This window comes from Bradysia coprophila, unplaced genomic scaffold, assembly GCF_014529535.1.
Source record: "Bradysia coprophila strain Holo2 unplaced genomic scaffold, BU_Bcop_v1 contig_151, whole genome shotgun sequence".
Classification (NCBI taxonomy): domain Eukaryota; kingdom Metazoa; phylum Arthropoda; class Insecta; order Diptera; family Sciaridae; genus Bradysia; species Bradysia coprophila.
In genome coordinates, this window is record NW_023503423.1 from 2,009,227 (window position 1) to 2,112,547 (window position 103,321).

At 37.8% G+C, this 103,321-nt stretch overlaps 7 protein-coding genes across 10 annotated transcripts; 4 read left to right on the plus strand and 3 right to left on the minus strand.

Annotated features, from left to right (window-relative positions):
* Positions 1-12,338: 12,338 nt before the first annotated feature.
* On the plus strand, positions 12,339-14,086 carry LOC119074375. The gene is made up of 5 exons (XM_037180485.1): positions 12,339-12,492; positions 12,558-12,663; positions 12,779-12,874; positions 12,950-13,063; positions 13,131-14,086. Exons 1-5 carry the CDS (start codon positions 12,448-12,450, stop codon positions 13,994-13,996), a joined length of 1,227 nt encoding a protein of 408 aa, XP_037036380.1. The 5' UTR covers positions 12,339-12,447; the 3' UTR covers positions 13,997-14,086.
* Positions 14,087-15,563: 1,477 nt separating this feature from the next.
* On the minus strand, positions 15,564-16,214 carry LOC119074376. Its single transcript, XM_037180486.1, has 2 exons — positions 16,147-16,214; positions 15,564-15,949 (listed from the first exon to the last, which is right to left on the minus strand). Exons 1-2 carry the CDS (start codon positions 16,183-16,185, stop codon positions 15,569-15,571), a joined length of 420 nt encoding a protein of 139 aa, XP_037036381.1. The 5' UTR covers positions 16,186-16,214; the 3' UTR covers positions 15,564-15,568.
* Positions 16,215-22,423: 6,209 nt separating this feature from the next.
* LOC119074377 lies at positions 22,424-24,892 on the plus strand. Its single transcript, XM_037180487.1, has 2 exons — positions 22,424-22,567; positions 23,194-24,892. The coding sequence occupies exons 1-2, from the start codon at positions 22,523-22,525 to the stop codon at positions 24,787-24,789; spliced, it is 1,641 nt and encodes a 546-aa protein (XP_037036382.1). The 5' UTR covers positions 22,424-22,522; the 3' UTR covers positions 24,790-24,892.
* An 8,767-nt stretch (positions 24,893-33,659) lies between these two features.
* On the plus strand, positions 33,660-37,182 carry LOC119074378. The gene is made up of 3 exons (XM_037180488.1): positions 33,660-33,910; positions 35,174-35,903; positions 36,926-37,182. The coding sequence occupies exons 1-3, from the start codon at positions 33,822-33,824 to the stop codon at positions 37,091-37,093; spliced, it is 987 nt and encodes a 328-aa protein (XP_037036383.1). The 5' UTR covers positions 33,660-33,821; the 3' UTR covers positions 37,094-37,182.
* A 2,230-nt stretch (positions 37,183-39,412) lies between these two features.
* LOC119074379 (pyruvate carboxylase, mitochondrial) lies at positions 39,413-73,037 on the minus strand. Of its 4 annotated transcripts, none has more exons than XM_037180492.1 (15): positions 72,900-73,031; positions 54,934-55,042; positions 54,707-54,866; positions 54,474-54,635; positions 53,415-54,414; positions 53,329-53,351; positions 53,018-53,257; positions 52,859-52,943; positions 51,834-51,881; positions 41,558-41,955; positions 41,241-41,500; positions 40,909-41,175; positions 40,082-40,844; positions 39,944-40,019; positions 39,429-39,878 (listed from the first exon to the last, which is right to left on the minus strand). In XM_037180492.1, exons 3-15 carry the CDS (start codon positions 54,800-54,802, stop codon positions 39,706-39,708), a joined length of 3,591 nt encoding a protein of 1,196 aa, XP_037036387.1. In that variant the 5' UTR covers positions 54,803-54,866; positions 54,934-55,042; positions 72,900-73,031; the 3' UTR covers positions 39,429-39,705. The 4 variants fall into 4 exon arrangements, with proteins under 4 accessions (XP_037036388.1, XP_037036387.1, XP_037036385.1 ...); XM_037180490.1 differs by having other exon boundaries at positions 72,861-73,031; XM_037180491.1 differs by having other exon boundaries at positions 72,797-73,031.
* A 6,494-nt stretch (positions 73,038-79,531) lies between these two features.
* Positions 79,532-80,991, plus strand: LOC119074380 (farnesol dehydrogenase-like). The gene is made up of 4 exons (XM_037180495.1): positions 79,532-79,901; positions 80,116-80,407; positions 80,479-80,625; positions 80,825-80,991. The coding sequence occupies exons 1-4, from the start codon at positions 79,618-79,620 to the stop codon at positions 80,864-80,866; spliced, it is 765 nt and encodes a 254-aa protein (XP_037036390.1). The 5' UTR covers positions 79,532-79,617; the 3' UTR covers positions 80,867-80,991.
* A 3,449-nt stretch (positions 80,992-84,440) lies between these two features.
* Positions 84,441-85,840, minus strand: LOC119074381. The gene is made up of 2 exons (XM_037180496.1): positions 85,190-85,840; positions 84,441-84,703 (listed from the first exon to the last, which is right to left on the minus strand). Exons 1-2 carry the CDS (start codon positions 85,677-85,679, stop codon positions 84,474-84,476), a joined length of 720 nt encoding a protein of 239 aa, XP_037036391.1. The 5' UTR covers positions 85,680-85,840; the 3' UTR covers positions 84,441-84,473.
* Positions 85,841-103,321: the final 17,481 nt, after the last annotated feature.

Genomic DNA, 103,321 nt, shown 5'->3' on the forward strand with positions numbered 1-103,321 from the left:
TGGTCTGCTGCAGAAAGTACTCTATTTTACATGAAAATATTTATTCCGGTGTTTTTTAGTTGTGTGACATATTGTGAAGTTTCAGTTACGACTCATGCTTGAAGTGCGTTGATGTGTTGTGTTTTTTTATTTACACTCCAAATATTTCTTATTTTCATTCTAGTAGCAGAGTTGTGGTTGTAGTCGCACGTTAAAACTTTTTTTTTTCGAATAATTGTCCCTATGATGCAGTCACAGATGGTGCAAAGTTCGGAGCAATTCTGAAGATGTAGTATTCAGTTATATTTGGCATTACCTGAGTAGGGGGAAACCTTACGTGGTTGTCCAGAGATGCGAAATCAACGAAAAAAAATGGTTCCTTCTGTAATGTTTGTCATCGCTCTAACTTGAGTAAATCGATTCAGATTTTGATAAACTATTTTGCTCCCGTTTCGTAATCGTAAAATTAGAGCTATTGTAGGGGACTGGTTTTTCGCATATAAATCTTCGGAGCTATGCAACCAATGGCATCGTTAGGCACAGCTGACGAAATCTATACCTCCCCTAACAGGGAAAAAAATTGTCAATATCGGATGATGGGATCGGAAGTTAGAGTTACTTTTTTTGCTTCTATCTTGTGTAAATTTCATCTGATTTTCGTGAATTTTTTTATTTTAGTTTAAAAGGTATGTATGACTGTAAAGCAAAGGTATTGTTTTTAGAGCACTAATAAAATTTCTGCCGCCATATTGGGTTTTAGTGTTTTTGCCCACTTCTTTGAGTCATTTTCAAGCGATTTTCATTAATTATTTAGAGATGCAGTTTTACAGTGTAATATTGTAATATGATTGAAGCTTTGACACTGATAGGTGTTTCATACGGGTCGACGCAGCTTATGTTTTTGTAAAAGTAGTGCCTAGGTGACTTTGTTTTCTTTTGTAGAAGGAATCAGTGGCTGTGTCTCGGTCATTTTGTAAAAGGAGTCACTAGATGACTTAGCTTTATTATGTAAAACGGATCAGTAATTGTGTCTCAGTCATATTGGGAAAGGAGTTACTTTTGACTTCGGTTTATTTTGTAAAGGGAATCGCTAGGTGACTTCGTTATCTTTTGTAGGAGGAATCAGTGGCTGTGTCTCGGTCATTTTGTAAAAGGAGTCACTAGATGACTTCGTTTTATTTTGTAGAAATAATCAGTAGTTATACCTCTGTCATTTTGTAAAAAGAATCACTAGTTGACTTCGTTTTGTTTTGTGAGCGCGTGCGATTAGTCCATTATACACTAATCGCACGCGCGTGCGAATAGTCTATTATACACTAATCGCACGCGTGTGCCATTAGTCACTTCGTTAAATGAATGTAATTTAAGAGGAAATGAAACTTAAAAAACATTCGTCAAGTACTGTTAGCCACTAGACCTTTATTTCTATCTGTGTTTCATTTTTCCAAGTTTATATAGATGTTCAGCCGAACCAACAATACAGAAAAGAGTACGCATTTCTTGCTTGAATAAAATATAAAATCTTGCGAATTACGGCCCACACTTTCCATATTTGCATTTATATATGTATGCATTTTCTGCCGTAAGACCCACGAGAGCTGTAGCCAAGGGAACTATTAGGTCCTAAAATGATGAGGTCTGCATTTTCAGTTCAAATACTCACGAATAGACACAACCCTGCATGTGGATCGATGACCGATCTTCGCGAGTATTATATTTTTAACGCAAAATGTTCACGAATTTTTCTTTATTATTTTCAAATTATATTAAACAAAATGCGAAAGTCAATATTTTGCCAGCTGCAATGGAACTTCAACTTTTGAATAAAATTTATTTGCTTGTTTTTACACGCGCGTTATGAGTGCCATTTTTCGCTATCGATACAGATGTTAGGCGAGTATTAGGGATGGGTTGATTCGAATATTATGCTGCTCCAGAAAAATTTCAACACATGAAGTGTAGATACACCGATATATTTCCCTGTTATCAGCCCCACCTTAGAACAAATTATGAGTTTTAAGTTGCTTACCTCTGGGATTGGGTGTTCATCTAACTTTCTCGCTGTATGAACGTTATCGAACACACAAGCAGTAGTAGAGGTTCTTAGCATAAAAATAGTTCACTTTATAGTAGAATGGTGCGCTTTACACCAGTGATTAATATTGGTAGCCTGAGTCCAAAAAGATTAACACCCCTCAAAAAACCCCACCCCACCACTCACAACCCCTCACCAAAAATTTTAGTGTAAGATATGGAGCTTAAACGAAAGGTAAAGGTTCATACTTTTTTTATATAACCAAACGCTTTTCAATTTCTCCATTTTCCTCATCAATTTTCCGAGTTTTCCATGAAAATCTATGAAATCTCAAATATGAAGGGTAGTACCATTCTACTATAAAGTGAACTATTTTTATGACTTTTGTTCTACAAGAACCTCTACTACAGTGCTCCAAAACAGGGACAGAACTTTGGAGTCAAGTTCCAGGAATGGTGGTTTTGCTTTGCTTTGTTTTGATTTTTTTTCTAGTTACCAATGGTAAAAATTGTCACAAATTGAGTGTTTAAAAGTCTTTGAAAAGCGCACTTTTTCTGGTGTTCCTCTACTCCCTGCAAATCCTCTTATGCTTGATTTCCACTTACGCCTATTTTTCTTTGTTTAAAGAGTAAACGGAAAGCAAACGGAACGTAAACGCCGTAAATGGAACTCAAGCATTAGTGTCCTTACAAACAGCGACGTACGTATCGAATTTCCTTTATTATAAACGTCGAATTTGACACAAGAACAAAAGAAATTCAATACGTACGTCGCTGTGCGTAGGGCCAGTTACAAACCTTCAGAAATTATGAGTTGTCGCAACGCACTTCAAGCAAAAGTGCTATTAATGACAGCTGCCAAATAGAGTACTATTTTGTATGAAAAAATTGCCCGAACTTTTTTACAGTGTCAAAATTTGTTCGATACATTGTCCAGTTTCAGTACCCTATTTTGAGGACCACTCATGCTTGAAGTGCGTTGGTTATCGTCTTTTTTATTTCATTCGTTCCATAACAAGTCAATTTTCTCGTCGAACTTCTATTTCTTCCTAATCAGCGTCGATATAAATGCTGACTTTGTAAAAATGACGAGATAACAATGAAACTGCCGATCTCGACAACTCAGAATTGTTCGTGTGCTTTCTGCAACCTCACAACACCAGTTCAAATTATCAATGTTTTGATTTTACAATTTATTGGTAACGAGCTCGGGTCCTTGGATCAGTAATTATTGCGGATTTTTCGTAATAATCACAAATTGTTTGATGAAACTCATTCCAGTGCCGCATCTACCATACTTAGCCACCTGAATCACTCAAGTCTTTATAGTCTTTAATTACCAATTTTTCGAATCAGTTGTTAACATCATCCTCACAATCTGTCACATATCGAAGATGGGTCATGGGTATCGAAGCTGTCAGCGTCACCAATATCTCTTCTTTTGTAAGTTGTTGAAGGGATCTGCATCATCTTCCTCTGAAAGTGGTTTTTGGCCGATAAACAGCTCTTTTCTAAGTATTGGGGCATCTTTTCAATCAAATGTTCGTTAAAAGGTTAAAACCAAAGTTTTTTTTTTTAGATATGGCTCACATAGCTCACACCTAAAAACGCTCATAGATCCCAAATTAGAGACTTTCGGGGGAAAAAAACCCTGGAGCACGTGCCGATTAGAATCCAAAACTCCATACCTTTGTTTTTGAAACGAACTTTCTATCTGCCATATTTTCGAAGATATGCTTCTCATAATTTAAGACCGCTCATAGCTCCTAAATTATTGACTATTATGAAAAATACTTCAAAATAGTTTCTTAGAATAACGTCTTCGACCTCGACCTACCCTGAAAATTTCAGCCAAATTCATCGAGTGGTCCAAAACTTACAAATAACAGAGTGCATTGCACTGAACCAAGCAATAGAACAGCCTTTTCAAGAACAGCCTTTACCATAAAAGATCAGAGTTGCCGATGTACTATAGGTCATCTTCAAGATACGGTACTTTCACACATAACCTCATTTAAGTTTCGTTAAATGTTTCGTTCATTCATTTGTATGAGATTTTTAGCCCCGTACGAAGTACGAAGGGGCTTATAGGATTACGGTGCCGTGTGTAATTGATGGAATTCGAAGCAGGCGGTAAGGGCAAAGTGTTTGCCTATGTTCATAGATGACGAATCCACAATAAAAATTTTGTCTGTCCGTCTGTCCGTCTGTCCTTCTGTCCGTCTGTCCGTCTGTCCTTCTGTCCGTCTGTCCGTCTGTCCTTCTGTCCGTCTGTCCGTCTGTCCTTCTGTCCGTCTGTCCGTCTGTCACGTCGATATCTTGAGTAAATCAAATCCGATTTCAAAATTTTTTTTTCCCTGAAAGGTAGTTGAAATTGTGAGGCTAAGTTCGAAGATGGGCGATTTTGGGTCGACTCCTCCCGAGTTGGGGCCCCATAAGTGCTTTAACGTTTTCCAAAGATTTCTCTGGCCATTTAAAGGCTACACTGGTAAGTGATACATCAAATGAAAGGTATTTACAATACCTATCCACAAAAAAAAGTTTATGGAAATTGGATGACCGACTCGTGAGTTAGACCCCTTGGTGTGAAACAGGCACAGGGCGGCAAGCAGTTTTTGCTTGTAGGTCGGCCGCATTTGAACATATTTCGTCTGTTTTAGCTTTATTAGATAGGTATTGACCGTACCAATCAGGGAAAAAAAAGTTCATGAAATTCGGTTCACCGGAGCGTGAGCTAGGTCTCTTGGAGTGAGCTTATATGAGGCTACTCGGCCGTACAGTGAAGGTGGTGTTTTTTGTTAATATCTCGAGTAAAATATGACCGAATTTCATGAATTTTTTTTTGTTTGAAAGGTACTAACGAATGTAAAGCAGCCGTACTACTTTCCACCTCCTAACAAAATGGCCGTCGGCCGCCATTTTGGATTTTTATAAAAACAATATAAATCGGTGAAAATGATACTTACAAAGTTACTGATCAGTGGGAAGTGATTGGTTATTTGTGTGTGGTGTTTCAAGGATCCCAAATATGGATATCTCTATATAAATATATATAGCTATATTGAGCTATATTGAGCTATATAACGGTATAGATAGTTATTTTGAGCTATATACTAGCATATTTATCAGTAAATTGTTTATTTATAGGTAAATATAGGTTAATATAGGACTGAGGAAATTTTAGGTCAATTTTAAATTTGTGTTACGTTTGGAAGGAACATCGTACGGGGCTTCGTAATTGCGCTATGCGCAATTTTTAAGACGTACAAATTTCATAAGAATTTTACTTTACCGACGTTTACGGGCGCAGTAGACTTACGTGAATAGTAGGGCGACGGACGAACTAGGGTCACGTGCGCAATAGATGTACGGGTTCGTACGGGGCTCAGTCGCAGCAAACGCTCCGACTGTTCTGACGGCTCGTTTTAACTTGGATGGTATTTCAAACGGCCTTGAAGATGACCTTTATTTTGGGAACACATGCACTAGTTGTCCACAGTATTTTGATTTCGATAAACTAAATGTTTCATCTGATTGTTTATTGACAAGTTTTCATTAAAAAATAACATTTGACAATTAGTGCGAATTTCCATAAATCTGTTTGAAATGACCTACATTTGAAAGTGAACTAAAAATTTAAAATTTTTTCCAACTTATAGTGAACGACATCTCAAATGTCGCACTGTCAAATTTGACATTTGAGATGTCGTTCACTGTAGAGACTCTCATTAAATTTATACTTGTGGCGATTCAAAAAATGTTGTTTATTTTGTGGCAGGTCATATTAGAGAGGCCAAATATCACTAAAAACAATGTTCTAGTGGTTTGTTCAGCGCTATAGAGTGACAACGGTTGGAAAGTCTGTTTCTTCGTAAAAATGTCTAAACTTTGAAATTCAATATCTCGGCCATATCTGAACTGATTTTGACGTGGTGTAACTCGTACGGATCATTGTCTGACTTCGCACGAGATGTCAACATTGGTGTAAGCAAGTTTAATGCGATAGAGATAAGTTTAAATGGAAAGATTTGAAGGTGCAGAGTTGTAGTGTAGTTTCAAGAGTGAATTTTATTGTGTACACTACCCGTACGGGTCTCTTCTTATGTTTTTGAATAAAATTGATAAAGTAGCATTTTGACCTTTTCCATTTGCGATAACAGGACAAGTGCTGCGCAATGTATGCTGACTGTTAAGATCTCTATATAAACCGTGTGTTTGATGGAATGAATATCAGTTTCGATCAGTTTATAGTTGATGTGGCTTACTACTAAGTCATCATGGCATCAATACGGATTTTCTTATTATTAATTGTAACTTTTACCGTTCAAACACTCGCCTGTCCAAATTCAAGATTTATCGATAAACACGTGTACAAAGGATTTTATAATAGACAGACCTTGCAAGAATTGAAAGACTTTGCAGACAAGCATGCACACGATAGAATCCAGCCCGTAACCAGACAAACAGTGTTCGTAATCACTGATAATTCGGAAAAAGAAGCGAGAAATTGGTTAAATGATAATGGCATCTGCAAGTGGACAACACCAAAAACAAAGTACGTTTTTTCGCGAAAATGGACGTGCATGTTAAGAGGAACCGGTTTTGCCAGTCATCCCTCGAAACCAAAGCAACCGTGTCCTCAGCCTGATTTTAAGTTTATTTGCAAGAATTGCAAATCTAAAGATGACGTCGAGTTGTACGCGACTGAAATGGCAAAGAAAGGTACACCCGTTGCCTCGAATCTTGTTTACAATATAAATGATGGCGCTACGTGGGTAAGAAATCCAGCTATGGAAACGTGCAAGCTAACGAATCCAGCTCAAAATTATCAGTGCTACTTCGGTTGGCATCTGTTGGAGGGCCCAAACACAGGCAGAGGAGATCATCGAGTAACAGACGGGCATTTAATAGACAATTGAAATGTGGTCTACCTCTATGGAAATGTGTAATAAAATAGAGTGACTGATGAAGAGTTGCCCTGAATTAACAGATCTCATCTTGAATTTGATTTCCTTCCGTGATTTTGGCCTTAAGTCAAAAGATTCTTCTTTCATATCAAAGATTTGTGACACATCCGTCGTTTTCCAAAGCTGCGTAGAGGTATGTTGCCATCAATTCCAAATAATAGTCGGTTATTTAACAAGTTCAATCAATCGGGTATTTATTCAAAGATATCTGTTAACTGGTCAGTTGATTAACAAAGAATGAAACTAAAATCATACAAAGCGATGAGCACACAAAATGAAACATAGCAACAACGTAATAGAATCGTCGCTGAATAATATCCGCTAAGTAAGGGCGGTACGGTTCAAATTAATTCTTAACAAGGTAAGTAAATGATATGACATTTGACCACTGACTACTTCAATCTGAGAGAAAATTAAGTTAAGTCTGTCGCCGCTTTGCTAATGCAAAATTCAAAAATACCACTTCTCATCAGATCATGGCGACAGCGGTGGTACAATGCTCCAAGGTTCAAGTCTCAAGGATATTGCATGAAAAAGTTGAAAAAAATAATTTTCAACATTTCCCTACTGCAAAATGAAACTGTTAACGACCTCTGTCGCACATGAGCAGAGTATCACCAGATCGGGCATTTCATGCTGATTTTAATGGAAATTTATCATGTTACGAAAGGTAACGGAAAGGGGTTTTGTTCAATCCTAGGGAATCTATCCGTTTAAGGAAGGTAACGTAAAGCCGTCTTGTTCGATTACACAGACAAAACTTAAGGTTTTTAGCCCCGTACGAAGTACAAAGGGGCTTATAGGATTACGATGCCGTGTGTAATTCGAAGCAGACGGTAAGGGCAAAGTGTTTGCCTATGTTCATAGATGACGAATCTGCAATAAAAATTTTGTCTGTCCGTCTGTCCGTCTGTCACGTCGATATCTTGAGTAAATCAAATCCGATTTCAAGATTTTTTTTTCCCTGAAAGATAGTCGAAATAGTGAGGCTAAGTTCGAAGATGGGCATATTCGGGTCGGCCCTTCGTGAGTTAGGGCCACCTAAGTGATTTAAGGTCTTTTGGTGATATTTTTGGCAAAATAAACGATGGAATGTAAATGACACGACAAATGATAGGTATTGTCAATACCAATCCAGGAAAAAAAAGTTTTTTAAAATCGGGTGAGTGGACCGTGAGTTAGGGCCTTAGAAGTGAAATGCTACTAGGGCCCTATGTGTATTTTACACTGAACTCGAGTAAATTTCATTCGTTTTTCGTAATTTTTGTTTGATTTGGAAGGTAATCAAAGGCCGAATAGAATGTTGTTGAAAAAAAATTAAATTTGGGTCCTTGGACTAAGGCCACTACTAGGGCCCTATGTGTATTTTACATATAACTCGAGCAAATTTCATCCGTTTTTCGTAATTTTTGTTTCATTTGGGAGGTAATCAAAGGCCGAATAGAATGTAGTTGAAAAAAAAATAAATTTGGGTCCTCGGACTGAGGCCGATACTAGGGCCCTATGTGTATTTTACATATAACTCGAGCAAATTTCATTCGTTTTTCGTAATTTTTGTTTCATTTGGAAGGTAATCAAAGGCCGAATAGAATGTTGTTGAAAAAAAATTAAATTTGGGTCCTTGGACTAAGGCCACTACTAGGGCCCTATGTGTATTTTACATATAACTCGAGCAAATTTCATCCGTTTTTCGTAATTTTTGTTTCATTTGGAAGGTAATCAAAGGCCGAATAGAATGTTGTTGAAAAAAAAATTAAATTTGGGTCCTTGGACTAAGGCCACTACTAGGGCCCTATGTGTATTTTACATATAACTCGAGCAAATTTCATCCGTTTTTCGTAATTTTTGTTTCATTTGGGAGGTAATCAAAGGCCGAATAGAATGTAGTTGAAAAAAAAAATAAATTTGGGTCCTCGGACTGAGGCCGATACTAGGGCCCTATGTGTATTTTACATATAACTCGAGCAAATTTCATCCGTTTTTCGTAATTTTTGTTTCATTTGGAAGGTAATCAAAGGCCGAATAGAATGTAGTTGAAAAAAATTTTAAATTTGGGTCCTCGCACTGAGGCCGATACTAGGCCCTTCAAAAAAATAAAATTTTAGGGCGAAATTTTTGTTTCATTTGAAAGGAACGTCGTACGGGGCTTCGTAATTGCGCTATGCGCAATTTGTAAGATGTACACATTACATAATAATTTTACTTTAACTACATTAACCGGCGCAATAGGCTTACGGTCAAAGTAGGGTGACAGACGCACTAGGGTCACGTACGCAATAGATATACGGGTTTGTACAGGGCTCAGTCGCAGCAAACGCTCCGACTGTTCTGATGGCTCGTTTTTACCGATTTAGCTGTTAAAAACGTACTTTTTCACTATGGCGTTTCTTCACACTCTGGCGATACTTCGCAGCGTTTCTTCACACTTTGGCGATTCTCCGTACCGTTTCTTCACACTCTAGCTATTTTTCTTGACATTTTATCATTTATTGTTGATTTTCAACCAGAAAAATCGCCAAACAGTGAAAAAACGCCAAGAAATATCGCTAATGCTTAGTTTCCTCTTACCAAAAAAGTACTCCGTGTGAGAGACAAAATTGTTTTTTTTTCCAATTTTTTCTTTGTTTATTTGCTCTCTCACGGCTCTCTCACGGAGTACTTTTTATTGAGTGGAATGGACACTTAAAGCTTGAAGAAACTCCAATAAAAAGAATTGGAATTTTTTCTTTATGGCGATTTGGTGATTTTTCTTGGTGATTTAACCTAAAATGAATTGTCATGAAAAATCACCAAAACGCCAAAATGTGACGAATTTGACTTTAGCTGTAATTTACGTCAATCGTCATTTCTACCATACGTAGGGTACAAAAAGTATCACGATTGCTACAAATATTTTTCTTCGCACATTAACTTGCAAAACATATGCCGTATTTGCGTATGCGGCTGTCTATATTTACAAACGAAAAATTCTCAAACATCTCGTTAATTCAATGAAATATTCACCAATTTTGGCATTTACAATTACTCACATGTTATGACTTTCACAAAAAATCATTTTGAATTCAAGGTTGACTTTTGCAGTGAACAATGACTCAGCACTAATAACTCTGATGCTATTGAAGATATCATTCCTTTTACTGTGACGTCAAGCATTGTTGTTCCCGTGAAATTGAATTCCGAATTACAACCGCTACTAAACTGCATGCATAACATTGGAAGTAGCATAACGTAAGGCGATTTTCTTTTACACTGTCTGCAGTTCAGTTCAGAACGTGATTATTTGAACGGTTTTCTCTGTCGTGCCATGAATAGTATATTTCGACATACCCCAATACGCGCGGGCGAAGCCCAAGCGAAAACACCCATCTAGTGTGTTAGTGTGTATTGGGGTATTTTGAAAGATATTTTTCTGTAATAGGAAGAGTGTGTTGGTGCATTCCTTCCCAGCCGCTACTTTCCTTTTCGACCGTTTACTTTACCTACCGACGCTACCGACCGATTCATATCATAGCTCACCAATACACTCTCACGTATACAGAATAGTTATTTGTGTATCTGTTTTGGACAATTGCTTTTAGGCAAGTTCGCAAGTTGTCGACCAAAACAGATACTCAAAAAAAAAAAATTCATGTAAGGGAAAACCAGAGAAAAGTCTCAAAACTCCCTCATTTTCGGCCCCCACACATGAAAAAAATATTTCTTGAGCAACTTGATCGTCTTGTGGGCGTGGGGTAATCTGGCACACGGTGCTAAAACAGCACACTTTTTAACTACGAAAAAGCGGAACTCGCACACATTTTTCTCTTACAGAAATTTCGTAAAAGGGAGAATTACGTTGACGACATGGCTAACAACTACTCCTAGTATGAAATTTGCGTGTGCGAGATTGTGAAAAGTTCATTTTTAAAACGTCACTTTTTTGCTCCGTGTGCCAAATTACCCGATACCCGTAGTAGAAAAGAAGGGCATTTGCGAAAAATGTCGAAAGTTGGAAATGGGTGGGTCAATTGGGGTTTTGGAGATATTTCTTGAATGGTTGCAGATAGAGAATTACTTTATTCGTCAAATTTTCAATTTTCGTCAAATTTTCAAATTTCGGCAAATTTTCAAATTTCGCCAAATTTTCGATTTTCGTCAAATTTTCGATTTTCGTCAAATTTTCAAATTTTGCCAAATTTCCGAATTTCTGTTATAAACTGTTATAAAAAGCAGTGTTCTAAAACTTCTAAAACGACTGATATCCCAACAAAAATCTCTTCGAGAAAAGTGTGACGCAGTCTTTGAAGTACAATTTCTAAAATGAATGATATCGCTAGAGTTGACGCTTTCAGCTTCGTTACGCAAAAATTAAATTTTACCAATTTTGAAGAATCGGCCATATCTGGTATGTAAGTTTATTGATATTTATGACGTCAACGGGAATGTTATGATTATGACTATAAAAGGTGCTTAACTTGTTAAGTAGTCATTGACAAAATCAATAATTTTGAATTTATCTATTCCCATGTACTCAACGGCTCTGACCATAATTTGGAGATATGTCGCGTCAACATATCGTTGTCATGCTATCTGCGTAATTTATTTAGGAAACTACATTTCCAGATGTGGGTAAATAGTGTCCAATCAAATAAAAGACAAAACGCAAAACGAATGTTCGTCAAGATTGTTCCGCTCAATTTTCGCAGACAAAACTTTTTTGTATCGTTAAATGTTCAAATGAGTTTAATGTCAGGTGGATCGACAAAGACAATTTCCTCATTGCTGGCACATAATCCTCAACTTATCGCACTCTTTACGTCCTATAGTCTTTCGCATTGTTTATTGCCTGCAAACGGATGAAACGGGCCGACTTGTATGACGTAACTCAAATACGATGAATTTGTGTGTCTACACATTTAGGGGAGATATCAATTTGCACCTAACTTTCCTCAGAAAGTGTTCGCATATTTCGAGATATGCACTTGTTATGGTCCGTAAAGAGGCTGTTGGTGAGGTCCCTAATCGAGTCAAATCTCGATTGGAATTTCTGTTTAACGCTCATCATTTTGAAAGTATTCTTTTGCACCATTTGCACCATTTGCACCAAAGGCCATTACATCCAAGCCTGTTTTATACTGTTGGGGAGGTCAACCGTCATTTTATCGTGGGTCGGTATTTCATTGTTCATGAAGTGTTGACAGCCTCGGCATCGCGCGGCGACAGGTTGACAATTTTCCCACCTTTTGCGTAAAATGTCCATTGACGATCATGTTAGGAAAATAGCTAATAATTTATCAAAATTATTGGCTGTAACTCACGCACACAATAGTGTTTGTTCAGATGGCGATGACAAGAATTCCATGTCTGTTTTTTTTTTGCCAAGTGTGGATGTTTGGAATTCAAACAAAAAACGCAAATTGAGATATTTCATAAAATGGTCTAGCGCCAACTGAATAGCGATTACAGTTCCTTTTCGTTGCCAACGAGAATGAAGTTTTTCGTTTTTCTTTGTCTGGCGTTTTTCGCTTGTTATGTAAGTGCGATACGACGAAGATAGCAACTGCCGGAGAGTTAATTGAAATTTTATTTTATATTAAGTCTATTAGTGCCACACCATGTCTTGGTGGACTCGGCGGTCTTCTGGGAGGCGTTGGTAAACTAACAGGAGGTCTGAGTCAATTGACTGGTATTCTCAACTTAGGAGGTAAATCAGAAAACTAGCACCTGGGAAGTTACAGTGCGGCAGAAAGTGCTATAGCGATGTGATACTTCAAAAAGTTTATTTTTAATTTTGGACGAACCCCATCTCTCATTTCAAGGGATCATTGGAAATCAAGGATTTCAGGGGATCAGAGGAAATCAAGGATGTCAAGGAAACCAGCAAGTGGTTGAGGAGTATCAGGAAAGTCAAGGAAGTAAGTAAACACTTGAGTGGACAGTGGCATGCACTTTTGCTGCGAGAACTAATTTTCATTTTTTACGATCTTAAGACGATGAAGAAATTCAGGCAGTAGCCTCAGAAATCGAGGAGGTATTTGAACTGATCATAGAAACTGCAGAATCTGTCGAAAATACAACGGATGTTGTAGTTGCCGTTTTATTAGGTATGCCAGCAGCGTATGATCAAGTACCAAGTTCACCACTTTTCAACTTTCCCAAATAAACTTTTAGTTGCTGATGTCGCATATGCCACTCTCGGTGTCATTTCGAACGTTAACGATGGAATTCTCAGCGATTACAACGCATTCTGCGAACTTTCGGCATATCTTGAAGCGGCTATCGAAAAACTGCTTGAAAGTGTTAACGGTGTGGTAACAGCCGCCGCGGAAGTAGTCAAAATTATCATCGAAAATGACGATGTGATCACACTGAAATGGGTTATCGAGGCAATTGTTACTGTGGCCGGCAATATTACCAATTGTTCCAGTTCCATTTTGGAAAATGTGGTTGAAGCCGTAGCGGAAGAGAATGGAAATGTGGACAACAGTGAATCTTTGACTGGTCTCACGTCTTCACTATCAGCAGTGAGTGGAACAATCACATCCCATACTGAAGCCACTGAAAACAAGACGAGCGACAATTCAGGAAGTATCAGTGCTGTTGCTTTACAAAACACTTTGCTCGGTGTTGCCGGTACCGTTTCAACTCTGATACATGGCTTGGCGCTAAACAACGTCACTAATGTTATTCAAAACTTGGTTGGCTCCGTTTCTGGTTCGCTCAGCGGTCTGCTTAGTGGAGTGACCGGTACGCTGTCTGGAACATTAAATGCTGTTGGTGGCATTGCTGGTGGAGTTGTTAAAAGTTTGAACCAGATCACTGGAGGATCGAATGGAATTGTTGCTCTACTTACCAGCCAAGTGTCCGGAGTTACTAAAATTTTATCAGATGTGACACTAAGCCTTAATCAGGTTGTCACTGTTGTCACTACTGTGATCAGCAAAATTTCCACCGTGTCTGACAGCCTAGCCGGAATACTTGAATCGCTTGGAAATATTAGCGAAAGTGATTTCAACGATTCACCGTGTAAGGGTTAGAGAGACATTCTTACATAAGAGAGAAGATTGAGGTTCCCTCTTGGACTCGAAAAGTTAGGTAACGAAGCAAGTTTAAGAAAATAAATTCTTTTGCTATGGATCGAATTTGTTTAAATGCACAGTGTGTGCAAAACATCCTGCTTGACCGGAAGCATGAGTGGTACCAACGCCAACGCCGGGATTAAGAATACTCAACCGGGACCTCAAGCGTGACCAGTTGTAAGGTATGGACCGGAAGCTTCTGGAGCTTGAAAGGAGAATTTTTCGCCCAATATTAGGTCGAGTACACGTGGAAGGCAATTGGGGAAGTAGATTCAACCATGAGCCACATCAGCTGTACAATGAGATATAGTCGTGGCCACCTAAGTAAGTAAGTAAGTAAGTGCTCATGCTTGAAGTGTGTTGTTTCTTCGGATGATAATTCAAATTTTATATCGATTATGAGGGTTCATGTGAAACTAACGGTTAAAGATAACAAATACCAAGGAAGGTGCGGGAAAACAGGAAAATATGCAGTTTCGCTTGCTTTCTCGCAAACAGCCACTGTTGTAATATGTACAGACCCGAATTTCATAAAACATTAATATTCTGATTCTTCTCGTCGGTACCTTTCATTTGACATATCGCACAAGATTTTCTTCAGATGAAATAGTTGTTGAAAATATGTCACAATGTGAAAACTGTTGTTGTCACAATTTGTGTCTTTAAAAGTCTTTGAATGGGTTTTCCCTGTTTTCCTGTTACCTGTTTTCCCGAAATAATGGTTTGTGGGTGACAATTTAACCCACTTGGAGAAACCTGTGCAGATTACGAAAATGTACACAATCTACAAAGGTTTCTCCAAGTGGGATAATTTATCACCTACAAACCAATTTTTCTTTTAAGAGTAACACATTTTTGCGTGTTTTAATGGTTTTACTTAAAAAAAAAAGATTTTTGTTCAGAAAAATCATCAAAAAACAAATGTTTTTCCGCCTAAATGAAGGCTACAAATTTGCAAAAGGTCCATTGCTCTTAAGCATGTCTCTGAATGTTTACGTTCGAAAATGGTGTGCGATATGTCAAATGATATATTGACGAGACGAAACAGAATATTTTATTTTTAAGTACATCGGGTTTGTATATGCAGTGGCTATTCGCAAGAAAGCAAAAAAAAACTGTTTCCTGTTTTCCCGCACCTCCTTAACGGCCTTATTAAAAGACCACTTTTTTTCTGGCCCGTTCAGAATGTTTTGTTGTTGTCTTTCATTTTTCGAAAAGGATTTTTGTAAAATTTTAGCAAATTTTAGCTATGCTTTTGATGAAGCGGTTATGAAAGTTTACTTCCATTTCGATTACGATTCACCAGAGTAGTACACGTTATACGCTAACATAAGTAAACTTTCGAGTGATTGATTATCCTTTGTCATTAACTTGTTATAAGGCATTTTTGAATCTTTTCAAATGAATTCGTTTCTAATTAAAATCTGGGACAACTTTGTTCATTTTCATGATTTTTATATTCGCACAAAGCCATCTCATTCACCTCCTCTCCTACATACCAAAAATTATTCTTTTTCAAGTCACACCCAATCAATCTTCGTCTGCTTTTCCCATTGTATCTTTATGCTTGACAATACTTTTTCCCGGCTCAGCTTCGCTGGCAGCATCTGCATCATCGGCGACGGCTACGTGCATATTATGCTCAAACTTGTCTAGCGTACCTTCAATATTTGCGACGCTCTCAATAATGTCAGTTCCCAAGTCCATGGGCAGCTCTGCAATGGTGTACATAAAGTTTTGAAACTTTACACTGGCGTTGGTCCCTTTAAACGGATCAGTTTCGTCCATTTTGGCTGCTATGTTATCAATTATCATCATTTCGTTCATATTGGCCAAATCTTTGGCACCATAAAACAAGTCCTCCACCGGATCGACAATTTTGTCAACAACCAGCGGTGTTGAGGACATTTGCTGCAATGAGACAAACATTTGACGAAGATTTGTGATTCGTTGATCAATCGTTCGGGACAGAGAAATGATAACAGTTGGTGACATTCTGTAGGTTAAGCTCAACTGTTACCAATCCTCTGAGTTGGGTCGGAAATCTATTTTACGTCAGAGAAGCTACTAGTAATTTCGCTCTCGTTGAATGTATGTAATTTACAAACCTGCATTGTGACTATTAACGTAACCCAAATCGTTATCATAGTTGCGGGAGCTAACTGATTCTGCCACCTAATTGGAAACGTCTTTTTTTACATATGAAAAACGACGTGTTGAGCAGCAGCACGATCATAATTTTATTATTTATTTACAGTCACGATGCACGAGTAATGGTAGAGCTACATGTGACAGTTTTGTCACATGATGCGATGTGTAATAACTTTCGATGTCAAATGACAAGTGAAAACCATTAGGGTCTGAATTTTTGAAATAAAACCGAATTGGCGCGTTAATAGATTCAGTTTGACATAAGCCGACACCGCACTGTTTAGCATCCATTGTGTCAAAATAAGGGGACCATGAAACAAACCCCTGTCATTCTTACCTCTTTTATTACAAGGCAGTTGTGCCATACGAATCCAAATCGGCTCAAAGTCGTGATTTCATTAGTAGAAAGATCTTTGCTCTCTTCACTGAATCTTATGCTAGCCATCAAAGTCAATGATTTTGAATCCGTCGCTAGCGGCATGGTCTTTGTATAGAGGTAGAGGGTAGAAAATAAAACAATTTGGATGTAACTGTGCAAAGCCGATTTATTTCTGCAAATAATGAGAGAAAACCCTATCCCGGCATTACATCAGTATAAGATATCTGCGAATCTGATCAATGGATCTGTTAACATAAGGTCTTAACTTGATTGAACTGAGTGCGACTGACTCGAACGCTGTTACGCATATCGACAGAACATTATCAATGTCACTTGTTGCGGCTTCCATTACATTGTCGATTTTATTGTCGTCGATTCCATTGATATCTCTCGTACTTAGAGCAGACTCTAATGTTTCTTTAACAATTCGTTGCAAGCTGTTGATCAACATGTTCATGTTCCGAACTAAATCCGGCGATTCACCCATGGCACACGCACCTAAAACTAACATATTTTGCACTAGTTGTATTGACGTCCGAACCACATCCTCTAACGTTAGGAATATCGGTTCCAACAGGACCTGAAGCTCGGACAGTTGTTTCTCCAGCAGCAACTTGTCCGTCGTTGGTGACACACAAATTATATCAACCAGTGCTCGTTCTGCAGCTAAAGTCACTCCGTCGACCAATGTCTGGATGGTGGTAGCGATGAAACAGAGCATTGGTTGAAGATTTACGGCAATTTCGGTCGGGTCAATTGTGGGCACATTTTCAATTTTTGTGACGATTGCTAGGTAGTACGACAGGCACTTTATTGTGGCCATAAGATTTTGAAGTGAAACATCGGTTGAATAAGCCACTGCTTCGGTTATTCCTGTAATCGTACGGATGGCCAATGATAGTTGGCCTAACATCGGCTGTAAGCTCTCCAACAACGAAACGATGGTTGCAGAGATATGCATTTCGCGAACCGTTTCTTCAACGCTTGCTAGCGCCATGACCAGACTTTCAATATTTTTTATCGTCATCACCGGCAGATCAACATCAATGTCGGATTTCAAGGAATCTAAAATGTCGGTGATCGGGGTCATAATCATCGGTGAAATAGTCGGGCCGAGATTAAAACGCTGATTGGCAAGTCGTTGAATGATTAACGAAAATTGCTGCAAGCTGGGCTCCACGTCCTCTAAATCTAAAATCGTGATACGTCTTAAAGAATACAAAACCCGATCGACAATGCTAAGGATCGTCTGAACGATCATCTGAAGTCCAATTACAGCGTTTGCATCAACCGCTTCTGTGGCAGTTGCAATTTTATCAACCATTTGGGACATGGAAGACAGTAAAGTTTTTGTAGCCGATGCCAGGCAATAAACTGCTGAATCAATCGCTTCATCGTTCTTGAAACCTTCTGATGGACTTCTCACATCTGAAATAACTTCACAATTCGATATCAACGCTTCGACGAGAACCTGTAAAGCGATCTGCATATCCAAAACTGCCAGATCAACATCACAACCGACGATTCCGTTTAACGAATTTTCCAGCGTATTTGCGGTTGCACTGATGGCATCGAACACGTCACGAATGGTAGACAGCAACGCTAACAGATTTTCCGTCGACGATGTTGGATATTGTTTTACAAGCAGCGCAGTTATGGTCTCCATTCGTTGCTGGCAATAATGCAGGGTTTGACCCATTTGACCGAGGTCGATTGGAGGGAAATTGTTCATGTTCAACTTTTGGATCATAATTTCGACGAAGCCATAATCGGTCGCTGGAGCTGATGGTAGTGCTTTTCCATGCCAAATCTATTAAACGAAATCAACATTTCTTCACACGCAAATTTCGATTTTTATTCTTAAAACCGTTTACCTGAACGACAATCAACAAAACACCGAGCAATTGACAGAATTTCATTTTCCAACTCAATTCACTAAAAAACTACCAAATTGATAAAGTGATCTTTGCGATCAGTCGCACCACTTTATATAAAGTCAATTTGATTACATCATCAGCATTGATTAGCATCGAAGGCAAACGAAACTAATGGACGATAAGGTGGCCTATTTAATGCAGCTCTAAAGGTAACATATTATGTTGATGGTGATGAAATGATCTTATTTGAACAGTTGAAGCCGCATCCATAATCCATAAGAAATGTTGAAAAAAAAAATATTTAAATTATCTTAAGGCTGGGTGTTGTCTGTGTACTTGAATTTTGAATTCTGTTACATACGAGGTTACATATCATTTTTCTTAATGGTAAATTAAGTTAGTCGACATCTATGGCACTACGTACTAGAGTTAGAGTATCCTACTATATTCACTTATCAAAGTGAAAATTGAGCCTCTACAAGCAATCCTCACATCTAAAAGTATCATCATATTCTACAGTTATTGGTCAACAGAGGAGAGAAAATAGAAAATTCCAACAAGAGCGACGTTTGTGGTCAGAGCGAAGCGAGAGCCGCAATTTCGCTCGAACTGGAATTTCCTATTTTCTCCCAGAGGTGAACACAAAGTTTTTTCACGCGTGCATGTTGTGTTTCGCCGTTTTTCTTCACGAGAGAAACGAAGATAATCAAGTGAATTGTACGAGTTATGCGGGAGGATACGTAAATTATGTGGGAAGGTGAAGAATTTGAGAGACAATGGATGAATGGATAGAGTTGCCAAGAAAAACTCAATTTTCTCATGGCGAGGAGAGAAAATAAGGTTGATCACATCTTACTCATAAAGTAGGTATTTTCATCCGTGTCGCTTGAATAACCTTATTTTCCCCATTCAAATGCGATGAGAATATAGGGTATTGTTGACCATCTGATGACAATTTAGGTGAGAAAATTTTGAATTTTTTTAAAATGGGGTTGAAAAAAAGTTTTTTTTTTATACCAACATCGAAAGTTGATAAAAGTAAAAAAATGTGTGCAGAATTTTGAGGGGCAAAAGTATTATTTTTATTATTATTATTAAGGAGATAGCTGATTAACTACTGTGAGTTAAATCGCGCACGGAGGCCTCCGTTGGGCCTATTGTGCTACTATCGATGATTTGTTACGGTTCTATGCTGATTCCTGGAATCTACCTGAACTAACGATGAAGTTCAGGACGTCCTTGGGTAGCAAATGTTTGATGGACTGGTATTTAATGGTGTAGTTGCCCACAGATGCTTCATCCTGTTTAGGATGTAAGCAGGGCAGTCACACAGAAAATGCTCAGCTGTGTCAGTATGGTGACCGCATTGGTCACAGCTCGAATCAGAACGTTTGCCTATAGTGGTGAGGTGTTTGTTGAAGCCGTAGTGTCCAGTGATCACTCCAGTGTATAATTTTAACCTCGTACGACTGACATTAATTAAGTACTTGGTGTTGATCCTGCTGATGCGTATGCAATGTTTGGACTGTCGGCATGATCTGATATTAGCCCAGTGTTCTCTGAATTTCTTTTCTCTTAAGGAAAGTATCTGTCGTTCAGCTATCGACGGCGGTACGCTAGTTATGGGTTCCGTCCCGTATGTCTTGCTCAAAGCTGCCGCCTTGGCTAGCGTATCAGCTTTTTCGTTACCCTCGAAGCCCGAGTGTGCTGGAACCCATACTAGCTTCAAATTTACCTGCGCTATTTGGTTCACTAGGTGCCAGCATTCTAACGACAGGGCAGAACTTTGCGTGTACGACTTAAGTGCTTTTAGGGCTGCTTGGCTGTCTGAACAAATATATATTGATTGTCGAATGGAATTGTCATCTACCAAAGAATGGCCTAGCGGCCTCCTAGTGGAATTTGCATTTCGATATTTAGCGGGGTAGGGTAATCTCGCACACCACACAAATTCATGGTGTGCGAGATTCACCTCTAAGTGGTGAATCTCGCACAGTCATGACTTTTCGTTACATGTCGTAAAAGGACGCATACTATGATCGCGTGTGCGAGATTCCCCGACACCTATTTAGCTTAGAGCAATACACGCCTGCTCCAGCATTGTCCTTAATAACTGAACCGTCTGTATATAGAACAGTGCCTATCTTTGGTGGGAATGTGCCATTCAGCCATTCTTCTCGGCTAGGGACGACGACTTCGAAATCTCTATCTAAAGTGAAAACTTTGGTAATTTTATCTGAAGGCATGGACAGAACAGGTAGAGAATCCTTAGCCTTAAACCAAGTGTTGGTATGTTCAGTAGGTGTCAAGTTTTTGTCATCCAAGGATGCGATTCTACCTAAGGTCTTAATTGCTTCCAATTGTATAAGAATGTGAAGTGGGGGTAGACTTAATAAGGCTTCCAACGCATCTGTTGGTGTGGATTTCCATGCGCCCGTAATGGCTCTGCAAGCCAGTCTCTGGAATTTTTTGAGCCTGTCTTGTACATTTTTTCGGTCTCCAATGTGGTTCCATACGAAAGAGCCATACAGAAGGATAGGTCTGATAATTGTTGTATAAATCCAGTACATTACCTTGTGGGAAAGGCCCCATCTGGTTGCATATGCTTTACGACATTGCCATAGAGCGATGGTACATTTATTCAACCACTTGTTTACAAATTTTGTCGACACAATTTGCTGGAAGTATCAACTTTCGATGTTGGTATATAAAAAAATAGTATGAACGACACGGGCGAGAGTAACGAAATTCGCCTCTTGTACTGTTCTCTCGTTGTTTTTTTGTTTTAACTTTGTTTTAACTTTGTGTTTGTTTCGTGGATAGAAAGAGTTATTCGCGACACGTAGAAATTTGAAATTCGAACTCGAGCGAATTGCTGCGCTCGCTTCGCTCTGATCGCAAACTCTCGCTCTTATTGAAATTTCCTATTTTCTTTTACAAATAACAAAGTTTATCTTCTTGATCCCATAGAGTTATACTCGATAGGAGGTACACTATAACACTGAGTGTAACTGTATGCTTGATCCATAAAATTTCCCGAAATAATAATCAGTCGCTTTTCTGATATGGTTGAACCACAGTTCTTTAAAAAAAAGAAAAATGATGACCATTTTACGTACTTACCTATGTCTCGATATGAGCCTTCAATCAACTCACATTTACGATGAAGAAATGCTGTTTGTATACTAAAGCTCAAATCTATTACATTTACTGTACATTTCGTCGTAAAGATACTAATATTGGCGCTCTATATTTTTGTGAACAGACTTCACGGCAATGACATTTTATCGATATTTCACCAGAGTGAAGTGATTTCACCAGAAAATAGATCGTAAAGAATACAGTATTGTAAAAAAAATGCCAATGAAGGTTTCCTATTGTGATGATCTTGTACTTCATTTGTTATAATCTTTTGTTAAAAAAAACCGCCAGCTTTGAGGAACCTCACCCTAATCCGAATGTCATCACATGTTAGTGATAAAACGATATGAATCTTCAATTTCATTTTCGTTTACGATTCGCTAAAAGTGCGCATGCAAAATTTTATGACTAATTAGTTTACTTTCTTCTGTGTGATCTCTCTGTTGATGTGTACACGTATTTTTAAACTGTATTGTTAGGTGCAAAGCATAGACTCATCGAATCGTCTATCAGATTGTAACAGTTGGTGGTCAGTTAGTGGTAGGAGCCATTCCCTGTATAAAATTGAATCAACGTACTTTGTGCTGCGCTCAATAATTTTTGATGGTTGAACAAACGACTTCACAATGGCCGTTCTGTGTTCACTTAACTGCTCTATTAATTCGGTTGGGTATTTTCACTTTCGATGCAACCATAAATTTCGTTTGTTTCATTTGTTTGAACAAAAAATATTTCTCGGAAACAATAATTTGTATAGAGAAGTTATTTGAACAAATGCTTCCCGTAGTGGATCACATCATCATCACAGACTTTTCAAACATCGAATAAGAGAACATGAAGCGATGTACGAAGGTTCGAAATGGGAAAATTATTTTTGGTTCATCAGTCCAATTTTTCTCTTTGTTCCGGTCATATGAAACAACGACGTTCGTTAAAATGTTTCCGACGAAATATGTATTCGGAGTGTTTTTGATTGGTCAAGTGAGTTCAGTAGTTCCAGAATGTGTACATGTTGCTGTAACTGATGTCACTCAATTTTTGCTTTGTGCAGATCGAAAATCTTAGTTTCATTCAATAAAATGTTTGAAAAAGCCAACAAAATGTTAAGATTTTGTGGTGGGTGGTACTGTCTCATTGGTGCCAATCTCAAATTAGGCCAAACATATTTTTGCTTGTTCGAATGAGTAGCCCCAAGTCTTTTGACTGAAAGGGTAAATTATAACGAAGCCGTCAGAACAGTCGGAGCATTTTGCTGCGACTGAGCCTCGTTCGACGAGTAAACCTATTACGTACTTGATTCTAGTATGTACTTAATCCTAGTGCGAGCTTAACCCTATTAATTCAGGAACACTATTGCCCGCATAGCCCTAACGCGAAAGTCCAGATGTGAACCCAAAAAACCTCAGAAATACTTCAAAATTCTAAAGTTCAAGAACGGGGAACATGGTGGACCATGAGGAGTGGTACGGGACTAAAAACACTTTAGCTGAAACAAAGCATGTAACAATACCCCACTCTCGGCTTTAAATTTTCTTGCGGTTACAGCAGCATGTATACCTTTTGAACACTAATACAATGTGCTCGACTCATGCGAATCTGGAATTTAGATTACGTTTATCGGAGCGACTGTAACGGAACGACCACCGAGCCTATCCACCGTCATCCAGGCAACTTTAACAAATACCGTCATCGATTCAACGTCGTCTCCGATTGACATCGAAAACATCACCAGCATAATGACCACCGGGTTTAAGGACGTGAAACTATTAACCAGCAAGTTGTTAGATCTGGCTGCTCAGCCAACCTGGAATGCGGAAAATCTATTGAATTTGTTGTCGGTGGTGCACGACACTTTCGACGTGATCATAGCCACAGCTCGGGGTCTAGATCATAAATTGAAAGGAGTCGTGGGTGTCGTTGATTTGGCGATGGTCAACATTCAAGTGGCTCTGCAAACGTTCATTCAAACGGTTGTTGTTAATGTGATCATAACCGGCGATATTAGGGACAATACTCAAAATGACATCAATTATTCGCTGTTGGGTGTTGTGGACGGCATCCAGTTGCTTTTGGATACGTCGTATCGTCTGCTCAATGGAATTGTAACGAGATCGGGAAACGATTTGGCCAAAGCTATGATGTGTCTGGAGGGGATTGTACAGACAATTTTGAGTATAATCGAAAACGTTTTGCATTCGTTGAGGATGTTCTTGATGAATTTCAAAATTAGGTCCACCGACGCCGCTTACATTATGCCCAAGTTCGATGTGGCTCTAACTAATTCTTTGAATAAACTAGCCAGTAACTTAACGCATCCGGTGACAAGTGTCATAAAAGAGTCCCTAGAGCCAGCTTTGCAGGCCATTATCTTCAAACTGAAGGATAACTTGGATAGTGTCACCGGATCAACGCTAGATTCGATTAAAAACATTTCCCAACCAATCAGCGATCTGGTGGCCACAATAGTCGATAGCCAGAAAATCGCCATCAGGACGTTGACGACGATTCCCCACATCGTTCGAACGATGCCACCCAGTTTGCTATCCTTATCCAACGAAATAAAGTCGCTGCATGGAAACACCATCGGTGTTCAGTCAACATTTAATGTCGCGCTATCCAACACAGTCGCCTCATTTCACAGCCTAACATCGTACCTAACTCTCATCACTAGCCTCGGCTTCACATCCAAAGTCGGAATGGCAAACAAATCGAAATTGGTGACGAACACGGAGATAGTGTTGCTTCTACTGGCAACAAACATTCAAACCTTGATCGATACCAGCACCCAGGCAATAGGTCAGTCACTGATCCAATCTGTGAATTCGAAGGGGGTAGCTCAACGAGGAGACTTATTGAAGGAATCGACGACGAAGATTTCGCTGTTACTCGAAAATGTTGTGAAAATTCACTTGCGTGCGATGCAAACGTTGTTGAATGGAGTGAGCCAGGCATTGAGAACCGTGCTAAATGAGTACAGTGAGTCGCTGGTCTCCGTTGCCGTGACCATCAAGCACTCTCTTGGTGATCTGGGTAATGTGATGGAAGATGTGCTGACGGGTTCGATGGGAAACGTTTCCGGGAATTCGGCTGGACGACTGAGAGATGCAGTCAGGGCGTTCAAAATGGTTCTGGATAATTTGGACAGTCTACGAATCAATGTGCGCAATACATTGAGGGCGATTGAAAGTTTTCCGTCGAAGTGATGGAAGTGGTTCGAGTGAGTTTAGTGTAGACACTGTCGAGTCTATTTAGTTTTTAGCATTTTTCAGTGTAGCTAGGAACAGTTACAATAAAATCAAATAAAAAGTTTCTTTCCATCTGATTGGTAATTTGATTGATTTGACCAGCTCAGCGCAAAATAACTCAGTGGAAAATGTTGAGACATCGACCGGTGATCTTTTAAAGTTTTAGAACTCAAAAACCTTATGCAAAAGCGTTGCTTAGCACAGGAATTGGAAAGGTGTCGGTCAGAACGTCTTCGCAGATGCAAAGCCAACGGTCAAACATACATCCCACACGTTTCATTTCAAACCAAATGCGCCGAGCTCTGTACGAATACTGTAATCATTTCAATTCTAGGCAACAAGGGCTTTGTACGACACAAATGGTGCCTTGGTGCTCTGAGTAATGCTTAGTTTCCTCTTACCGAAAAAATTACTCCGTGTGAGAGACAAAATTGAATTTTTTCAATTTTTCTATTGTTTATTTGACAGCTCGCTCTCTCACGGCTCTCTCACGGAGTACTTTTTGTTGAGTGGAATGGACACTTAAAAATTCAGAAATAATGGGAACGTGACAGTTCTTGGTGCAGTAGGTATAATTCATTCGTTTTAGTAGTTCCCGCTTCGAACTTCGGCAAATCCATTTGTTAGTATCAGTCAAAAACACTCAAAAGAGTAAAAGTGACGCAAGTCCCTGCATACTTCCAAAACAACTGATATCGCTGGAGGTGACGCATTCTGCGCTTGTACGCAAAAACTGTAACAGCAAAAATTTGACCAAAGAAATTCTAGAAACAGAATTTTACCAAAAAAATTTTGCGTCACAAAGTGGCAGATGGTTCGGACGTATTAGAACATATTCTTGCCTATTTTAAAAAATTTCTTAAAAGTACTTTCCTCAACATCTGCCACTTGTGACGCAAAATTTTTTTGGTAAAATTCTGTTTCTAGAATTTCTTTGGTCAAATTGTTGCTGTTACAGTTTTTGCGTACAAGCGCAGAATGCGTCACCTCCAGCGATATCAGTTGTTTTGGAAGTATGCACAGGGACTTGCGTCACTTTTACTCTTTTGAGTGTTTTTGACTGATATCAGTTCTTTTGGAAGAATTAGTAGATTTGAAAAATTTAAAAAATTTGAAAAATTTAAAAAATTTGAAAAATTTAAAAAATTTGAAAAATTTAAAAAATTTGAAAAATTTAAAAAATTTGAAAAATTTAAAAATTTTTGAAAAATTTTGAAAAATTTTGAAAAATGTAAAAATTTTTGAAAAATGTAAAAATTTTTGAAAAATTTGAAAAATTTGAAAAATTTAAAACTTGTACGGACGCCTAGTTTTTAGCCCCGTACGAAGTACGAAGGGGCTTATAGGATTACGATGCCGTGTGTAATTGATGGAATTCGAAGCAGACGGTAAGGGCAAAGTGTTTGCCTATGTTCATAGATGACGAATCCGCAATAAAAATTTGGGCCGTCTGTCCGTCTGTCCGTCTGTCCGTCACGTCGATATCTTGAGTAAATCAAATCCGATTTCAAAAATATTTTTTTTCCCTGAAAGATAGTCAAAATAGTGAGGCTAAGTTCGAAGATGGGCATATTCGGGTCGGCCCTTCGTGAGTTAGGGCCACCTAAGTGATTTAAGGTCTTTTGGTGATATTTATGGCAAAATAAACGATGGAAATGTAAATGACACGGCAAATGATAGGTATTGTCAATACCAATCCAGGAAAAAAAAGATTTTTATAATCGGGTGAGTGGACCGTGAATTAGGGCCTTAGAAGTGAAAAGCTACTAGGGCCCTATGTGTATTTTACATAGAACTCGAGCAAATTTCATTCGTTTTTCGTAATTTTTGTGTCATTTGGAAGGTAATCAAAGGCCGAATAGAATGTTGCGGGAAAAAAAATTAAATTTGGGTCCTCGGACTAAGGCCGCTACTAGGGCCCTATGCGTATTTTACATACAACTCGAGTAAATTTCATCCGTTTTTCGTAATTTTTGTTTCATTTGAAAGATAATCGAACACCGAATAGAATGTTGTTGATAAAAAAAATAAATTTGGGTCCTCGGACTAAGGCCGCTACTAGGGCCCTATGCGTATTTTACATACAACTCGAGTAAATTTCATCCGTTTTTCGTAATTTTTGTTTCATTTGAAAGATAATCGAACACCGAATAGAATGTTGGTGAAAAAAAAATTAAATTTGGGTCCTCGGACTAAGGCCGCTACTAGGGCCCTATGCGTATTTTACATACAACTCGAGTAAATTTCATCCGTTTTTCGTAATTTTTGTTTCATTTGAAAGATAATCGAACACCGAATAGAATGTTGGTGAAAAAAAATTAAATTTGGGTCCTTGGACTAAGGCCGCTACTAGGGCCCTATGCGTATTTTACATACAACTCGAGTAAATTTCATCCGTTTTTCGTAATTTTTGTTTCATTTGAAAGATAATCGAACACCGAATAGAATGTTGTTGATAAAAAAAATAAATTTGGGTCCTCGGACTAAGGCCGCTACTAGGGCCCTATGCGTATTTTACATACAACTCGAGTAAATTTCATCCGTTTTTCGTAATTTTTGTTTCATTTGAAAGATAATCGAACACCGAATAGAATGTTGGTGAAAAAAAATTAAATTTGGGTCCTTGGACTAAGGCCGTTACTAGGGCCCTATGTGTATTTTACATATAACTCGAGCAAATTTCATCCGTTTTTCGTAATTTTTGTTTCATTTGGAAGGTAATCAAAGGACGAATAGAATGTTGTTGAAAAAAAAATTAAATTTGGTTCCTTGGACTAAGGCCGTTACTAGGGCCCTATGTGTATTTTACATATAACTCGAGCAAATTTCATCCGTTTTTCGTAATTTTTGTTTCATTTGAAAGATAATCGAACACCGAATAGAATGTTGTTGATAAAAAAAATAAATTTGGGTCCTCGGACTAAGGCCGCTACTAGGGCCCTATGCGTATTTTACATACAACTCGAGTAAATTTCATCCGTTTTTCGTAATTTTTGTTTCATTTGAAAGATAATCGAACACCGAATAGAATGTTGGTGAAAAAAAATTAAATTTGGGTCCTTGGACTAAGGCCGTTACTAGGGCCCTATGTGTATTTTACATATAACTCGAGCAAATTTCATCCGTTTTTCGTAATTTTTGTTTCATTTGGAAGGTAATCAAAGGACGAATAGAATGTTGTTGAAAAAAAAATTAAATTTGGGTCCTTGGACTAAGGCCGTTACTAGGGCCCTATGTGTATTTTACATATAACTCGAGCAAATTTCATCCGTTTTTCGTAATTTTTGTTTCATTTGGAAGGTAATCAAAGGCCGAATAGAATGTAGTTGAAAAAAAAATATATTTGGATCCTAGGACTGAGGCCGATACTAGGCCCTATGTATTTATACTCAATAAATTAAAATTTTAGGACTATTTGAAATTTTTGTTTTATTTGAAAGGAACGTCGTACGGGGCTTCGTAATTGCGCTATGCGCAATTTCTAAGATGTACACATTACATAACACCGCCAAAGACTGTCCCAAGCCAGTTTGAAAAAGAGTGGAGGGAATGAAGTTTAACTAGGACGTAGCAGTAGATAAGATAGGATTAGATAGATCAATCTTAAGGTTGAATGAATCGTGAGCTGGAAGCCGAAAGAATTGGGGTTAAGGGACCAACGTTGAGGTGAAACAACACGATCAGGAAGCCAAAGGATAGAACGATCCCAGAATTCTTATTAGCTACTAGGTTAAGCTTTTAAAGGACGAATAACCTTTTGCTCAGATAGGTTCAAAAGAATGGGCAAAGCTTTATGGAAAAGAATGTTCAAAAAGAGTAACACTACCCCGTCGGGCACTGTGCACTTTGATAGGCACGGTGGTCCCGGAACGTGCAGAAATGTGCGGGTCAGAGCTCGAGGATTACCGGGGGCGAGCAAAGTAAAGCTTTCATACTCACCAACCCGCAGTAGCAAGCGTGGTGTTTTAATGCTAAAAACCTTCAAACGAAGCCATAACGAATTATACATTGCCACATATAATGCCAGAACATTGTCGTCAAGACAAAAAATGCAAGAAATGGAAGAAGAGCTAGAAAAGATAAAATGGGATGTTGTGGGAGTGAGCGAAGTGAGAAAACCTGGAGAGGAATGCCTCAAATTACAATCAGGGCATACATTCTTCTACCGAGGAAGTGACAGTCAGATGCTGATGCACGGTGTCGGATTGTTCATAAACAAGCGGTGGTCGGATCGCATAATTCACACGAAAAGCATATCCGATCGAGTGATATACATAAGCCTGAAGATAAATAACAGATACAGTGTCAAATTAATTCAGGTTTACGCACCCACGTCCACCCATGATGACGAAGAAGTAGAAAGATTCTATGAAGATGTCGAGAAAGCTCTGGACGAAAACCCTTCACATTACCAATATCTAATCGGTGATTTCAATGCGAAGCTGGGAAAACGAGAAGAAGACTCCGAAGTTTCTGTTGGTAGTTTTAGCAACGACCAAAGAAATGAGCGTGGAAATACTTTACTCAACTTCTTACAGCAACACAATTTGTACGCAATGAATTCATTTTTTGCAGGAAAGCCTCAACGGAAATGGACTTGGGCTAGTGCAGATGGTGTAACGAAAAATGAGATCGATTACATCATAACTGGCTGTAAGTCAACCGTTAAGAACGTTACGGTCCTAAACAATTTTTCAACCGGTAGTGATCACCGAATGGTTCGTGCAAGAGTCACGTTAAATACCAGATTTCAAAGATCACAACTAGTTCAGAAAAGTGAAAGGATTGACGTACAACGGCTTTACACACAAAATGAAGAATTTGCTACGAAAATGACTGCCGAATTAGATAACGTCAACAATCAATGTGAAACATTGGACGAATTGAATACCAAAATCGTCGATACAATAATGGGTTTCATGAAATCCAAATGCAAATCCGTCCAAGGGAAAGAATCAAAACTCAGCAGAGAAACATTAGACCTGATCGCAAGCAGAGCAGAGTTGGTAAAAAACGGAGGACGAGATTCGGTGGAATACCGGAACCTGTCTAAAAGTATCAACAGAGCAAGGAGATCAGATGAAAGAAAATATAATGTCCAATTGGCTCAAAACATAATTGAAGCTAACTGCAATATGAAAGTCCTACGGAGAAAAATGACAAACGCCAAAAAAGAAATCTTCAAATTACGAGACAAAACAGGAACGATCCAAACGGATCGAAATGCGATATTAAACATTGCAACAGAATTTTATGAGAATTTGTTTTCTTCAGCAAGACAGAGCCCAACGGAAGAAACCGAAGATAGACCAATAATAAGAAACGTGGGATCGGAGGATATGCCCGACATAACTGTTGATGAAGTCAAAGCTGCAGTAGCCGAGATGAAAAACAAAAAGTCTCCCGGAGAAGATGGTGTTCCAGTGGAAGCCATTAAACTAGGTGGAGACTCATTATTAAAGGCAATCACGGCTTTGTTTAATCAATGTCTCCAATGGGAAGAAGTACCAGAAGCCTGGGAAAATGCGGTAATTACATTGCTGCATAAAAAAGGAGACATAACAAAGCTGGAAAATTACCGACCCATAAGCCTATTGTCAACACTCTACAAGTTGTTTATGAAAATCATTACGAAGAGGAACACTAACAAGTTCGACTTCTACCAACCCGTTGAACAAGCTGCTTTCAGATCTGGTTTCAGCACAAACGACCATTTGCAGGTGATGAGAACGCTTATTGAGAAGTGTCGTGAATACAACATCGACATAGTCTTGCTATTCATAGACTTCGAAAAAGCTTTCGATTCAGTGGAAACATGGTCGATATTGGACGCATTAGACGAATGTAGAGTAGACTCAAGGTACTCCAACACAATTCGATATGTGTACAAAAATGCTACTTCATGTATAAAACTTCATAAGAGCACGGAGAAATTCAGAATTGGCCGAGGTGTAAGGCAGGGTGACACCATTTCACCGAAATTATTCACGGCGATTCTGCAGAGTATTTTTAGGAAGTTAAACTGGAGTAAAATGGGAATAAAGATAAATGGAGAGTACCTGAGCAATCTCCGCTTCGCTGATGACATTGTACCGATAGCAGCGAATCTAGGTCAGGCTCAGCTTATGCTACAACAGTTAAGTGAAGAGGCGAGCAAAGTTGGCCTCAAGATGAACTTATCGAAAACAAAAGTCATGACGAACATCGGAGACGATAGAGAAATCAAAATTGGTGACACTGTCGTTGAACGAGTCGACAGCTATGTATATCTAGGACATAAACTGAAGTTAGGTCTGGACAACCAAACTGCAGAAATAAGACGTAGGATTGGTCTTGCATGGGCAGCGTTCGGAAAACTCAGACTAATTTTCAAAAGCAAAATGAATAATAGTCTGAAACGCAAAGTTTTCGACACTTGTGTCCTTCCAGTGCTCACTTATGGAGCGGAAACGTTAACTTTAACGAAAGCATCCGAAGATAAATTGAGAGTGACACAAAGAGCCATGGAACGGAGTATGCTTGGAATAACACTCAGAGACAGAATGACGAATCAATGGATTCGACAACAAACCAGGGTCGTTGATGTCATGGAAAGAATAGCATCTCTGAAATGGAGCTGGGCGGGACATATTGCAAGAAGGACAGACGAACGTTGGACCAAAAAGATCATGAACTGGCGACCATATAAAAGACGAGCTATAGGTAGACCACCAGAGAGATGGACAAACGGAATTAAGAATATTGCAGGTACAAACTGGCAGCAAATGGCAATGGATCGTACGAAATGGAAAGAAGTTGGAGAGGCCTACATCCAGCAGTGGATAGAAACAGGCTGAAAAAGAAGAAGAAAGAAGAGACACATTACATAATAATTTTACTTTAACTACTTTAACCGGCGCATAGGCTTACGGTCAAAGTAGGGTGACAGACGCACTAGGGTCACGTACGCAATAGATATACGGGTTTGTACGGGGCTCAGTCGCAGCAAACGCTCCGACTGTTCTGATGGCTCGTTTTTAATGGTAATTTGGAGTCATTTGTCTTTGAATTGTAGAACTTCAATATTTGCTGTATATATGGTTCTGCAGTCTACGACAAAAATTTTTTTTTGAAATTTTTTCTAGTAATAGGACTTGCGTCACGGGCGCTATGCTAACGCGCGCCCATGATTGTATTGCGCCGGTAGTTAATGGTTATAAGTTTAATGTTTACGTTGCAGCAAAACGGTCAGTTCATGCACTATTCTTTTGTCATTTGGTGTCAGTTGCGGTCATTCTAGCTTTCCATCCTTTTAACAAAAATTTCCATGAAGGTTTGCAGGTCTGTCCAGACCTGGAGATTCATTTCATCTCTGTATTTAAATCGAAAAATAGAGGCACCAAACACACAGAAGAAAATGACCACAAAGAGCGCAACATGGGTGCACTAAGGTTGTTTGTTTGTTTCTTCAAACTTTGTTACATAAAGTGCATCACGTAGTACATGATTCACGTACAGACTCTGTTCGGAGGCGGGACATTTCGTCACGGCCAATATCGTCAGGATAATGTCGTCTTTAGACATTTAGAGGATAATATCGTTTTTTAACGATATTAACCGTACTAATCGGTTCTCGAGGGAAACTTACAGAGTTTTACGAGCCTAGAAATTATCTCCTTTTTGGAAGTGTTTCTGCATATTTCATACGAGCTTTTGTAGTTGAGTTGTGAGAAATATCAACGACGCGTACTTTTATGAAAACATTTCGCTTAAGAATATTAAGAACGCCCGGGCTAACTATGATCTGCTACTTTTTCAACTGGATTTTTACGAATCTGATATCAGTGGGCGAATTCGCAATTTGTGAACAATTCCCACTACGATTTCGTGAGGAGTTAAAATCGGATAATTCTTGTCTCTATTTGAGGAAAACGTGACTGACTCACACGACTTTCGTCGTCAGTTGCGTAAGTGATCGGAACAATTTCATGAAAGCTTCAGCTTATTATATTGCATCGGAGATGCTACCAAACTTCCGTAAGCTCTATTTCTCCTGAAAGTACATGCAATTACCTTTCATATGACACCCCACAAGACCATGTACGTTTCGTGTACTTCGACAAATTTCTGGAAGAAAAGTGTAAGTTTTCAGTCTTTTTTCGGTTGAAAACTTCAACTGTACATACCTCAGTGTGGGTGAATTTTAAACCCAATAAGACCCTATTTGCCCCGAAAGTACATGCAATTACCTTTCTAATGACACCCCACACGACCCTGTACGGCTCGTGCACTTGGAGAAATTTCTGTAAGAAAAGTCCATGTTTTTAGTTTTCGATCGACTCCCACCAGCCACACAAGCTTCGAAGAATTTTTTTGAAAGTGGTTTTAGGTTCTACGGACCAGTACCAATCTAGGCACATATAAAAAAGTCCAATGGAAAATGCGTCCGATTTCAAGATTCTGTTTTTCAAAAGAATCCCTCTCAGTTGTTTCCGCTAGCCTCTTACACAAGAAAGCAGTAAATCTTTCAATTGAACTGTAGCGTCAAAGCTGCTTTGAAACATTTTAAAGAAATTATTAAGAAAGCACAACATTTTTAACCACTGCAAGACTGTTAGGCTTACATGCTGCATATAGAGTGCGGTGAGTTCAAGCAACCATTTCAAAGTTCGTCACTACACATCGTTAGGCCGAGAACTTTCCAACGCACCACGCAACCATCTGTATAACATTCCAAAAGTTTCAAATTGTTGCCGATATTTCCCTCTATGCATGTTCTAGATACTGTGTTGTAATACGGCGACAGGAACACTCTGCATATTTTATCAAAGCAACAAGGAAATGATTTCGTTGTTTTGTTTTTATCTAATTGGAATCGATAAATTGAACATTCGATAAGAATGTAATAATGTCCCTTGCCATCTGGAGTGGCTGCTCAGTCTAACCGATTTCATTTAGCAGAAATTTGTCGAATTGATTTTTCCTATTCAAAGCGAGCACAGTGCAAGAATATGTCGTTCCTAATCAGTAAAAGTTCATTGATTTTCATTGTAATTTTGATGTGCTCTGAAGGTGAAAGTGAAATCGACACCTTCATTAGGTAAGTTGATGTGGTGATTCGGCTAGAAGATTGGGACCGAGTATCAATCATTTTGACACTTTTCAATGTTCCATCAATGTTGAAGATTTTTCCTGAAACTGTTAGGTTGGATTTGGGATGGGTAACGTACTAGTTCGGACGGTGATTCTTGCGTCGATTTTTAGCCCCGTACGAAGTACGAAGGGGCTTATAGGATTACGATGCCGTGTGTAATTGATGGAATTCGAAGCAGACGGTAAGGGCAAAGTGTTTGCCTATGTTCATAGATGACGAATCCGCAATACAAATTTGGGCCGTCTGTCCGTCTGTCCGTCTGTCTGTCACGTCGATATCTTGAGTAAATCAAATCCGATTTCCAAATTTTTTTTCCCTGAAAGATAGTCAAAATAGGAAAAAAAGTTTTTTAAAATCGGGTGAGTGGACCGTGAGTTAGGGCCTTAGAAGTGAAAAGCTACTAGGGCCCTATGTGTAATTTACATAGAACTCAAGTAAATTTAATCCGTTTTTCGTAATTTTTGTTTTATTTGGAAGGTAATCGAACGCCGAATAGAAAGTTGTTGAAAAAAAAATTAAATTTGGGTCCTCGGACTAAGGCCGCTACTAGGGCCCTATGCGTATTTTACATACAACTCGCGTAAATTTCATCCGTTTTTCGTAATTTTTGTTTCATTTGGAAGGTAATCAAAGGCCGAATAGAATGTTGTTGAAAAAAAATTAAATTTGGGTCCTCGGACTAAGGCCGCTACTAGGGCCCTATGCGTATTTTACATACAACTCGCGTAAATTTCATCCGTTTTTCGTATTTTTTGTTTCATTTGGAAGGTAATCAAAGGCCGAATAGAATGTAGTTGGAAAAAAAAATTAAATTTGGATCCTCGGACTGAGGCCGATACTAGGCCCTATGTGTATTTATACTCAATAAATTAAAATTTTAGGGCTATTTGAAATTTTTGTTTTATTTGAAAGGAACGTCGTACGGGGCTTCGTAATTGCGCTATGCGCAATTTCTAAGATGTACACATTTCATAATAATTTTACTTTAACTACTTTAACCGGCGCATAGGCTTACGGTCAAAGTAGGGTGACAGACGCACTAGGGTCACGTACGCAATAGTTATACGGGTTTGTACGGGGCTCAGTCGCAGCAAACGCTCCGACTGTTCTGATGGCTCGTTTTTTAAACTACTGGACCGTTTATCCTGTCTAATATTTCCAGTTGTAAGCTATTTGTCTAACATGAGACTTAACTCTAACGTCTTACAGACTGACTTCTTCGCTCCAATCAATCGATTGCCGAGATAGTTCTAATCAAACTATTCCTGTCGACATCCAATCCCGCAACCAACCATTTAGTATAAGTGATCTGTCGAATGGAAGTATCAAAATTGTCTTTGATGAGATTCCACGCGATCACGTTCTCTTAACGTTCAACAGCGATCAATCGAATGTGCATGCTAGCAATGACATCGACTGCTGGAGTCCCATCAATGATTCGATGGTTGTGGATAAGTTATACGATGGTGAGACGCAAATGTTTTGTCTGATGGAAAAGGATGCTAGCACCGTTTCTCCGCTGGACTGTTTGTCTATTTTACCGAGAAATAGTGCGTCAGATTCAGATTCGGTTTGGCTTACTGAAGATGATAAGTCGTTGGCAATCGGTTTGTTGGTAATGGGACTGGTTATTTGCTTGGGCGTTGGTTTCGCGTTTGGCCTGCTTATTGTGAAGCGGCAAGCAAAGGCTCAAAATTATGGCAAGCAGAGTGGTTTGGCACGGCCAGATCTGATTTCGTCCGATTGGAGAAGTAGCAAAGCCAATGAATCGTATCCGTACAGTGACAATGATACGATAAGCGTTGCAAGCGACCAATATGTGGCAGCCGTGAATCCGTCACGTTTTGATTTGATCAAAATGAGATTGGAAAAGTCCGAAAAACCAGAGCAGAATGAAGGTCAAAATCAATATGACTTGGAGGACATGCCGTATTCAAAGGTAAAGAAATTTTTCAAGGCGTAGGGCGAGAAAATCGTCATTTTCTCCACTCTGCTGAAACTTTGAAAAAAGTTGGAAATTACATTTTCTCGGGTGACTTGTGGCCATAGCGTATCCAGCAACAACCCTGAATTGCAATTTCCAACCTTTTTTTCCATCCTATGGTTTACCCCCCATTTCGAAGTTTCAGCGGACGGAAGCAATGAATATTTGCGCAGCACTGCTTCTAGCATGAACATAGAAAATATTTGGATGAACTCACAGTAGGCAGAGCGTTTCTTTTGTAACGATAGATGACTTGTTTTCGTTGTATGAGTTGAAGCATACAATACAAACAATCCTAAGCGGTAGCTCTTATCACTAAAGCCTCCAAAATTGACACTTGCCAATTAAATGTTCATTCTAGGAGCAGTGCTGTGCTATTTGCTGTGAAAAATGTTGTGCTTATAGAGTTTTCCTCTCTTTCAACTGTTTCGCTATTGTTATAATAGTGGCAAAACAGCTGAAAGTAACGAAAAGAGTGATGAGATTTGGTGACTGCACCTCGGGAAAAAGCTGTAAATTGCGTTTTCTCGAGCAAAACAACACCCTTAAATCACAGCACTGCTTCTAGCATGAACATATACTTGGCAAGTGTCGAATTTGGAGGCTTTAGTGATTCTTTACAAAAGAAACCAGCCTCCGAATATCTTCTATGTTTATGCTAGAAGCTGTGCTGTGCCGGCTGTGCCTTGAATGTAATTTCATTTTTTTTTTGCTCGGTAAAGAAATAATAGTTTTGTCAATGCTCTCTTAATGAGCGAAGTGCATCGGCAACCACGGGTCACAAATCTTGCGTAGCAGCCTAGCAATGCTAAAGGAACATTATGGAATTTGGTAGAACACTTGCAAGATTTCTGACCTCTGAGAACGTCAACTGTCCTTCCATTGCGTCAAGCACTTGCAGTTTTCTCCGATTTATCAGATTTACATTTTCGTTAAAAGGTTTGTAATTCGCACTCTTTCCACTCATATACAACCAGGCACCATCAGCACCAGAAGGTTTTCGAGACTCCGGCATATCGACAGGCGGTCCAATTTACGCAATATCGGCGAAAGTAAAGGAACGAAACGATCTGCTAGATAATGTTACTCCCGAAGACCTGTATCTCTGTGTGGACCACGACGAAAATGCCAAAAAGAATGAATAAAATGCCGGCAAACAGTAGACACAGTTGTGAGAACTACAATACTATAAATCGTATACTAAATTTAATGAAATCAAATTTTGGGTTTTATTCATTGTTCGAAGTGATTTTCAGAATAAATTGATTTAACGTGGTGACAAGCGTTATGGACATTTAACATTGGTAAAACTTTCAGTCAAGGGAATAATTGATTTTTGCTCCTATAAATTGGCCTGTAGGCCTAAAAATAATTGATTTTTTCGGGCCGCCCTATAATCCTCAATTGCTTAGGTCTAAAACGTCTCTATGTACTGTCTTGCACACAATATAGACTGTATGTCCACCGAGTTGATGATTTTTAACGATTACAAGCCAAAAAATTCTTAGTGAAAGATCATGTCCGGAGCGTTAGCGGAGGACTTGACGCAGTCTAACTTCCAAAAAAAGAACGAAGAAAATTTTTTGAGACGCGGCAACTATGTATACCAACAAAAATCTCTTCGAGAAAAGTGTGACGCAGTCTTTGAAATACAATTTCTAAAATGAATGATATCGCTAGAGTTGACGCTTTCAGCTTCGTTACGCAAAAATTAAATTTTACACCCAATTTTAGTTCAAACAAGCTGGCTTAGTTTTTCTCATCATCTGCCAAATAATTTTTTACCAAAAAAATTTGACTGGAAACAACCAAAATTTTACCAAAAAAATCTGCGTCGCAAAGTGGCAGATGTTCAGGAACAGACCTACAAGAAAATTTATCTTATATTATTTAAAAAATTGGGGCAGATTCGTTTGAGCTAGAGTGATTAGAGTGACCAAATTTTGAGCTACTCGAGCGTAGGATGAAAGGACTAATACTTTTGCGATTATGAGAGATAGAGAGTTACTTTCTTCGGCAAAGTCTCAGAGTTTTACGAGTAGAACAGAAGGGCATTTGTGAAAAATGTCGAAAGTTGGAAATGGGTGGGTCAATTGGGGTTTTGGAGATATTTCTTGAATGGTGGCAGATAGAGAATTACTTTCTTCGTCAAATTTTCGAATTTCGTCAAATTTTCGATTTTCGTCAGATTTCGAATTTCGTCAAATTTTCGAATTTCGTCAAATTTTCGATTTTCGTCAAATTTTCGATTTTCGTCAAATTTTCGATTTTCGTCAAATTTTCGAATTTTGTTAAATTTCGTCAAAATTTTCGAATTTCGTCAAATTTTCGAATTTTGTCAAATATTCAAATTTTGCCAAATTTCCGAATTTCTGTTATAAACTGTTACAAAAAGCAGATTTTTTTGGCAAAATTTTGGTTGTTTCCAGTCAAATTTTTTTTTGGTAAAAATTATTTGGCCGATGATGAGAAAACCTAAGCCAGCTTGTTTGAACTAAAATTGGGTGATAAATTTAATTTTTGCGTTACGAAGCTGAAAGCGTCAACTCTATCGATATCATTCATTTTAGAAATTGTACTTCAAAGACTGCGTCACACTTTTCTCGAAGAGATTTTTGTTGGGATATTTCGTACTGAAAAACCATATTTTTCACTTTTGACCGAACTTTTCGGCCCCACCTGTAATTTCTACATAAAAGTCGTCTTCAGAGAAAATACGCAGAATTCAGTTTCCTATAACATTGCCGAAGAAACTTTTCGTCGAAATTTTGAAATTCATGCAGTAAAATATCGAAACATGAAAAAAGTCAGAATTTGGGCCAAAAACCGACTGATATCTCGAGAATGACCAGGAACTCAGCCTGGCACCCGAACATTCCGTAATCAGGGCACTAAAAAGCCACCAAGAACAATCATCAAACTTTGCGCACCGTCGATGGACACGGGATGTTCTGTGGCCCTTGACTAAATGTCGTTTCTCGATTTCTGGTCATGTCCAGATTTCCCGGTATTCTCGACACAAAGGATACACATGATTTGCACACGCGAATACATACAATCGCTAAACCGAACTGGTGTGCATACGTTATTTTGCACCAGCTGGTCACATACAATTCCAAATGGGACCAGCTGGTGCAAAATAACGTATGCACACCAGTTCGGTTTAGCGATTTGACAAATAAAATACAGAGAAATGATAAGTTGGTACGCCTGTGGCGAGATAGAAATAACTTCCTTCTATCTCGCCACAGCCGTACCAACTTATCATTTCTCTGATAAAATACCTTTCATCTCCACTGGAGACTTTTCAGTTGACGTTAAAGGAATTATCCCGCAGCTCCCTGGCATGATTTGTTGAAGAATGAAAATAGTGTTGGAATTGTGAGACGTTGCAAAGTACATTATCAATCGACGGAGTGGTGATGCACCGAGTGGAGTGAATGGTAATAAAAGACAGAATCAAATTTCTGAAACAAAATCTAACAAAAAATTGTTTATTACAAATAATTTTAAATTGTGCATCCTCGGCCTAGCCGCTACGCATACACAAAACCCCCAAATACAAAAATATCGCTAAAACGAAAATTTAAAGAGCAAACATTTGTAAAAAAGAAAATAATTTTCCATGATTCATGATTGCTCAACAAAATCGATTTTTTTTCTTGTAAAAATTAAAAATTACGAGCTAAGCCAATGGGATAAGGAATTTTAAGAAATCGAATTCGTTTTTTTTTTAAACAATTTGAGTCGACTTTGTCTACTCAATAACTACAATTAAGTCTTCGCCCTCTAGTTTCATGCCATTGCTAATTTCTAATGATTTTATTGTACCGGCTCTCGGTGCCTGAACGACCATTTCCATTTTCATTGCAGACAGAACCACCAACGGTTGACCCTTTTCGACATGATCGCCAACCTTAACGCGGATATCTGAAAAGTAAAATCGCCAGGCATCAGAACACAGTCGAAAAACTCAAAAAAATTTAAAAACTTACCAATAACAGTTCCAGGCATTGGAGCTCCCACTTCGTCCTTGCTACCCTTCGTTGCCTTTGGATGGAAAGCCACGTCCTAAACGAAATTTTTGTTTGATTTTGTGTTGAGCATAAAAGTTATTTTGGTTTCCCAGTTACCTTGGTCGCCTCCTTGTCTCTGATGAACACAGATCTCAATTGCCCGTTCAGTTCGAAAAATACTTCCTTCTCGCCGTTCGCCGTTAAATCTTCTGCCATGGCCAGTGTTTTGATGCCCAATGTTTTGCCCTTTTCAATCGTCACCTCGAACTCTTCGCCCACTTTCGGTCCCACCAGGAAGATTCTCGTTTCCAGCTTGTCGACCGGACCGTATTGATCGCGGAAATTCAAGTAGTCTTTGGTCACTTGCGGATACAGAGCCGCTGACATAACATCACGATCGGTGGCCTTCGGATACGTTTCTTTGATCTCGGCTCGCAATTTGTCGAAATCTAATGGTGGCAACGATGCTCCCGGTCGACCTTCAACGCGTGGCATATCTTTTAGCACTCGGGATCGGAATGGTTCGGGGAATCCGCCGTGTGGAATGCCAATGGCTCCTTGAAGAAATTCTACCACCGATTTCGGGAACGAAAGTTCTTCAGCCTTTTCGATCACATCGCTTGCGGACAGATGATTTTGTACCATAAATTGAGCCAAATCGCCCACAACCTTCGACGATGGTGTCACTTTGATAATGTCTCCCAACAGCAAGTTCGCTTCTTTGTACGCCTTCTTCACATCTTCGAAGAAATCGCCGAGGCCGAGAGAATAGGCCTGGAACTGTAGATTGGTGTATTGGCCTCCAGGAATTTCGTTCATGTACACATCAGCGTTTCCGGACTTCATTGTGGTGGCGCACTCGAACGGTCCGTACAACGTTCTGAAATTCAAAATCAATTTTCAGCAAAGCGAACGGCAGAAATGCTACGAATGGATTTGGTCACCTGGTCTGTTCCCAATACGCCGAATATTCGGATATGTCGGCCAAGTTGAATCCGGTGTCTAATGGTGTGCCTTGCAGTGAAGCAACAATAGCTCCCATACTGGGTTGAGACGTGCAACCAGACATTGAGTCCACAGCCACATCGACAACGTCAGCACCAGCTTCTGCACAAGCTAACATGCTAGCAACTCCTGCGCCAGAAGTGTCGTGTGTATGAATGTGTATCGGTACATTGGGGTGGTTTGCACGGATAGCACCTACCAAAAGTCTGAAACACAAAATGTTGGCTGTGTATACCAACGCTGACTAGTGGAACTGCGTAAATGTTCTTACTTTGCAGCAGTGGGTTTCAACAAGCCAGCCATATCTTTGATGCAAAGAACATGAGTTCCGGCTTTCACCAGCTCATCGGCCAGATTGGTGTAATATTTCAGATCGTATTTGGTTTTCGTCGGATCGCTGACATCGCCAGTGTACGATATGGCTGCTTCGACAATACCACCAGCCTTTGCAGCTGCTTCCATTCCAAGAATTAAATTCGGGAGATAATTCAACGAGTCGAACACTCGGAAGATATCCATTCCAACTTGAACCTACGACCAGGTGAACTTAGACGAACAGTCGGCAGAAAATCAAGCGAAAATTCTTACCGACAAATCGCAGAACTTGTAAACCACATTGTCCGGATAGTTGGTATAGCCGACAGCATTAGCACCTCGCAACAACATTTGGAAGGGAATGTTCGGAATTCGATTTCGCATATCCTCTAAACGTTCCCATGGACATTCGTGCAAAAAGCGCAACGAAACATCGAACGTTGCTCCGCCCCAATTTTCCAGCGAATACAAATTGTTGAAATTGTGAGCGACGAACGGCGAGATTTTCAGCAGATCGTGAGTACGGACTCGTGTGGCCAGCAGCGATTGATGAGCGTCACGGAACGTTGTGTCCATCAGCAGAAGCTGCTTCTTTCCGCGAACTGCTTTGGCAAATGCCTCAGGACCTTGCTTTTTGTAGATTTCGCGTAGTCCGGCCGGTGGGTCTGTCACTGTAGTAAAGGGAAATGGAAAAATTTTAATTTTATCGATTTGGACGCTTTCGTTAAGTGTCATTCTGTGTGTAATTGTAGGATCAGCAGCACTGTCTGTAAGTAACGTTTCTACCAATTTCGTAAAGCGCCTGAGAAGAAGCTAAGAAGTGATGGTATAATAGCAAATGAAGCAGCTGCACTGATACCGATTCCAAAATGAGTCAGAAAAATGTATTCCAAACTGTTTGGAGGCAGTGCTTGACAAAAGGGGATGGGTCAAGTTTAGGCATGGGCGATAATGAAAATGATTATCGATAATTATCAATTATCGATAATCGATAATTATCGACTTTTTTCATCGAAAATTATCAAAAAAATATCGATAATCGATAATTATTGATATTTTGATAATTATCAAGATATCGATAATTCGATATATCGATATTTCGGTCCGAAAATCCGATATTTATCGATATATTCCGATATATCGGTATATTATCATGAATTTTCAGATAAATATCAAAATATCGATATTTTGATAATTATCGAATTTCGATATTTTGATAATTATCGATAATTATTAAATTATCGATAACGATATGATTAATCGATTATCGATAATTTTGAACGCCTCCCATCCCTAGTCAAGTTACGCGAACTTCGCAGAATAAAATTTCGATATAAAACGAGGCGAAATAAATATCATTCACTGTTGTCGTACGGTAAGTGTCAGATGAGTTGTAAGGTAGGCATGGGCGATAATGATAATGATTATCGATAGTTATCGATAATCGATAATTATCGACTTTTAAAACATTTTATTAAAATCATTCATGTAACATACGGGTTGTAACGACTTTTTTTATCGAAAAATATCAAAAAAATATCGATAATCGATAATTATGGATATTTTGATAGTTATCAAGATATCGATAATTAGATATATCGATATTTCGGTCCGAAAATCCGATATTTATTGATATATTTTGATATAACGGTATATTATCATGAATTTTCAGATAAATATCAAAATATCGATATTTTGATAATTATCGATAATTATTAAATTATCGATAACGATATGATTAATCGATTATCGATAATTTCTTTCGATTGATATTATCGATAATTTTGAGCGTCTCCCATCCCTAGTCTCAATCGGCTTACATCGTAGAGTACCCGTCAAAATGCACATTGTAAAAGCTACAGGTAAACAATAATCCTCGAAATTTTTCAAAATTTATAAATTTTTAGAAATTTTTATTTAGATTTTAACAAATTCTTAAGAGCAATAGACCATTTGCAAATTGGTAGCCTACATTTAGGCGGAAAAATATTATATTTTTTGATGATTTCTCCGAACTAAAACTTTTTTTGAAAAAGTAAAACCATTAAAGCCCGGAAAAATGTGTTACTTTTATGAAAAATTGGTTTGTGGGTCATAACTTAAGCCACTTGGAGAAACCTGTGCCGATTACATAAATTTACAAAACTGCAAAGGTTACTCCGAGTGGGACAACTTATCACCCACAAACCAATTTTCCTTTAACATATTTTAGTGTGCTTTAATGGTTCAACTTCTTCAAAAAAAAAAGATTTTGGTTCAGCCTAAATGTAGGCTACAAATTTGCAAAGAGTCAATTGATCTTGAGTAATCTTTACTTGGGAAATTTGTAGCCTACATTTGGAAACAAAAATGTTATATTTTTGATGATATTTTGCACTCGCCTCGCTTCCTTCCTGGAAAATGTAAAAACATCGTTTGGTGTTGAAATGTGTTAGATTTGAATAACAAATTGACAAATTTTGAGTTTTCTGGACCTCGGTCAAACCTAACACATTTCAACACCAAACGATGTTTCTAGTATTTCCAAAAAGGATGCGAGTGCAAAATTATCATAAAAAATTAAACATGTTTGTGCCAAATGTAGGCTACAAATTTGCCAAGTGAAGATTCCTCTTAAGAGGCATCGATGCTTTGCTAAAATTGCAGCCTACATTTGCGTGTCTCGTATTACATTTTTGATGATACCTTTTCATCAGAATTAATTTTCAAAAATGTACGACCGTAATAATGACCACGAATGTGTTAGCTTTGAATAAAAATTAGTTTTGATTGTAGTCGTTCAACCGGCTTTGAGAAACGTGAGCAGTTTAGCAAAATTTTCATAAACTGCTGACTTTTCACAGAGCTGATCAAACTACTGCGACCAAAAGTGTTTTGTTTTTAAAGCTAACACATTACTGGTTGTTATCGCGATCGAACATTTTTGTAAATGAATTCTGACGGATAGAGATCCTCAAAAGTAAACTAAAATCTTGTATTTAAAAAAACGCCCAAATGTATGCTTTTCAGTAAAACATCGATGCCTCTTAAGAGCGCTCACCCCTTGGCAATTTTCTAGCCTACATTTGTGCGCAAAAATATTCGTTTTTTCATTATTTCTCTGAACCAAAATCTTTTTTTGAAAAAGTAAAACCATTAAAGCACGCAAAAATGTATTACTTTTAAGGGAAAAATTGGTTTGTGGTCGATAACTTAACCCACTTGGAGAAACCTTTGCAAAACACATAAATTTACACATTTGCAAAGGTTTCTCCAAATGGAATAAAGTTATCATCCACAAATCAATTTTTTCCTTTAAAAGTAACACATTTTTGCATGCTTTAATGGTCTTACTTTTTCAAAAAATGATTTTGGTTCAGAGAAATCATCAAAAAACGAATATTTTTGCGCACAAATGTAGGCTAGAAAATTGCCAAGTGAAGATTCCTCTTAAGAGGCATCGATGCTTTGCTAAAATTGCAGCCTACATTTGCGTGTCTCGTATTACATTTTTGATGATACCTTTTCATCAGAATTAATTTTCAAAAATGTACGACCGTAATAATGACCACGAATGTGTTAGCTTTGAATAAAAATTAGTTTTGATTGTAGTCGTTCAACCGGCTTTGAGAAACGTGAGCAGTTTAGCAAAATTTTCATAAACTGCTGACTTTTCACAGAGCTGATCAAACTACTGCGACCAAAAGTGTTTTGTTTTTAAAGCTAACACATTACTGGTTGTTATCGCGATCGAACATTTTTGTAAATGAATTCTGACGGATAGAGATCCTCAAAAGTAAACTAAAATCTTGTATTTAAAAAAACGCCCAAATGTATGCTTTTCAGTAAAACATCGATGCCTCTTAAGAGCGCTCACCCCTTGGCAATTTTCTAGCCTACATTTGTGCGCAAAAATATTCGTTTTTTCATTATTTCTCTGAACCAAAATCTTTTTTTGAAAAAGTAAAACCATTAAAGCACGCAAAAATGTATTACTTTTAAGGGAAAAATTGGTTTGTGGTCGATAACTTAACCCACTTGGAGAAACCTTTGCAGAACACATAAATTTACACATTTGCAAAGGTTTCTCCAAGTGGAATAAGTTATCATCCACAAACCAATTTTTCCCTTAAAATTAACACATTTTTGCATGCCATAAGAGGCATCGGTGCTTTGCTGAAAAGCATACATTAGGGCGATTTTTAAATACTGTATTTTAGTTTACTTTTGATGATATCTTTCCATCAGAATCCTTTTTGAAAAATGTACGACCGCAATTCCGACCACGAGTATGGTAGCTTTCAATACTTGAATATTCATTTGGTTGTAGCAGTTTGACCGGCTCTGAGAAACGTGAGCAGTTTATGAAAATTTCGTTAAACTGCTCACTTTTCTCAGAGCTGGTCAAACGACTACAACCAAAACTAATTTTGATTTAAAGCTAACACATTCGTGGTCGCAATTGCGGTCATACATTTTTGAAAAGGGATTCTGATGGAAAGATATCATCAAAAATGAAATATGAGGCATACAAATGTAGGATACAATTTTAGCAAAGTACTGGTGCCTCTAAATGGTTTTACTTTTTCAAAAAAAGATTTTGGTTCAGAGAAATCATCAAAAAACGAATATTTTTGTGCACAAATGTAGGCTAGAAAATTGCCAAGGGGTGAGCGAGCGCTCTTAATAATTTTTTTTTTATTAAATTCGTCAAAATTCCCAAAAATACTAAGATTTATGAATTTTGAAGAATTTTGTCGATTTACTGTCCGAGCAAAGTCTGAAGTCGCTTATTCACCGTTTGTAATCCAACTTGTTCCACATTCGATATCCACGTCTTTATGCGATCACATACAAATGTAAATTAACGTGGATATCCTATGTGGAACAAGTTGAATTACTTATAAGCAATTTTTGAGAATTACAGACAAAGCAAAATGACTTTCGACATGTTTTCAGTTTTGAGAGTGGTTGTTAAAACCGATTTTGTGTAGGATTATTTGCAAACCACAAAAAGTTCCAAACAGAAAACGTGTCAAGTTTCAGTTTTTCTCTTCCTGTACACAGGTACTCAATTATATTATGACTATGGGATTGTAGGATTCATTACATTTACATCCTACACACTTCCCACATTCAATTGAACCAACGAATTCAATTTCATTTTTGATTTTGTCGATTGGCACCATTGACATACAAATGGTTAGTTCTCATTATCTGCTTGTGGTGGCACCATATACTTTGCGTGTCCAAGCAGTTAAAGAAGTACTAGGTAGCGTCAATCAAAATTCTGAAAGAACAGATTAGATCGCAAAGGGAGTAAGCAATTTAGAAGGTTTTTTTGTGTACTATATGCATTTTACATGCTACATGCGTCGAAAACGGTACTTTTCATGTTTCACGCACTACTTTCGACTCCCATAGCATGTAAAATCCACTAGGAAGATGAAATGTCTCGTTTTACTGTGTTTATTGACCTCGGCTGCGCCTCGGATCAACAAAATTTACACGAAAACCATACTTTTCATCTTTTTATCACAAGTCATGTAAAATACTAATGCTTTTCTGATCTTTCAAACATGAGAAGGAAATTCGTGTGAAATGGGAGAAATGTAAAACGCTAATGAAATACATGAAAGAATGAATTACATGAAGAAAACCAACAAAACCGTTAAAAACCTTGCCACACAGAAGACCTGGGATCTGATATATGTGAAACGATAGTGGGTGAGGCAGGCTAGAACACTACACAGTCGTCCCATGAAACATCAATTTTGCAGAGAAGGCGAACACTATATTTTTGGTCATAAATCTTGTGGATGTACTTGCACCAACCAGTGTATACACTCCACTTGTAGTAGGTCTTCCCAAGACCGACATTAGTACAGCATAACAATGATTTACAATAATTATTTCTTGAGTTATTGCTGAAAAACTGTTCACGGGACCCTCTGACAAGCCTTCACTTTTGAACGCTTTGCACCGAAAACAAACAAACTTAATCGAAAAAATTAAAGATGTGACTTCTCTAGAATTCAAAGACGAATCCGACGACCTATCACTCATTTCAATTGGGGAACCCGTGTTCCCAAAGTTAATGAAATAACCTGCAGTTTTTGCGATATCACGAAAAGCTTAAAAATAACTGAAATGTCACTTCACAATCTGTTGACAAATGAACAATGAAAATGTTATGAAAAGAATCTTGCATATGTCATGTACCAAGAAGGCTGATCTCAAAAATGGTAGAGGTACAGCCGATTGCCATTTTGTTGCTCTTTTGTCCAATTTAAACTCAACAATCAACATACGTTTTTAACGCTTTTGTTGGTTTTCTTCATGTAATTCATTCCATTCATTCTACATGATTTCATTAGCGTTTTACATTTCTCCCATTTCACACGAATTTCCTTCTCATGTTTGAAAGATCAGAAAAGCATTAGTATTTTGCATGACTTGGGATTAAAAGATGAAAAGTATGGTTTTCGTGTGAACTTTGTTGATCCGAGGCGTAGCCGAGGTCAATAAACACGCGAAAACGAGACATTTCATCTTTTTATCCCGAGTGGTTTTTGCATGCTTTAGAAGTCGAAATTAGTGCGTGAAACATGAAAAGTACCGTTTTCGACGCATGTAGCATGTAAAATACATATAATGCGCGTGTGCAAATAATGTGTATCCTTGGTATCTGGGATACCGGGAAATTTTTTGTCTGAAAACCGGGATACCGGGAAATCCACCGAAGGCGAATTTTTTTAGTGTTACCATGAAGCGGGAAGCCAGGGGGAAATCGAAATTGACTGGAAATTGAAATTTACGGGAAATCGAAATTGATGAAAAATCAGACTGATCGAGAAATCGAACTCACCGGGAAATCGAACTAACCGGGAAGTCCAACTCACCGGGAAATCGAAATTGACGGGAAATCGAAATTGATGAAAAATCAGACTGACCGAGTAAACGAACTCACCGGGAAATCGAACTAACCGGGAAGTCCAACTCACCGGGAAATTAAATTCACCGGGAAATCGAAACTCACCGGGAAATTGAAATTGACTGGAAATCGAAATTGAGGGGAAATCATACTGACCGAGAAATCGAACTCACCGGGAAATTGAAATTGACGGGAAATAGAAATTGATGGGAAATCATACTGACAGAGAAATCGAACTCACCAGGAAATCGAAATTGACGAAAAATCCAACTCACCGTGAAATTAAATTCACTTGGAAATCGAAATTGACGGGAAATCGCAATTGATGGGAAATTATACTGACCGAGTTAACGAACTCACCGGGAAATCGAACTCACCGGGAAATTGAAATTGAGGGGAAATCATACTGACCGAGAAATCGAACTCACTGGGAAATCGCAATAGACGGGAAATCGAAAAAACAGGAAATCGAGAAAAAACGGGAAGTCGATAAAAACGGGAAATCGATAAAAACCGGAAATCGAAATAGACGAGAAATCAAATTTACTGGGTAATTGAATAAAAAAACGGAAAGTCAAACTCACCGGGAAATTGAAATAGAACTCACTGGGAAATTGGAATAGACGGGAAATCGAAAAAAACGGGAAGTCGATAAAAACGGGCCATCGAAATAGATGAGAAATCCAACTTACCGGGAAACTGGAAATTGAATCGGAATGGCTGAGAAGTCAGAAATAGAATGTTTTAAAATTATAAAATCGCAAAAATTTCTCGCTCGCTCCGCTCGCTAACATTCCCTTTCTTCTCATTTTTCACAGACACTAAGATGTGACAAATATTTCGCTGAGAGGTCCGAAATAGAATTGTACAAAGTAGAAAATTGAAAAATCTTCTCGCTCGCTCCGCTCGCAATCACTTCATATCTTATCAAAAAATACAGATGCTGAACGTCATAGATTTAGGGTTGTAGTCAGAGAATAGAATATTTTCAAAGTACAAAATCGCTAAAATTTTTCGCTCGCTTCGCTCACGATCATTAAACTTCAGATTTATAATATTTTTCGTTTCATTCTCTCAGCTATTGTATTGCCTGCCAATTAATTCCAGCTGCCTGTGCCCGCGATATCTGGCCCAGGCAGCTGGAATCAATTGGCAGGCACTACAATAGCTGAGAGAACAAACCGAAAAATATTATAAATCTGACATAAATGAAGCAAACATTTGGAATGCGAGACTTTGGCTTTCGACGTTTTATAACATAATTCATGTTTGTCACGACAGTACTTGATCAAACTTAATTGAAAAATAAAATAAATATTATATTCACCGGGAAATGAGAAAATTTTTTACCGGGAAATCAGAACTTTTTTATCGGGAAGTCTAGCTAAATTTTAAGGATACCGGGAAATTCGGGAAATCTGATTTTGGATACCGGGAAAAAAACATTATTTGCACACACGTTAATGCACAAAAAAAACCTTCTAAATTGCTTACTGCCTTTGCGATCAAATCAGATGTGATCTAAACTGTTCTTTCAGAATTTTGATTGACGCTACCTAGTACTTCTTTAACTGCTTGGACACGCAAAGTATATGGTGCCACCACAAGCAGATAATGAGAACTAACCACTTGTATGTCAATGGTGCCAATCGACAAAATCAAAAATGAAATTGAATTCGTTGGTTCAATTGAATGTGGGAAGTGTGTAGGATGTAAAAGTAATGAATCCCACAACCGTAGTCATAATATAATTGGGTAACTGTAATTCTTGAAAATCCCGGTAGATTTCCTTCGGCACACAAAGACTAAAGTATCAAAACCGACACATTTTTCGTCTTAGGTAACAATATGGCGAAATAGTTTCAAACGGTGTCCCAATAAGAAATCGATATGCAGGTAGGTCCTTGACCTAATTCAAAAAAAAATGCTCAAAGCCATTCCGAAAATATATTGACAAGCATGTTGTGTGTGTGTGTGTAGTGTTAGTATGAATAAATATTTAAAAATAAAAAACGAAAAAAATACAGTGTGTTCATCTTTAAAAAGAACAATTTTAGATTTATCAGAATTCTAAAAGTCATCGACGTTCCCAGTGAATAAAGTGTTTCCCAATCTATGATATTTTGGCGTTTAAATTTGAATTCGCTAACCGATTTTCAAATTTTGTACTAAAATATTATAAGGTTAAGAGTGATATCGCCAAATCTTCAGGTGATTTTTTTAACTTTGGAAACAAGCGGTCTCCGATTTTAATGAGTGATAGCTCGTTGGATTCGTCTTTCAATTCTAGGAAACACGTGTCTTTCACTTTTTCTTAAAAAAATTTGTTTTCTGTGAAAAGCGCTCAAAAGTGAAGACATGCCAGAGGGTACCGAAAACAGTTTTTCGGCAATAACTCAAGAAAAAATTATTTTAAATTGTTGTAATGTTGTACGACTGTCGGCCTTGAAAAGACCTACAGGTGGAGTATAAGCACCGCTTGGTTCTAGTTGATCCACGAGAGTTATGACTAGAAATATAGTGAATGTTCGGAGAGTCCGCCTTCTCTGCAGCTTCGATGTACCACGGAGCTGAGTATGGGGTGTTGTAGCTGGCCTCACCCACTATCGTTGCACATATAAATGAATCCAGTACTTTTGGGCTGCAAGCCTGCAGAAGTCCTGATAAAAAAGTTGGTGCCAAAATGTAGATTTTTTCCTTCTGTCTGAGGGCCCAACTGCCAGAACAGCGTCTGGAACGGTTTTCCAAACTCCTGTCACGTAGCAAATATTGGTCCAATTGAAAAACTAATTACTGTTCCGTAGTCCGGAGGTCATTTGCTATACGCTAACACTTTATTTGACTAAAATCCTCGGAGAAAAATTTAATAATTTTTCACAAGAATTACTAACACTGGATATGTTGTAACGACCTATATTCGAGTCAAAGTGAAGCGTATACGGTAAGGGAATAGTAGACGATACAAAATTACTCACGTAGAACCGTTCCAGACGCTGTTCTGGCAGTTGGGCCCTCAGACAGAAGGATCTACATTTTGGCACCAACTTTTTTTCAAGACTTCTGTAGGCTTGCAGCCCAAAAGTACTGGGTTCATTTATATGTGCAACTATAGTGGGTGAGGCCAGCTACAACACCCCATACTCAGTTCCGTGGTACATCGAAGCTGCAGAGAAGGCGGACTCTCCGAACATTCACTATATTTCTAGTCATAACTCTAGTGGATCAACTAGCACCAAGCGGTGCTTATACTCCACCTGTAGGTCTTTTCAAGGCCGACAGTCGTACAACATTACAACAATTTAAAATAATTTTTTCTTGAGTTATTGCCGAAAAACTGTTTTCGGTACCCTCTGGCATGTCTTCACTCTTGAGCGCTTTTCACAGAAAACAAATTTTTTTAAGAAAAAGTGAAAGACACGTGTTTCCTAGAATTGAAAGACGAATCCAACGAGCTATCACTCATTAAAATCGGAGACCGCTTGTTTCCCAATCACCTGAAGATTTGGCGATATCACTCTTAAGGACAACACTTTATTGACTGGGAACGTCGATGATTTTTAGAACTCTCAAAAATCTCAAATATGTTCCCAACTTAAAGAAACCCACTGCAAAAATAAAAACAAATAAAAAAAATACCTTTCCGCTCCCCTCTAGCCTCTAGCTCTATGGCTTCTGGCGACAAATCTGTTAATCATCACCAAATTACCAACCCAAAAATAAAACCATAAAAAAAAAGAAAAACAAAAATTATTAGTAAAAATTCAATATTGCTAGACCTGTCCTCCATATGAGGGACCATTCACAAATTGCTTTCGTTCAGGCAGAATTTTTTTGGGGAAATTTATATTTTTGGGAATCTTAGGAATAAAATCTGCCATTTCCCGCATGCGTTCTTTGCAAATGGTCCCTAATGTAATGCGGTTAGTTTTGTTAGTGAGTTCTCTACGGCAACCCCTTAAATTACGGCAAACATATCGTGATGTACAGAGTCATTAATAAATCTGTTAACTTCTTTGGTGTGAAGTATGCTCCTACTGGTGTTTGAATTACGAAATCTTTTACTGTGAGAGCTGCGGGAATGTTCTATTAGTTTCTAGTTTTGATCGAATACTAGGAAATAGGATGAAATTTGGTGCCATTTGCACCAATCGGTTTGGAGATTTGGGGGGGAAACGAAGCTAAATCAAATTTTTAGAATTTTACAGAGTGCACTGGGGTCCATAAGGACTAATCAGTTCAGCCGGTTCGTACATAAACTGGAAGTGTGTCCTCTGACCTTCAAAGTGACATTATTATTATCTGACATCCACGGCCATCGTTAATCGATGTGTGAACATGAGTTCGACGCTCCAAAATGTGAAAAGTGAAGAGAAGCGGCAATCATATCGTCATACGTCAGGACAAAATCAGTTACTTCTCTTGTTCAAAGTATCTCGTTAAGTGTTTGACACAAAAACTTGTACTTCATTGTCACAAAGTCTTGTACTTCATTTGTTTAAACACACAGATTTCACTATGCAAGGCCGATTTTACGGGAAATTATCGTTTTTTTCGTCGTTTCTGTTGGATTTCATGCAACGAAAAGCCTCTCCGTCATGCGCATTCTTACAAGTTTAGAGACTCACTGTTTTGCTTGAGTAAGTAATAAAATATCGACTTACCTAACGGAACGGTGGGTACATGCGGTTGAATTTCGGCCGGTTTCAAACTGGTCGCTAGTGGTGTTTGTGGCCCATTTACCAATACCTACGAAAATCGGAAACCGATCAATATCTCGACACACCTTCCATCGCCAAAGACTTTCGTTGAACGACTCGTACCTGACCCAAATAATTCAGAAGTTTTTGTGCTCGATTCTGCGACGGTTGGAATTGGAACAGCGCCGGATGTTCGTCAATGAAATATGTGTCCAGCACACCGTTCAGGAATTTTTGATTCTCCAGCACGTTCAGCAGAAACGGAATATTCGTTTTAACGCCACGGATTCGGAACTCTCTTAGCGCACGGTTCATCTTGGATGCGGACGATTGCAGATCACTGGCATGTGAGATGACTTTGACCTAAAACGGCAATTTATGTGAAAATCATGATGGACCCCACGATGCTGAGAACTTGTTAAGCGATTATTTACCAGAAGGGAGTCATAGTACGGCGCTGTAAAGCAAACAATTTCGGTTTAGTGGAGATCATTCAACTCTGACTCAAATCGTCACTTACACACAATGGCTCCAGCATAACTTGCAGCACTGTCCAATCGAATGCCCATACCTTCACCGGACCGGAATACTTCCAAACGTCCAGTGCTCGGTTGAAAATCGTTCGCTGGATCTTCTGTTGTGACACGGCACTGAATCGCATACCCCTGCGGCTTAATGTTCTCTTGCGTGTATCCCATTTCGGGCAAGGTCATTCCCTCCGCGATCCGAATTTGTGATTGCACCAAATCAATTCCAGTTATCTCCTCCGTGACGGTGTGTTCAACTTGAAGACGAGCGTTCACTTCGATGAAGTAAAAGTTTCCCTTATCGTCGGCCAGAAATTCAACGGTTCCGGCATTCTCGTAACCGACATGCTTCGCCAATCTCACAGCACATTCAGTCATCTTATCACGCACTTCGATGGGCAATCGTGGAGCCGGTGCAATTTCAACCACTTTCTGGTGACGCCGTTGAACCGAACAATCTCTTTCGTACAGATGCACCACGTTACCGGCCTTATCACCCAATAATTGCACTTCGATGTGGCGTGGTCGTTCGATGAACTTTTCGATGAACATGGCACCATTGCCAAAAGCGGCTTTCGCCTCAGAACTAGCCCGCTTGAACATTTCGTCCACTTCATCCATCTTTCGCACAACTCTCATACCACGTCCACCGCCACCATAAGCTGCTTTGAATATCACTGGTAGACCGTGTTTCTGGCAGAATGTGACTGCTTCTTCAGATGTGGTGACTGGTCCGTCTGTACCAGGAACAATTGGCACTCCAGCTTCGATAGCCGCTTTTCGTGCAGCGACTTTATCACCCATCTGCTGAACAACTCTTGGTGACGGACCGATAAACCGTAAACCCGCATCGATTACAGCCTGTGCGAAGTCTGATCGTTCCGATAGGAAGCCGTAACCGGGATGTACGGCATCCACATTGTTTTCCTTGCAGACTCGAATGTATTCCGGTATATTGAGGTATGCTTCGACCGGTGCGAGTCCTTTTCCCACCTGAAATTAAAAGAGTATGAGTGGCCAGTCGATTCGATTCGATAGAACAGTCAACCTACCATGTACGATTCATCAGCCTTTTGTCTGTGCATGTGCATTTTATCTTGTTCGGAATACACAGCCACCGATTTAATTCCTAATTCGGTGCATGCCCGAAACACACGGATCGCAATTTCTCCCCGGTTCGCCACCAAGACCGAGCGAATCGGTTTGTATTCAACCTGAAAGATTTTCCAAATTTCTTCTTAATCAAATCAGTCCAACGGATTCATCGACCATCCATTTCTCATACCTTCGTTGAATATGAACTTTTTGTGATAGACCATCCCCGCGATAGTTGAGCCTGCCGCATCGCTTTTAGACCGATATTTCTGCCGCACATCGACATTTTGCGGTAATTGAGCTTGTAGTTCGACTTAATCGATTGAAGACTTAGGATAGTAAAATTAAAGCTGAAACAACGAACGGAAAAGGCTTGATTCGAGAACTCGGGATATTGTAAGTCGATTCGACACTTACTGGTGTATAAAATATGCGTACGAGGAATGACTAGAATTTCATCTGAAAGGTGTGATGTACGAGTAATTTTGTTGATTTTCCTCTGGGGAAATTTTGAGCCTTCCAAAATCTGCAAGTTAAGAAAAAAAAGGTTCGATTGAATGACACTGCTATGATTTCGACATTAAAGTACACTTTGCAGAGTGCAAGGATTACTACGATGATAGAAATTTACGTCGATCATCTTCAAGTTATTCCCAAGGTAAATATAGTGAGGAGGCGAGGGGTAACCGACTGGCTAAAATGGTGGCAAATCAATTTCTAATTCCTTTCAATTCCGTTTAATTACCTCAATTACCGGACCAACTCGTCTAATTGCCGGATTCGCTCTATTTCCTTTCAATTCCTTTCAATTCTGTTCAATTCCGTTCAATTCCGTTCAATTCCTTTCAATTCCCTTTCAATACCCCTTCAATTTCTAAAGGTATTTCCTGTCAATTCCTTTTAATTGCTCTTAACTCCTTTTATTTCTTTAATTAACGGATTAACACCACTACTTGCCGGATTCGCCCTTCAATTCCTATAATTCCAATCAATTCCTTCAATTCCACGAATTTTCGAAATAATTGCTCGATATTTTCAAATAGATATAAATTTAAAGTCAAAGTTAAACGGTTAAACCCTTAAGCATTTTGGAAAAAGAATCGTCAGACTATATCAAGATAAAATTTGGAACAACTATGTTGTCCTACATTTGTGACTCATTTTGTTAGCATCTTTAATTTTTACTCATACTTTTAGAAGAGATTTTTCAATTTCAATTTAGATTAAACCGTCCAATTAGGTTCCAAACAAATTTTTTTTTTATTTTTCTTCGATGCAGAACATTATTATAAGATACTTTGCTTCGTATTATATGCCAAAAAAATGTTTACTTTTTTTTATAAGCCATTTTGAAAACCCAAAAAATAACGAAAAAAACGAATTGACGAAACGAAATACACTCCGGAGTGTATTCCGATTCGAATTTTCATGATTTTTTGCGTGTTCAAAGTGTTCTATAAAAAAAATTAAACATTTTTTTGGCATATCTTTTGGCAAAGTATCTTATAATAATGTTTTGCACCGAAGAAAAATAAAAAAAATATTTGTTTGGAACCTAATTGACTGCAGTTTGGTTTAAAATGATTTCACATCGCAGATCATTGTTTATTTTAGATAAATAGTATTTTTCGTACTAAGACAGGAAATGACGAAAAACTTTTGTGCATCCGACAACTGAAATACGACATATTTTGCCGTGATTTTTCATTAAGAAATGTCAGTTTTTCCCGAACGATATATCGTGCAGGAATAGTATTTTTCGTACCAAGCCAGGAAATGACGATTTTTTCAGCACCAGTCCAAAGTTTTCCTTACGAGCGAAGCGAGTGAGGAAAATTAGGACGTGTGCTGAAAAAATCGTCATTTCCTGGCTTGGTACGAACAACGTTTTGTGCATCGGACAACTGAAATAGACAAAACGCATCAATTTACTTGAAAACATACACACTTCACATTCACCATATTAAATTTCAGCAGCATTTTGCAATAACCATGCTTAAAAGACATTTTTTAAATGTTAGAAACTTGGTTATTACAAAATGGTGTCCATTTGATCAATCGTATAGTCATAGAAAAATTCATGTAATTCTTTTCCCGCACTATAAATCGTAAAGATATGAAGTTTTTTCGCGCACGATATATAGTTCGGGAAAAACTGATATTTCTTAATGAAAAATCATGGTAAAATAGGTCGTATTTCAGTTGTCGGATGCACAATAGTTATTTACGTATATGTTGTAGACGGTATATTTTAAGCAATTTCGCGGATTGTAGCGCGAACGAAGTGAGGGCGACAAGCGAAAGTTCCTAAAATAAACCGTCCACAACAGATGCGTATACAACTTCTCATGCTGAGGGTCTAAGTTACGAGAAAAATTCCGTAATTTATGCCCAAGGCATGAAAAAAACTTCATTTCTTTACGATTTATGGTGCGGGAAAGAAATTACATGAATTTTTCCATGACTAGATTGATTAATATGGTGAATGTGAAGTGTGTATGTTTTCAAGTAAATTGCTGTGTTTTGTCTATTTCAGTTGTCCGATGCACAAATCGTTGTTCGTACCTCGACAGGAAATGGATTTGTTCAACACTCGTCAGCAACAGCCAAAGTACTCAATTTTTTGTTTCGCTCCTGTGAGCGACATCGTAAGATTTTAGGCTTTTGAAAAGTGGATGGAATAGATGATATTGTCGGTGATGCATTTTTTTGTAAATTTGGTTTGAAACTGGAGCATTTCGCATCAGCAATGCCCCAGCCTAACATTCCCCCGACGAATATTCACTTATTTGTTGCGGCTCAAACTCTTCCGTATCTGACTCACAAGAATCCTCTGAAGAAGAATCCTTCAGTGTGCATATTTTGAACATAAAAGGACGTTGGACCTGTTCTAAAATTAAAACAAAAAGGAAATAGTGTGGTTTTGCACTCGCTGGTCCTCCTTTACGATAATCACACTTATCAGAATTTACTCTCATTTACTTTCAATTCCTTACAATTCCACATATTTCCAGTCAATTCCTATCAATTCCGATCAATTCCTACCAATTCCGATCAATTCCGGTCAATTCCATCAATTCCAATTATTTACCGGATACTCCGGCAATTCCTTTGAGGGTGTGTAGTCAATTTCCCGAGTCGGTTACCCCTCGTGAGGAGGTAATGCCATATATAACCGAATCAGATGTGCGGTGGCACGAAAGTTCGATACAAACGCCATCTCATCCATTCGTTGAAAGCAAAAAATGGAATAGAAAGTCGGGCCATCTGTTGTGTGATAGCGAAAATATTTTTGTGAAATACAAGTAAATCGTAGTCAACCAATTCAAAAAAAGATGTCATTGGCATCGAACTTATGTGCTAGGCCGCGCGTCTGAATGGCATTACCTCCTCACTATATTTACCTTGGTTATTCCAGACGTAACCTCCAAGGTAAATAAAGCGTGGAGGTACTGCCATGTATAACCGAATCAGATTTGCGGCGGCACGAAAGTTTGACAATAAGCGCCATCTCCTCTCTTCGTTAAAAACGAAAAATGGAAAAGAAATCTGGCCATCTGTTATGAGATAGGAAAAACATTTTCCGTGTTCTTTTTTGAGAGATGAAATCCACTCAATGAGCTGTCGATTTTTCATGTTTTCTATTTCTTATCTTGAAGAAAAGACGATGTAGCTCAGTAGCTCAAAAACATTTTTTTAAACACAAGTAAATCGTAGTCAACCATTTAAAAAAAGGTGCCATTGGCGTCGAACTTATGTGCTACAGAGCGCGTCTTAATGGCATTACCTCCACACTATATAAACCTTGGTAACCACTTAAGTTTCGTTAAATTTTTTCGTTCATTCATTCATTTGGAGGATTTTTTTTTGCAATGTGAATGGTATTTCCGATGGCATTTTAAACGTCCTTGAAGATGATCTATCAACCAATACTATAGACTGATACACGATACACACAAAAAAGAATTCGCCTAAAATCACCAACAGTCTTAAATTAGAGCCTTGCTATGAACGCTCTCATCAATGATCATTTTTATGAAGCATTGTAGCAAAACTACAATCGGTGACTCTGAAGTAAGTTATTCAATTCGTTTCAGCTGTCTTTCAGCTGGTAGCTCAAAAGTGCTTATAATTGTGATTGTAGTAAAATTAAATGGTATAGGTTTGTTCCAAGGTCATTTTGAAATGTCAAATTTCATCCACAGAAGGCAACTTAACCTCAACTTTTAGGTTGACGAAAATTTTAACGAAAAATTTACAAAGAAATTCGTTGATGTTTAGGTTATGTTCATCTCTGTGGATGAAATCGTCGGCGTTCGTGTTGTCAAAGTTCGGGTTTACAGTTATTTGGAACCATAGAGTTATACTCTATGATTTATTGTGTACGCATGCCACCATAACTAGTAGGGTAATTCAAGTGACCTACTTTTAAGAGCTGTTTGTGCAGAACTTTAAAGAGAAAGAATGGAAACAAGGGTGGCACCACTAGATGTATGTTGAATCGTAAATGCAACTATGACAATGCGCAGATATCGCCACTAGAGAAAATGGCCAAAAATGACGTCACAGCTGTCGTGACACGACATGACCCAATGAGATCGGCGTTTCTCTTCACAATTAGTTGGTCTGACCTATGATATACGAAAGGCCTTGAGAAAAATAAAAAAAGGAAAATTTTCCAACAGAATTTAATGTCTTTTGGTGCGCTTGAATCGGTAAACAATGGGTATAGCATCACTTCACACCATCACCAAGACATGTAGTTTTACATTGTAATGGGCTCTGGGTAATATGGTCCTTTATATGGTAAAATGTATGTTAAAAAAATTGAAGTACAAGATTTGAAAATAACCTATTGAAAATACTTTGATCGATGGAATTAATCGACCCGATTATGATACTAGTCATTTGCTTGCCGTCTGTAACCAATGAAAGTCTAGAACAGGTATGGTCGATCGGCGAATTCGTCTTAAACGCACTCACATTTTATGTCAAAATAATTTGAAAATGAGTGCGTTTAAGTACGAAAATCAAATTTTTATGTCCTCCGGTCGGACAATAGACCATACCTGTTTTACACTTTCGTTGTCTGTAACAGGTTAATAGTTGTAACCTTTTCAAATTTAAGTTTTTTTTTCAGAATTTTTACGAATTTAAGAATTGTAATTCCGAATGACAAATCCTGCTCTAATCTATTTAAAGTTGTGACGGCACCTAGATGCATTGCTCAAAGAATTGAATAGTTTTCTCATTGAAGATAAAGGTTAGTATATTTAAGTAAGACTATTTGTAGTCACCTAGTCACCCTGCATCGGTTATTAGAGGAGGCACAATAATTCTAACAACGCATCAGTGTAAATATTGACATAATTCGCTCATCGAGACAATCGTTTTTTGTATTTAGTGTAACGTAGGTAGATTACCTCATATATGCTGAATGACTATAACCATCCCAATGTTTACTTTTTACTTAATTGTGGCGGAAAATTGAATAAATTAAGAATTGATCATTTGAAGCAGCAAACATTAATCTTTGTCTTTCGCGTTTTCAATAAAATGTTGAGCCTAAGAAAAGGGTAACCTATAAATAGAGAAGTCAGACAATTTTCTCTGACTCTGCCGCTAACATTATTCAAACATGAGAGAATAATAGTCAACGAACGATATGAGAATTTCATTCATAGAAAGTGCTGGTTTTGTATAAATTTCAAAATGTACATCGGCACCTTATTACTCAATATATTTACGTAGATGCGGTAAGTGGAACGGAATTGTAAGTGCAACAATTATGCAACCGAAAATTTTTGCAACTATTTCGGTTTGTTGTTTCTGTAAAATGTAACGTTGTTATCGGTCAGATGACCTTTACTTGAACCTGCTCTAAATCAATCTAACATTTTGCACTTAATATTAACGATGGCATGAATGTGCTCTCTGTAAAATACTCTATTTTAGTAAATTGGGTAAAAAATTGAGTGCAACGTGTCCAGAAAAAGTAAGTGGAACTAATGGAACACAATTTCCACAAGCGGATAAAACTCAACCTTTTACAAAGTCCGATGGATCGTTAGCATTTTCACATGCAGCTCGGGCCGGCAAAATAATTTTGGCTGTCGTTTCAACGATCGCTCAAGTACGGTTGGAAGTATCCTAACAAAGTGTCTTCCTTTGTATAATTCAGTTGCAGAGAGCTCGAGCAGATGAGATGGTATTCGTGCCAAATTGATGACCGAAATTTTGAAATACAAGACAAGTCACATGGATGATATTTTTTATTTGTTCAGCATGACAGACCATCCAATTGAAATGTTATTCCAAACAATCATTCAATTTCAATATGCCACGAATTACCTTCGATGTCCTAATAAAATGTCCAAACACCTTAAATATATAAACGAATTCAAACGTCGATGTATTCGATCAGAATTTAATTGAACTTCAGACGGCAATGACTAAATTTTTGTTAGCAACTTGTATTGAGTTCCAAACAACGATTTAATTTCGATTTAGAGCATTATTATGAGCAAAAAATCATTCTATAGTATAACAAAAATGTAATCTTGACAACATCAAAAGTCTGAGTCCCAAAATCTACACCTATAAAAATTTTGTCCAGCTCAGCTGTAGTCGTTGTACGAATGTACTGTACAAATTCGGGACAAGTACATTATGTTAACGTAGCAGTAATATTTACAGTACAGCTGTATCAATGTACAGTTGGGCGAACATTGGTTGTCTCATCGAAAAATAAAAGTTGTACAGAAAATATTATCAGAGTTCATAAATTGTCATCTTTAAACTATTTAGTACGTTTATTTACGTCAACTTATTTAAAAAAAAAAAAAAACTGCCGTCCGTGCGATTCGAACTCTGGACCTCCGACACTCCAGTCCACCACCTTACCCATGTCCCAACTCAGTACTTGTGTTTGGAAGACATTATGGGAAAGCTATCTTATAACATCGTACGTCTCCACTGTACTGTCTTGCTGAACATTAATGTTCAGTTGATCAGTATTGTGAAATTGAACTTTAAAAGTTCTCGTATTTTAATACTGTTGTGTGGTAATGTAATTTCCAAATGTTCAAGAAGGAAGTTTTTTTTCTGTAAATTATTTGTTAGGAAATTGTAAGACTTAAGTCTTCTTCTCCTATTCTATAATTCTAAGAATAAATATTTTGAAAGAAAAAGTTAAGTTTCCGGCAGATGGGCTTTTGTCACATATTATTTAGACACGCAACAGTCTGACAGAAGCTTATTAAAATTAAGGGTAGCAACATAGCCAATTTTACTAATACGTCATTACTGTCTCGCTCAAAAGCGGTTAAAACGCAACTAGTACTACTTATGTGTACGTCAAATTATCCTTTGTTTGCAGACTTCAGTTTTTTCATTTCATGATTTTGTATGCGAATGAAAACTAAAAGTGAGAAATTTTTCTTAGTAAAAGCTGTTTATTCATTTTTTTGAGCAAACTGTTTGAAAATGTGTTAAGAATCGATTGCGTGGATTTACTTAATCAGTGCCTTTTTCTCACAAGCATCGAGGCTGAGTTCTTTCGCCGGCTACATTTATGACAAAATTCGTGGAATAACGTGTGCTCCTTAAGTGCTAACTTTCGAACAGAAGAGAAAGATTGATATTTACGAATGTCAAAAAATAGGTTTATAGTGTAACAAAATCATTTACCAAGTCATTTATTAAAAAAATTTCTTGAGCCTTCATTATTCAAATACGTTATTATTCAAAACTTGAATTTCTGAATTTAGTAGAGGGGCATTTCGTCAAAAAAAGTGATTTGCCTTCCTATGGATTTTCTAAAAAATGTTTTGATGGGATTATTTTGAGTATTATTAGTAGTCAAAAAAACACTAATTAGAAAAATTCAAGGTCAACAAGGTTTTTTTAACAAACAAAATTTCACCCGCCAATATAAAATCAGCGGTACAATATAAACACTTCATTTCTTCCATTATTTTCAACGGAGATTGTGTATAAAATATAAAATTAATTAAACAACACGACATTTACGTGGAATCATCATCGAAAATTAAACTTTCGCGTACTTTGTTAACGTAGGTACTAGATTCGAAAAAATGATTCTTCTTCTTCTTCTACATATACGTCGGTTCTTTATTCGTATGTACAAATGCACGCTTGAATGAAGAACCGACGTATAGAAGAAGAAGAAGAATCGTCATTAAGTGCATCTTGTACTTACGTTAACAAAGCTCGCGAACGTTCATATTTCGGATTCCACGTAGTGTCGCCTTATTTAATTAATTTTATATTTTATATACAATCTCTGTTGAAAATCATGGAATGTCGCCGAAGAAACGGATTGTTTATATTGTACCGCCGATTTTATATTGGCGGTCGAAATTTTGTTTGTTAAAAAAACCTTGTTGATCCGCGACCTAAAAAATTTCTAATTAGTGTTTTTTTGACTACTAATAATAATACTCAAAATAATCCCATCAAAACATTTTCGCTAATAATTTAGGATGGCTAGACACCAAATGCCCCTCTACTAATTACAAATAGTTCCTAAATTGTCTCGAAAGTTCGTGCAGTGTTTAGTCTCATTTAACATTATGGAAGTTTTCACGACCACTACATTCAAACTGGCATTCATTCAGCTATAGTGTACATTGTCCATCTGAATGGTACTTTGAATCTGTCACAAATCATGTACTGCTCTGCTGTACAAATTCGGGACAAGTACATTTGTTAACGTAGCAGTATATTTGTTAACGTAACAGAACAGTAGTACATCTTAGCTGTACATAGTACTGTCATTACGTTCAAAATTCAGCAATTACGTACAACATACAGATATGCTGAAAACTAATGTTCAGCTGTGTAGTAAAAAGAACTGCACGGGTACCATACCCAAATATTTTTTTTATAGGTGTAGAAACCAATCTTGGAACACCTCACTTAGATCGAAAATAACCCAAATACATCGGAAAAACAGGCGGAAATTAAGAATTGCCAGAGGAATCATCTATCATCCCAAAATTTAGGAACCAACCTTGGAACACCTCACTCATGTCGAAAATATCCCAAATCCATCAAAAAATCCGATGGAAGTTTGGAAGTGCCAGAGGAATCATCTGTCGTCCCAAAATTTAGGAACCAACCTTGGAACACCTCACTCATGTCGAAAATATCCCGAATCCATAAAAAAATCCGATGGAAGTTAGGAAGTGCCAGAGGAATCATCTGTCATCCCAAAATTTAGGAACCAACCTTGGAACACCTCACTCATGTCGAAAATAACCCAAATCCATCAAAAAATCCGATGGAAGTTAGGAAGTTTCAGAGGAATCATCTGTCGTCCCAAAATTTAGGAACCAACCTTGGAACACCTCACTCATGTCGAAAATATCCCGAATCCATAAAAAAATCCGATGGAAGTTAGGAAGTGCCAGAAGAATCAGCTGTCATCCCAAAATTTAGGAACCAACCTTGGAACACCTCACTCATGTCGAAAATAACCCAAATCCATCAAAAAATCCGATGGAAGGTTGGAAGTTTCAGAGGAATCATCTGTCGTCCCAAAATTTAGGAACCAACCTTGGAACACCTCACTCATGTCGAAAATATCCCGAATCCATAAAAAAATCCGATGGAAGTTAGGAAGTGCCAGAAGAATCAGCTGTCATCCCAAAATTTAGGAACCAACCTTGGAACACCTCACTCATGTCGAAAATAACCCAAATCCATCAAAAAATCCGATGGAAGTTTGGAAGTGCCAGAGGAATCATCTGTCGTCCCAAAATTTAGGAACCAACCTTGGAACACCTCACTCATGTCGAAAATATCCCGAATCCATAAAAAATCCGATGGAAGTTAGGAAGTGCCAGAGGAATCAGCTGTCATCCCAAAATTTAGGAACCAACCTTGGAACACCTCACTCATGTCGAAAATAACCCAAATCCATCAAAAAATCCGATGGAAGTTTGGAAGTGCCAGAGGAATCATCTGTCGTCCCAAAATTTAGGAACCAACCTTGGAACACCTCACTCATGTCGAAAATAACCCAAATCCATAAAAAAATCCGATGGAAGTTAGGAAGTGCCAGAGGAATCAGCTGTCATCCCAAAATTTAGGAACCAACCTTAGAACACCTTACTCATGTCGAAAATATCCCGAATCCATAAAAAAATCCGATGGAAGTTAGGAAGTGCCAGAGGAATCAGCTGTCATCCCAAAATTTAGGAACCAACCTTGGAACACCTTACTCATGTCGAAAATAACCCAAATCCATCAAAAAATCCGATTGAAGTTAGGAAGTTTCAGAGGAATCATCTGTCGTCCCAAAATTTAGGAACCAACCTTGGAACACCTCACTCATGTCGAAAATATCCCGAATCCATAAAAAAATCCGATGGAAGTTAGGAAGTGCCAGAAGAATCAGCTGTCATCCCAAAATTTAGGAACCAACCTTGGAACACCTCACTCATGTCGAAAATAACCGAAATCCATCAAAAAATCCGATGGAAGTTAGGAAGTTTCAGAGGAATCATCTGTCGTCCCAAAATTTATGAACCAACATTGGAACGTCTCACTCATGTCGAAAATAACCCAAATCCATAAAAAAATCCGAAGAAAGTTAGAAAGTGCCAGAAGAATCAGCTGTCATCCCAAAATTTAGGAACCAACCTTGGAACACCTCTAGCTCCCAAAAACGCTTGCGTACCCCCATTTTTCCACAGTTTTCCGATCGAAAACAACAATTGACCATTAACGTTAAGTATTATAAACTGCCGATAGAAGAAATAAAAGTACTGATAGAAAATTATGAATTACCGATAGAAAATAATGAGCTGCCGATAGAAAGTAATAAACTACCGATAGAAAATAATGAATGATCGATAAAACGACCAGTTTATCGGTACTTTAGTACTTTTTATCGGTAAAACGTTATCGGTAGTTTTGAATATTTGTATTGGTACTTGTGAATTTCGCTATCGGTAATTTATTATTTTTATCGGTAGTTTTGAATTAATTTATCGGTCAAATATAATATCCCGTTTCTGACTTCGCATATTTTCTTAATTTTTCACGATACTTTACTGAATTAAAAATGAATTATGTAAAATTTCGATGCATAATATAATGCAGAAATACTTCAAATAACGTTCGGAATCGAAATAAAATATAAAAATGTTTTGTTAGCAACTTGTATTGTTAATAAAAAGAACAGTGGACCTAAAGTATTCGCCAGAGGAAGGCGGATAAATCGGGAATCTCCGAGCTACCATAAGGTTGGCACCAGGGCTTATTATTCGGAATTTTTCCGGGAACACTTAAGAATTTTTGGATATTTTTAAAGAATAATTCTTGAAAATTTCTAAAATTCTCCAATTTTGGAATTTTAAAGATTTTTTTTAAGTGTAAGAATTGAAATTTTGAATAATCTGAACAGGTAGGTAGTACCTACTAGGTACTGTGTTGGCTTCGGGTTTTACTAGTCGAAATTTTTTCGGAAATTTTTAAGACTTTTCTTAAAAGAGCTCCCAAAAATTCTTAAAATGAGTTTTTGAGAATTGATTCTTGAAAATTCTTAAAGTTCCTAAAATTCTTAAATTTATAGATTTTACGAGTTTTTCAGGTTTTTCAGAAATTTTTTAGAATTTAAGAATTGAAATGCCGAATAATGTGCCCTGCAAAGTCATTAGGATTAAAGATAAAACATAGGTTCGCCTAATTATGGACACGTCAAGTGTGTACTGCTGTCGATTTTATATGTCGACCGTACCTATCTAAAAAACTAAAAAGTTTTTTCGTGGATTTTCCAAATTGATACAAAATTAATGTCGATACCAGTTTCTGCATCAGTTCACAGTAAACGTGTGTACGAGTCTGACGAGCTCAAAATGTTTACTAATATCAGCGATGGTGAGACCAAGGTGTCAATACAAATACAGAGTAGATTGCACAATCTCTGTTCTATCCGCCGTCGTCAATGTATAGTTCTTCTCTCACTTATCATTTCTCGATAAAAATTGATTAGGTGCAAATTTTCGAAACAACAAACCGAAATAGACAATTCACCGTTTATACAGTCGCAGAACATTCACCAATATAACCGTTTGCTTCAATATAATGCTTCTATGCTGTTCAGCTCATGTATACAACTCTTCGCTACCGAAATCAAACTTTGAACGCATGATAGTTTTTAGACCAATTTTGATTATTGGATTTATTATCACAACAACACAGACTAGCGTTACACACAAGCACTCATGTTCATTTAATTTTTTTTAAATTCAGTTGAAAATTTTGATCAAATATTAAGGGTCGGCTGTTGAATATTTACGACGCTTTAAAAGTGTCGTAACGACTTTAACATAATGAAATCGGTTCTAATCGGTTCTGAAAGTCAATATTTTCATACCATGTCCATTTTAAAATTTTGCGCCAAATATAGAAAAATCGTCAACCCTTTGTATGGCGGTGGGATCCTAATTCGTACAACCGTCACTTTTACGCACTAGTGCCGAAAAATGTAGAAAGTCAGTTTTCGCAACATAAACTGCGATGAATCTCGGTGCAAAGTACTTCATTAGGCTCATGACGTGTATTATGACACACGGCCTGCGGCCTAATAGAGCCAAACAAAGTACTTTGCACTCGATGTCATAAAAACCTATTATGAAACAAGAATTCTATGACGTTTCACTACTCTATTCAGAGGACCGCTCATGCTTGAAGTACGTTGACTCATGCCAAAACTCATTAGAGAAGCTGGCAGAATCGATAGCGTATTGTTTGCGATGTTTTTCGATTTTTAATATGTCGAATGTCAATTAAGATAAAATCGATGAAATGGGGCATTTTCTGTGGAACGATGTGTACGCACCAACTCATGAATATGCGATATGGTTGAGATCATACAATTGTTCATAATCATTAAAATGTGAAACTGTCTGGCAGCAAGACAACACGTTTAAAGGTCATTAATTGAGATAAGAGAAATGTTTTGTGATTTTCGTATTTGGCTTAACGTTAACAAATTGCGCAACGAATTTTTGTAGAACTTCGATTTTATCATTAGGCGTTATTACATTCTATAAGTGGTATGCTGTCGTTTCAACATGTCTGATTTCTCATCCCATCCATTTCTAAGGTTTCCTTTAATTGTAAGCACCCTCCAATAAAACTCTATGCTCAGATGTTTCAGTTTTGTTTGTTCCTCTTTTTTACCATGTTTGTTTGACATAGGTTTGAGTTCATTGACCCCTTTTGAATTTTTTTTTTTCGTTAGCAGTTCTTTTACAAAGCTTTACCTGAAATCTATGTCGGACACTATCTGCCAGAAAAAAAAAAGTTTTGATCTGGGAATTCAGCCTAGTGAAATGTCTCAACCGGTTTAAATCGTAGAAAATCCATACTGTTAGTGTCAAAATGAAATTTTTAAAGTCGAACATAATTTGGAAGGAAAGACCCATAGAATTTAGTGACATAATGTTTAGTCGAGACATTCTATAAATCCTTGTTCTGCCATGATGGCTCATTTTTGTTCAAATGTAGAAGACAACATGATCGTCATTTTTGTACATTTACGAGAGTCATGATCGGCTTCATGGCAGGGCTGGCAGGGCCTACGAGGGAACGTCGGATTTTTTGAACGAAAAAACCAAACAACGCAAACGGACACACAAACGGAAAGGGCAAGTTTGACATATTAAATTTTGACTGCGTAGATTAGGGAACCTCAGATTATTGTTCGAACAGAAATGGAATGTCCAATACAAACGGTAACACAAAGCTTTGCCAAAGAAACATCGTCCCAAAGAAAAATTGTTTGTGTTTGGACATTCCGTTTCGGTTCGAACAATAATCTGACGTTCCCTATTTTAATTAATCAAGCTAACAGTGTGTAGAGCATGATCCCTGGAAAACTAATTCTTTTTTCAGTCCAATATATGCCGGTTTAAGAGTGTCAAGTCATCGAAACAAAAAAACTTTCAAACTTTTTCAAATGGTTATTGCTCGGCATATATTGGTCCAATTGAAAAAAAAAGGATCGGTCTACCGGACTCCTGTGATCATGCGATACATACTGGTGTTTTGATTGATTAAAATCTGTGCAGTCAAAATTTAATTAATTTTCAATCAATGGATCTGTCCATTCCGTTTGTGTTTCCGGATGTGTTTGTGTTTTCGTTTAGATTTTTCGTTCAAAAAATCTGACGTTCCCTATTATTGGTAAAATTATTTATCGAATATGGATTGTCGAATTTTCACACCACAGGTTGAATGCCTTCCTAGGCCTTCCTCGTAGTGATCATGCCCGCACGTTAGTAAGCGGGCGTGACGCAAGTCCACTACCAAAAATGTTTTAAAAAAAAAATTTGGCGACGGCGGAGCATATTTACAGCAACTTTTTTACTTCTCCCCCTTAGCTCCAATGGCCCCCAAAGATATCTGGAATCTAGTAATCCATACGAGTTCAACGAGCTATCACACGTTACTGCAGCTTCAAAATTGGCCGAGATATTGAACTTCGAAATATTGATGTTTGTTTGAAAATAAGCAAAATTTCGTTTTTTCAGATAACTGAAATCGCCTACGTTAGTTAGTTAGTTACTTAGTTAGTTCCTATTGAAATGTGGATACAGCAACTCCTAAACGTTTCTATAGATTTTCCTGAAATTTTGGTTATAGGCTAATAATGTTTGTATGTGTGTGTGTGTGAGTTGTATATTTTGTTGCATGATATGGATGGTAATGTGGTGAATGGTGTGTGTTGTTTTGGGATGTATTTCTTGTAGGGAATTGTTGGGATCATTAAATATTAACTTCCACTAGGTCGGTTCCTAAATTTTGGGATGACAGATGATTCCTCTGGCACTTCCTAACTTCCATCGGATTTTTTGATGGATTTGGGTTATTTTCGACATGAGTAAGGTGTTCTAAGGTTGTTTCCTAAATTTTGGGATGAGAGATGATTCCTCTGGCACTTCCCAACTTCCATGGGATTTTTTGATGGATTTGGGTTATTTTCGACATGAGTAAGGTGTTCTAAGGTTGTTTCCTAAATTTTGGGATGAGAGATGATTCCTCTGGCACTTCCTAACTTCCATGGGATTTTTTGATGGATTTGGGTTATTTTCAACATGAGTAAGGTGTTCTAAGGTTGTTTCCTAAATTTTGGGATAAGAGATGATTCCTCTGGCACTTCCTAACTTCCATGGGATTTTTTGATGGATTTGGGTTATTTTCGACATGAGTAAGGTGTTCTAAGGTTGTTTCCTAAATTTTGGGATGAGAGATGATTCCTCTGGCACTTCCTAACTTCCATGGGATTTTTTGATGGATTTGGGTTATTTTCGACATGAGTAAGGTGTTCTAAGGTTGTTTCCTAAATTTTGGGATGAGAGATGATTCCTCTGGCACTTCCCAACTTCCATGGGATTTTTTGATGGATTTGGGTTATTTTCGACATGAGTAAGGTGTTTTAAGGTTGTTTCCTTAATTTTGGGATGAGAGATGATTCCTCTGGCACTTCCTAACTTCCATGGGATTTTTTGATGGATTTGGGTTATTTTCGACATGAGTAAGGTGTTCTAAGGTTGTTTCCTAAATTTTGGGATGAGAGATGATTCCTCTGGCACTTCCTAACTTCCATGGGATTTTTTGATGGATTTGGGTTATTTTCGACATGAGTAAGGTGTTCTAAGGTTGTTTCCTAAATTTTGGGATGAGAGATGATTCCTCTGGCACTTCCTAACTTCCATGGGATTTTTTGATGGATTTGGGTTATTTTCGACATGAGTAAGGTGTTCTAAGGTTGTTTCCTAAATTTTGGGATGAGAGATGATTCCTCTGGCACTTCCCAACTTCCATGGGATTTTTTGATGGATTTGGGTTATTTTCGACATGAGTAAGGTGTTCTAAGGTTGTTTCCTAAATTTTGGGATGAGAGATGATTCCTCTGGCACTTCCTAACTTCCATGGGATTTTTTGATGGATTTGGGTTATTTTCAACATGAGTAAGGTGTTCTAAGGTTGTTTCCTAAATTTTGGGATGAGAGATGATTCCTCTGGCACTTCCTAACTTCCATGGGATTTTTTGATGGATTTGGGTTATTTTCAACATGAGTAAGGTGTTCTAAGGTTGTTTCCTAAATTTTGGGATGAGAGATGATTCCTCTGGCACTTCCTAACTTCCATGGGATTTTTTGATGGATTTGGGTTATTTTCGACATGAGTAAGGTGTTCTAAGGTTGTTTCCTAAATTTTGGGATGAGAGATGATTCCTCTGGCACTTCCTAACTTCCATGGGATTTTTTGATGGATTTGGGTTATTTTCGACATGAGTAAGGTGTTCAAAGGTTGTTTCCTAAATTTTGGGATGAGAGATGATTCCTCTGGCACTTCCTAACTTCCATGGGATTTTTTGATGGATTTGGGTTATTTTCGATATAAGTGAGGTGTTCCAAGATTGATTTCTAGATTTTGGGTTTCAGACAGATTTCTCTAGCATTTTTTAATTTCCATAAGGTTTTTTGATGTCGTCGAAACGACATACTTACAAAAGTGGTGATATCAGTCAAAAAACCCTTAAAGGGTAAATGTGACGCAAGTCCTTTTCTTACCTACAAAATAACTGATATCGCTGAGGGTGACGCATTGTGCGCCGTACGCAAAAGTTTCATCAACAAAAATTGATCCAAAAAATTTGTGAAAGAAAATTTTACAAAAATAAATTTGCGTCACAAGTGGCAGATGTTGAGGAACATATTATCAGGAAAATGGTTAAAAAATGCACTGAAAGAATTTAAACGGAAGAAAACCGAATCATCTGCCACTTGTGACGCAAATTTATTTTTGTAAAATTTTCTTTCACAAATTTTTTGGATCAATTTTTGTTGATAAAACTTTTGCGTACGGCGCACAATGCGTCACCCTCAGCGATATCAGTTATTTTGTAGGTAAGATAAAGGACTTGCGTCACATTTACCCTTTAAGGGTTATTTTTTGACTGATACTGATTATAACGCAACAATGGTTTTTACAGCCTGGGTGGATTTGTCAACAAATTTGCTAAAAATGTAACCCCTCAGAATCGACGAAAACATATATTTTACTGACCACATTAATTTGGAGATTGTCACCAACGGAAATCTACCGAAAAAATAAATTTTCGGTTAACTTCACTAAATCTTCACTTTGTCTTTGGTAAATTTCAGTAAATTCGGTAAACGAATGCACAATAATAAGCCCTGCTCCCTAACGTGGTGATTGTAGACAATATTGCACAGAGATTAAAGTCATCTAAACGACGCAAAAAAAAATATCAAAGAACGACACTCGTCGGGACTATTGTTCATTAAGTACCCTATTCTAATATCCAGATTTTCTCTTATATCCCTCACGTTTCTATCGATCGCTAAAAACGTGCCGTTCATATTTCAAAACAAAAAGAACAATTCAATGTACCCGAAATGGCATCAAAATTTTTATGTGAAAAGATCTCTTAATAGCGTATGACCTCGTCACTGACATAGTTATATAACTGAAGGTCATTCATATCGCACATGCATACCACCACCATTCGTCTCTGTTCAATGCATATACATATAAACGAGCGAATATTATATCCACTGAGCCGCACCAACCAGAGTATGTTGATATTGATTTTTAGAAATTTTCATGCAAGACATAACCTACCACAAAAAAAAACATTAACGAAATGCGCGATTTCTAATTGCAAAACAATTATTTCCATGGAAAAATTGGAAGAAAAAACCTTTTTTTTTCAGAAAAATATTTTTGTTACAAATTCCGTTGGCGATGCTCTTGGAACAATTTTTTTTTATTCAACAAAATTATCTCAAGAACGAGAGTGTTGTTGTTTTGTCAGACTCAATTACGATGGGCTTTTATTCGGCCTATTTTTCATCGGACTTATCTTATATTCACACACCGAAATGCCGAACAATAAAAATGTGTCGACGTTGTCGTGTGTTTGCTTTCTTAATTTTCATTTACTTGTTATCGTATCGCATATAGTACAGGAAAGGAACAACATTAATCGGTGCAAAAATGTATGAACTTCCCTTGGTGCAGTTATACATTTCGCTAATTTTCTTTTTGATAAAATCATTGATCGAATGAACGTTTGCACTCTGATCGCTCTGATTACGCAACATCACCGGCATGGAAAACCGTTTAACTTTTACTATATGCACGGTCACATACAAAACTTATTAAACCGACTATCATTATCATTAGCACCAAAAACAGTCTCTTGATTACCCACCTTTCGGTTAAATTTTGATAAAAAAAAAAACTTTTTCTTACAACTAATACTAACACGTACGTACCAACCAAGCGGCAGAGATAATATATAATATTCTACTCACACGATTCTTTCGATTTAATTAAACTTTTTTTTATTGGAAAAAAATTGAAACAAAAATAAGTTTTCAAAATGTTCATCCAAAATACATGCAAATAACACCGCGCGACGTTCTGACCTGGTTAGCATACGAACACTGACTGTTTTCGTTGATACGAATAGTTTTTTTTTTGTTTATTGATGGAGACAAAATAGCATGTGCTTGTTTTCTCTGATACTCTCTGTGCATTCGAATTGAATGAGAGAGGTTTTTGCAGTGTGGCTAAACTGTGAGTTGGCGGCGTTCTAGTTTAGACGTTTACAAGAGTTTTTTGCAAGGTAAATATAGTGAGGAGGTAATGCAATTCAGACGCGCGGCCTAGCACATAAGTTCGATGCCAATGACATCTTTGTTTAAAATGGTTAACTACGACTTTCTTGTATTTCACAAAAATATTTTCACTATCTCACAACAGATGGTCCGACATTCCATTCCTTGTTTTGCCTCATTCGGTTATAATATGGCATTACCTCCTCACTATATTTACTTACGAAAAAAGCACTCCGTTTTCTCTCCATTTATTCTTCAAACAATAGAAAAGAGGTATGGTTCAGCTATTTTTTTTGTAACTGGAAATAAAGTCCAAGAAGCATCGATTCTTCTTTTTCAGCCTGTTTCTGTCCACTGCTGGACGTATGCCTCCCCAATTCTCTTCCATTCCGAACGATCCGTTACCACTTGTTGCCAATTTGTGCCTGCAATTCTGTTTATACCATTATTCCATCTCTCTGGTGGTCTACCTCTAGGCCGTGTTAGGTAGTCTCCAGTTCATGATCTTTTTGGTGTAACGTATGTCCGTCCTTCTTGCAATATGCAGGCCTTTCACACCTCCTTATTTCCTTATTTTTCCTTATTTTTATAAAAACCTCCTTATTCCTCCTTATTTTATTAAAAAATCCTTATTTTCCTTATTTTTCGCAAATTTCATCGACGGAATCAAAATTAAGAAAAAAAAAATCGTTGCGCGGCAAAAATGACAATTTTTATTATTTAACTCAAAGAACTCTAATAAAAAGGTGGTGTCGTAGCTCATGATCGTTCCAACAAGACTGGTTTAACATTATATTTTTGTGGTTCCACGCCACCTCTTAGCTCGAGAGTCTCGAGTAGAACTATTTGATTTAACATGTAAATCGCCCTTAACATTGTCTCAGACATGCGTCCTTATTACAAACAATTCAAGGTTTTAGCCTTATTTACACTTACTTCTTTCAAATTTATACGTTATACTTTCACCAATTTATTATTTCGAAATTCGAACGGGAAAGAACAGCTTTTGCAGTTAACGAGATCAAAATCTAATGCGGCAAGTTTTTAAACTTGATGGTGGGGTCAAGTAAGAGTTCCCGCCGTAAATACGTTTTAAATTTCAAAAATTTTGTCGCATCGAAAACTGATTGAAAACTGCCACCCTTAAAAAACGATAGGTACGTCAACATAAACAGTGATGCGTTTTATTTTGAATTTTGAAGCGCACTTACAGTGATAATTGGTAAAGCTAATCTTTGCTAAGAGGACGTACAGAAATTGAATTTGTTTCACTGGCGTTAACTTTTTTCGCTCAGTTAAATCTGTCAAAGTTAACTGTGAGGTTAGATTCTTCACAGCCCGTTTTGTTCGTGAAGAATTAACTTGCAAGTGAAACTTGACATTTTTGATGTAAAAACAAACACCTTTTCACGTTTTCGTATTGATGCAAAATAATTATTTTTGAGTGGTGACATTGTGTTTAATTAAATAAAATCAATGAAATAATTTGTGTTTATGTGGCCGCTGTTCTTGTCAAAATTTTGCTTCTTTAACTGAGCGCATTAACCGAGCGACGAAAAAATAGATTTTCTGTACGGCCCCTAAGAATCTAATTTAAGTCTTAAACACGCCCAAAATATTCAAATTTTCATCGTGATAAAAGTGAATTTTACGATACAACTTTACAAAAACGATACGTCAAAATAAATAATAATGCGTTTTATTTTAAAGTTGAGGCTGTATTGTTGCTGTATTTTAGAATAATTTCCATTTTTATCGAAAAATTTCTCCTCATTTTTCCTTAATTCCAATAAACAATTTCCTTATTTCTCCTTATTTTTGTGCTAAAACCTCCTTAATTCCTTAATAAGGAGTCCAAATTTAGAGTGAGAGGCCTGTAATATAATATGTCCCACCTAGCTCCATTTTAAAGATGTCATCCTTTCCATGACATCAACGACTGTTGTTTGCTGTCGGGTCCATTGGATTTGTCATTCTATGGCTGAGCGTAATTCCAAGTATACTCCGTTCCTTTGCTCTTTGTGCCACACTTAGAGGCGTCGATGCTTAGTCTTCATCTGTGCGTTTCGTATTGTATTTTTGATGATATCTCATCGGAATGATTTTGCAAAAATGTACGACCGCAATATAATAGGTTTGTTCCATATGACTGGTAAACACGAACATTCACTGGCCGAACGAGCACGATTTCATCCACAGAGATCGGTTGTCATATATATATTGATGAGGTTATGTCTCCATGGATGACATTTGACCATATCGCATTGAGACCTACAGACCTACAGCGACAACGAATGTGTTAGCTTCAAATAAAAATTAATTTTGGTAGCACTCGTTTCACCAGCTCTGAGAAACAGAAAAGTTAACAGTTGGCCGAAATTTTCATAAACTGCTCCGTTTTCTCAGAGCTAGTCATACTGCTACAACCATTTTCTGTTGAACGCTAACACAATCGTGGTCGTTATTGCGGTTTCATTTTTGAACGATAATATCGCTTTCAAAACTAAAAGGGAACGTCTGTTTTTTCGACGGTAATTTATCTTCAACCCTAATTTCCGTCGCTAACGCTAAAACCAACGATAATGCTTTGTCAGAAAATGGCGACCAATGTGAATGCATGCATATGAATGCAAGAACGAAATTTTACTTCAAGGATGGGGCTGCACCAATAATTTGTTGTGTAAATTCGTAGATATTTTCATCCAGGCAGGACGCTATTTACCGTGTAGAAATGTCGCCTTTCCACATGTTTTCGCCAGTAGTTACCCTATCGCGTTCCATACAAAAAAAGGACAAATGCCTGTTAAAATAGCTATTTTGCTAGGTAGTTAGTAAATGGGATGCTTTGCGTAATATATGTGACATATTGTATGGACAAGAAGATTGTTTGAGGGAAATCCTCATTTTTTACAAACGTCAATTCACGCACCAGTGCGTATGAAAATCCATTTACGCATTACTTTGTTCTGCCGGTTTGCAGTGCGTTGATCATAGTGAACCTCAAAAGTCGTATTTTATGAATTTAAACCCTTAACATAACAGTCAAGGGTAGGTAGAAGCATTTTCAGGGGGTTTTAAAATTTTGTTTCTTAGCCTCCCCTGTAAACACTTAGCGTTTGCATTCCTCAACTTGTTGTATAAATATACAGTTTTCATGACAATGTTGCATCGTTCTTACATGTGCATCATGCTCCACTTAATGTTTGACGCTTCGATAAACAACATAATGACGATATGCCCAACCAGAGATGTTTATTACTGAAGAAGAAGAAAAAAACTTCTTTTCGTAAATTTCTCACATATTTTAAAAAATGTAAACACAAAAGCATCCATTCCGGTTGCCCTACACAAGGTCAGCGAGATTATGTAGCTCTGTGTGTATTGAGAAATGATATTATGGTTCGTTCATTGCATCTTTATTGTAAATTTAATTTAAATTCTGTTAATATCCGAACCGCGTCTAAAAATACGGTGATGGAAGACGAGACAAGAGACTTATCTCGTTTTTCATGGTTTAAAAATAAAACTCTTCGAATAAAACGGTTTTTATGATGCGGTCTTTCTCGGTATCATCATCGACATAATTTGAATTTATCAATATTCGAAATTACTTTTTAATGAATACGTACACATCTGGCGGCAAATACACCTATGGATATGGTGCGTCGTTTGTCCATTTGAACTGGTTCGGTCTTTTTTTTATTATTTTCTTAATGCAGCGAAATGTTGCGCCGACAGGTCAAGCTCACGGCGAGAGGGGATTTTTTTCTTCATAATTCGGATATGTGACAGTAGGGATCACAAGTCGGTATTTACCCTCTGCCAAAGTGACGTTCTAAACGTCAAACGAAAATAAATTTTCGAGGTAGTCACAAAATCGTTTATTTCACCTCAATTCACGCCGTAAGGGCACTACAAAATTTAACGTGCGAAGTTATATTTAACATAGCGTTAAATCGCCCAGTTCTCATATAAGAATATGCTTTGAAATTCATTTTCTATTCAATCGTTCACTTAAAATTCAAATTCTAAGGTGCACTTCCGGCGTGGATTCTATTTGTCAATGACAACTGTGATTCTATGACTACTTCGTAAACCTGTTTTTCTTTGACGTCACTTTGACACATGGAAAATACTGACTTTTGATCGCAACTGTCACATATGACGAGGGAACGTTGAAAAGTTCAGTTTTCGTGCTTCGTCTCGGCCAACAATCGCACGTGACTTTTCATGCTTTTGTTTTCCTTAGAGTCTAAAGTGGCTTATTACACCCCCAGGGAAAACAATAAATTTGGTTTAGGTTACAAAAGCATGTAAGGTCCATTACATAATTCGGGATAAAAGTTGAAAAGTAGAGTTATCGAGTGAATTTTGTTGATCCGAGGCGAAGCCGAGGTCAGTAAACACACGAAAACGATCCCTTTTATCCCCTTTATGTAAATACCTATTAGATGCTTTGATTTCCCAAACAAATAGTTATTTTGGTGTGTCATGGAAGAGTAGGATCTGTTCAAATACATTTTCCATTCTTGATAAAGTTCATCCTCGACCGTCGAAACTATTACGATCTTGCAGAACGACAAGTGCAAGTGAAAAATGTTGAAAATTTCTCGAGAACAAAATGATAATTTGATGCAAAAAAATCGACGAACAATTTTCCGACTCATGCCCCTCATTCACGCCAATATCCAATTAACTATATTGACCGTAGAACATTATTTATTGTTGAACCGAAAAATTAATTCGTCACAGCAACTTGCGGATTGTTTGATTTATGTTGTACATTGACGATGCCAAAAATAATTAAGCGCATGGTAAACTATTAAATAACAATTCTGAAGCGATATATCTTGCAGGGGACGACCGGAACATTAACCAAACAAAAAAGTTGTCACACAGAAGAAAATGTTGGATTTCGTTTATGAATGTACGTGGAGGAGTGGAATGGATTGGATTACAAGGGTACATCAGTGAGATATATCACTTTGTAAGAGGTATACCCTTAACGTCACTAATATAAGATGATTGATGGAAGTGTGTCACATAGAAATTTATACTTTATCCAAGTACATTGTAAAATTCGTGCGCTGTGAAATTTAAGGGCGATAAGGCCCATTGTTCCTATGGTCCCAGAAACTTTCAAGTTTTCCGTCAAAATATCATCGACTGTGAAGCTTTTAATTAACATTTGGGAACATTGATGTTCTCTGGAGATAAACACGCTGTAGGGTGAGTGTACCAATCCTCGGCCAAGAATGAGCCGTCGGACACCTATTGTTCTTTCATTCATAAAACAAAGAGGACTCATTCTTGTCCTAGGATTGGTCATCCTATTAATTTATTCTCCATGCAAAAACCCCAAATCTTATCACCGAGTGTCGGTACAAATGTGAACAATGGAAATGGGGTTGACTTGCCTGATTAAGTGGTATCCCTTCTGCCTCGTGGTATCCCTTCTGCCTCCTAACAGCGTAAGTGCGATTACAACTGAAAAGTATTCAGAAAACAGATGGAAATGTTTATTGTCCTTGGACCCTTAGAAATTCTTGGAACTAGCCTCTTGAGACCTAAAAAATGTCTTAAATCCAGAAGAGAATTAAAAAAAAACTGATGAAAATAACTGTCATCCCTAAGTTTTATAACTAGAAAAAAAGATAGACCTAACGGAATGATGGAATTCTAGGAACTGACCTTTAGACACCTCAATCCTTCTCCAAGTCCAGAAGAGAGTTCAAAAAAACTCATGGAAATGCTTGCTACCCTGAGTTCTAGAGCTGGGAAGAGGTAGAACTTCTGGAGTAATAGAATTCTAGGAACCTCTGGACACCTAAATCCACAAATCTAAAGGAAACAACACAAAAATCATATAAATGATTGTTATCCGTGAGTATCTTCGAGATATGTGTGGAGTAAGACTCAGGAATAGTCATATAGTTGCAGATCGTGCAAAGGCCTGATGGCCTTGCGATTTTTAGAAGCTATCGTTGATATTTGGGTTTCATTTACATCTTCAGAACATTTTCCATGCTGAAGTGTTTGCACACCATTATAACACCGATTTACCTTTGCGATCCGAAAATCTGAACAAAAGTCCTCAGAATGGATGGACGACACATGTGAAACGCATAATGTCTTCACTGTCTTCTAAAAATAAAATTATTGAAGAATTATGAATGTGAACGGCTTCGCATACCGATTGCACATTGTAATTAATTCAACGTAAGTGAATTGCAAATCAACGACGACACGACATGAAATTGAATTTAAGCGATGCGAGCGATAAATTGTCATGTGGTGAAATTGGTGCATATAAATAGTGCCCATTCCTTCTGTGCCAATCCATTCGGTTCGTGTAAGTGCTGTCGGACGGTGTGATTTGCTAGTTACCCAATTTCAATTTCGTTTGGGGAATATGGAACGTTGGGAGGGTAAAGTGGCAGTAGTCACGGGTTGTACGAGTGGAATTGGATCGGCCATTTGTGCCGAATTGTGTCGTTCCGGTATGATTGTGTGTGGACTAGCTAGACGTAAAGATAAAGTGGAACAATTGCGGGCTAGCTTGTTCGGTGCTAAAGGCCAATTGAATGCGGTTGAATGTGACATAACCAATGAACAGTCAGTGAAACAGGCGTACGGTTGGATAGAAAAGACACTGGGCGGAATCGATTTACTTGTGAACAATGCTGGAGTTGTGAGGTTGGTGTTGTGTTTCTTAAGTCGGGGGGAAGATACGCGAGCAAAGACTGAAAAACGAGTGCGATTTGCTAGTTATGGCCAAATAGAAAGAAATAGTTTGCCAATGGAACCCAATGGAAGTGGTTGGGACAGAGTCTGCTCGCGTAGTTTCCCTATCGTTCGAATTGAATGGCAACACCATTTTGAGTTGATTCGGTAAAATCGAAATTTTCAGCAAATTTATGCTTCTTGACGACAACAATACCAAAGATTTGAAGGCGATGCTGGATGCGAACATTTTGGCGCTATGCATTTGTACTAGAGAAGCCATAAAATCGATGAAAAGCCGAGAGGTAGACGGCCATGTCATAAATATCAACAGCATTTTCGGACACAAGGTCAACACCTGTGTTCCGGGCACCAAACCTGTGAATGGAATGTATCCAGCCTGTAAATACGCGCTTACAGCCATAACGGAGTGTTTGCGACAAGAAGTTATGTACCGGGAAATGTCCACCAAAGTCACGGTTGAGTTTCAGTTTTTTTTAAAGAAAAATGCGGGTAAGGAGTAATGGCTCGGCAATTTGCTTTTTTGCAGAATATTAGTCCGGGCCTAGTGGAAAACGATATTCTTACAACGGCCGGTATAGACAGCAATGAACTAGTGAAATATATGCCCCGTTTAAGGCCGGAAAGTGTGGCTAAAGCAGTCGTTTTTGCGATTACAGTTGACGACGATGTCCTGGTAAGTTGTGAAACGATAACGAAAAAAAAATCTGAAAAAAATCCCCTTAAAAGTTCCCAAGAAAATTCCAAAAACTTTCTAAAAATTCTTGAGAAAGAAATTCCGAATAACAAGCCCTGGGACACATTGACTATCAATAAGTGCTGCAATCTAACGGGGAGTAATTTTACCATTTAATGATTACCCTTTGCCGTTGCAGGTCCAAGACATTATATTGAAACCGATGGGAGAGTTCTTATAGAGATCACCATTAATGTTCAATCAACTAGCATCGGTTTACCAGCAGTCTTGTGAGTGATGCTAAGAATAGTGTGAGTGCGAAAATTAAAGTAATAAAATGAACATCGAACGCAAGCTAGTTTCTCTTTTATAGCAAGATGTGGAGAAAAGGGAGTAGTCACCAATTACAATCCAATTCTCCTTAGTCATTCCACATTAGGGTGTTTCTCCAAAGTAATTGCTTTTTTTTACCTTCACCTCCTATATCTCCCAGGTCCAGGTAGCTCAATCGGTGGAGCATAGGACTCATACCCAAGAGGTCCCGGGTTCGACTCCCGGTGCAAAAATGCTTGCCTGGTTTTATTCTAATCACTTGGTGATTAAGCACTCGCTATTAGTTATCTAATGGCTGTACGACCGTAACAAAGTCGCAAATTTCAAAGAAATCCAATATTCGATTTCTTCGCAACAATCACGCCATATTGACATAATGTCAATGACACAATTCACAATATATACAACAACAGACTGTAGGATAAGCGCCATCTATGATCGACTAGTCGCTCATTGGGAAAATGCATGAGTCATTAGTGATGGTTGTGGTCTTCGCATACCACTCGTGGCTTAGAAAATTCACAACGTATGGGACGTTTACACGGTCGATTTGTGAACTATCTGAGTCCGGAGAGATATGATGAAAAAATCACAATTCATATGATCAAGTGACTTGTGCAATAGCACAACAGGCCCACTAGAGGCTTAGGTGCTGGGCTAACCCCCTTCCCATCTAATCCAATCCAATCCAATCCATATCTCCAACAATAACATTCATTGGGGCAAACTAAGGCGTTATATGCTTGCTGGAAGTTTTTTTACGTAGTCTAGCCCAACGTAAAACTCATTTTTTGAAAGACTTGTTGATTAGAATTTCTTTTTACCAGTTTTTTGTCGACAACTGTCTTAAAAAATGAGTTAAACAAACTTCCTATAAATGCTTTTTATTCCCCAATGAATACCGGATTTTTTTTTAGATGTAGGAGCGGGATTGGCGTGGGGTAATTTGTCACACGGTGCTAAAACAACACATTTTTCAACTACTCTTCCATTCAAAAGTATTCTATCATTGTGTGTGTTTTCATTGTAAATTGACAAACTTTGAAAGGCCGTCACAAATCCAAATGGTACCGGATTTTCACGGATGATCCTTAATATTAAAGGAAAAATCTAAAAAAATGTTTTCACAAATTTGATACACACACGGAATTTTGAAAACCGACACATTTTCTGTTTCTGTGTTTTACTTGAGTTTCTGATTTCTCCATATAAACTCGCATATAAAAATACATGTAAAATTCACAAAAAACCAGTAAACCACAAAACAGAAAATGTGTCGGTTTTCAAAATTCCGCGAGTGTAATCAGTCAAAAAACCCTTAAAGGGTAAAAGTGATGCAAGTCCTTTATCTTACTTACGAAATAACTGATATCGCTGAGGGTGACGCATGTGCGTCGTACGCAACAAAAAATTGACTCAAAAAATTTGTGAAAGAAAATTTTACAAAAAGAAATTTTTCGTCACGAGTGACAGATGTTGAGGAACGTATTGTTAGGAAAATGGTTGAAAAATGTACTGAAAGAATTTAAACGGAAATTTGTAAAATTTTCTGTCACAAATTTTTTGAGTCAATTGAGTTCTAGCGTTGGGAGCAAGATGGACACTGAGTAGTGATGAGATTTTAGGAACTGACCTCTGTAGACCTTCAACTATCCTTAAAAACAAAATACAGTCGAAAAAAATTGATGGAAGTTCACTTTATCCTTGAGTTCTAGCGTTGGGAGCACTTGGGACCTTTTAGAAGGCATTCAAGAATTGTCATAATGTGGGGAATCATTCAAAGACACTTTGCTCTAGTAATTCATTTGGGTAAAATGATAAAAAACATTCGAAAAGTTCAAGTAATTTCTCATTTTATTTAGAGAAAAATGTCTGTGGGAAAGGGGGTACTTCATAGCGGTAAATCTCATGTTCTTCTGATACGTACAAGCTCGGCCGGCTAGATATGAAAGTACTAGTCACCAGCTTTCTAACGCGTCAAATTTTATTTAGAACTGGCCAGGGAAATTGAGTTCAAACTTAGCAGTTTTCCCGGTACACTTTTCAGGGAACACAGGATAACTCACTGAACTTTTAATTTTCCAAATAAAAATGTTCTAGCGATTTTAGGTATTGAGCCAGCCTTTCAGTATCCGGTCCAACTATAAAAAAATATTCAGTTTTGACCGAGATATTTCACTTTTAAGTTTTACACTAAAACCGGTTTTTACCGGTACTTGCCGGTTCAAAACACACAAAAAAATTAGTTAGGAAAGTCTGACCCCCGATTGTATCCAATCGTCAAAAATCAAAAAAGTTTTGATACGAGCAAGATGACATAAGAACCCGGACTATAGATCGCTTACCTTAATTAGACCAATGTCGACTCTTATAAGTACTGCAGAACTACAATTGTAAATAGAAACTTAAGTGTTCTAAAGTAGCAGTTATATACACGACATCTTCGATGTATATTTTTCGTATAGCGAATTCAATCGAAAAATAGCGAAGCTGTGTTTCGGTGCATGTGTGATAACTTCGACAAAAAAAAACCGACCAGCTCTGTCTAATGCTGTCTTAGAGCTCGTTCACAAAACAGAGCTTACTTGAAAAATTCTTCTGAAAACTTTTTCGAAACTTTTTCAGAATTTTCGGAATTCCGTGTCACAAACTCTTCGTTAAGTTTCACTGGTGAGGATTTTGACACTTCTTTCATATAAAATATTTCAAAATCATCACTTTGGGTAACGAGTTTCGCAAAAAAAAGAGAATGACTGATATCTCGAGAATGACCAGGAACTCAGCCTGGCACCCGAACAATCCGTAATCAGTGCACTAAAAGCTACCAATCATCAATGTTCAGTGGCCCCTAGACTATTAACCAACCATTAGTCTAAATCTGATTATTTTGATTATCCTTTTTCATGACCGGGCTAAGTTCAATTGAACTTAGCATTGAACAGGAAAATTAAAAATTTTTGTTATCGCATACGGCTATTCATCTGTTACCGATAACGACGACAAAAATAATGCCAAGCTCTGGGTCATATGGTCCTTTATAAAGCAAAATTCATGTTAAAAAAAATTGAAGTAAAAGATTTGAAATCAACAGATTGAAAATACTTTGATCGATGGAAGCAATAGACCCGCTAATAATATTGGTCATTTGCTTGCCGTCTGTAACAGGTTAAATTATGTTCAGTGAGAAACTTTTTATTTTCTCAATTCTTGCGTTTCCCATGTGGTCAAAACAACAGTTTTCTTTTACAATAGTCATATTCTCACCTCAACTGAAACTTCGGAAGCTTTTGTAGTGAAAAACATTGTTTTTACCTCAGGAAAATAGTTGTAAAATGCATTTTCTCGGGTGAATTGTGTCCCTCGCTATGCTCTGGCCGCAAACAACACCATAGAAAGGTAGGGAATATAAGCATCTGTAGGTAGAGTTGCTTGACCGCGGTGCTTAAACTTACCTCTAGCCGCAAATCAAAAATTTCCAACAATTTTCCTTTTCATTTTCTTTATTATACTACGATTCAGAAGCAACACATAAAATAGTCCGGTTCACAGCGTTGAATCGAAATTTGAATCTTGGGACAATTCCAGATCCGTTCACAACGACACTTTGACTTGTATTTGTTGCGATATTTCACCACCTTGACGTACTTGTAATCGTTCCGTGGCGTGACGTGGTTCGGTGAGTCTGGATGATGGAAACTTCGTGCCTCTATGTAGGAGAATTTGCGAATGTTTGGTCGGATGGTTTCTGAAAGGTAGAAGGAAATTAAAAAAAAAAGGAAAATTGACGGTAAGGGATGGATCGTCCATAAATTCCGTTCACAATGATCCACAGAAAATTTCATTTTCGTTCGAACTCTTGTTAGATTTTAGGAAAAAGTGAACGGAATTCATGGATTTCTCTGAGCGCTGCCAGTTTTTTGGCAGCAAGGGCAAAATTAGGTCGGCGTCGAATGCACATCCTGTTCTTCGTGACTCAAAACACTTTTTTTTAAAAGTATTTTTGGGCAACAAGGGCCCATATGGAAAAGGAGGCACTGAGTGCTACAAAGGTAAGAGAGGGTAAAACTGAAGCAACGACACAACAGACTTATCACTCATTGATTTTTGATCTCAACAAGAAATTAACTGTAAAAATGGTAGGTGTACCAGGTACTCCATATAGAAGGGACCAGAAACGGTTTCAGATATCGTTGTACCTTTTGGGTTATTCAAACGTTCATATTACACTCACTTCGATAATTCTTTGCTGCGATGGTTGTGGTCGAACGTGCGGTACTCGATTGCTGAATGGATGCTACAATATCACTTGAGCTAAGCTCATCGTCAACGTCCTCATCGAAAACATTTCCACCATTTGTTTCGTCCGCAGCTAACATTTCTTTTGTTTTAATGCTACTGGTGGTACTCGCAGCAACACTGGTCGACTCAACAATTTCACTTTTCCGCTCCGTAACAGACGGTTCAAACGGTTTGATAAAATTCACATTTCCCTTGGCACTATCAACACCATCAACACTTTCCGAATCTTTTATCGTTTCCAAATCACTGACTTTAACGGAAAGCGGTTCACCGACATCATCGATCAACGATCGAATATTCTCCACGTTTCCGTTGTTCAATTCACTTTTCGTATCCAATAAGCCGAGAATTTTGAATTGACCACTGCAGGTGATCGTTAAACAAGCTAGAATTATGGCAACGACGACGAACAGAAAATTCATTTTATTTTCCCTTTATTTTCTGACAAATTACCCGAACGATCGAATGCAACTGATTCGAGTTGGTAATGGACAATGCATTAAATACCTCGACGTAAAGTTGATTTAGCTTTGAAAATAATTCAACGGACATAATCGACACCCAGCGAACAAGTTATTATGGATTAACGCGTTTCGATGGATTGTGTGTAACAATAGAATAGATACGACACGACCGAACGGTAATAATTTATTTCATATTGCTCGCTTCACATGATATACCTTTGCATTGTATACGCACTCGGGTATATATACCAACCATATAATTATGCTCTGTGAAGATGTTTTATTACAAGTTAATAATCAGCAGAATGTGCGTCGTCGGTCGACTTTAATTTCTTTTCTGCTGAGGACATTTCGTTCGTTGCAATTAATTAGTACGAAACAAGGTTGCATCCAAAGTAAAATATCAACAAAAAATGAGGAAAATTATCGACTGAACGCTCTGTACGTGGCAGGACTTATAACTGGGAATTTTCGGGAACTTTTGGGAATTTTAGGAAATTTTGGGAACTTTTATAAATTTAAAAATTTTGGGAAATTTAAAGAATTGAAATTCCAAATAATAGGCCCTGTTAGACGTGCTAGACCTGCTAGACATTCAAAAAATCGATATCTCTCTTAAAAATCTGAAATCTTAATAAAATCTACTATGAAAACCATCACATCCTCTACGCCCCCCTCAGCCGAATAATTTCATTTCCAATATACAAAACAAAAAACGGGTTATTTCAAATGTCGTTTTCAATCTAAAAATCAACAACAACAAACTATCACTTAGCCCGTGCAACATTTAAATTCGAAAGCACCATCTAGTGGATGAAAATTGACAAAAGTAAAATCATCGACAAAATTTTGTCGCATATCCGAACCAGCATTGGTGAAAATAACGGTGAGACAACGGTTGATGTCTACGCTAAACAGTACGTCCGTACTAAAGTTGTAATGAAAATGAATAAAAACATTGTTAGACCACATTTTACCAGAGGCAAGGACTCACCGTTTTACTGATCCGATAATTTCATGAAACCTAAGCATATGACTGGGTACATAGATGTTGATAGATGCAGTCAGTATCAATCCAATATTCTCAATATGGTTTCTGTCATAACTAGGGATCAAAAGTCCAGTCTTCACGAATTTTCGTCTATTCCAGGTATTTTTACATGATGAAGCTGCTAACAACAACAAGAAAAGTACGAGGGAGACGCCACTCGGGTAATTGATTACAAATCTTGCTCAGAACTGCCGGAGAATCCGATATTTAAACGGAATTGAAAGGGAGTAGAGCGAATCCGGCAATTAGACGAGGCCGAGATTACACAACAAACAAAAAGTGTGACCCCAAGGACGCAGTTGAAGTAATAAGTTGACCCTTCGACGTATTTTGGACTTAATAGTAGTATATTACTTACTGGTCCACACACACAAGTTACAAAAGAAGTTTCCGTAGTATCATTGAATCGAAAAGAAAAACAAGTTTCCGATATTTGCAGTTAGTAGAAATATTTTGTCTGTTATTTATAAATCGCATCAATTGCAACAACATGACGTGAGTACCAAGGTAAATATACATACTGAAGGTAACGCAAATCCGCAAGACCACACGGATCCAAAGTTTCGGGTGAATATAATCTTTATAATGTTGAACACAATTCACTTTGTTAGGTTGCAACACATTGCAACACTCAATACTAAACAACGCAGTTCCAACAACATGATCATGCAAAATGTCACGGTTCCAACATAACAAATCTTATATTCACCCGAAACTTTGGATCCGTATTTCTTGCTATTCCCTGAGGGTCTGCGTTACCTTGTATATTTACCTTGGTGAGTACCCCCTCATGCAGTTATAGTGAGATAAGAGCTGATGAATATATTTAAAATCCAGACGACAAAGCAAAACATTTGGAGCCAATAAATTGTCAACAAAAAAATTTCAAATTCCAAAACGAACTTAGTGGATTGTGGATTTAGTTTACATTTTGCAGTGATACAAGGAAGTTATTGAAATTTCGTCGTAAGTATTATAAACCGAACAATTTTCAATATCAAAATAAAAATCGTTCAAAGTGTTCACTGTTCAGTCGGTGATTGAGATCGGTTTTTGTATGTACTTTACTTAGTGTCTGTCATCCTGTGTGCCCAAAAACTAATTTGACAGGGACGATTTCATCATAGGGTGTGTCGATTTTAACTTTTTTAGCCCCGTACGAAGTACTGAGGGCTTATAAGATTAATATGCCGTTTGTAACACGTCGAATTGGAAGCAGACAGTAAGGGCAAAGCATTTGGTTATGTTCATAGATGACGAATCCGCAATAAAAACAAGGCATCAGAACAGTCGGAGCGTTTGCTGCGACTTAGCCCCGTACAACCCGTAATCCTATTTCGTCTGCAACTATAATACGTCCGTAGCCCCAATAAGCCCGGAACCCTAACACGTCTACAACCCTCTAATGCGTCTTTTACCAAAATGCAAGTCAAGTTGGGCACGGTCAAATTTACTGAAAGTGTTCATTTTTAAAATTGCGCATAGCGCAATTACGAAAGCCCGTACGAAGTACCTCTCAAATAAAACCAACAATTTACGACATTATTTTAGAAACCCAAAATTTTTTGCCAACTTTCCATTGGGTATTCAATTACCTCTCAAATGAAACAAAAACTAGCAAAATCGGTTGAGATTTACTCGATTTATGTGCAAAAAGCACTTAGGGCCTAGTAGCGGCCTTAGTGCAAGGGCCCAAATTTGAAACTTTTTTTGCCATCATTCTATTCGGCATTCAATTACCTTCCATAAAAAACTAAATCTAGCAAAATCGGATGAGATTTACTCGATTTATGTGCAAAAAACACTTAGGGCCGAGTAACGACCTTTGAGCCCTCCCAACGAGCCCGCGTTGCATCTTACCCAAAAACAATGTTCAGCAACTTTGTTCTACTCGTCAATACCTTTCATTTGATATATCACAAGCAGCTATTGCTTGCGTATTTCGGTAGATATAGTCGAAATACTGAAAAACACCTATAGGGCCCTAGCTCTGGAAGGGCCGACCCTACCATGCCCATTTTCGAACTTGACCTTACTTTTGTCGATACCAATCGGGGAAAAAAAGAATTTTGAAAAAAGGTTGTGATTTGCTCAAGCTAGAGGGGTCACAGAGGGACGGACGGACGGACGGACGGACTTTTTAGCCCCGTACGAAGTACTGGGGGCTTATAAGATTAATATGCCGTTTGTAACACGTCGAATTGGAAGCAGACAGTAAGGGCAAAGCTTTTGGTTATGTTCATAGATGACGAATCCGCAATAAAAAAAATGTCCGTCCGTCCGTCCGTCCGTCCGTCCGTGACCCCTCTAGCTTGAGCAAATCACAACCTTTTTTCAAAATTCTTTTTTTCCCCGATTGGTATCGACAAAAGTAAGGTCAAGTTCGAAAATGGGCATGGTAGGGTCGGCCCTTCCAGAGCTAGGGCCCTATAGGTGTTTTTCAGTCTTTCGACGATATCTACCGAAATACGCACGTAATAGCTGCTTGTGATATATCAAATGAAAGGTATTGACGAGTAGAACAAAGTTGCTGAACATTGTTTTTGTGTAGGATGCAACGCGAGCTTGTTGGGAGGGCTCAAAGGTCGTTACTCGGCCCTAAGTGTTTTTTCCACATAAATCGAGTAAATCTCATCCGATTTTGCCAGATTTAGTTTTTTATGGAAGGTAATTGAATACCGAAAAGAACGTGACGAAAAAAGTTTCAAATTAGGGCCCTTGGACTAAGGCCGCTACTCGGCCCTAAGTGTTTTTTGCACATAAATCGAGTAAATCTCATCCGATTTTGCTAGTTTTTGTTTCATTTGAGAGATAATTGAATGCCGAATAGAATGATGGCGAAAAAAGTTTCAAATTTGGGCCCTTGGACTAAGGCCGCTACTCGGCCCTACGTGTTTTTTCCACATAAATCGAGTAAATCTCATCCGATTTTGCCAGATTTAGTTTTTTATGGAAGGTAATTGAATACCGAAAAGAACGTGGCGAAAAAAGTTTCAAATTTGGGCCCTTGGACTAAGGCCGCTACTCGGCCCTAAGTGTTTTTTGCACATAAATCGAGTAAATCTCATCCGATTTTGCTAGATTTAGTTTTTTATGGAAGGTAATTGAATGCCGAATAGAATGGTGGCAAAAAAAGTTTCAAATTTGGGCCCTTGGACTAAGGCAGCTACTCGGCCCTAAGTGTTTTTTGCACATAAATCGAGTAAATCTCATCGGATTTTGCTAGTTTTTGTTTCATTTGAGAGGTAATTGAATACCCAATGGAAAGTTGGCAAAAAATTTTGGGTTTCTAAAATAATGTCGTAAATTGTTGGTTTTATTTGAGAGGTACTTCGTACGGGCTTTCGTAATTGCGCTATGCGCAATTTTAAAAATGAACACTTTCAGTAAATTTGACCATGCCCAACTTGACTTGCATTTTGGTAACAGACGCATTAGAGGGTTGTAGACGTATTAGGGTTCCGGGCGTATTACGGCTACGGACGTATTATGGTTACGGACGAAATAGGATTACGGATCGTACGGGGCTAAGTCGCAGCCAACGCTCCGACTGTTCTGATGCCTTGTTTTTTATTGCGGATTCGTCATCTATGAACATAACCAAATGCTTTGCCCTTACTGTCTGCTTCCAATTCGACGTGTTACAAACGGCATATTAATCTTATAAGCCCCCAGTACTTCGTACGGGGCTAAAAATGTCCGTCCGTCCGTCCGTCTGTGACCCCTCTAGCTTGAGCAAATCACAACCTTTTTTGAAAATTCTTTTTTTTCCCCGATTGGTATTGACAAAAGTAAGGTCAAGTTCGAAAATGGGCATGGTAGGTGTTTTTCAGTCTTTCGACGATATCTACCGAAATTCGCACGCAATAGCTGCTTGTGATATATCAAATGAAAGGTATTGACGAGTAGAACAAAGTTGCTGAACATTGTTTTTGGGTAAGATGCAACGTGGGTGGGCTTGTTGGGAGGGCTCAAAGGTCGTTACTCGGCCCCAAGTGTTTTTTGCACATAAATCGAGTAAATCTCATCCGATTTTGCTAGATTTAGTTTTTGATGGAAGGTAATTGAATGCCGAATAGAAATGATGGCGAAAAAAGTTTCAAATTTGGGCCCTTGGACTAAGGCCGCTACTCGGCCCTAAGTGTTTTTTGCACATAAATCGAGTAAATCTCATCCGATTTTGCTAGTTTTTGTTTCATTTGAGAGGTAATTGAATACCCAATGGAAGGTTGGCAAAAAATTTTGGGTTTCTAAAATAATATCGTGAGGGATTCTTTTGAAAAACAGAATCTTGAAATCGGACGCATTTTCCATTGGACTTTTTTATATGTGCCTGAATTGGTATTGGTCCCTAGAACCTAAAACCACTTTCAAAAAAATTCTTCGAATCTTGTGTGGCTGGTGGGAGGTGATCGAAAACTGAAATCATGCACTTTTCTTACAAAAATTTCTCCAGTTACACGAGCCGTACAAGGTCGTGTGGGGTGTCATTAGAAAGGTAATTGCATGTACTAATGGGAAAAATAGGGTCTTGTTGGGTTTAAAATTCATCCACACTGAGATATGTGCAGTTGAAGTTTTCAGCCGAAAAAAGACTGACAACTTGCACTTTTCTTACAGAAATTTCTCGAGGTACACGAAACGTACATGGTCGTGTGGGGTGTCATTTGAAAGGTAATTGCATGTACTTTTAGGAAAAATAGAGCTTACAGAAGTTTGGTAGCATCTTCGATGGGTTATGTGAAGTTGATATGTTTAAGTGCTTATATTGCATCGAAGATGCTACCAAACTTCTGTAAGCTCTATTTTTCCTAAAAGTACATGCAATTACCTTTCAAATGACACCCCACACGACCATGTACGTTTCGTGTACCTCGAGAAATTTCTGTAAGAAAAGTGCAAGTTGTCAGTCTTTTTTCGGCTGAAAACTTCAACTGCACATATCTCAGTGTGGATGAATTTTAAACCCAACAAGACCCTATTTTTCCCATTAGTACATGCAATTACCTTTCTAATGACACCCCACACGACCTTGTACGGCTCGTGTAACTGGAGAAATTTTTGTAAGAAAAGTGCATGTTTTCAGTTTTCGATCACCTCCCACTAGCCACACAAGATTCGAAGAATTTTTTTGAAAGTGGATTTAGGTTTTAGGACCAATACCAATTCAGGCACACATAAAAAAGTCCAATGGAAAATGCGTCCGATTTCAAGATTCTGCTTTTCAAAAGAATCCCTCCGTAAATTGTTGGTTTCATTTGAGAGGTACTTCGTACGGGCTTTCGTAATTGCGCTATGCGCAATTTTAAAAATTAACACTCAGTAAATTTGACAGTGCCCAACTTGACTTGCATTTTGGTAACAGACGCATTAGAGGGTTGTAGACGTATTAGGGTTCCGGGCGTATTACGGCTACGGACGTATTATGGTTACGGACGAAATAGGATTACGGGTCGTACGGGGCTAAGTCGCAGCAAACGCTCCGACTGTTCTGATGCCTTGTTTTATTAAAAAAGTGCCAAATATTTGGGCCTTCCGACAGCAAATCTTTGAAATATTAAAATTTACCTCTCGAAACTATTCTTTCATTGGATGCACTATGGAAATCATGTCCGCACATTAGGAAGCGGGCGTGACGCAAGTCCACTACCAAAAAAAAAAATTAATTTTTTTTTTGGCGATGGTGGAGCATATTTACAGCAACTTTTTGACTTCTCACCCTTGCCTCCAATGACCCCCAAACTAGGACATCTGCAATCTAGGAATCCATACGAGTTTAACGAGCTATCACACGTTACTGCAGCATTAAAATTGGTCGAGATATTGAACTTCGAAATATTGATGTTTGTATGAAAGTAAGCAAAATCTCGAATTTTCAGATAACTGAAATCGCCTACGTTAGTTAGTTAGTTAGCTCCTATGGAAAAGTGGATCCAGCAACTCCTAAGCTATTCTATAGGTTTTCCTGAAATTTTGGTTATAGGCTAATAATGGCCCAAAAATAAGAATGGAATTTTCAAAAGTTAGAAAAAAACCAATATCTTGGGAGCTGGAGCTCCCCAAAGTCTCCATACAAATGTCATATAAAAGCCAATTTGTATATGTGTGTATTTTGGTGCATGCATGATCCATATCATGTGGTGAAAGGTGTGTGTTGTTTTGGGATGTGTTCCTTGTTGGAAATTGTGTGGATCATTAAGTATTAACTTCCACTAGGTCGGTTCCTAAAATTTGGAATGACAGATGTTTCCTCTGGCACTTCCTAACTTCCATCTGTTTTTTTGATAGATTTGTGATATTTTCGATATGCTCGGAGGCTGGTAATTAAATTTTGGGATGAGAGATCATTCCTATGGCACTTCCCAACTTTCATCGGATTTTTTGATGGATTTGGGTTATTTTCGACATGATTAAGGTGTTCCAAGATTGGTTTCTAGATTTTGAGATTCACATTGATTCATCTAGAATTTTTTTAATTTCCATAAGGTTTTTTGATGTTGTCGACATCACATGATTACAAAAGTGGTGATATCAGTCAAAAAACTCCTAAAGGGTAAATGTGACGCAAGTCCTTTATCTTACTTACAAAATAACTGATATCGCTGAGGGTGACGCATTGTGCGCCGTACGCAAAAGTTTTATCAACACAAGATGAACCCAAAAAATTTTAGAAGAAAATTTTTCAAAAATACGTCCTGATGAAAGACGCAATTTGTTTTTGTGAAATTTTCTTTCTACCTCGTTTAGCTCGTTAAAAGGCTGAAATTTGATCAACAAAAATTTTACCCGAAAAATTGTAGAAAGAAAATTATAACATAAAAAATTGCGTCAACAAGTGGCAGATGATTCGGCTTTGTTCCGTTTGAATTCCATTCTTTAAAGCAAAATATTTCACAATTTTAAAAATTTTCCTTCTTCAACATCTGCATTGTAAGTGGATAACATGATTTGCGTCACACCTCCACTGTAAGTGGCTTGGGGCGATATCAGCTCTTTTGTAAGTTTTGATTTTTTAGAATTTGGTCGAAGATAATAGACAATCATATTGTGCAGTTTGAACGAAAATAATCTTCTACAAAACTGTATAACTTTCTCGTTGATCTGAACCTTCCAGCTTTTATTTGACGAAAATTTAACGGTATCCGAAAATTTTATGAAAATCGAAAATTTGACGAAAATCGAAAATTTGACGAAAATAGAAAATTTGTCGAAATTCGAAAATTTAACGCAATTAAAACGCTCATAGCTCCAAGATAAGCGACTTTTTAGGGAAACCATGAAACACGCATCGACTAGAATCTAACACTCTATAACTTTGTCTTTTAAACGAACTTTCAATCTGCCATATTTTCCGAGTTATAGGTCCCATAACTCAATAGCTTAACACGCTCATAGCTCCGAAATTAAAAGCTTTTATAAAAATTCCTTCAAATTGGTTTCTTAGAATTACGTCCTTAACATACCCTGCAAATTATAGCCGAATCCACTGGTAAATTCAAAAGTTTCGTTGTAACAAAGTGACAAAGGGACAAAGGTTGGTAAAATTCATCAATTTCAAAATGTATGGAAATCAATTTCTTCATACAAATTTCTACAAATTTCCAAGTTTTGACATGTAATATCTCAACAAAGTCCTCAGTCCTACTGAAAAAAAAAATTGTCACTAACGTAGTGCCATGATATTCGTAATCTTTCCGTATATTAAACATTTAATCCGACTTTTTTCTCTGTCAAAATCAAATATTTCTCAAATTCTTTTTCTTTCAAATTTAGACTTGGATAACTCAGCATAAGAATGTTACTGCAGCAAGTCGGTCCATACATCGCTGTAATTTTGTGCGGAGTGGTCGTGACATGTGCGGACATGTCGAGCAACGAAATGGTCGGCACAAGTAAAATTTTTATTTTATTCCACACTTTCAACAAAAACTTAGATCCTCTTCTAACATTTCAGTACAATGGCCCGGTACGAAGTGGTGTGGACCAGGGACCAGCGCTCAACATTATGAAGATCTAGGATCACTGCGATTTGAGGATATGTGCTGCCGAAGCCACGATAATTGTCCACATTTCATAAAACCATTAGAAACGAAATGGCGCCTGACGAACTTCAGCCCATTCGTGGCAATGACTTGCCATTGTGACAACGCACTACTCACGTGTTTAAATAATGTCAACACTGATGCAGCCTACATGATTTGGCACGCATTCAGACGATTTTCTGCGCTTTGCTTTGATTTGTATACAATTGATTGCTCTAATTCTTACACGTTTGCTAGTAATCGCTGTTCAAGGCTGGGTGAGACGCTTGAATATGCAGTACAGTTCTCAGTTAGTAATCTCACAGCCGGAACCACTTATCCAAATGGAACAGTGATAAATACGTCGATGGAAGCAGCGTTACTTCCCAAAGAGACATCGAGACCACCGACCGAATCATCGACACCGCCGACATCATCATTTCGAGCAGGGGAAGTGACAAAAGCCTACAATCCCAACACACATTGGATACCACTGGCTCCTCAAGTATGTTGCATGAATACGTTTACGGAAAACTTTATTGAACCAACGAATAATGCACCGAACTACGTTGGATTTACACCTATCAATCAGCCATTGCCACTTACACCAATCAATTATCCCTTCATCTTTAAGCCTATCCCATTAAGTCGTATACCTGACATCCCTCGTTATGAAAATAATTATTTGACTGAAACTTGATCCTGAATCTTGAAATAAATAAATCCATGAAATGAGTAACTAATTTTGAACGTTGTTGTAATCGCAGCAAAACTTATTAAATAAACAATTGAAACAGAAAGCATTTGTAAATTATGGCGCCGTGACGAAAATCCAGGCGGGAAATATAAATTGGAGCGATGTATCAAAAGATCTTAGCAAATTTTGAACAATTACGGCTGTTGTAGCTTTACTTCTTGTCAACGTACTTCAAGCAAAAGTGGTTTTCTAAATCTTCTTCTTCTTTTTGAGCCTGTTTCTGTCCCCAATTCTCTTCCATTCCGAACGATTAGTTGCCACTTGTTGCCAATTTGCGCCTGCAATATTCTTAATTCCGTTTGTCCATCTCTCTGGTGGTCTACCTCTAGGTCGAGTTTTAGGTGGTCTCCAGTTCATGATCTTTTTGGTCCAACGTTCGTCTGTCCTTCTTGCAATATGTCCCGCCCATTAGAGATGCTATTCTTTCCATGACATCAACGACTTTTGTTTGTTGTCGAATCCATTGATTCGTCATTCTGTCTCTGAGCGTAATTCCAAGCATACTTCGTTCCATAGCTCTTTGTGCCACTCTTAATTTATTTTCGGAAGCTTTTGTTAACGTTAACGTTTCCGCTCCATAAGTGAGCACTGGAAGGACACAAGTGTCGAAAACTTTGCGTTTCAGACTATTATTCATTTTGCTTTTGAAAATTAGTCTGAGTTTTCCGAACGCTGCCCATGCAAGACCAATTCTACATTTTATTTCTGCAGTTTGGTTGTCTAGACCCAAATTCAATTTATGACCTAGGTACACATAACTGTCAACTCGTTCAATGACAGTATCACCAATTTTAATGTCTCTGTCGTCGTCAATGCATTGTCATGATTTTCGTTTTCGACAAATTCATCTTGAGGCCGACTTTGTTTGACTCCTCATTCAGCTGTTGCAACATAATTTGCGCCTGATCTAGATCAGCTGCCATCAGGGAGATGTCATCTGCGAAACGGAGATTACTCAGGTACTCTCCATTTATGTTGATCCCCATTTCACTCCAGTCTGATTTCGTAAAAATACTCTCAAGAATCGATGTGAATAACTTAGGTGATATGGTGTCACCCTGTCGTACACCTCTGCCAATTCTACCAATTTTTCCGTGCTTTTATGGAGTTTTATACACGACGTAGCGTTTTTATAGACGTATCGAATTGTGTTGGAGAATCTTGAGTCTACTCTGTACTCGTCTAATGAGTCCAATATCGACCATGTTTCCACTGACTCAAAAGCTTTTTCAAAGTCTATGAATATCAAGACCACAGCAATCTTGTATTCATTGCATTTCTCAATTAGCGTTCTCATCACATGTAAGTGGTCGTTTGTGCTGAATCCTGATCTAAATGCAGCTTGTTCAACAGGTTGGTAGAAGTCGAGCTTCTTGGTGTTCCTCTTCGTAAAGATTTTCATGAACAACTTATACAGTGTTGATAAGAGACTTATGGGTCGATAGTTTTCCAACTTTGTTATGTCTCCTTTTTTATGCAGCAATGTAATTACCGCATTTTCCCAGGCTTCTGGTACTTCTTCCCATTGGAGACATTGATTAAACAAAGCCGTGATTGCACCCAATAACGAGTCGCCACCTACTTTAATGGCTTCCACTGGAACACCATCTTCACCGGGAGACTTTTTAGCCCCGTACGAAGTACAAAGGGGCTTATAGGATTACGATGCCGTGTGTAATTGATGGAATTCGAAGCAGACGGTAAGGGCAAAGTGTTTGCCTATGTTCATAGATGACGAATCTGCAATAAAAATTTTGTCTGTCCGTCTGTCCGTCACGTCGATATCTTGAGTAAATCAAATCCGATTTCAAAAATTTTAGTAGATAGTCGAAATAGTGAGGCTAAGTTCGAAAATGAGCATATTCGGGTCGACCCTTCGTGAGTTAGGGCCACCTAAGTGATTAAGGTCTTTTGGTGATATTTATGGCAAAATAAACGATGGAAATGTAACGGAAATGACACGGCAAATGATAGGTATTGTCAATACCAATCCAGGAATCCAGTTTTTTAAAATCGGGTGAGTGGACCGTGAGTTAGGGCCTTAGAAGTGAAATGCTACTAGGGCCCTATGTGTATTTTACATAGAACTCGAGTAAATTTCATTCGTTTTTCGTAATTTTTGTTTGATTTGGAAGGTAATCGAAGGCCGAATAGAATGTTGTTGAAAAAACATAGCTAACGCCGACCCGTACGAAACACCTATTCGTATCAAAAGCCTTTAATGTGAAACTCTTCATTTCTCTTACTTCATTTTCTTCTCTGCTGAAAAACTATTCTCCCTTTAAAATCAGTTACATTATCCACTCTTTGCCTTGTTATCATATACAACTAAATTGCCGGAGGCAATATAGACAGCCCCGTACGAAGTCAAATTTCATAAATTCCTATTTAAACAGCTGTATACCGCTATATTTACCTATATTTTCCTATAAATAAACATTTCACAGATGAATATGCTATTATATAGCTCTATATGCCTGTATATAGCTCAATATAACTGTATATAGGTATATATAGATGTCCGTATATGGAATCCCTGAAACCCCACACACATAACAAATTATTTCCATGTTAACAGAAAATCTCTTAGTACCATTTTTCCCAAGATATTTCTATTTTACTAAAATCCAATATGGCCGCCGGCAGCCATTTTGTTAGGAGACCGGAAATAGTACCGACGCTTTACATTCGTTAATACCTTTCAAACAAAAAAAATTCATGAAATTCGGTCAAAATTTACTCGAGATATTGTCAAAATACACCACGTTCACTGTACGGCCGAGTAGCCAGATAAGAGCTCACTCCAAGAGACCTAGCTCACGCTCCGGAGAACATAATTTCATAATTCATTTTTTCCCTGATTGGTACGGTCAATACCTATCTAATAAAGCTAAAACAGACGAAATATGTTCAAATGTGGCCGACCTACAAGCAAAAACTGCTTGCCGCCCTGTGCCTGTTCCACACCAAGGGGTCTAACTCACGAGTCGGTCATCCGATTTCCATAAACCTTTTTTTTGTCGATCGGTATTGTAAATACCTTTTATTTGACGTATCACTTACAAGTTTAACGTTTAAATGTCCGGAGATATCTTCGAAAAACCGTAAAGCACTTATTGGGCCACAGCTCGGGAGGGGTCGATCCAAAATCACTCATCTTCGAACTTAGCCTGTCTTTTGACATTACCAAACGGGAAAAAAAAGAATTTTCAAAATCGGATGCGTTTTACTCAAGTTATCGTGCAGACAGACAGACGGACAGACGGACAGACGGACAGACGGACAGACGGACAGACGGACAGACGGACAGACAGACAGACGGACAGACGGACATTTTTTTTTCGCGGATTTGGCATCTCTAGACAACCACAATAGGTTTCCCCTTACTCAGGAAGTCCAATTCGACGTGTTACAAACGTATGCGTAAACCTATAAGACCCCAGTACTTCGTACGGGTCTAAAAATTAAATTTGGTCCTTGGACTAAGGCCACAACTAGGGCCCTATGTGTATTTTACATATAACTCGAGTAAATTTCATCCGTCTTTCGTAATTTTTGTTTCATTTGGAAGGTAATCAAAGGCCGAATAGAATGTAGTCGAAAAAAATTTTAAATTTGGGTCCTCGGACTGAGGCCGATACTAGGCCCTTTGTGTATTTATACTCAAAAAAAAAAAAAATTTTACGGCGATTTGAAATTTTTGTTCAATTTGAAAGGAACGTCGTACGGGGCTTCGTAATTGCGCTATGCGCAATTTGTAAGATGTACACATTACATAATAATTTTACTTTAACTACATTAACCGGCGCAATAGGCTTACGGTCAAAGTAGGGTGACAGACGCACTAGGGTCACGTACGCAATAGATATACGGGTTTGTACGGGGCTCAGTCGCAGCAAACGCTCCGACTGTTCTGATGGCTCGTTGTTTTTCATTTCGGCTACTGCAGCCTAGACTTCCTCAATAGTTATGTCAGGCATATCTTCCGATCCTACATTTCTTATTATTGGTCTATATTCAGTGGTATTCGTCGGATCTGGTCGAACTGATGAGAATAAATCTTCGTAAAATTCCTGTGCGATATTTAATATCGCATTTCGATCCGTTTGAATTGTTCCTGTTTTGTCTCGTAATTTGAAGATTTCTTTCTTTGCGTTCGTCATTTTTGACCGTAGGACCTTCATGTTGCAATTAGCTTCAATTGTGTTTTGAGCTAGTTGGACATTATATTTTCTGAGACCTGATTTCACTGCTTTGTTGATAAATTTTGTCAAGTCCTGGTATTCTATTGAATTTCTTTTCCCGTCTTTTATCAACTTTACTCGGCTTGCGATCAGATCTAAATAGGGTACTGAAACTTGACAAAATTGTACACTGCGCCAATAGACCATTTAAGTTCGAAAAAAGACTAGATGGTCTGGAGTGATGAAATGACAGCTGACAGCCGTTATCGGTTCGCTTTTAATTATTTTCGTTCACTTTAGTTGAAAACAAAGTAAAAATTGATCAAAAGCGGACCCGATTACAGCTGTCAACTGTCAATTCATCCCTCCTCTAGTCTTTTAGTCTAGTCTTTTTTCGAACTTAAAAGGTCTATATAGCAAATTAAATGTATTCAGAAAAGCGCACTTGTGATTTTCCAAATTGTTTAAAATGTGAACTGTCACGTTCTCAAAGGCAAAGCGAATGAATGTGAATTCAGACTTACGCAGATTACTAATCGAGCGAATCTTAATCTACATGGAAAAAATGTTTGGAAACTAAACATTTCTTGTACTATTCGTCGTAAAGTTACTAATGTCAGCGCTCAATTTTTTAGTGAACCAACTTCACTGCAATGACATTTCATCGAAATTCACCAGAATGAAGTTATTTCACACTAATGTGACCTGAATCAATTGAGTTTCTAGATTGCTCCGATTACTAACTATAACATCAAATTAAGGAATGGAGGAACTGGAACGGCTTGGGTTCTGAAGTTTTCACTTGTTTCCTCTAAGCCTTACCTTTCAAGCATTTGCGGTACTCTCCAGTATGTAATACATAGAAATTGGTCATCCTCATCCGGGTGACCGGTTTTTGTTTTTCCGAATGAAACAACGATTTTTGATTATTTTTTTATATCAATTTTCAGTTTTTTTTATTTTGTTTGTTTATTGATCATAGAAATTAGATTAAATTATTTACATTTGGTGAAAAGAGGTTTTTTTTTTCATTTGTTTTCGTTTTTATAACATAAAAATTACCAAAGGAGAATTAAATAAAGAAAAAGGAGAAAAAATTGGAATTTAGATTTAAAAAAAAAAAATTTAACAAAACAAAAAATTTGACTATTTTCCTTTTTCGCTTAAATAAAATCGATTAGGCGAATTACAATTAGGGATAGCATCCGGGGTGTTACAATGAAAGTATTCTCCTTCTGTTCATCAGTTTTTGTTTTCTTCTTTGTTTGTTTGTTTTTGTTTAAAGAGCGTAATTAATAAATAAATAACAATTTTCATTAATTTAAAATTAAACGAATCAAAAATCTAGGCAGAAATAAAATGGACAAAAAATATAAATTAATTAAATTTCCAATAAAATTACAAATATAAATAAAATAATACAAAAAAAAGTAAAGTTTTGCGATTTATAGAGCTGGTTTCAACTTAAAACAATCAAGAAATTCATCAAAACGTGTCCAAAGTTCCAATGAGTGTGCATACCAGGTATGGTCGATTCTTCTAAATTGGTCGATTTATCTTGAACGCATTCACTCTTCACGTCAAAATAATATGAAAATGAGTGCGTTTGAATCCGTTTTTAAAATCGTTATATCCTCAGCGGTTACATTAGACCATACCTGGTAGTTCATTTGAAAGTCCAACGTTGTTTTCGTTATAATTCGTTAGTTATTTTCGTGCTTGAATTCTTTACTTCAATAAAAATCATTGGCAGTTCCTACTTAAGGATTCATCAAGTCATACGCGATAGTGAATCATAACGAAAATGATATTGGTCTTAGATCGTTCTGAAAAATCTCCCTCCAATTGAATCGCATTATTCAAATCGATGAATGTAATGGTTTTTCTCAGTTAATCTGATAAATTACAGAAAAAAAATCGGTCAAAGAAGGTCACTGCTGAATGAAAAAAATTTACTTTTCCGACAAATTTTCGTACTTTCTCTTTACCGACGGAAGTTCACGACAAAATCAAATAAAATTCTACTCACAAGACAATTCCAGACAAGGGCGAAACGGCTCCATTTTTATTTGAAAGAAGTTCTGAGTTGACTGGAACAATAAATAATTAACCGAACATTTGAGGAGAATAGCATCGCGGAAAGTCGATTACAACATAATCCTTACGATAAGATTTCTTTGGCTAAGATCAAAGAGTTGAACAGGTACTGTGATCTCCGAGATTTACCTCCCCAAAGTTCTCGAAACATTTCGCCCATTTCATTTTGAATTCTTTGGTTACCGGATCAAAACAGTCCGATCAATCGAATTATAAGTTGCGGAAATAGTAAATTACGTCATTGTTTGGAACTTTTAATTTTGCCGAGTGTGGCGTTCACAGCTCGAGTCGAAGGCGAGTGATGTAACCATAAAATACAAAAAAACACAGTTCCAAACGTAAGGTATTGTACTAACTAAGCCCCATGTACTTAACGCTCATGTCAACGAAGTAATGACTCATTTGCCGAGGCGTAGTGAGTGAAAATTGTTAGTTTGCTTGGTGCAAAAAATGATCCAGCAAGACAGTAATGAACTATTTCGTTTTTGACACTCATCATTTGTCGCTTCCTTAGTGCTGACATCAGTGATATTCTACATTGCCCTTGCCGACTGGAACGAATGTATTCTAAACTAGCCTCAATTATGAACGCAATTTTCTCCTTTATCGTATCCAGAGGTCATTCACAATCCCTTGCAGTGCTAGCAACTGCGCGTTTTTCTGACTAAGTTTTTTTTTCTTGTGAAAATTGAGTAAATTTGACCAAATTATCTGATTTCGTCTGTACGCTCCCATTCTGGAATTTTTACATTCATTTAATTGAACTGAAACCAACGTTGCCGAATCGAAAATGAATTCTCCAAATGCTCTGCTCAGTTACGTCTCTTATCTAATTTCTAAGTAAATAGGCGCGGTTTTTCTGGGTATATGATAATTAGAAGCGTTTTTGTTGTCATCGGAAACATATTTTGTTTAGGCCAATAATATTTTCGTCAACGAATTTCCAATAAATGCCGTGTGGCTGTATGCAAAACGTTCGGATATAGTTACCATCAGTTTCATTCGAAGGCATAAATCAGTGGATCAGTGGTCAAAAAGTCAAGTAACAAAATGGTTTCCTTTCCTTTATTTAGTTGAAACTTCACCCGATCAAAGAGTGGGCCTTTTTCTTAAACTAACAAGAGTTAGGCGCTTGCAACGCTGGGAAAAAATGCGTGACGACGGAGCTTTTGTCTACGAACGCAGAGTACTTACTGAAGAATACCTTAACCAAAGTCTGAAAGATCGATTCAGGCGATCAGCTTCAGGCGGACAAAGAAGTTACTGTGGAAGTAAAATCATAAAAAATCGTCTGAGCTTGACAACAGCCCACCGAAATCGGTCGTATTTTCCAGTGGACTTTTTCATATGAGCCTAAAGCCGAAAAACATTCCTCGACGCTTATGTGGCGAGAGGTGATCGAAAACCAAAAGCATGCACTTTTCTCATGGAAGTTTTTCCAGTTGCATGAAACGTAACAGATATTCGCTGTGGGATGCCATTTAAAAGGT

Coding starts and splice junctions, on each gene's coding strand:
- LOC119074375 (XM_037180485.1), top strand. CDS start 12,448: ATGAAGTTTTTCGTTTTTCTTTGTCTGGCGTTTTTCGCTTGTTAT. Junction 12,664..12,778: donor TGGTATTCTCAACTTAGGAG/GTAAATCAGAAA, acceptor TCTCATTTCAAG/GGATCATTGGAAATCAAGGA. Junction 12,875..12,949: donor GTATCAGGAAAGTCAAGGAA/GTAAGTAAACAC, acceptor TACGATCTTAAG/ACGATGAAGAAATTCAGGCA.
- LOC119074378 (XM_037180488.1), top strand. CDS start 33,822: ATGTCGTTCCTAATCAGTAAAAGTTCATTGATTTTCATTGTAATTTTG. Junction 33,911..35,173: donor GAAATCGACACCTTCATTAG/GTAAGTTGATGT, acceptor AACGTCTTACAG/ACTGACTTCTTCGCTCCAAT. Junction 35,904..36,925: donor AGGACATGCCGTATTCAAAG/GTAAAGAAATTT, acceptor ATATACAACCAG/GCACCATCAGCACCAGAAGG.
- LOC119074380 (XM_037180495.1), top strand. CDS start 79,618: ATGGAACGTTGGGAGGGTAAAGTGGCAGTAGTCACGGGTTGTACGAGT. Junction 80,408..80,478: donor AAATGTCCACCAAAGTCACG/GTTGAGTTTCAG, acceptor GCTTTTTTGCAG/AATATTAGTCCGGGCCTAGT. Junction 80,626..80,824: donor CAGTTGACGACGATGTCCTG/GTAAGTTGTGAA, acceptor TTGCCGTTGCAG/GTCCAAGACATTATATTGAA.
- LOC119074376 (XM_037180486.1), bottom strand. CDS start 16,185: ATGATAACGATTTGGGTTACGTTAATAGTCACAATGCAG. Junction 15,950..16,146: donor CGTTAATAGTCACAATGCAG/GTTTGTAAATTA, acceptor GTCTCATTGCAG/CAAATGTCCTCAACACCGCT.
- LOC119074381 (XM_037180496.1), bottom strand. CDS start 85,679: ATGAATTTTCTGTTCGTCGTCGTTGCCATAATTCTAGCTTGTTTAACG. Junction 84,704..85,189: donor CGCAGCAAAGAATTATCGAA/GTGAGTGTAATA, acceptor TCTACCTTTCAG/AAACCATCCGACCAAACATT.
- LOC119074379 (XM_037180492.1), bottom strand. CDS start 54,802: ATGTCGATGTGCGGCAGAAATATCGGTCTAAAAGCGATGCGGCAGGCT. Junction 53,352..53,414: donor TTATGCTGGAGCCATTGTGT/GTAAGTGACGAT, acceptor TTTGCTTTACAG/CGCCGTACTATGACTCCCTT. Junction 51,882..52,858: donor TGTACCCACCGTTCCGTTAG/GTAAGTCGATAT, acceptor GATGATTAACAG/ATTTGTCGCCAGAAGCCATA.
- LOC119074377 (XM_037180487.1), top strand. CDS start 22,523: ATGTTTCCGACGAAATATGTATTCGGAGTGTTTTTGATTGGTCAA. Junction 22,568..23,193: donor GAGTGTTTTTGATTGGTCAA/GTGAGTTCAGTA, acceptor TCTGGAATTTAG/ATTACGTTTATCGGAGCGAC.